The sequence below is a fragment of the Moschus berezovskii genome, chromosome 27 (genome assembly GCF_049115385.1).
Source record: "Moschus berezovskii isolate FMDL1 chromosome 27, NW_MosBer_1.0, whole genome shotgun sequence".
NCBI lineage: Eukaryota > Metazoa > Chordata > Mammalia > Artiodactyla > Moschidae > Moschus > Moschus berezovskii.
The window spans coordinates 21,864,505-21,986,400 of NC_142486.1; the positions used below are offsets into that span (position 1 = coordinate 21,864,505).

General features: G+C 44.3%; 1 protein-coding gene across 1 annotated transcript; it reads right to left on the reverse strand.

The window, feature by feature from the left end:
- Window positions 1-51,814: 51,814 nt before the first annotated feature.
- On the reverse strand, window positions 51,815-121,672 carry OTOA (otoancorin). The gene is made up of 28 exons (XM_088832941.1): window positions 121,489-121,672; window positions 121,127-121,155; window positions 121,004-121,034; window positions 120,861-120,888; window positions 119,065-119,152; window positions 116,486-116,617; window positions 112,586-112,821; window positions 109,400-109,503; window positions 105,179-105,279; window positions 100,476-100,615; window positions 97,686-97,809; window positions 95,063-95,278; window positions 93,144-93,311; window positions 92,254-92,394; window positions 90,613-90,671; window positions 90,321-90,438; window positions 87,066-87,139; window positions 85,427-85,562; window positions 84,282-84,472; window positions 82,349-82,442; window positions 76,329-76,458; window positions 72,508-72,695; window positions 70,505-70,660; window positions 59,965-60,107; window positions 59,596-59,732; window positions 58,989-59,086; window positions 55,674-55,869; window positions 51,815-52,386 (listed from the first exon to the last, which is right to left on the reverse strand). The coding sequence occupies exons 1-28, from the start codon at window positions 121,577-121,579 to the stop codon at window positions 52,316-52,318; spliced, it is 3,420 nt and encodes a 1,139-aa protein (XP_088689067.1). The 5' UTR covers window positions 121,580-121,672; the 3' UTR covers window positions 51,815-52,315.
- Window positions 121,673-121,896: the final 224 nt, after the last annotated feature.

Below are 121,896 nucleotides of genomic sequence, written 5' to 3' on the forward strand. Positions count from 1 at the left end.
GTTTAGTCACAGAGAGTCACTCAAACATATGTATAAGGAGATGTCATACAAGGTATTTTTTTGCTGGTGGTGTGTTTTGTGTAGTGGAAAATACTGGAAATAACCAGTGAAAGTGAAAGTCACTCAGTTGTGTCCGATTCCTTGCAACCCCATGGACTGTATTGTCCATGGAATTCTCCAGGCCAGAATACTGGAGTGGGTTGCCGTTCCCTTCTCCAGGGGATCTTCCCAACCCAGGGATCGTACCCAGGTCTCCCACATTGCAGGCCAATTCTTTACCAGCTGAGCCACCAGGGAAGCCCAAGAATACTGGGGTGGGTAGCCTATCCCTTCTACAGCGGATCTTCCTGACCCAGAAATAGAACTGGGGTCTCCTGCATTGCAAGCAGATTCTTGACCAACTGAGATACTGGGGAAGCCTCCATTAGTAAAATCACGGAATAAACTGTCGTATGTTAAAACTTTGGAATATTATGTAGCAGTTAAAAATGAAGTAGACAGACCTACGCCTACCAACATGGACAAATCTCCAAGGCTTCAGTTCAGTTCAGTCGCTCAGTCGTGTCCGACTCTTTGCGACCCCATGAACCACAGCACGCCAGGCCTCTCTGTCCATCACCAACTCCCGGAGTTCACTCAAACTCATGTCCATCGAGTCAGTGATGCCATCCAGCCACCTCATTCTCTGTCGTCCCCTTCTCCTCCCGCCCCCAATCCCTCCCAGCATCAGAGTCTTTTCCAGTGAGTCAACTCGTCGCATGAGGTGGCCAAAGTATTGGAGTTTCAGCTTTAGCATCAGTCCTTCCAATGAACACCCAGGATTGATCTCCTTTAGAATGGACTGGTTGGATCTCCTTGCAGTCCAAGGTACTCTCAAGAGTCTTCTCCAGCACCACAGTTCAAAAGCATCAATTCTTCGGCGATCAGCTTTCTTCACAGTCCAACTCTCACATCCATATATGACCACTGGAAAAACCATAGCCTTGACTAGATGGACCTTTGTTGGCAAAGTAATGTCTCTGCTTTTTAATATTCTATCTAGGTTGGTCATAACTTTCCTTCCAAGGAGTAAGCATCTTTTAATTTCAAGGCTGCAATCAGCATCCACAGTGATTTTGGAGCCCAAAAAAATAAAGTCTACAGAGAAAGATGCCACCGTTGCTGTAACACATACAGTGCTGTATAATACAGAACTATATAAGCAGGAATAATTCACACACACTGTAACAGTGCTTGTTTGTGGGCATGGTCTAGAGCAGGGGTCAGCAATATCCTTTTGTGAAGGGCCACAGAGTTAATAGTTTAGGCTTATCAGGTCTTACTGTCTCTGTTGTGACTAATCCGCTGTTCTAATGGAGTTCAAATGCAGTCACTGACATTATATAAATGAAAGAGTTGTGCTCCAATAGAACTATTTCAAAAACATAGAAAGAGTCAGATTGGGCCTGTGGGCCATAGTTTACCACCCTCTGCACTAGAGAATCAAGATGGGAGGTGTTGGTTAAAGACTCTTTAATGTTTACTTTTGTTTACAAGGAGAATGGAGGTATCCCTTACCCATATAACTGAAATCAATTAAAAACAATATATAGGGGCATTAGTCTGCTGAGGTTTCATAATAAAATACCATGACTGAGCAGCTTAACATTTATTTTTGCATGGTTCTGAAAGTTAGAAGTCCAAGATCAAGTTGCCAGGGTTGGCTTGGGGTGAGAACTCTCTTCTTGGCTTGCAGACTTGCTGTGTTCTCACATGGCCCTTCCTCTGTGTGCATGGAGAGAGAGAGCTCACTGGTGTCTCTTCCTCTTCTTGTAAGGACATCAGTCTATCAGATCATCCTTATGATTATATTCCCTCCCATCAAATGGGACGCTTCCACAAGCCTCTTATTCTCATCCATCAGAGGGCAGGCTTAATGAAAACCACAACCACAGAAACCTAACCAGACTGATCACATGGATTACAGCCTTGTCTAACTCAATGAAATAATGAGCCAATCCATGCAGGGCCACCCAAGATGGTCATGGTGGAGATTTCTGGCAAAATGTGGTCCACTGGAGAAGGGAATGGCAAACCACTTCAGCATTCTTACCCTGAGAACTCCCATGAACAGTATGAAAAGGCAGAAAGATATGACACTGAAAGGTGAACTCCCCACATCAGTAGGTGCCCAATATGCTACTGGAGAAGAGCAGAGAAATAGCTTCAGGAGGAATGAGGCTGAGGCAAAGCAGAAACAATGCCCAGTTGTGGATGTGACTGGTGGCGAAAGTAAAGTCTGATGCTGTAAAGAACAATATTACATAGGAACCTGGAATGTTAGGTCCATGAATCAAGGTAAATTGGAAGTGGTCAAACAGGAGATGGCAAGAGTGAACACTGACATTTTAGGAATCAGTGAACTAAAATGGACCAGAATGGGCAAATTTAATTCAGATGACCATTTTTTCTACTACTGTGGGCAAGAAGCCCTTAGAAAAAATGGAGTAGCCCTCATAGTCAATGAAAGACTTTGAAATGCAGTACTTGGGTGCAATCTGAAATGACAGAATGATCTCTGTTTGTCTCCAAGGCAAATCATTTAGTATCACAGTAATCGTTCTATGAAGATCTACAAGACTTGCTAGAACTAACACCCCAAAAAAGATGTCCTTTTCATCATAGTGGACTGGAATGCAAAAGTAAGAAGTCAAGAGATACCTGGAGTAACAGGCAAATTTGGCCTTGGAGTACAAAATGAAGCAGGGCAAAGGCTAATAGAGTTTTGCCAAGAGAACACACTGGCCATAGCAAACGTCCTCTTCCAACAATACAAGAGATGACGCTACACATGGACATCACCAGATGGTCCAAACAAAATCAGATTGATTATACCCTTGGCAGTCAAAGATGGAGAAGCTCTACACAGTTAGCAAAAACAAGACCAGGAGCTGACTGTGGCTCAGATCATGAACTCCTTATTGCCAAATTCAGACTTAAATTCAAGAAAGAAGGGAAAACCACTAGACCATTCAGGTATGACCTAAATCAAATCCCTGGCAATTATACAGTGGAAGTGACAAATAGATTCAAGGGATTAGAACTGATAGACACAGTGTCTGAAGAATTAAGAATTATGGACGGAAGTTAGTAACGTTGTACAGGAGGTGGTGATCAAAACCATTCCCAAGAAAAAGAAATGCAAAAGGGCAAAACGGTTGCCTGAGGAGGCCTTACAAATAGCTGGGGAAAGAAGAGAAGCTAAAGCAAAAGGGGAAAAGGAAAGATATACTTGTCTGAATGCAGAGTTCCAAAGAATAGCAAGGAGAGATAAGAAAGACTTCCTCAGTGATCAGTGCAAAGAAATAGAGGAAAACAATAGAAAGGGGAAGTCTAGAGATATCCTCAAGAAAATTACAAATACCAAGGGAACATTTCATGCAAAGATGGGCACAATAAAGGACAGAAACAGTATGGACCTAACAGAAGCAGAAGATACTAAGAAGAGGTGGCAAGAATACACAGAAGAACTATACAAAAAAGATCTTAATGACCCAGATAACTACGATGGCATGATAACCCATCTAGAGCCAGACATCCAGGACTGTAAATCAAGTGGGCCTTAGGAAGCATCACTATGAACAAAGCCAGAAGAGGTGATGGAATTCCAGTTGAGCTATTTCAAATCCTGAAAGATGATGCTGTGAAAGTGCTGCACTCAATATGCCATCAAATTTGGAAAATTCAGCAGTGACCACAGGACTGGAAAATGTCAGCTTTCATTCCAATCCCAAAGAAGGGCAATGCCAAAGAATGTTCAAACTACCACACAATTGCACTCATCTCACACGCTAGCAAAGTAATGCTCAAAAATTTCCAAGCTAGGCCTCAACAGTATGTGAAAACTGAGAACTTCCAGATGTTCAAGCTGTATTTAGAAAAGGCAGAGGAACCAGAGATCAAATTGCCAACATCTGTTGGATCATAGAAAAAGCAAGAGAATTCTAGAAAAGCATCCACTTCGGCTTCATTGACTATGCTAAAGCCTTTGACTGTGTGGATCACAACTGTGGAAATTCTTAAAGAGATGGGAATACCAGACTACCTTACCTGTCTCCTGAGAAACCTGTATGCAAGTCAAGAAGACACAGTTAGAGCCAGACGTGGAACAATGGACTGGTTGCAAACTGGGAAAGGAATATGTCAAGGCTGCATATTGTCACTTTACTTATTTATCTTCAATGCATAGTACATCACGAAAAATGCCAGGCTGGATGAAGCACAAGCTGGAATCAAGATTGCTGGGAGAAATATTAATAACTTCAGATATGCAGATGACACCACCCTAATGGCCGAACACAAAGAGAAACTAAAGAACCTCTTGATGAAAGTGAAATAGGAGAGTGAAAAAGCTGGTTTAAATATCAACACTCAAAAAACTACGATCATGGCATCCAGTCCCATCTCTTCATGGCAAATAAATAGGGAAACAATGGAAACAGTGACAGACTCTATTTTCTTGGGCTCCAAAACACGGCAGATGGTGACTGCAGCCATGAAATTGAAAGATGCTTGCCCCTTGGAAGAAAAGCTATGACAAACCTAGACAGCATATTGAAAAGCAGAGACATCACTTTGCGGACAAAGGTCCATATACTCAAAGCTATGGTTTTTCCCATAGTCATGTATGGATGCGAGAGTTGGACTATAAAGACAGCTGAGCGCCAAAGAGTTGATGCTTTTGAACTGTGATGTTGGAGAAGACTCTTGAGAGTCCCTTGCACTGCAAGGAGATCAAAACAGTCAATCCTAAAGGAAATAAACTCTGAATATTCACTGGAAGGACTGATACTGAAGCTCCAATACTTTGGCCACCTGATGCAAAGAGCCAACTCATTGGAAAAGACCCTGATGCTGGGAAAGATTGAAGGCAGGAGGAGAAGGGATGACAGAGAACGAGATGGTAGGAAGGCATCACTGACTCAATGGACATGAGTTTGAGCAAGCTCAGGGAGATGGTTAAGGACAGGAAGCCTGGCTTGCTGCAGTCCATGGGGTCACAAAGAGTTGGACATGACTGAGGGATTGAACTGGAACAACAATGATTCATTTAACCTTATTTACTTCCATAAAGGCCCTGCCTCCACAGACAGTCACATTGGGGGGTTAGGCTTTCAACATACAAATCTTAAGGAAACACAAGTCAGTCTGTAACAGTAAGTCAAGATGTGTACCCTTTAATAATAATATGCATAGGCTCCTCTTCCTAAAATCCAGGAGAAAGGTCACAATCATGATGGTTTCTGAGATCAGGAGGCCCAGCCAGAGGTTTTACCTTCCTCCCCTAGCATTCTCTCCTCCTTCTCCCTGGCAGGATCATTTCTCTCCCTAAGGAGGTTCTGCTGCCCTTCTTAGATAGAAAGTTTTCCACCTTCTTCCCCCCATACTCTCTCTGACTGGATTCCTCCTTACCTGTCAGAAGTGCTAGAAATGCATGTATTGAGAGAAAATCATGCCAAGAGATCCAGATCCCCTTTGGAACTTAAATCTATATATCTCTATATCTTTCCATATTTATTGAGAGATTGGTTTCGAGGAATTGGTCCTTACGATTATGGAGGCTGAGAAATCCAGATCCAGGAGAGCCAATGGCATAGTTCCAATCTGAGTCTGGGTCCAAATGCAGGAGAAGACCAATTCCCAGCTCAGAGACAATCAGGCAGAGAGAGAATTCTTTCTTATTCAGCCTTTTATTCTCTTCAGACATTCAGTGGATTGGCTGAGACCCACCCAGCCAATGATGGTGATGTGCTTATTCAGTCCGCTGGATCAGATGTTAATCTCATACAAAACCCCCTTGAAAACACACCCAGAAATAATATTTAACCAAATATTTGGCACCTTATGGCCAAACCAATTGCACATAAAATTAACCATCATAGCAAATGACTGGTGACAACTCAAATGTTTTTTGGTAGAAGGCTGGTTAAATAATAATGGGACAGCCAAACAATGGAACACTGCAACTGTAAGTTTAAAAAAGAAAAGAAAAAATGAAGTTCTCTCAAACTTGTCATGGAAAGATCAAAAGTGAAAAAAATTCAGAACATGTATAATATGGCACATTTGAAGGGAAAAGGAGGAAAAACTACCATTTCCATTTTCTGGTACAGGAGCACCTCTAGAAGGAGCCATAAGAGACCAGGAATAACCTTCTAGGAAAAACCAAACTAGGCAGATGCAAGACCAAGAAGGAAGGAGGAATTTGTACTGATTGTTTATACTGTCTCGGTTTTAACTATGAAAATGTAGGATCTGTTCATAAAGTTTGTAAAGAGCTGAGAAGGGAAGAACAAGTGGGAAGATACAGTTTGGAAGCATCAGCACACAGCTAGCCATGAGTCAAAGCCGCAGAGAAGATGAGGTAGTCCAGGCAGGCTGTCCTTCCAGAAAAGAAGGACATGGTGTGGAAAACAGACTCGGGACACAGGGTGGGCCGGGGGAGGTCAGGCAGAGCAGTCAGACAGAGAACAGGGGAGGCTGCTGGTCTCAGAGGGCATGTATAGTCATCCTTGCTTACCCAAAGTTTCTCTGCCCTGTCTGCAGTTTCAGTTGCCTGTGGTCAACCACAGTCCAAAGATACTAAATGGGAAATTTCAGAAATAAAGAGTTTATACATTTTAAACAGGGGGCTGTTCTGAGCAGCATGATGAAATCTCACGCCTTCCAACTCCATCCTGAGTGACATCCCTTTGCCTAGCACATTCCACTCGCTGCCCTGTTAGTCATTTGGTAAATCCTTCAGTTTATCGGGTTGTCTGTCTTGGTACCTCAGTCCTTGTGTTCCAGGAGCCCTTATTTTACCCAACACTGGCCCCAACACAGCAATGGTAATGCTGGCAATACGGATGTGCCTCAGAGAACCCTTAAAGTGCTCCCTTTAAGTGAAGAGGTTAAAGTTCTTGACTTAATAAGGGGGGAAAACCCCATATGCTAAGTTAGCCTATGGTAAGAACAAGCTTTCTATCCATGAGACTGTGAGAAAGAAAAAGAAACCCATGCTGCTTTTGCTGTCGCAACTCAAACTGCAAAAGTTACAGCCACAATGAAGGATACGTGTTTAATTAAGATGGAAAAGGCATTAAATTTTGACAGAGAGAAACCACATTCACGAAACTCTTATTATGGTACATTACTATCATTTTTTATCATTAGCTATTATTGTTAACCCCTCCCAGTGCCTAATTTATAAATTAAAGTTTATGATACCGATGGATTTAAGTAAAGGGAGAAACACAGTATAGAGGGTTGAGTACTATCCACAGTTTCAGGCATCTATAGGAGGTCTGGGGCATATTCCCCATGGCTAAGGGGGGAACTGTTGCAATGATCTCACGCCAAGAAATAAAAAGTGCAGACTTAAGCTTTCAGCAGTTGGATCCTTTCTGGGATGATGTATTTAACCAGATAGTCTGTATTGTGTTTGCAATTTCTGTAGGAAATATATCATGTAGTTACACTTCTTCCCTGGAAGCCCTTTCACTCCTTGTCAGTACAACCTGATTTGAGATGTAAATAAACAGCAGAGATAATGCCCGGATCTCAGAAGACTCCTGTTCTGCCACCAACCCCGGACGTGAGCCATGATGGATGGCACGAAGGCTGCTGCATAATCGCTGCTGCCTTCATACCCTCTTATCATGTCCCTCATCTTCCCAAAACTGAGACCCAACACATTAAAGTCTCTTTGTTCCTCCCACAATGCTCTATCTCCACTGCATCTCTCGCCTCCTTTAATATTGTTCATTATTGAAATGAACACAGAAAACCAATTACCCAGGTGACGGCAGGAGCTGGTCATGTGCCCAGTCTGCCACACTGAGAGCCTGATTCCCTGTTGAGATAAACAAGAATCCCCACCAGCAGCCCAGCCCCTCACCTGTCCTCGGGCCCCTCGGGAGTCACGCAGCACAGCCACAAGGCTTTCCACGCACTCAGCTAATTCAGAAGGCGTTTGTTGTCACCAGAAGCTGCAGCAGGGCCGCAGCATGTCTGAAGTGCCAGGCACAGTAGCTCTGCAGGCAAAGCAGTTGTTGACACTGTGGTACGGGTTATACAGCCTCCCAGAATATCTGAGTTCAAATCCTGGCTCTGCTAATAAAGCTGTGTGACCTCAGATAGATTCTTAACCTCTCAGGACCTTGAATCCTCATGCCATGAAATGGAAATAATAATAATACCTCCCGATTGTGTGTTGAATTTTATCTCCCCAAAGTTTAAGTCCTATCTGCCCCCTCCCAGGGCCTGTGTATGTGACATTTTTGGGGAAATGTGATTAGGATAAGATCCTCCTTTTTAGAGATATGGATGGACATAGCAACTGTCACCCAGAGCACAGTAAGTCAGAAAGAGAAAATCAAGTATTACCTATTAATGCATATATGTGGAATCTGAAGAAAATAGTTCAGTCGCTCAGTCGTGTCCGACTCTTTGCAACCCCATGAATCACAGCACGCCAGGCCTCCCTGTCCATCACCAACTCCCAGAGTTCACTCAAACTCATGTCCATCGAGTCAGTGATGCCATCCAGCCACCTCATTCTCTGTCGTCCCCTTCTCCTCCCGCCCCTAATCCCTCCCAGCATCAGAGTCTTTTCCAGTGAGTCAACTCTTCGCATGAGGTGGCCAAAGTATTGCAGTTTCAGCTTTAGCATCAGTCCTTCCAATGAATACCCAGGACTGATCTCCTTTAGAATGGACTGGTTGGATCTCCTTGCAGTCCAAGGGACTCTCAAGAGTCTTCTCCAGCACCACAGTTCAAAAGCATCAATTCTTCGGCGATCAGCTTTCTTCACAGTCCAACTCTCACATCCATACATAACCACTGGAAAAACCATAGCCTTGACTAGACGGACTTTTGTTGGCAAAGTAATGTCTCTGCTTTTTAATATGCTATCTATGGGTGATCTTATTTACAAGCAGAAATAGAGACACAGATGTAGAGAAAAAACAAATGAACACCAAGGAGGGATGGGGGAAGATGAATTGGGAGACTGAGATTGACATTTATACACTATTGATACTATGTATAAAATAGATAATTAATGAGAACATATTGTGTATCTCAGGGAACTCTATTCAATTCTCTGTGGTGACCTAAATACCAAGGAAATCCAAAAAAAAAAGGGGGATATATGTATATATCTAGCTGATTCACTTTATTGTACAGTACAGCCTAATACAATATTGAAAAGCAACTATACTCCAATAAAAAATTGTTTAAAAATATGAAGTCCTCCTGGATTCAGTTCAGTGCAGTTCAGTCACTCAGTCGTGTCCGACTCTTTGTGACCCCATGAATCGCTGCACGCCAGGCCTCCCTGTCCATCACCAACTCCCGGAGTTCACTCAAACTCGTGTCCATCGAGTCGGTGATGCCATCCAGCCATCTCATCCTCTGTCGTCCCCTTCTCCTCCTGCCCCCAATCCCTCCCAGCATCAGAGTCTTTTCCAGTGAGTCAACTCTTCGCATGAGATGGTCAAAGTATTGGAGTTTCAGCTTTAATATCAGTCCTTCCAATGAACACCCTCCTGGATTAGGGTGGCCCTAAACTCCATGACTTCTGTCTTTATGAAGACAGGAAGAGATTTGGAGCCATAGAGACAGACTCACAGGGAAGAGTGCCATGTGAGGACAGAGGCAGAAATTGGAGTGATGAAACTAGAAGCCAAGAAGATGAAAGAGGCAAGGATAGATCCTCCCCTAGAGCCTTTGGAGGGAACGTGGCCCTGCTGACCCCTTGATCTCAGACTTGTAGAGTCCAGAGCCATGAGAGAGTAAATTTCTGTTGTTTCAAGCCCCCAGTTTGCAGCAATTTGTTATGGCAGCCCCAGGAAACTGACACATACCCTCAAAGCCTTGTTATGAGGATTAATTAATTATACATGCAAACCATGCAAAGTACTTCTAAGAGTGTCTAACGTCTAGCAAGTCACACAGAGGTGTAGCATCATTCTCATTACTAATTATTACTATTATTATCACGGTGGCTGCTTTGTCCTGCAAGCAAGCAAGCATCCCCCAGCACATTGAGTGGATGCGCGTGTGCTCATTCGTTCAGTCGTGTCCAACTCTCCGATCTCGTGGACTGCAACTAGCCAGGCTCCTCTGTCCATGGAATTTTTCAAGCAAGAATACTGGAGTGGGTTGCCATCTCCTCCTCCAGGGGATCTTCCCAACCCAGGGATTGAACCCGCGTCACTTGTGTCTCCTGAATTGGCAGGCAAATTCTTTACCAGCTGGGAATCCCCAGCACATTGAGTAACAGTTGACAAATAGACAGACTAGGTGCCTCCCGTCCTCACAGAAACCTGGAGTTTCTGGTTGGTAAGTCCTATGTCCACCTCTAGTGCAGGTGAAGAGACCCAGTTCCCCTGTCCACATTGCAAGCGTCACCTTAGCAGGGTGACAATGTGAGCAGGACACCAAAGGCATTTGTGTAAGTTGACCACTTTCCAAAGACTGATCTGGTTTCTGTTGCACGAAATCATCCCAAAGGGAGGGACCAATTCCTCAGTCTAAGAAACTGGGGCCTGGGTAGTGCTGCGGTTACACACACAGGTCTTGGAGTCAGACTGGCTGGTTCAAATTCAGCTCCCTCCACTGACCAGCTCTGTGACCTTCAGTAGCTCTTTAACCGCTCTGAACCTCAGTTTCCTCATCTATAAAATGGACAAAGGCTGACATAAATTATACAATCATGTACAAGTGAATAGTCTAGGGAAGGTGAGAAAGGGCAGTTTTTTCAGGACCAATATAGACCCTCTTTTTCCTCCTCCTGCACACGCCTACACAGTCACACACATACTCATCTCTGGCAGGACTTCTGAGGTCAACAGCCAACTGTAACTTTCTGTCCTTCAGTCTGTCTGTGTAGACTAAGCTCTTTTAAAAAGAGGGATGTGTGTTCCCAGCATTCTGAATGGACAAAGTACTTGTTCACATATTGAACAAAGTGAGAGCTTAAAGTGTCTCACTCTTGAGGCATTTATATTTCAGCTTTATGGTTTCTGCTATATCCACTTACTCCCTGAATTCTAGTCATCATAAAAATTTTTTCAATCAGGGATCCGCAAACAAAGCCTACAGGCCAGATCTGGCCACACAATTGTGTGCATGTTGTCAGTGGCTGCTTTCAAGCTACAACAGCAGAAATGAGTGGTTGCAATGGAGATATTTGCCCAAAAAACTGAAAAATATTTACTATCTAACCCTTTACAGAGAAAGTGTGTTGACCTCTGCTTTCAATCAAGTCATTTTTACTTAAAATGCATTTTTAAATAGGAAACCTCATATAACTAATGTAACTGGAAACCAGTATTCCCTGCCATAGATGGATTTCCATAATCATAGAAGTGTGTGTGTATTCTGTGCACATGTTCAGTCACTAAGTAGTGCCCGACTCCTCGTGACGCCGTGGACTTCAGTATGCCAGGCTTCCCTGTCCTTCACTATCTCCCAGAGTTTGCTCAAATTAATGTCCTTTGAGTCAGTGATGCTATCTAACCATCTCATCCTCTGCCACCCTCATCTCCTTCTGCCTTTAATCTTTCCCAACATCAGGCTCTATTCCAAAGAGTCAGCTCTTCGCATAGGTGGCCAAAATATTGGAGCTTTAGCTTCAACATCAGTCCTTCCAATGAATAGTTAGGGTTGATTTCCTTTAGGATTGACTGGTTGGACCTCCTTGCTTCCCAAGGGGCTCTCAAGAATCTTCTTCAGCTCTCAAGAATCTTCTTGATGAAAACATCAATTCTTCAGTGCTCAGCCTTCTTTATGGTCCAACTCTCACATCTGTACATGACTACTGGAAAAACCATAGCTTTGACTATATGGACCTCTGTCGGCAAAGTGACGTCTCTGGTTTTTAATATGCTGTCTAGGTTTGTCATGGCCTTCCTTCCAAGGAGCAAGCATCTTTTCATTTCATGGCTGTCGTTACCATTTGCAGTGATTTTAGAGACCAAGAGAATAAAATCTGTCAGTGCTTCAACTTTTTCCCCTGATCATGAACAACATCACATAAATAAGTAACTATTAAACCACATACAAGCTAAAAGTATCTACCACACCTCAGGAAACTAAGTTATAGTGGAACAAACACAAAAATAGGTCATGGTGGAGGTGACGGATAGTGGAAACTTGGTGGCTGAGTTCTCTACAGGAACAAATGTAGAAAGATTAAGGCAGAAGGGTCAGTACTGAATCTTGTAAGGCATCCATGTCATCGTGTGGAAGGAAGAAGAATACACCAGTAAATGAGTCAAAGCAGAAATGCTCTGGGCAGAAGGAGAACTAGGATTTATAAGAACAGAGCATCAGAGGGGACACAGGCAAAGGGACCACTGAGAAAGGCAGGGAAGGCTCCTCAGATGACAGAGAAAATGAAGGCATAAAGGGAAAAGGACACTGGCAACTCAAATAATTCTTTTCCACACCTCAAAGTAATAAGCATAATTTATAAACTAGATTAGAAAAGAACATCTCAGCACATTTATAATGAAAACAGCTGATGCTAATGAGAGCAATAACATTTAAATAGAAATCTGTTTACCTTTGGGAAATTTATGCATAACTTCAATGATGTACTGATTGATTTAAGGACCAGGGACTGGGACTGATTAACCTTCCTGGTTTGTTTTTAACGGGTATCTTGGCTGGGATGCAAAGGAGTGCTGAGAATTCAACAGCCTGACCAATGATTAGGAATAATTGGAAGCAGGTAGAGCAGAGGCCAGCTCACCCAGCCTGGCCTGTGCTACAGTCCTTTCCTTTATGAACATCACAGACTTCTTCGAAAAGCTGGAGAAAGCTGTGCCCCATCTTCCCAGGAAAAAATGCACAGAAATACATATACCAAAATTTTTGCATTTAGATTTTTCTACATTGGAAATGTATTTCCTGCACACGAAGAGAAGTTAAAAGCAATCTTTAAAAAAAAAAAGCCTTGGTCTCCTTTTTTATAACTTATTTTAAGATTCAAGGTCTATTTGAGTGGTAGAGGGAATAGATCTAAAATTGCACATAAAACAAAAATTTTCAATTCTTCTTCAAATCACATGTTAATGAGATTACTGTGATTTCTTGGCTTGAATAAAATGTTGGAATTGTGGAGTGGTCTTTGATATCAATACCAAATCAATTTTAAATTTTAATTTAAATGGAACCTGAAAGATCAAAAATCCTGGACCCCAAAAATGCAATGGAAAATAAAAGATTAACATTCCCAAATGTTTCTCTGAGTTCTGTGAGCCACTCTAGCAAATAAATGGAACCCAAGGAGAGGGTCATAGGAACCTCTGATATAGAGTCAGTCAGAAGCCAGGTAACAACCTGGACTTGCCACTGGCGTCTGAAGTGAATGGGTGGATAGGGGTCCTGTAGGACCAAACACTTAACCTGTGGAATCTTATGCTGTCTATAGGTAGAGAGTGATGAAACTAAATTAATTGTAGGACACCCAACAGGTGTCTGGAGAACTGGTGTGGGGAACACCCCCCTCCTCATTGGAATTGGTACCAGAGTCTGTCTAATTCCTCAATGTCTTTAGATTTTAACAAAACAAGAAATCGATAAGGCTCTATCATTCTCAACTCCAGTCTTCAGAAGCTCTTTTTTTTAACTTTGTCAAGTTTGGAGAGTTGTCCTCCCGCAGGGTAACTGGCCAAAGAGTTCAGGGTTTCTCTGCAACATCCATCATGGCAACTGAAGCACCCTAAATGGAAACATGTGCTTCATTCAGATGGCTAATAAGGTCCCCTAAGTAAGACCAGTGGTGTAAGACTGCTGCCAAATTATTTTGCAAGGTGGCTTTTCCTTCCCTTGTAGAGGTAAAAAAATCTGTCCAGTGTTCAATCAAGAGCTTGCCGTTGTGTTTTCTGGAAAGGCCACATGTTTGTGTTGAAATAAGAACATAATATTATGCATCCATTTTGTGACAAAAACTCCTCCAACGACCAGCTTTTATGGCACTAGACAAGACTTCTTTCGAGATTTTGGCAGAGTCTTTGATGCCAGCGTAGACAGTAACGAAGCGTGCAGCATCTCCACCCAAGCAAGGAAGCCATGGGTTGTCAAGCATGCCAGATGCTCCGTTCCATGCCCAGATGGTTGTGCCAGTTAAAGCCGTGCCTTAAAAAAAATAAACTTGTAGTCATTAATGTTTCCAAAAGAACCCATTAAAAGAAAGCCTTTCTTCAGATGGCATCAGAATACCCATAACAAAGAGTCATAGCTCCACACTGAAAATTATAGGCAGTTTCAATGCAATTGCAGACCTAAGGGAAGAGGAATAATTGTACCTCTTGCTATAAAACATCAGGAAGCAATGTTCATCTCTTAGAGTAGGTGAGGTTATTTGATAAAGGCATTGGATTGACATCTCTTCTCCAAGTCATAATACAGCCTGATTATTGCTAGGGCATGGGTCTTCTCCAAGATATCCCCTATTGTGCAGATTCTCGGCTGTTTGGCGATGTGAGAGACGAAGTTGTGGGGTCTTCCAAGATATGATTTTGAGCAGAGGCAAAGGCGAGTAAGTCCAGGTGAAGTTTCATCCTTTCCAAGTCTCACCTTCTTCTCAGGAAACACACTTGCACTGCAGGATGCTACACAGGGATGCTGGGTTGGAAGGTGCTCCTTCAGCATGTTTGTTTCATGGGCCCTTTGACAAGTCATCCATATTCCAAGTCCTTTTGCTACTTTAGTGACCCATTATGTTCAGTAATGAAAGTGAAAGAGAGGGATACATAAATTTTACATAAATTTCTTCATGCTTTTCTTTCTTTAAACTTCCCAAATTAGCTAAGCTTAAGATTTCTGTAAAAATTATGACAAAATATACCCTCTCCAATTTAAATCAGTGAGAAATTAATATAGGCATTGACATGTGATAAACACAAACTTTGTTTATTGCCTTATGGAACAAGCATCCCATTCCACAGCACAATTGTTTGAAATGAAACAACACCTAAATCTGACAACAAAAAATTTTTTTTCAGAGATGTCTTCTATTACTTCAAAGTAACAGAAACAAAGCTGGAAGAAAAGCTTTGTGATTGTGTGTGTGTGCATGTGTGTGCGTGTGAACATGACTCATCCACTGGCCTCATATCTGTCTCTGCTCCCCTGGCCCCAGGTTAAGAAACTCTGCGATTCCTATTGACTAATCCACTGATGCTTGTACAGTGTAAGGGGAGACGCATCTCAAGGAGGGATAATCAAACAGAATTGCAGTGAACTGTTCTGGCAACCAGACTGAGGGACCACGATCTACAGTTGACATATATTTCAAACCCGAATTGGACCATACTTCCCACCCTTCCCACCATTTTTATGCTTTAATATTGTCCAACTCCCTGTTTATAGATCAGGCCCTCCACTGATACCTGGGATTCCCTTTGTGACATTTGAGGAGCCCAGATTGTTAGAGCTGTGAGTTCTCCCTTTCCTCCCAAGAGTCAGTGTAGCCTCGTGGTCAAGTGAACAGATTTGGAAGTCACAAAGGCTTGAGTTTGACTCCTATTTCCACTATTCATTTTATTTCTTTAATAGCTACGTGTCCTATTTAATCCTTCTAAGGCTATTTACCTCATCTGTAAAATGAGATTGAAGGAGGCAATGTATCTGTAATAAAGAGTTTGACTCCATTTTTTACTTTGAGTGCCAATAGCTTTCAAGCTCCATTCTTTCAGTCCCTTTCAGCCCCACATCTCAATAAGTTGATAAGAAAGCCTGAATGATCCTTCCTTTAGTGATGGCAAGAAGTTCAAACTGGGACTTCCCTGGTGGTCCAGTGTTTGAGAATCTACCTTCCATTGCATAGGAACATGGGTTCGAGCCCTGATTGGGAAACTAAGATCTCACCTGCCCCAGGGCAACTAAGCCCATGCCCCACAACTAGAGAAGCCCATGTGCTGCAACAGAGACCCAGTGTAGCCAAAAATAATAATAAAAAAGGAAATTCAAACAACACCAGCCCTGACATGAGGGCAGGAACCTTCAACCCAGCCCTACCCTCAAACTACCATAAAAGCCAAACTAGCATCCTTTCTTTGCTCTCAAGGATTTCTTTGTGAAGTTTGCCCAGCTCCCCAGAAAGCCTCATCATGTGGGTAATAAACCTTGTCAGACCCTCTTGGGGTGTGTGTGGTGTATGAACCAAATTTGGGGTGATGGAGCGCATCCCAGGTCTTCAGGGTGACTCAAGATATCTAGGCAATGACCACCACTGAGGGTCTGCCTTCACCTGCGCTGACCTGCTCACCAGCTCAACTGCCTGCTGGAGAGGTTGCCTCATAAACCACTCCTGGCCAGCCTGCTCCTGAGCTGTGCTGCTGCCTGCTGGCTAGCTCACACTGAGCTGTGCTGCAATTGCTGAGTTCTTTCAAGCCTCTGTTACATTTAAGCAACTTAAAGTCAGAAATTTCAACAACTGGCATTTAGGAACCGGAGTATGACACTGGGATATGTGTCTTGGCCTGAACCCATCTGCATGTCTCCGACTGAATTGCACATCTCGATTCCAGCTTAAGCCACGACTGTCACTAGGTTGCAGGGAATGACTCTCATCTTGTGGCCACTGCGTGTGTCTCCACTAGGCTTTAGTCCCCATTTAACGGAGGGCTCAGGGGAAAGACTGAGACCCTATGCAATGTGCATGCCCTTTGGGTGATCACTCACTTGGAAGAACAGACTGTGGTCACACTCCTAAAAGCAGATGGCCCACTAGGACCCTCAAAATGCCTTTGCTGCCATCTGTGCCTTCATCATAACAAAAATTTTTATCCTCAGGATTATAGGAAAAAACACTCATGGCCCCACATGGCACAGCCAAAGGGTTTATTCAAACCTGACTTAATCAGTGAACCCTAAAACCCAATAAAGCCACCACTTTCTTGGCGGGGGAAGCCCCTAAACCTGATATTATTTTGAGGTTCTCTGGAGGAAGAAATTTCTATACATAAGCAGGATAGAGAGGACCCCCTCCCCCAAAGTAGAGCTAGTAATCACCGCCAAATAATAATAAAAACAACTCCTAGGGAGGAAGAGACAAAGAAACTGAAACAGAGATCCACAATCTGGCTCAACTGGAAACCTAAAATTCACTAAAAACAAAACAAAACAAAAAAACAAACCTTGCACAATAAGAAGATAAGCATGTGCAGTTTGGATTTTGCAGCCATATAGCATAGGCTCTGAATTAACTGTAACACCTACTGAGATGCACTAGTTGGCCAGCCTTCACAGCCTTAATCAATATTGAGACTCAAATTATAGTTCTACCTGGGGATCCCACTTAACTTAAAGAAGGTACTCCCTATAATCTTAGGGTAGCTACTGAACCTAAAATAGAAGACAAAAAAGTGTGCCTCTTCTTAGCCCTCAGAAATACTGCCTTTCCTAAGTTCCCAATAGTCAAAGGGCCATTGCCCAAAAATATCCCATAATGGACATGGAGGTCTGACTCAATCTGTGATAAAGTTAAGTCTTCAATATATACAATCATTTTAACAAAAATAGGAACCCATAGACTTCTCCACTGCTGGATAAAATATTTAATAAGACCCAATATAAATCAAAACAGGGCATTTGAGATTGAAACCCATTATGCAAGACCTATTTAGAGAAGGGGGTGATTATCCCCACTACTACTCTGTTGAATAGGCCAATTTGGCCTTTTCTTAACCCAGGAAGGAATGAATGGCACCTCACCACGGATACTGCAATCTTAATTCCGTGATCCCACACACTGAGGTCCCCCACACCAGGTATTATTTAAATTGCTGACTTTGTCCAATCAGTAGCTCATAAACACTTTGCAGTCATAGATTTGGCTAAATCTCTTCTACTCAGTGCCTATTTTAACAGCTTCTCAGTTGCAGTTTGTCATCAGCATCAAATGAATGTGATACAGCTTTACCTGGCTACCCATGGGTATCTCAGAGCCCTGCCTTTGTGCCCAGTCTTTGCAAGAAAGATCATAATCATGTTGTGATGGAATGTGCTAGAAAGCTGCTGGTGTCCACTTCACTCCAGGATATCCCTGACAAAGGATGGTACCCAAGGGTCAGTACCCAAGGATCAGTACCCAAGTTTAGGAACTTATCCCAGCACTGCAAGCAGCATCTGCACAGTTTTACAGACTCACGGCCCACTGCCAACACTCTGACCATCTGGTCTTACTGATGGCAGAAACGATTCCTTGGTATGTTTGTCCTGAATCTCTTGCCTCACAGATCCCCAAAATATATGAATGTAAGTCTAACATGCATGTGGGCTAAGTCATTTCAGGCATATGTGACTCTTTGGGACCCTATGAATTGTAGCCCACCAGGTTCTTCTGTCCATGGGATTCTCCAGGCAAGAATACTACTGGAGTGGGTTGCCATGCCCTCCTCCAGTTGATCTTCCCAACCCAGGGATCAAATCCATGTCTCTTACATCTCCTGCATTGATAGGTGGGTTCTTTACCACTAGTGCCACCTGGGACGCCCATGTCCCACATCTCCTTATAAACTAAAGCCAGAGTACAAGGCCTCCACAAGACACTTCTTATCTCCTTTGGAGTTTCGACCAAACTCTCATTTCACTTCTTAACACACACAATGCTGGGCTTCTTAATGAGTCATTCAGTGGAAATTTCATCTTCCTACTGATCTCAAGATACAGGCTCACAGACAACCACAATGGTTTAATTAAACAAGTTCAAACTCAATTAAATGAAATATAACACATTTCAGTCATTAGTCAAGCATCAAGGATGAACTGTAATAAAGAGTCTGTCTCCGTTTTTGAGGTTTGATTTCTGACATATTCCAAACCCACCCCTCCTTCTTCCACTTCTGCCCCACATCTGAGCAGGCTGATAAGAAAGACTTAATGCTGTCTCTTTGGAGCCAGCACATAGTTCACAGCCTTAACCCTCACACAAGATCCCTCACTCCAGCGCCACCCCCAAACCGTTGTAAACACTGGCAGTCACCTTTCCCTGTCCTCAAGCCATTTTTGGACCTGCTTGGGAACCTGCCCTGCTCTCCCTAGAAAGTTTCATTATGTGTGAGCAATAAACCTTTTGCATCACTCTTGATATCTGAACTAAATTGGGGAATAGGAGTCCCTATCTTCTTTGCGGGATGCCACAATAATACCTACCACATTATACATTTAGTAATTGGAAATTTGACTATTCGTTGGAAGGACTGATGCTGAAGCCAAAGTTCCAATACTTTGGCCACTTGATACAAAGAGCTGACTCATTGGAAAAGACCCTGAGGCTGGGAAAAATTAAAGGCCAAAGGAGAAGGGGACAGCAGAGGATGAGATGGTTAGATAGCATCACTGATGCAATGGACATGAATCTGAGCAAACTTCAGGTCATACTGAAGGATAGAGGAGCCTGACGTGCTGCAGTCCTTGGGGTCGCAGAGTCAGACATGACTGAACAACAGCAACAACAAAACTGGAAATTAGTGTTATTTTCATTTCCCCATTTAAATGGATGGATATATGGAAAACTGATCATTACCATATTAATGCTTGGATACAAGAGAGTCAGTGTATGAATCTAAGTGTTACCCTTGATGCCAAAGATGTCAGAGACCGTCTGTGCCAATGGCAGATGCTTCATGCCCCAGGATGCTGAGAACCCAAAATGCAAAGCACCGAATGAAAACTTAAAGGATAAACATCTCCAGATTGAAGGGGAAAGCTGCACATTTGGGTGTTCAATAAACATTTGTTGAATGAATAGATGAGCCCAGTGTGTGGGATTTGAGAACTGATTAGATACAAGGCAGAGAACAGGAACAAGTCAAAACATTTCAGAAATCAAGAATGAGAAAACTGCTCTGAGGTGCTCATCCCTGCACTTGGCACACTTTAGTGATTAAGAAAACAATGGTTTTCAAAAAAAAAAAAAGTTTGGGTGGTGAGACATTCAGAAAAACCTATCAATAAATAGCAAGCCTGGTCCTTTTTAAGACACTGTGTAGAAATAATTCCAAAAAGATTAAAATCAGTGCAGAAACCAAGGAACCATTTTTTCCTATATCATATTGATCATTCCAAGTGGAACTGTTAGTTATCTTAGAAAAATTGTGGTTCTGAATTGCTTTTGCCTCTTCCTCTGAACCTCTGTTCCTAAAGGATTGTTTCCTAAAGGAAAACATTCAACCAGAAAATTTCAGCACATCAGAGACTCTCTAAAGATGAAGAATTCTCTGTAAAAGACTGAATGTCTAAATTGAAAAGTTTTTGCTGTCACATTCAGGTAGAAGTGAAATAGTTCTTCATATCCCTTTCCTTTTCTGTCTGTGGTTCACCTATGACAACTTTCCTCACAGAAGTGAAATAAAATTAAAGCCCATGACACTGAGTGTCAGTCATGAAGGAACATGTGCCCAAGTCTACCTTTGCTGAAGTGTTTCCAGAGACACCTGTCTCACAGCGAGCCTCCACCGCGCTTCTTTCCTACTCATTTTCACATAATCTGAAAGTCACATTTCAGACTCACAGTTTCCACTGGAGTGACCTCATTAGGCCTGGCCACCTCTGTAATTCTTTGAGAAGTCTCTTATTTAAAGGTTTGTTTCCCCCTCTCCAGCCTGTGTGGGTTGAGTTTTCCCCCATCTGGGTTGCTTGGAACAAAAATAACTACCTCAACACCTCGGCACTAAAGCAAGAGGAGACGGCATCCAGCTTCTCCGAACAGGATATCATTCCCCTCTGAGCTGAGGTAGGACATTGGAGTGGCCCTCCCTCCACTGACCTTGCCACACAGTCTGCCCACACCTGGCGTTGACCTCCAGAATGCCTCCAGCAACTTCATGAGACTAGAACACAGGAATCTGAGGCCCCAACTTAAGTGATTTCATTGGTTTCTTTTATGCAGCTCTGCTTCCACATAACCGAAAGAGGGCTTTGCAAAATGGCGGCCAAAGGGACTTCCTGTTGGTCTAGCAGTTAAGAATCCACCTTGCAATGCAGGGGATAAGGGCTCAATCCCTGGTCGGGGAACTAAGATCCCACTAAGTCCACGGGCCACAACTGCTGAGTCCACACACTGCACAGCCTGTGCTCTGCAACAAGAGTGTCTGTGCGCCACAACAAAATGTCCACATGATGCAGCTAAGACCAGCCGCAATAATCTATGAACAATGTTCTTAATGGCAGCCACCTTTCTCAGTCATTTGTTGATCGGCATATATAAACCTCATCTCCAGATCCAACAAAAAGTCAGCTACTGACTGTCCTTCAAGGGCAAGGTCAGGTTTGGCAGCTACCTTTGGAACCCAGCATGCATGGGACTGTAAGAGATGCAAGAAATCTGACTTAAAGGCTTTTCTAATCTTGTATCTTAATTCTTCATTGGAACCAAGGTAATTTTCCTGCTTAAAGAGCTATTTTCTTAGGGCAATGGGCAAGGTGCACATGTTTAACTCAGTGTTTTCAAACTTCCATTACATACCACCTTCACTATTGTGGCTGTGTAAATAGGTGGAGGAAAAAAAAGAAACAGTGACAAACTTTACTGTCTTGGACTCCAAAATCACTGCAGGTGGTAACTGCAGGGATGAAATTAAAAGAAACTTGCTCCTTGGAGGAAAAGCTATGACAAACATAGCATATTAACAAGCAGAGACATCACTTTGCTGACAAAGGTCTATATAGTCAAAGTTATGGTTTTTCCAGTAGTCATGTGCAGATATGAGAGTTGGACCATAAAGAAGGCTGAGAGCTAAAGAATTGATGCTTTTGAACTGTGGTGTCAGAGAAGACTCTTGAGCATCCCTTGGACTACAAGGAGATCCAATCTGTCAATCCTAAAGGAAATCAACCCTGAATATCCTTTGGAAGGACTGATGCTGAAGCTGAAGCTCCAATACTTTGGCCACCTGATGCAAAGAACTGATTCACTGAAAAAGTATCTGATGCTGATAAAGATTGAAGGCAGGAGGAGAAGGGGATGACAGAGGATGAGATGGTTGGATGGCGTCATTAACTCAATGGACATGAGTCTGAGCAAACTCCGGGAGACAGTGAAAGACAGGGAAGCCTGGCGTGCTGCAGTCCATTGGGTCACAAAGAGTCTGAGCAACATGACTGAGCAACTGAACAACAACAACCATTGTTTCATTATTTGTTTAGCCTTGTTCCTTAAGTCACTTGTAACTTATTTTTTAATCTTAAGCAATAATATCTAAGGGATAATGAATTTGATGTGTTATACACTTCTTTTCCTAATACACAGTATACCCATGCAAATTTTTTGTTAATGTCCAGCATAGTACCATTTAAGATAATCTTATATACCATAGATAAGGCTTCCCAGGTGGCTCAGTGGCAAATAACCCACCTGCCAATGAAGGACATGTGAGTTTAGTCCTTGGGTCAGGAAGATCCCCTGGGGAAGGAAATGAAAATCCACTCCAGTATTCTTGCCTGAGAAATTCCATGGACAGAGGAGCTTGGGGGGTTATAATCCATGGGGTTGCAAGAGTCTGACACGACTTAGTGACTAAACACATACTCATTTACTATATTTCACAGTCAAGATTCAGGCAGGACAACAGAAACTGCACACCTTTATTTTATCAGAATTATTTAAACAGAGAACTAACAATGCAAAAAGGGAACACTTGAGTTAACACAGAAATAATAAATGCTTGAGGCAGCTACCATCCTGAAGGAACAGAGGGGAGCGTTTGGGGTTATTAGCACCTAGAGGCTTGAAGCAGAGCCCCTGAAAGCTGGAGCTCAGACCTCTGAGAAGGAGCTGATGCCCAGACAGTGTTGGTGTCCATGAAGGGGCTCCCGATTCTGGTTCTGGGAACGTGGGCGACGAAATCAGAAACTGGAACACCTGCCAGTGTAATCAACTGCCACTGCCAAGGTGTAGAATCATTACTGGAGTGATACTGGCCAGAAAAGAAAGCAAATAAGAAGGAAGGTATCCTTTCTGCTTCCTCCTTCCTTCCAGTCTCCCTGTTCACAGAGCATCCAGCGGGCAAAGGAGAAATGTGATTCCCAGGTCCCCAGTCCCAGCATCGCAGAGTGGAGTCTAGAAGGATGGGTTAATTGAGAGACAATAGCTTAACAACCAGCATGCCACACTTGGCAAAATACTTCCATACAAAAAAAAAAAAAAAAAAGGTGCTCGGAAGAGAAATGCCTGTTTGGGCAAATATGCTTGTGTGTTGTGAGAGAGGCAAGTTGGAACAGGCTTTCCAGACCCCCTCGAGGCCCAACAAACAAATTATAATTTAGACAAGTCTGGGATTCTTCGCAGCTCAGCTTGCGGTGAGGATATTAGCTTCGCAACTCCAAACAAGCTAAGCTGTCTGTATGAAAGCCCCTCAGAGCACCTCACTGGAAAGCCTGGAGGTGCTGAAAACGTGAAGTTTCTGTTCCTGTTTCCAGCCACAGGGGTTGAGCTGGCATATGGATGCTGTGTCCAGCCCTGGCCCAGCACCCATGTGGTGAGACAAGACAAATTCTCAGAAGCTTCCACCACAGTGCAGCACAACTCACCTGGGCACGTGCCCAGTTACTGCCAGTTCCCGCTTTAAAATCTGTGCCTTCCAGTCACAAAATTCTTCACTGGGTTGCAAAACCGCCCTTTATTGTGACCCCTCCCTACCTCCTACCTCTATCACGTGACTTTGCAGCTCCTCCCATTAGGAATTGGAACGTATTTCCTCAGCCTTGTTTGGGCTGGCTGTGTGACTTGCTTTGGCCAATAGAATGTGGCAGAAATGATAGAGTGCCCGTTCTGAACAGAGGTCTTGCATGCTTCCACTCTCCTCTTAGAACCTCGCCACCAGGTGAGCAAGCCTGCCTGAGCTAGCCTAGGAGAAAGATGAGAGACCAGATGGAGGAAAGGCCAGGTGTCCCAGCCAACAGCCCACTGACCCCCAGAGGCCCCGGCACCTGCAGGTCCCTAGCTGACTGCAGATGCAAAAGGGACCTCAGCCTAGATCACAGAAACCACCAGCTGAGTCCAACCTGAGCGGTCAATCTGCTGAATCATGAACCAGTAAATGACTGCCATGTCAACTCACTACATTTTGGAGTAGTTTGAAAGGCAGCAATGTCTAACTGCTAAACATGGCCAACAAGGCTGTAGAAGAACCTTTCCTGCAGCCACTCTCTGCTGCTGAACTCTCTCCAGCCACATATTTCATTTCTCTCCCCCTCATTCACTATTCTAATCCTGTACCTGGACCACCCTTTCCTCTCCCTCTTCCACCACCCAACACCAACGCATTCAGATCTCAGTTTAAATATTCCTCCCTCCAAGACCTCCCTCAACCTCTAATATAAATTAGATCTGTGTCTTATGCTCTTGCACAGAATATTCTATTTTTTCCTGCAGGGAATGCATCATGATTTGTAATTATACATCTACCTGTGGGATTCTTTGTTTAAGGTGTACATCCTCCAGTCTCCTGGAAGCTCCATGAGGACCTCTCTGTACCCAGCATCTAGGCAACCCCTGGCACACATAGGAGGTGCTCCATTAATTCAATAATGAATCATTGATGTCTTCCAGGTTAAACAACTGAGAACCCTTCATACCACATTCTTAAGGAAAGAAAAGAAGCCTATTTGAAGGATTAAAAAAGAAAGTGGCATTGCTTCTTCCTCACTATTTTTCCCATTCCTGTCACCCATTGAGGCTGCTTGGGATGAATGTGGCTGACGACAGGAGCAGAATTATTGCCATTACTGGACCACGATTCTGCCAGACTCTGAACCCAACTGTCCGCAAACCCAACTGTCCCGCCTTCCTTTATACTCTCCTATGGGGTTTTCACAGGGTGCATGGCCACCCTATTTTAATTGATAGGCAGGGAGTTAGCTGAGAGCAAGGAGACACAGACCCTTCAGTTAGCTGTGGAATAGCCACCTAATCCCACCAAGCAATTTACCATTCCTGCCCCTAACACGCCCACCAGTATTCCAAAAATAGTCAGGGGGCCCAGAATAGCCACCTAATCCCACCAAGCAATTTACCATTCCTGCCCCTAATACGCCCACCAGTATTCCAAAAATAGTCAGGGGGCCCAGAAAAACCTGGGACTTTCCCTACTTTAGCACATATGGACATTTCCCACCTATCCTGTATTCAGGTAACCTTTGGCGGCCGTTGGACTCATGACCTGCTCATAAAGATTCGTGAATATATACATCTCATTATAACAGACCGAATTATGGGAAGGACATGCACAGTAGAACGTCTTGGTATATAACCTGCAGACGTCAATAAAGGCTATCAATCAGTGACACCCCACAATATGCAAATGACCTGCCTTAAAAACTCTGTAACCCAGCCCTTCAGGGCCATTTGCCTCCCTTGGTGTGACCTACCTCTCTCTTGAGGTGTTCTCTCTGTTCTTTCCTTGTGTGTTCTCAGGCGTGTCCAACTCTTTTCTACCTGTTCTTTCTTTTCTTATTGTTAATAAACTTTCTTGCAACAGGTATGACCTTAGATTCTTCTCTGTGTCCTTACTAAGAACAGAAGCCCACAGGAGGAAGGGTCTCCAGACTCCCCTTCAAAGTATTAGGGTTCTAATGGAATCTCACTTCTCAGCAAATAGGTATGACCACATGAGTAAATTCTCACCAAGGACATGTGAGTATAAGTGCTGTATCAGCAGCTTTACCATTTTACTTAAAAAAAAATTAAGTCCTCAATTTCCTCACCCTTCCTATGAGCTGGACCAACAATGTGGTGCTGATGCGTCAACTTTAATCACATGAATAAAGGTGACACCCCAGGGCGTGACAGAGCAATAAGACAGAAGAAGCTCGAGTTCATGGAATCAGCCTGCCTACCCAAGCCTGGACCAACCTGGACCAGAATATGGAAAAGAATTGTAAGCTTTAATCATATTTTTGAGGCATTGTATTTTAGGGCTTCTTTGTTACAGCAGCTTCACTGGTGGTCTAGCCGATACACCTCACCAAGTCTCCTGTTCCTGGGGGACTCAGGAAAGGGAATAGATATAAAACATCACCTCCACCAGCCTCTAGTGGGTGACCAGAGCTCAGAACCTCACAATATTCCTTCACCATGTCATGTCTCCCCAGATAGTTCCCGTCATCAGACAGGACAAATTCCCGCTGTCTTTTTCTGTCACAGATTTTACTTTAGAAAAAGAACTTAGCCTCCACTGCCTGGGTCCTCCTAAGACTCACTCAGGAAAGTAGGAAACAAACATTTCTGGTACAAACAACACTTGATCTTGCCGAAGCTGACAGAGTTTAACAGGGGTAGGAATTAGAGCATTCATGATGACTCACAAAAAAAAAAATTTAATTCATTATACATTTTAAATGAAAACATCCTTAATATCTAAGCCTAAACAGATTCTGTACCCAGGAAATTCCTTACCCAGGTGGAGGACTGGTCTCCTGAACTTTCAGAAAATCTCATCACACCAGTGTCAGGATTTCTCACACTTTTCTATCCCAGTCTCCTCAAACTGCACCAGGAAGAGAATTTGAACCCAAAAATGTTGAGGGATTTAGCACAAAATAGAAGGGGACGACAGAGAATGAGATGGCTGGATGGCATCACCAACTCTGTGGACATGAGTTTGAGTGAACTCTGGGAGTTGGTGATAGACAGGGAGGCCTGGCGTGCTGTGATTCATGGGGTCGCAGAGAGTCGGACACAGCTGAGCGACTGAACTGAAATGAACTGAACTGAACTGAGCCCTCCACAAGCAGGGGATTTCTTTGAAGTTTATATTTTATCTTTTAAAATTGCAATGCAAATTGCTTACATAGTCTGCTTGTTTTAATATTAAATAATGTTTTCTTTTGCTTGCCATCATTTTAAAGCTGTTGAAAATACATTCGACCTCATTCACAAGAAGAAAAACAAATTAAAATTACGATGACAATATTTTTCACCTATAAAATTGGGTACATTGTTAAATGTGATCATACACTCTGTTGACAAGAGTGTGAGCAAACAATTCTCTCCTCCCTGCCTGGTGGGGCTGTAGGCTGGCACAGCTGGGTGGGAGGGGGGGGGTGTTTAGACATTATGTATCAAAAATTTAAACGCAAAATTTAAATTCAACCCCTGGGAACTCATTCTCCAGATATTCCTACATATGCGTACAAAGACACGTGTGCAAGGATTTCATTCAGCACTACCTATAATAGCAAATAACCACAAGCAATCTCCATGTCAATCAGTAGAAGACTGGATACATGTGATATGGTGTGTGGGGGGGTATGTGGCAGTGGGTTCTAGATGGGTTCTCTGAGAAGCAGATACCAGACGGAGTATAAAATGTTCATGAGGGAGTAACAGTTATAAAGAAAAGGAAATAGGATTGAGAGGGTGGGATGCCGTTAGAGCCCAATTTAGAGCTAAGAAGGTCCCCACCAGCCCAGAGGAAAGCCAAGACTGACTGAGAGAAAAATAGCCAGGCCCTTGTACCACTGCCTTACTCAGGTCTGGGTTGGAGGCTGCTCCAAGAAGCGTGTGACCCCAACTCGACACTAAGGAGGACCCTGAAAAAGCCCCAGTTTAAAGGCTGTCAGCTCCCCTCCTCCTCACAGCTAGGCAGCCAGCCCTTTCTCAAAAGCTGATCTGAGCTGCTCATCTCCAGGTCTGGCACAAGACTCGCCCATAGAATAAAGAGGAAAGAGAGAAACTTGCACTTCCTAGTATGGAACAAGCTCCAGGGTGTATCATTAAGTGAGAAATAACGACAATAAACAGTGAAGGAAAGCACAATGTTTTGGAACTAGACAGAGGTCTTGGTTGCACATCAACATGAATGTACTAAGTGCCACTGAATTTTGTTATGTAAATTTCATCTCAATGTTTTTTTTAGAAAGAGAGAGAAGGCAGGGTGCTACTATTGTGCTAATAATAAAAGGAAAGCATTTATGTGCACAGATAGGCATGGACAATCTCCGGAAGGAGCTGCAAAATACGGATACTGAGGAGAGAGACTTAATTTTCACTGAATACCCTTGGTACCACTTAAATTTTTACTATGTGCGTATAATTACACCCCTTCTAAAAAGAACAGCTTTAAAAAGGGTGTTTAACTGTTCTCATGAATGAATAAATGACTTGCCATCAGGAAACACCAATGAAAAACTCCCCACGAGATTATGATTAGCAAGACCCCGTCATACTGATCTTTCAATTTCAGAAAATGCAGCCTCTGTCCAGGTGCAGGGACATCACAGTTTCAGGGCCGTCCTTTCTCTCAGGGTCAGAGAACTCCAGGAACAGAGATACAGTACACCTCTGAACCACATGGCAAATATCGATAGTGCTAGAAAAGGAGAAAAATTATATCTTGCTGAAAATTGTTCACCAGCTGCTATCCCATTCAGCACTGAGCAAATTAGCACACCAGCGTGGCCTTCATTATTTTAAAACATAAAATGGTAAAATGGCCAAGCCACTGACATGTCCCCTTTCATCACACATGAAGAGCTGGCTGCCCCTGGGTCTCTCCACCAATTGCCCAAGTGCGTCTTTTGAACCCATTTGATGGCATCACTCAATAAGAGCACCTTTTTCAACCTGGCTGCCTCTTTTTGACCCAAAATAATTTCAACCATTTCTACAGCTCCAGGCTCCACCAGGTTTTCTATTATTACATGTACCCTTTACAGTGATTCTAAACTGACCTTGAATGAAGAGACAAGCAATTTTTATCTGTTTGTTTGATTGTACTGCTCCAAGCCAAGACTTTTCGAGTTGCAAAAAACACAAGTGCTTTGCCTCCCAAGTCACACAAGTGGTTTTCCAATGTCTCTGCAAGCCCTTTGTTTCATGCAATCAGTGCTCAGACTTTTCTCGATGGAGACATATGGTTTGGGCCCATTTTAGCATTTCCATAATAAAACCAATTATAAAAATAAGCATCTAAGAATATCTTATGCTTTTAAGATTGACACCACCACTCTCTACTCGACTGCTGGTTGTGGTTGGCAGTGTACTCAGCATCTTTGTGGTCAAGTTCACTGGCAAACTCAGAGGCAATGTCATATCCCAGATCAGAGACTTTGGGTTGTAGGGCCATCCGTTAATCCATAACACAAGTCATTGATTTTGAGTTTTTGCTTCAGACTCTTATACCTTCTATGTGAAAGTATAGCTTTAAACATTTTGCTGTTTAAGAAAGTAAGTAGAAAACGATACTGAAAACCAAAAGCTAGAATAGTCAGCAATCCTACATATCTTTCTTCATTCATTTATTCAAGAAGTATTTATCAAGTGCCTCTTTACATTCCAGGCACTGTCTGGGACCCTGGAAATACAGTTCAATGTTCTTATTGCTCAACGGTGAGTGATAAAAACAAGGCCCTGATCCTGGAGCTTATGATCTAATAGGAAGACACAAATGTTAAATAAATCATCACACAAACAAATAATTACATATTGTGGAACGTGCCCAGAGAAAAATAAACCACTCTTAAATGAATATAGGAGGCCTTTCTTAATTTGGAACGTTCAGTTCAGTTCAGTTCAGTTCAGTCGCTCAGTCGTGTCCGACTCTCCGCAACCCCATGAATTACAGCACGCCGTTAGAGAAGTGATATTTTAGGTGAGACCGTGTCTTAGTCTGTTTGGGTTAATAAAATACCAGACAGTGGCTTATAAATGACAGAAATTTGTTTCTTATAGTTCTGGAGGCTGGAAACCCAAGATCAGGGTGCCAGCATGGTTGAGTTCTGATGAGGGTCCTCTTCCATGTTGTAGATGGCTGACTCCTCTCGTGTCTTCACATGGCAGAGAGCAGGGATAGAGTGCAAGCTTTCTTGTGACCCTCATAAGGGCACTAATGCCATTCATGAGGGCTCCACCCTCCTGCCTTCATCTATTTCTAGTTACCTCCCAAAGGCCCTACCTCCTAATACATATGAATCTGGGGGGATGAGCGCTGGACACAGACATTTAGTGCATAACAGACCTGAAAGATAAGTCATTTCACTGATACAAAGTGGAAGGAAAAGTGCTTAAGCAGAAGGAACAACACAAGTGAAGACCACGGGGAAAGAAAGAGCGGATGTAGTCAAGGAAATGGAGGAAGGTCAGCACGGCTGGGGTACAACGATGGAGGTGATGATGGAGGGACCTGGCTGGGCTTCGCAGGTCACAGTAAGAGTCTAGGATTTTTACAGTAACTTTAAGGGAGCCTCTGAAGGTTAAAATGAAGGGACTCGCATTAGCAGATATGTATTTGTTTGAGGGGTTTCTGGCTTTTGTTGAAAGAAAACATAGTCTTATGCAGGAAGCAAAAGAGGAAGTGAGGGGATCAGGAACTGTACAGGCTGTTGGAGGAGGTGGAAAGAAGTGGGGGAACTAAAGGTATGCTTTGAAAGTGGAATAGACAATACTTGGAAAGACAGTGACTGTTCAGAGGCGGAGGAGTATGAAAGGCAGAGTGGTGAGAACGTCAGTAGAGCAGCTGACACATTCCCTTTTTAGAAACTGGTCTTCCTGACTGTCTCCAACATCATATCCAAGTCTCAGTTTCCTCCTCTATGAAAGAGGACACCACTATTTACCTCTTCAGGTGGTTTGCTGATCGAAGGGGATAAAGCATGGAGAGCACCATGCCCAAACAATGGCTTTCTTATGATTACCCCCTTTTTGCCCTATGACTTCAACTTTGCCCTCTGTAATATTGCTATTCTTCAGGTGGGCTAGATTTAGTCCTCTCTTTGCCCATCCCCTCACCTCCACCCAAATTTCCTCTCTCGGAATTCCCTGGCAGTCCAGTGGTTAGGACTTCGTGCTTCTACTACAGGGGGCACAGGTTCGATCCCTGGTTAGGGAACTAAGATCCCACTTGGCGTGTGGCACAGCCAGAAAAATTCCTCTCTCTATTCCTTTTGTACAATACTGAGGTTGCTGCTGCTGCTGCTAAGTCACTTCAGTCATGTCCGACTCTGTGCGACCCCATAGACGGCAGCCCACCAGCCTCCCCCATCCCTGGGATTCTCCAGGCAAGAACACTGGAGTGGGTTTCCATTTCCTTCTCCAATGCATGAAAGTGAAAAGTGAAAGTGAAGTCGCTCAGTCGTGTCCGACTTGTAGCGACCCCATGGACTGCAGCCTACCAGGCTCCTCCGTCCATGGGGTTTTCTAGGCAAGAGTACTGGAGTGGCTTGCCATTGCCTTCTCTGAATACTGAGGTTACCCCTCCTCAATCCACTGTTGTTCAGTCACTGAGTCATGTCCAACTCTTTGCGACCCCATGAACTGCAGCACACCAGGCTTCCCTGTCCTTCATTACCTTCCAGAGTTTGCTCAGACTTATGTCAATCCATAAGTGCCCCCGTTATCAGCGTTCATGTCCAAGGTGATGTTTTTCTGGGATGCTGAGCAAAGAGTTGGGCTCTCCTTTATTATCAGCACATCCTTGAGGTTCTATGATCTATTTAACAGGGGTTTCCCAAGTGACTCAAGTTGTGAAGAATCCACCTGCCAATGCAGAAGACAAGAGAGACCGGTTTGATTCCTGGGTCAGGAAGATCCCTGGAGGAGAAAATGGCCACCCACTCCAGTATTCTTGCCTCAGAAATTCCATGGATGGAGGAGCCTGGCTGGCTACAATCCTAAAGTGCCAGACACAACTGAGCATGCATGCATCTTTTATTATTTTTGATGGCAAGTAGGTTAGCTAGACTTGTCCCCATCATGGTTGCTAGGGCATTGACTCAACCAAATGAAGAATAAAGTATCCAGTATACCAACAAGGTATTCTGGATATGCTCCTGGCCCACACAGAGTACTCAAGGAAGAGTCCTCTCTTCCTTCTGATGAGGAAAATCACATCGGGCCCCTCACAATAAGGGGATGTCATCATGGAAATTTCTAGCATATAATCTGTTTGCTGTTCTCATAGAGCATAGTTGCAACTTCTCAGGCCAGGAATTACAGTGTGTGGTAGCTGCTTCTGCACAATACCCCCAATTAAGTAATTAATAAATAAAGCTTAAAAATCAATTGGAATAGTACTAAGCCAACATCAATTTCTTGTTTTTGACCATGTAATAGGATTATATAAATATCACTGGGAGAAGCTGGGTGATGAATATTCAGGACATCTATAACTCTTGTATATCTCTGTTGTTTTAGTCACTGTCATGGCCAACTCTCTGTGACTCCAAGGACTCGAGCCTGCCAGGCTCCTCTGTCCATGGGATTTCCCAGGCAAGAATACTGGAGTGGGATGCCATTTGCTTCCCCAGGGATTGAATCTGTGTCCCCTGCATTGGCAGGCAGGTTCTTTACCCCTGAGCCACCAGGGAAGCCCTTGTACATCTTCCATTGTTTTAAAATAAGAGGTTATAATTTTAAAGATCAAACGCAGCTTAAAAAATTGCACAGCAATCCAGTTTTGAAACACTCTGCATTGTATTCCCACATGCTCTGTGGAGGAATAAAATGCTTCGCAGACCATCAGAGCCGCAAGAGCAGATGGAAGTCACGTGAAAAGTCAGACAGACACAAGGCAACAAAAATACCTCCTTGGCAGAGTCTGAGCTTCAAGTTTATCCCAAATCCTGAGTGGTAGCCGTTGTCCCCAGGTCTGCTGGCAAAGGTTATCTTGTATCCTGGGGCTTTCAGGATACAAGAGCCCTCCACAAGCCAGCCAGCGCCAGGGCCCTCCCCCCCTTCTTCAGCCTAAATCCTGAAAAGTTCACTAAGTAGAAAGATCAACCACGAATTTGTTCTCCCATAACCCTTGGTACAAATGCCCTCAAGTGTGTCTGGTAAGCTCACCTGAGGTGCTGAGAATAGCAGTAGCTAACACTGGGCACATCCAGTATCCTAATTCCCGTAACACAATCAAAAGTGAGATCAAATAGCCAACAGTTAATGGGCACAGTAAAGGACAGAAATGGTATGGACCTAACAGAAGGAGAATTTATTAAAAAGAGGTGCCAAGAATACACAAAAGAACAATACAAAAAAGATCTTAATGACCCAGATAACCATGATGGTGTGATCACTCACCTAGAGCCAGACATTCTGGAGTGCGAGGTCAAGTGGGTCTTAGGAAGCATCACTACAAACAAAGCTAGTGGAGGTGATGGAATTCCAGCTGAGCTGTTTCAAATCCTAAAAGATGATGCTGTGAAAGTGCTGCACTCAATATACCAGCAAATTTGGAAAACTCAGCAGTGGCCCCAGGACTGGAAAAGGCCAGTTTTCATTCCAATCCCAGAGAAAGGCAATGTCAAAGAATCTTCAAACTCCTGCACAGTTGCACTCATCTCACACACTAGCAAAGTAATGCTTAAAATTCTCCAAGCTAGGCTTCAACAGTGTGTGAACTGAGAACTTCCAGATGTTCAAGCTGGATTTAGAAAAGGGAATACCAGACCATCTTAACTGCCTCCTGAGAAATCTGTATGTAGGTCAAGAAGCAATAGTTAGAACTGGACATGGAACAACAGACTGGTTCCAAGTTGGGAAAGGAGTACATCAAGTCTGTATATTATCACCCTGCTTACTTAACTAATACGCAGAGTGCATCATGAGAAATGCCAGGCTGGATGAAGCACAAGCTGGAATCAAGATTGCCAGGAGAAATATCAATAACCTCAGATATGAAGATGACACCACCCTTATGGCAGAAAGTGAGGAGGAACTAAAAAGCCTCTTGATGAAAGTGAAAGAGGAGAGTGAAAAAGTTGGCTTAAAGCTCAACATTCAGAAAACGAAGATCATGGCATCTGGTCCCATCACTTCATGGGAAATAGATGGGGAAACAGTGGAAACAGTGTCAGACTTTATTTTTTGGGGCTCCAAAATCACTGCAGATGGTGATTGCAGCCATGAAATTAAAAGACGCTTACTCCTTGGAAGGAAAGTTATGACCAACCTAGATAGAATATTAAAAAGCAGAGACATCACTTTGCCGACAAAGGTCTCTCTAGTTAGAGCTATGGTTTTTCTAGTAGTCGTGTATGGATGTGAGAGTTGGACCATAAACAAAGCTGAGCGCCAAAGAATTGATGCTTTTGAATTGTGATGTTGGAAAAAACTCTTGAGAGTCCCTTGGACTGCAAGGAGATCAAACCAGTCCATTCTAAAGGAAATCAGTCCTGAATATTCATTGGAAGGACTGATGCTGAAGCTAAAGCTGCAATACTTTAGCCACCTGATGTGAAGAACTGAGTCACTGGAAATGACCCTGATGCTGGGAAAGATTGAAGGCAGTAAGAGAAGGGGAAGTCAGAGGATGAGATAGTTGGATGGCATCACCGACTCGATGGACATGAGTTTGAGCAAGCTCCGGAGGTTGGTGATAGACAGGGAAGCCTGGTGAGCAGAGTTGGACACGACTGAGCGACTGAACTGAACTGAAACCAGCAATCCTTATCCTAAACCAGTGTTTTTTCCATGCAGTTTCCTGCTCCCATGGTAATTAGGACTTATCTCCTCACCCCCATCTTCATTTCTAACCCTTCTGGCCCCTCCTCTAATGTCAAAGAACTTATAAGTAAAAAACACCCCATCTTTTGAGACGTGGAGTGAGGGGAGCAATCACTCTTGCTTTCAACCAAGATTATGAAAAATAAACTTAACCAAACTCGAGATAAATTTTGAATGCTTTTGAAAAGATTCATAAATCAAATAGCATTTGCTCCTCTCTCTGCTCTCTAAAATTATCATGCATGCACCTGAAGTTTAAGCAAAGAAATGCATTAAACAAACAAACCCCAAATCATAAAGATTTAGAGACTTATCCCTTCACTCTAATGAATGTCCAATTCAGAATAACATTTTGTCTTCAAAGAATCCTGAAGGTTCTTATCTTTGCTATCTTTCTGTACTGTTAGCAGAAATATTACATCTTTGAAAAGAAGAAAAACATTATTCCCAGAGCTAAAACAGAAAAAGCTTTGAAGTATTTAGGGATAAATCAACTCATCGTTACCAATAAACCAAAAAGAACGAAAGAGACTATTTCAAACCAAGTGGGCCCCTCTTACACACACAGTATTCAAGTGTTAATTTCCAAATCAGCCTTAGAATATGCACATATACATTCAAATTCTGCTGAAATATCACACAAGCCCTGGTTCAATCAGATAAACAATTTAATTCTTTCTCTAAGAAAAGAAAATTCAAGTAAAGCTTCTAGACCCCGATTCAGGTAGATTGTACAGGGTTCTGTCTAACCTCGTTCACCCGGATGGCATTCTTTATAACTTATACACAAATTTACCTTAACTTCATTTAGATTTTTTTTAAATTCATTTATTTTAATTGGAGGCTAATAACTTTACAATATTGTATTGGTTTTGCCATACATTGACATGAATCCACCCCGGGTGTACATGTGTTCCCCATCTTGAACCCCCCTCCCACCTCCTTCCCCGTATCATCCCTCTGGGTCATCCCAGTGCACCAGCCCCGAGCATCCTGTATCATGCATCGAATGCTCCTCTGAGCTGAGTGGGTGAGTTTTGTAATGAGGAAGAATAGCAAGCACCCTCAGGGCCTTCAAGCACAGTTGGACTGTGCGTGCACTTCACAAAGCACCTGACCGAGGTAATGAATGAGGGCAGAAATCAAGCCCTCCCTCGGATCACTAGGTAAGCCATCTGGTCGGGTCCAAAGGGCTTCAGCCAAAGGAAGGGATGCCTTTTGGTAACTGGTCCACTCTACCCAGCGGAGGAACTTCTTTTAATCTACCTGTATAGAAGTGGCAGCCCCTTGTAACTCATCTAAAGGAAATGCAGATGCCAGCTGTGGCCCTGAACTCCACCCACGGCCCAAGGTGATGCATGCACACTTGTGGGGAGAACCAGGCTTTTGTCCACAGCCCTCCCCAGATCCAACCGTTCCCTGCTATTATCTCTCAGACTTCACCTTCATTTTTCTTTTTAACATTTCACTTATTTATTTAGGCCATGCAGCGTGTGGGATTTTAGTTCCCCAACCAGGGCTTGAACTTACACCCCCTGCAGCAGAAGCAGAAAATCTTAACCACTGGACCCCCCAGGGAAATCCCCTTTACCTTTATTTTAAACTTTTAGCTTTCAGTTCCATATATTACAAGACCCATTCTTTCTGATTCTTATTTAACCTAGAAGTTCAAGTACAGATGCTTCCTGGAATGCTCGGCCTTTGTCATGTACAGTATAGGGTGTCATGTACATATAGAGTGAAGCGCACAATACAATTTCAGAGATGAAGAAAATGTCGCATTACAGACGAGTGCACAAAGTAGCCTGGTGCCCAGATGGATACACCAAAGAACCTCGGTATATGGAAATTTAAGATTAACTTTCTGTCTTATAGGATCATGTGAAAATGGCTGGACAGATTGCCAACAAAGTTAGGGGGAATGTTTGTGATAGCTTTGATTTAAAATGTAGGAAACAGGGCACATGGGGAATACACCTCAGGGGCTGCTGGAGGATCTCAAATAAGTAGATCATTATGTTCTAGAGTTTTGTGAGAGCCTTTCTGATCAGGAGGCATTGCCCATATACATCAAGACACTGTCAATACACACTGCTATATTTAAAATGGATAACTAATAAGGACCTACTATACAGCACAGGGAATTCTGCTCAATGTTATGTGTCAGTCTGGATGGGAAGGGATTTTGGGGAAGAATGGATATATGTATATGTATGGCTGAGTCCCTTTGCTGTCCCCCTGAAACTACCCCAACATTGTTAAGCAGCTAGACTCCAATATGAAATAAAAGTTCAAGATGCTGTCAATACAGAAAACCAGCAGGCTTTCAAATAGAAGTCCTGGGATGTCAACTGGTCAGCCACTCTTTTTCTGTTCCTTTTTGTAAAATATTTTTTCCAACTTTTATGGGTATACAAATAAATGACAAATTAAAAAGTCATATGTATTTAAGGTGTGCAAAATTCTCCAATCTAGGCTTCAGCCGTACGTAAACCGAGAACTCCCAGATGTTCAAGCTAGATTTAGAAAAGGCAGAGGAACCAGAGATCAAATTGCCAGCATCCACTGGATCATAGAAAAAGCAAGAGAATTCCAGAAAAACATCTACTTCTGCTTCATTGACTATGCTAAAGCCTTTGACTATGTGGATCACAAAAAACTATGGAAATTCTTAAAAAGATGGGAATACCAGACTACCTTACCTGTCTCCTGAGAAACTTGTATGCAGGTCAAGAAGCAACAGTTACAACCAGATATGGAACAATAGACTGGTTCCATATTGGGAAAAGAGTGTGTCAAAGCTATATATTGTCACCCCGCTTATTTAACTTATATGCAGAGTACATCATGAGAAAAGCCAGGCTGGATGAAGCACAAGCTGGAATCAAGATTGCTGGGAGAAACATCAATAACCTCAGATATGCAGATGATACCACCCTAATGGCAGAAAGCAAAGAGGAATTAAAGAGCCTCTTGATGAAAGTGAAAGAGAAGAGTGAAAAAGCTGGCTTAAAACTCAACATTGAAAAACCAAAGATCATGGCATCCGGTCCCATCACTTCATGGCAAATAGATGGGGAAACAGTGGAAACAGTGACAGACTATTTTCTTGGGCTCCAAAATCACTGCAGATGGTGACTGCACCATGAAATTAAGACACTTACTCCTTGGAAGAAATGCTATGACCAACATAGACAGCATATTAAAAAGCAGAGACATTACTTTGCAGACAAAGGTCTGTATAGTCAAAGTTATAGTTTTTCCAATAGTCATGTATGGAGTGAGAGTTGGACCATAAAGAAGGCTGAGTGCCAAAGAACTGATGCTTTTGAACTGTGGTGTCGGAGAAGACTCTTGAGAGTCCCTTGGACTGCAAGGAGATCCAACCAGTCAATCCTAAAGGAAATCAACTCTGAATATTCATTGGAAGGACTGATGCTGAAGCTGAAGCTCCAATACTTTGGCCCCCCGATGCAAAGAACTGACTCATTAGAAAAGGCCCTGATGAGTGAAATGAAATGTGTACAGCAGTGTGCTTTTTATTTTATTTTTGGGCTCTCTGGGTCTTCGTTGCTGTGAATGGGCTTTCTTTAGTTGCAGTGAGTGGGGGTTACTCTCTAGTTGCGGTGCTCGACCTTCTCATTGTGGCAGCTTCTCTTGTTGCAGAGCACAGGCTCTAAGCACACAGGCTTCAGTAGCCGTGGTGAGTAAATTTCTCATTGTGGTGGCTTCTCTTGCTGGGTTTCCCCTGCGGCTCAACTGGTAAAGAATCTCCCTGCCAATGCAGAAGACGAAAGGGAAGCAGGTTCAATCCCTGTGTGGGAAGATATCCTGGAGAAGGAGATGGCAACTCACTCCAGTATTCTTGCCTGGAAAATTCACAGAGGAGCCTGGAGGGCTACAGTCCAGGGAGTTGCAAAGAGTCGGACACGACTGAGAATGCACGCACACACACTCATGTTGTGGAGCGTGGGCTCTAGGACATGCAGCCTTCAGCAGTTGTGGTGCACAAGCTTAGTTGCCCCAAGGCAGGTGGACTCTTCCCTGACCAGGGATCGAACCTATGTCCCACGCATTGGCAGGCAGATTCTTATCCACTATACCACCAGGGAAGTCCAACAGTGTGCTTTTACATGAGCTGGTCAGGGAGGTGGCCAAGTGGTAACATTTGAGCAAAGACCTAAAGAAGCTAGTGAACAAGTATGAAGGCAATGGTGTAAGCCCCTTCCAGGCAGGAGAACAGCCAGCACAGGTCTGGGGACTGGAGGGACCAGGAGGAAACTGAAGTGGCAGGAGAAAGGATGGGGAACTCAGACAAGTTAGGGGTGGGAGACAGCGTGTGCCTGGTAGACAAAGTTAAGAAATCAGGGGTTGGAGAGAGCGTGTGCCTTGTAGAAAAAGTTAAGAAACAGTTTTTGCTTATGTGGAAAGACATTGGAAGGTTTTGAGCAGAGAAATGTCATGATCTGACTTACTTTTTTTTTCATACATCCCTGAAACAACATCCTTCTTTGGCCCCATCAGGCTCTCTACCTTTGGAAACACTATGATGTTGCTGGCTGTAAATGGGCTTATACAATAGGTGGCCATTTGTGACTGATGTCTTTCACTTAACCTAATGTTTTCAAGGTTTATCCATACTGTCGAATGTATCCATGCTCCCTTCCTCTGTATGGGTATATGATGCTTCATTTATCCACTTATCAGTTGATGGACATTTGGTTGTTTCCACTTTTTAACTAGTATGAACAATGCTCTGACTTACTTCTCCAAAGGATCATTCTGATTGTTGTGTTGAAAATAAACCCCAAAGGGGCAAGTCTGAGACAAGAAGAAAAGCCAGGAAGTCTCACAGGGATCCAGGTGAGAGCTGTTGGAGCCTCACACTTTAAAAAGTCAGAAATGGCCATGTGCTGATCTATTTTTTTATAGTTGGCTCCTGAAGTTTTCCCTGTATCTTTTTCTATTTTTAATCATTACTACTATTCCTTCACTGCATTTTGCCAACTGGGAGAAATATCAATAACCTCAGATATGCAGATGACACCACCCTTATGGCAGAAAGTGAAGAGGAACTAAAAAGCCTCTTGATGAAAGTGAAAGAGGAGAGTGAAAAGTTTGGCTTGAAGCTCAACATTCAGAAAACGAAGATCATGGCATCTGGTCCCATCACTTCATGGGAAATAGAGGGGGAAAGAGTGTCAGACTTCATTTTGGGGGGCTCCAAAATCACTGCAGATGGTGATTGCAGCCAGGAAATTAAAAGACGCTTACTCCTTGGAAGGAAAGTTATGACCAACCTAGATATAATATTAAAAAGCAGAGACATTACTTTGCCAACCAAGGTCCATCTAGTCAAGGCTATGGTTTTTCCCGTGGTCATGTATGGATGTGAGAGTTGGACTGTGAAGAAAGCTGATGGCCGAAGAATTAATGCTTTTGAACTGTGGTGCTGGAGAAGACTCTTGAGAGTCCCTTGGACTGCAAGGAGATCCAACCAGTCCATTCTAAAGGAGATCAATCCTGAGTGTTCATTGGAAGGACTGATGCTAAAGCTGAAACTGCAATACTTTGGCCACCTCATGCGACGAATTAACTCACTGGAAAAGAGTCTGATGTTGGAAGCATTGGGGGTGAGAGGAGACGGGGACGACAGAGAAGAAGATGGCTGGATGGCATCACTGACTCGATGGACATGAGTTTGAGTGTACTCCGGGAGTTGTGATGGACAAGGAGGCCTGGCGTGCTGTGATTCATGGGGTCGCAAAGAGTCAGACACGATTGAGCGACTGAACTGAACTGAACTGATTGGATCACATGTTTAAAACATTGATGTAAACACTTACATCTATCTTTCTTGCTTGAGTATATGTTAGGTATTTAGCAAGGTCTTAGCTCACCCAGGGTTTGCCTACATGAACCAACCAAATCAAGAAGTGCAAAACAGGAAATCTACAGGTTTCACTGTGACAGTTTCACAGCCTTAGTAGCAAAGACCTTTCCTGCCAATGCAGGACGTAAGAGACACAGGTTCGATCCCTGGGTCGGGAAGATCCCATGGAGGAAAGCATGGCAATCCACTCCAATATTCTTGCCTGGAGAATCCCATGGACAGAGGAGCCTGGCAGGCTACAGTCTACGGGATCACAAAGAGTTAGACACGACTGAAGTGACTTAGCACACAGTCTCTAAAACCATCTCAAGTTCAAAGAGTGGGTGTTCTGGAATTCTTTTCTAGCCCATATTTTTCCAACAATGTTACCAACTATTTTTCTGTTGCAATATTCTTGTCTAACATACAAGGTGAAATGTTAAAAAGCACAGGATTTCAAAGGCTTTTCTCCAGCAGCATGTACTTCTCCTTCACATGCCACATGAGAACTTGACTCAAACAATGTCATAAGGGCATTTTCTCTGTTAAATGGAAATATTGTTTGTGCATTTTTCAATAGCTTTAAGCTCTTGAATAGCAATATATGCAAAAAAAAAACTAAGAGACTTATGTAACAGATATCTTTTAGATCTATAACCCGCACTGCTCCCCGAGAAAGGTGGGCTGTGTTGACAGAGAGGACATTGTTCTGCTGGAAACTTGGGGGAGTTTGTCAACGACTTAGGGAGTAGAAGTTAGTAAGCATTAAAATTCTCTGCAAAATAGAGAAAGAATTGAAAACCTGAAGTCAATGAAGGTAGGCACTGCCAAGCTGCAGAGTGATATCAAGGGAGAGCAAGACAGAGGATCCCTCAGCACTGAGGGGGCTGAAGAGGCAGGAAAATGCCTGCTGGACTGCTCCGTTATTTGTTGTGCAATGCAAGTCCCACTGTGGTCTCCCCACTGAAATCATCAGTAAAGTTTACTGTGCTGGATGTTTAGATTAGATTACTATGTTAGATGCTGGAGAAGACTTTTGAGAGGCCCTTGGACTGCAAAGAGATCAACCCAGTCAATCCTAAAGGAAATCAACCTTGAATATTCATTGGAAGGACTGATGCTGAAGCTGAGGCTTCGATACTTTGGCCACCTGATGCGAAGAGCCGACTCATTAGAAAAGACCCTGATGCTGGCAAAGATTAAAGGCAAAAGGAGAAGAGGGGGGCAGAGGATGAGATGATTAGATAGTATCACTGACTCAGCAAACATGAGTTTCAGCAAACTCCAGGAGGTAGCAAAGGACAGGGAAGCCTGGCGTGCTGCAGTTCATGGCGTCTCAAAGAATCAGACACAACTGAGCAACTGAACAGCAACTGTGTTAGATGTATGTCACTGTGTAACAAATCACCCCAAAACTCAGCAGCTTAAGACAACACATATTTACTATCTCACGGTTTATGTGGGTCAGGAATTTGAACCTCAATTAATGGGGCCCTTTGCTTCAGGGTCTCTCACATGTTGCAATAAAGGTCTCAGCCAGGTTTTCTCCTAAAGCTAGACTAGGGAACTCACTCACATGGTTGTTGGCAGAATTCTATTTCTCATGAGCTGTTGGCAGAGGCTGCCCTCAGATCCCTGCCATGTGGTCCTCTCCCTAGGGCAACTTACAACATGGTGGCTTGATTTATCAGAGTGAGCAAGAGAGAGCTTGTCAGAAAGAAGTCCCAGTTTTTGGTAACTTTATCTCAAGGGCAACATATCACTACATTCTACTGATTAAAACAAGTCAATGGACCCAACCCACACTCAGGGAAGGGGATTATACAGAGATGTGAATACAAAGAGGCAGGGGTCGCTGGGGGTTATCTTAGAAGCCGCCCACCACAATTACCCACTAGCGCCTTATGTGAATGGGTTATTTGAGAAGTTTCACACCCAAGGGAATGAACACATCAATAGTGTACACATAGGAGGATCCTGGGCTTCCCAGGTGGTGTGGTCATAAAGAATTCGCTTGCCAATGTGGGAGACAAAAGAGACACAGGTTCAATCCCTGGTTCAGAAAGATCCCCTGGAGGAGGAAATGGCAACCTACTCTGGTATTCTTGCTGGGAAATCCCATGGACAGAGGAGCCTGGTGGGCTACAGTCCATGTGGTCGCAAAGAGTTGGACACCACTGAGCACATTTTAGTCTTTTTAGGAGGACCCCAGAGGTATTGCTTCACCAGGAATTCACAGAAACCCAGATAGGGCTTTGGTTTTTCCCTGGTCATGAAACTGGGGGCCTCCTCACAGGCTGGATAGATTCAGTTGACCCCAGATTAATTTGAAAATTGTATCCAGGGTCATTAACAACAGATGCAGTGCCCAGCTAGCTATTCCTGAGTCAAATGTAAGAAGGATGCATCTTCATGACATCAGTAACAAATTTGATCAGATAAAGTAGGGCAGCATTAATTGACCTGATTCATCCCTACTGGAGGTGGACAGCCACCCCAATCAGAGGGACATTGGAGAAACTTCTTTGAGACTCCCTTTGCAGCCTTTGGAGAGTGCATTTTTGGACACTGGATGTTCTAAACAGATCAGTCCTGTCCTGGAAGGAAAGGCATGGCACACTCAAATGGGGGTATTTGAAGAGAGTTCAATGAAGGGAAGATTGCAGAGTTGCAGGCAGGGTTAAGAGAAAATAGGGGATGTAAATTACCCTGGAATTGTCAACAGTGGCAAGCCCTTCAGTTCAATTCAGTCGCTCAGTCATGTCCAACTCTTTGCAACCCCATGAATCACAGCACACCAGGCCTCCCTGTCCATCACCAACTCCCGGAGTTCACTCAAACTCATGTCCACTGAGTCAGTGATGCCATCCAGCCATCTCATTCTCTGTCGTCCCCTTCTCCTCCTGCCCGCTAATCCCTCCCAGCATCAGAGTCTTTTCCAGTGAGTCAACTCTTCGCATGAGGTAGCCAAAGTATTGGAGTTTCAGCTTTAGCATCAGTCTTTCCAATGAACACCCAGGATTGATCTCCTTTAGAATAGACTGGTTAGATCTCCTTGCAGTCCAAGGGACTCTCAAGAGACTTCTCCAACACCACAGTTCAAAAGCATCAATTTTTCGGCGATCAGCTTTCTTTATAATCCAACTCTCACCACCGGGCTAACAGGGAAATGGAGAGAGAGGCTTCTGGAATCCAGAGAGAGCTGCAGCTGTAAGAAAGAGCCCCCAGAGGAATCATGGCCTTCAAGGAGGACGGGACCCTCAGGCTGACAGAATGGGAGTCAGGACCCTCCAACTGTCTGCCACGCCCCACTGCCCAATCCAGCTGGAAACCAGAGACAGTGGAGCCTACCCAGGATCTGGGACAGAGGGGAACTGGTAAGAGTGGAAGGTGGATCTGGAGGTATGAGCAGAAAAATATCCAAACAAAACACCAGGCAGCTTGTTCTGAGCTTCTAAAAAGTGCAGTAGTCAAAGCAATTCTGGGAAGGAGCAGACATCAAAAGGCTCTCCACAGCTGGTATTCCAACCAACATGGAGAAACACAAAGTAGCTTTTAAAATAAAGCCAGGACTGAACTGGAGGCCGTATTGGTAAGTGTACCAAGAGCAGGGCTTTGAGTCTGCTTCTGGTTGCTGCAAGAGCGTCAGTTCTCGGGGAGGGGCGGGGAGTGAAGAACCGTAATATCATGTTCCCAGGGATCCAGTGAGCAGCCCTGCATATTAAGCTCCGTTCTTTCATTGCTATAGCCCAGTACTTGACAAGACTGGCGTGGGTGTTTGACTATGGAGACAGTCGTGGACTATACAAACAGAGAAAAGTCCCCCAGTGTAAAGACCAGGGAGGCCTTTACAGGAAATCATACAAGATGCAGCTGGATGCCAGTTAGAAAATCAGACTTGCTAAGAGCAGGCTGCTGCACCGGGAAACCCAGGCTGCATGGGAGAACTAACAGCCCCTCTTCTGTACCCAGAATTCGTGCCATGAAGAATGCTAAATCAGGAGGAAGCAAAGCAGGAGGTGGAATTGGCTGCCCTCGGGGGACAGGAGGCACTGCCCCATTGGACAAGCAGATCCAGACTTGTATTTGGAGTCAGCCGGATATGACTCAGCCACCTGAGGCCAAATTCCCAACAAGGAAGGTCCCCGGAGGGTGAGAGAAGCAAATCTCCCACCTCAGATGAGTGTCACCTCCGGAACAAGACCAGGGCTCAAGGCAAAAACCTTGAACATTAAATCATTACTTTGTCATCTATGTAAAGAATAGTTTTCAAAAACAGGGCCCCTGTGAACCCAATAGACACTCAGGTGCATCTGAGCCAAATTCAGAGTAAAACAAAGCTGTTAGGGGCCCTGTGAAGCCAAGATACTCATAAACGATTTGTTATAGAGGAAATGACACTTTGTGATCAGCTACATCCTTAATAAAAAAAATAATTTGCAGACATTCGAAAATCAAGAAGAAGGAAGAACAGAGAAGCTATTCAAACCCATTGGAAGCATCAAAAAATCCACTCCGATTTTGTTCTTGTAAATGAATGGTCCAAGGACAGATGTGCAGGTATGGTTTGATCCAGGCTCCAGAAACTTCTATCAGAACCTGGGTTTTCTAACATCATCACTCTTTTTTTTTTTTAAGTTTTTGTTTGTTTGTTGTTTCTCACATCCTCTCTTAACTCCATTCTTATTCCATTTCTCAATCCCATTCCTTCATTCAACCTCTCTTCTCACAATTTCAAGATGGCTGAACAGCTTGAGTGCAGAACAAAAGAACATCCCCCTCATTTTCTCCCTCTCCTCTCTCTCTCTCTCTTCTAAGAGTTAAATAAAAATCCCAAACCTGGCTCTCATTGGCCCATCCCTAAATCAATCACTGTGACCTGAGGAATGGGATATGCTGATTGGTTTCAGTGCATCACAGCCCAGCACTGGAAGTGAAGGTAGTATTGATCCCACCTAATCCACGTGAGTGAAAGTCCTAAAGGAATGTTCTCAAAGGAAATTCATAGTATTGTAGAAAAGGAGGAAGATGCTAAGTGAAAGTCACTCAGTCATGTCTGACTCTTTGCGACCCCATGGACTATACAGTCCATGGAATTCTCCAGGCCAGAATACTGGAATGGGTAGCCTTTCCCTTCTCCAGAGGATCTTCCCAACCCAGGGATCAAACCCAGGTCTCCCGCATTGCAGGAGGATTCTTTACCAGCTGAGCCACCAGGGAAGCCCAAATGATGCTTAGTCACTATCAATGACAAATGCAGAAAATAAATACACATACCAGGCCTCCCTCCTGCCAAGAAGCAAAATAGGTAGAGATAGAAAAAGGGTAGGATGCCCACCCACCCAAGGAAACTTCTTAGGTGAATGGGGTGGGGGGAGCAGTAGGAGGTGTTCATGCTCATGGATATGTTTCCAGGCTAAGCTTAAATTCCAGAACTGGTCTACTTCAACCAGAGATGACCACTCGGCTTTCAGGTCCACGGACACCTCAGTCACTTTGCCTCCCCTGCGTTAATTTCCCCTTATTTTGTGTCTTGGTGTTCCATTGCTATATAACAAATTGACAGGAATGGAGTGGCTTAAATAACACCCATTTATTATCTCGCAGATCTACAGGTCAGAAGGCGCAGCTGAATTCTCTGCTCAGAATCTCAGTGGGCTGAAATCATGGTGCAGCTGGGGCTGCGGTCTTGTCTGGGGCTGAGGTCCTCCTCCAGAATGGCTGGTTTTTGCAGACTTCATTCCTTCTGATCGTACAACCGAGGTGTCTGTTTTCCTGCTGGCCATCAGCCAGGGACCTCTCTGGCCTCCTTAAGTGCACCCTGGGTCCTTGCCTTGTGGTCTCCCCATAGGTTCCCACATTCTGAACAGCTCTGTCACCAGGAAGGGCCTGGTTCCTTTCATGGGCGCACCTGATCAAGTCAGTTCCACCCAGATGACCTCCCTTTTGAGGAACTCAAAGTCAGCCGATCAGCATCCCAGTCATGGGAGTGACATCCACCCACATGCACAGGTTCAGCCTGCACTTAGCAGGAGGAGGTAACACGGGGCATGCACACCAGGGAGTGTGGGGCCAGCTTAGAATTCTGCCTGCCACGGTTTGGTAACTGAACTCTCCTGGTATCAGCCCTTTGCTGTTTGGTCACTGTGATCTGGGGTAGGATTTGGGGTCACCTCCTGACCTAGCCTTGGCCAATTGGTGTACTTCAGCATCTCAGCCACAGGGGTCAGCTCAGCGATGCCGCCTGCCTCAGGCAAGCTTGATCAAAGTGAATCCAGGGACTTCCACTGGCGTGACCAGGAAAGACAAAGGTCTCTCTCTCTCAACAATGCTAACATGTTAGGCTATGAGTCTAACACTGATGGTGGCCACCGTGAAAGGAGAGCCTGCCTAGGAAAGAAGTGAGGCTTAAAGGCAGAGTCAGAAGATAACAAGAGGGAAGCCCACTCCCAGGGATGTTGGCACAGCTCCTGGATCCAGCCAGGCCTGAATCCAGAAGCTTTCCCAGCTCTCAGAAGGAATATAAGTCAAGAGGGTCCTGATACATCACCTACAGTGATGTGGAGAGACTCCCCGCAGCTGACTGCTCACCTGGCTGTGTGGGGAGAAGGAGATGTGCTCTCAGGGGTCATCAGTATGGGGCGGGAGGGAAGGGTCAGGTCTCTCCCCACACCGAGGACACAGCAAGGAGCGTGGAAACCAAATCCTGAGTTCAATCTTCTAAGAGTAAGAGAACGCTCACCAAACTGAACTGATGCAAAGACTCTTTTACAGGGAAGCAACACGACGAAAACTACAGGGAGCCTGACAATACAGAGAGGATGCAAGACAGAGCCCACAGGGCTTCTGGAGCCACAGCCACTCTTTCTGAGTTCCCTTTGTGTCACGACAAGAGGGCAGAGGTCCCATGGGGTTCCACCTCCTGCTGCTCTCCGTTCATTCAGAACCAGGAGACTAAGCCCGGTGATGCCCCCGAGGCCTTGCCTGATCTGGCCCGTCGTCTCTCCAGCCTCAGCTCCTGCCTCTTCCCACCCACCATGTCACCGCTGGCCCTCAGACATCCGGAGCACCAGTCCTGCCTCTGGGACTTCACACTCACTCCTCCTTGCTACCCGGACCGGATGCAGACAGAGATGATGACGTCAGTGTAGACATGGATGCCGATGTGAATGTAGATGGAAACACAGGTGTAAGTTTAGGTATACGCATGCCGTCCCACACTGCCTTCCAGTCTTTGCTCAGTCACTATCTTTTCCATGACCACTTGATTTTTCCCTAAAGCTTGTTCTCTGCCTTCACTCCCACCACCACCAGATTGACTTCTCTCCATTGTATTGATCACTATCTGATCACTATCTGCGTGTGTTTATTACATGCCTCCACTAGCTCCCAGCACAACGTGGCCTGCACGAGGACAGGGCTGTGTGTGTTCTGCCTCCATCACGACCAGCACAGGGGTTGGCAAAAAGTGAGTTCTCAATATGCTTTTTTGTTAAATGAGCATATTCTTATCACATCTCCCAAGTTTACCAACACTCGCCTGATCAGAGGTCCTACTGAGTTCAGTCTGATGTGAGGGGGAAAGTAGTTTCACTTAGATATTCAACAAATATGCAGTGAACACCAACCATGACCCAGGCCACTGGGGACTGCTGAGCAGGAAGAATATGTCATTGAACAAGATGGTCAGGGTTTCTGCCCATGGGAGCTTACATTCCAGTGGGGCTACATGCTGGTCATGTCCATTCCTCCAATTCCAAATCCTTCCTGGTGTGAGAGGTCCTGAAGCTGACTGGACACTAGTGGAAAACCACCAGCATGCCCATCAGTCTCAGGATCCCTGACCCAAGATGTCATGGCAGAGAGTGGGATCTCAGTGGGCCTAACATAGCAAGAAACAGAAGAAGACGGATGGAGCAGACCCCCAAGGCAGAGTAGCTCAAGGTCAGACTTGTGGACCTCAGCCATTTCAATGGGTCTTCCAGCTTCCAGTGTGAATGGAGATGACACACACCTGGAGGAGAGCCAGATGGCTTCTCCAGCTGGGATGCTCTCCCCTGAGGATGGGCCGGTGCACCTATTCCATGTGCTATTACTTGACCTGAAAATCCCTCTGGGAAACTCAAGCTAACAGAGTCTTGATGGTACCAGGGGGTAGAGCTAAGCTGCAGAGATGGAGGCAATGATGTTGGCTCGGTGAGTGCTCCAGGTGAAATAGTTGATGAGCCACTAGATATGAAGGCTGCCATGGCAGAGCAGATGGAACAACCATGTTATGGGCAGAAGCTCTGACCCCAGAGGAGCAGTTATCTGATTTCTATTGCTCTTGGTCTTGGAAACGGGAAGTAAGCGGCAGTTAGGGGCCATGGTGTTGTATCAAGAAGCGCAGCATTTGACAAAGAGCTTCCCTAATGGGCACGATCTACAGGGCAAATGATGGGAATGTGATGAAAGGGACAGTGCACCACCTTCCTATCCCCAGCATGTGACCAGCCCGTGCCAGGAAGGCATGCGGAAGTCATGGAGTACAAGTCAGCTTTGGCTACAGTAACAAATAAACCTAAATCTCAATGGCTTCCCTTAACAAATATATACTTCTCACGTATGAGTATTCAGGTTGGCTGTGGCTCTCCTGGGCTTGGCTGAGCTCAGCTGGATCCTGCTGATCTCAGCTTAGCTCCAAGCTGTGCACTGGGCTCAGGTCTGCTCCGCGTCTCCTCACCCACAGGTCTCCTCACATGCGGAAGCAGCTACCAAGAGGTCAAATCACACAAGCACGGGTATGACTTCACTTCTGCTGGAGGGATGGTGTCCTGTCTGCTCAACGGCCAAAGCCAAAGTTAGCAGGTGGGGAAGCAGACTCTACCCACTGCGATGCACAAGGAAGCCACATGGCCAAAGCTTGGCTGTTCCATCCTAATAAAGGGAGCGAGCAGAAGAGTTGGGAACCACTGTCTAGCTGCCCCCAACACAGGAGTGTTCCAGAGGGTCTCAGAGACTAGAAGGAACTCCTCAGGGCCAGAGTTCTCCTGGGAAAGGACAGCCCCTTCCCGCACATTTCATCAGCAGGCATTTTCTTGGGCTCATAAAAGGCCAGGATGAAGGTGAAGGCAAATAAGGTCTTCACCTGCTGCTGAGTTGCCACATTTCAAGGATCAGACAAGCTATGTCCCTTTCTGAAGTAGTCAGTTCCTGGGGCCGGAAAGGCAGAGAAGTGGACAACGACCCTCCTGTAGTGGTTGAGAATCCCAGGAATCGCCTGATGTCCTGGATGGATTTGTAGCAAGGACACTCACTTCAAGAAGGTTTCAAGATCTGCACTTTGAAGATGTGCCACTTAGACACCGTGTGGGCTGGAGTTCTGCCAGGCCTCCCTGTTTATTACATATATGCTTTATAGGGAGGCAATACAGATGTGTTTAAAGGAGGCAAGGAGGGACAAAGAACTTTTAAGGACAAAAAAATACCTAATATTTAACATTGTTTACTGCCTCTTCCATGACAGCATTTCTGCAGTAAAGCCAGGTAAACACACACTCACACATGTTCACACATGCACCAACTCACAGCCACCTGTCATTGGCAATGGAACCCATTCCAGCCGCTGTGGCTGAACCCCTGGGTACCAGAAGGAACAGCTTAAATCTAAGTCCCACTGGATGGGGCAGACTGAAGGTGCAGAAAGACTCCCAGCCCCCATCAAGCTTGATGGGAGGGGATCTGTAAAAGGATCTAGCTGAGCAATGTGAAAAAATTTGAATAACCGATATGACACAGGCCCTGACTGATCAGAGCCATAGCCAGCACACTGTGACCCGCAACGCCAGGGACTGTGATCTCTGCAAACAGCTGGGGGGAGCTGCAGAAAGTGGAGGCTGGGAACCCAACAGCACCGCTGACATTGAAAAGGTGAACGGGAACTGTACCTGAGGTGTGACCGCTGCTTTTCTGCGTGCAGAAGGCTGCACACTTCAACCCGAGACCCTGGGGGTCCTGCAGGGCATAAGCTGGATTTGTCTTCCTGCCTGAGGCAATCACCAATTATACGAGCTGTGAGGCAAGCTGGCCTCCCACCAGAGGAGGAGGGGAAGAGATCTACAGAACCTCTCTCTGATCTAACTCATTAGAGAAGTTCAAGAATATCCATCCAGGAGGCAGCAGAGGGTGAGACAAAAAGTCAGAATCCTCACTATCTGAGCGGCCTTAGACAAGAGTTCCTTCATCTTTCTCAGGTTCAGTCGCCTCATCTGGAAAATGGGAACCAACAGCATCCACCTGGCAGGGTCATGATGATGATGACGTGAGCTAATGACACAAGTAAAGACCTCAGAGCAGCGCCTGATGCAGACTGGACCTGCAGAACAGGGGCCATGACTGTCATCCACAATGGGAGGACCGATCCAGAAATTAACTCAAAAACAAACGATCAGAAGCGAAAGTGAGACGCAAAGCTACTTGGCATCAGCAGCATGAAGTCTGACTTATAGGAAGTTGTGGTTGCCCAGGATAATTCAAGGCTGGAAGAAAGTGGGACTACTGAGCAAGGTCCAAGACCTCTCTGAAGGGAATCTGGGCAGACACATTCTTACCCAGCATCCCGCTCGAAGCAGCCAGTCTCTCCCAGCTAAAATGGGGCTGGAGTTTATAATGAGATAAATGATCTGGGCTCCAGAAGCAGCACTAGCGACCACTTCCCCACCAGTGATGAAAGACAATCAGATCAGACCCCAAGTAATATCCACAGGGCCACACCCTCCACAACCCAGCCTTTTAATTTTCTGTAATAACCACACATGACTTCTGAAGACTCGCCAGCCTCCACAATATCTACCTGTATTAATAACCAGTACAGCACAGGTCCTGACCAGTCAGAGCCATAGCCAGCACACTGAGACCGTGATCTCTGCAAACAGCTGGGGGAGTTGCAGAAGGTAGATGCTGGGAACCCCCGCCAAAAAAAAAACAAAAAAAAACTTGCCACCTTAAGCTATGTTATGAGAAACAACTTTGATGGCTGAATTTGAGAAGGCGTAACATCCGGGAGGTAGCAAAGCACCCTTTCCTGAGCTCTGCCTTCCTGAGCCAATGGTCACGAGCATCTTGCAAATTTCCAGAGATAACTCCATCCCAGCCTCCAAAAGGACTGGGCCAGTGGGTGCATTTGCTCTGCCACACCATAAACGCAGGAGTGACTGACTTACACAGTATATTTTCTTTTATTTCAACCCATCCCCAAAGCCCAGAGCACTTAAAACCTAGAAGAGCCACCACCTCCACCAAGAAAGGCATATTTTTGAAAGTTTAACAGCCATTCATTCAGCTGACTCCCAAGGAAATGGAAGGTAACTGGAAAATGTGTTTTAAAATTGATTTAACGTTGAGCCATGTTAAATGTTTTAATTTCCAAGCAATGCAATGCCCACCCAAACATCAATTAGTCCCAACAATCAGGCAGGAATATCGGCGTCTGTTACGGGATTCATTTATTTCAGCTCTGCTAAATATCTAAGAAGAAGAAATCCAATATGCCCTATATCTCTGAGGAAGGGAAATAAAAACCAGAAGAGAAGCCAGAGCAGGCCTTGGTGAAACCAGGGGCCTTGACCTGCACCCATCGCTGGCTGGCATCTCTCTCTAGAGGGAGGGTGTTAACTTGTACTAATGTCTTCATGCTTTTGACAGGAAATGGTCTCCCCTCCACAGCTTCCCTGTCTCCAAGCTGGAAAACTAGGGAGATGGAGATGAGGTCTCCCTGCTGAGGATACAAGCCAGTTTAAGAAGGTGCAAGACCATATTTTAATAATTATTCTTCCTTTAGCGCCTCTTCAGTTCCAAAGTCCCAGGGTCTCCTTGCCCTCGTTGAGGTTCTGAGTCGGGATGGGGGACTCCCACCCTCTGCAGCATCCTTGGGGTCTGCAAGTGCCTTGGCCAGCTGCCTGGGCCCCAGGGCGATGCGCAAACACCACTCACCACACGAGCTTGGGCATCAGGACCAGGAGAGGGTAGCCCAGCCCAAGACCCCCGGAGACCCAGGCTCCTACAAGGAAACAAAATAAGAGTTCACAGGAGGTCTCAGCAGCCCACAGAGGGTGGGCACATCGCACTAGCTCCCTGTACCCGCCCCCTCACTAGGTCTTGGCTTGCTCAACCCTAAACAAGAATAATGACCCCAAATAGCAAAGGGTGGGAGGGCAAAGTATATGAGACTGCATGAATTAACAAGTACCAGAAATCACTGCAGATGCTGATTTTAATGAAATTAAAAGACGCTTACTCCTTGGAAGGAAAGTTATGACCAACCTTGATAATACATTAAAAAGCAGAGACATTACTTTGCCAACAAAGGTCCGTCTAGTCAAGGCAATGGTTTTTCCCGTGGTCATGTATGGATGTGAGAGTTGGACTGTGAAGAAAGCTGATCGCCGAAGAATTGATGCTTTTGAACTGTGGTGTTGGAGAAGACTCTTGAGAGTCCCTTGTACCGCAAGGAGATCCAACCAGTCCGTTCTAAAGGAGATCAATCCTGGGTGTTCATTGGAAGAACTGATGCTAAAGCTGAAACTCCAATACTTTGGCCACCTCATGCGACGAGTTGACTCACTGGAAAAGACTCTGATGCTGGGAAAGGTTGGGGGCGGGAGGAGAAGGGGACGACCGAGAATGAGATGGCTGGATGTCATCACCGACTCGATGGACATGAGTTTGAGTGAACTCTGGGAGTTGGTGATGGACAGGGAGGCCTGGCGTGCTGTGATTCATGGGGTCGCGGAGAGTCGGACACGACTGAGCAACTGGGCTGAACTGAACTGAGAACTGCCTTAACTACAGGAGTATGGCTAAAAATGCAAATTCGGGGATCTTCCCCTGCAAATTCTGATTCAGCAAGTCAGGTACCAGCCCAGGGGATCTGGATTTTAAATATCACACCCCGGTGGTTCAGATAACAAAGCAAGTTTAGGAAACAAGATTAACTGCCTGGACCCCAGGAACGGTTCACCTGGCTGCCAGGACCAGCTCAGGCCGGTGGGGTGAATGGAAGGAAAGAGGATCTAGGCTTCTCTGGTATCAGAATTTCCAGATGCACCGACCCTCTGACCCCCCCAGTCTCACTTGGAAGAGTTTACCCTGAAGATGTACTTGAACAGATGCAAAGTATATAAAGTCATTTGCTGCAGCGTTGATTGTAACAGTATAAAAATAGAAACAACTGAATTACCGTCTATAGAGATCTAGTTAAAGACAGTCACAGCATAGCCAGAAAACCAAGAACTGCACGGCTCCTAGATATGGACATGGAACTGTCTCTAAGGTAAATTTTCAGGTGAAAAATGCAAGTCACAGAACAAAGTATATACTAAGCTTTTGTAAAAGTGCAGGGATAATCTATGGATGTGCATAGACTAACTCTGGACAGATACACAAGCTGGTAACACTGGTTGCTCTGAGGAGGAGAACTGGGTGACTATGGAAGAGGGAGTGGAGGGTGGATGTTTCACTTCATACCTTTTCAGAGTTTTCATATTTTAAACCATGTGCATTGTCTACTGTGTGCATTATATAAGACCCAAAACACTGCAACATTTTCAAATAACTGTTACATGTATGTAGATTATATTTCAATGAAAAAGTTTAAAGATAGTAATAAATCAAAGGGCATGGCTCCCATCTGCAGAAATCGGGCATCCCCCCATCCCCAAGGGGGGCACCTGGAGATGGTGAGGCCTCAGCTCTCTTTGAACTCTGGGTATTTGCATTTGCTTTTGCCTCTACCTGGGACACTCCTCACATGGCCAGAGTATCTCTCCAGCTGGGTTTGCAGCTTAGATATCAGTCTTCAGGAGGTTTCCACAACCGCTTCCCCTCCCCGAAGCCCAGGAAGCTGCCTCTCCCCAGCGATCCCTGTGTCCCCCCGTCACAACACCCCTCCTACTGCCTCATGGTCGCCTGGGTGCTGGGGCTTCCGTCACCCCCACCCTGGACTGGGAGCTCCACAAGGACAGAGTAGGACACACCTGGCTTGTTCATCGTTGCCTCCCCAGAGCCGAGCACCACGCTTGGTCCAAAGACCGTGCTCACTAAAGACAGGAGTCATAAAGAAGTATGAGGGCGAGGGGAGGGGAGGTGAGACAGGCAGGGAGGGAAAAAAAAAACCAGAAAGCAAGCCACCCCCACCCCCGACTCCTCAGCTCAGCTCATTTCTTCATCACCACCACCTCCTGCTGCTGCTTTCCTTCCCTGGTCTTAATCAGATTTGAAATCTCCTTGTTTATTACGAGAGAGCCTCACCTGCCTTACTCACCAGCTCCTACAGCAGGCTTAGCACATAGTAGGTTCCCCAGATTTATCGACTGAATTTATTAATCCTGGATGGTGGGAAGAACGGAGGAGCAAAGGAACCACTGAAAGGGCTTCAGTTCAGTTCAGTCGCTCAGTCGGGTCCGACTCTCCGCGACCCCATGAATCACAGCACGCCAGGCCTCCCTGTCCATCACCAACTCCCAGAGTTCACTCAAACTCATGTCCACAGAGTCGGTGATGCCATCCAGCCATCTCATTCTCTGTCATCCCCGTCTCCTCCCACCCCCAATCCCTCCTAGCATTAGACTCTTCCAGTGAGTCAATTCGTCGCATGAGGTGGCCAAAGTATTGGAGTTTCAGCTTTATCATTAGTCCTTCCAATGAACACCCAGGACTGATCTCCTTTAGAATGGACTGGGTGGATCTCCTTGCAGTCCAAGGGACTCTCAAGAGTCTTCTCCAGCACCACAGTTCAAAAGCATCGATTCTTCGGCAATCAGCTTTCTTCACAGTCCAACTCTCACATCCATTCATGACCACGGGAAAAACCATAGCCTTGACTAGATGGACCTTTGTTGGCAAAGTAATGTCTCTGCTTTTTAATATGCTATCTAGGTTGGTCATAACTTTCCTTCCAAGGAGTAAGCGTCTTTTAATTTCCTGGCTGCAATCAGCATCTGCAGTGATTTTGGAGTCCAGAAATAAAGTCTGATACTGTTTCCACTGTTTCCCCATCTAGTCCTGAGAAATTCTGATTCCGTGGGTTCTGGGTGGGGACCGTGGGGCTGGCAATTTTTAAGAGCTTCCCAGGTCCCCAGACTTGCAAGTGGTCCGGAGTTGACCATTCTTTACATATGCTTGGAACGGACTGTGGGTTTTTGTCTGAATGCAGAACCTTCAAGGACCGTCAGAGACCCCACCCTGAATTTTAGGAGCCTTCTCGCCGCCCCATGCCAGGAGGGGCGGATCGAGAGACGAGGAAGGGGGATTAGGAGTGGGAGGAGGGTCTGGGTTTGTCCGGCTCACCTGGGGGAGAAAGAGAGGACGGGGTCCCGGCGGGGCTGGCGCTGGGAGGCGCGTCCAGCCAGGAGCGAGCCTTGGCGCCATCTACCGCTCGCTGGAGGCTCTGCAGCTGCAACATGCTGAGCTGCCGGCGCTGGGCTGGGGTCACCGCCGCCGCGTTTTCAGGGCCCAGGGAGGCGATCTGCTCGGCCGACAGCTCCTGCAGGGGGGAAGGGGACAACGCCCTCAGAGGCGACCCTCTGAGACTTTCCCAAAGCTCGGGCATGCGCCGTGGGCCCCGCACAACTTTGCGGTACCCATGTATCTCTCATTTGTGCTCCTCTTCAGGAATTTTCCTTAAAATGAGATCACTCTTTCACTACTAATACAGATCTATTATAAAATAAAAATTTAACAAAATTAATGGCAATTTCCAAAAATGGAAACTTAGGATGACTTGCAATAAGTATTCATTTAAAATATGCCAGAAGAAGCAAAACAACTCTAGATCTGTTGGCCAACAAAGTCTGATCCCGGGGCCCCTTTTAAATATATATATATTTTTTAGCTCCAAATTGAGATTTCCTCCTTGAAGTAATCAGTCATAAAAGAGAGTTGATAAGGCGACTTAGTGATGTTTAATGCAGTGCAAGTTACCCTGCCCACAATGCTTCAAGTCCCCCACCGGAGAAACACTGATATGGTAGAGAAAACACACACCTAAAGGGCAAAGCTTTCAATCTGTGTCCCAGCTCTGCCACACACTAGCTGTGTGACCTTGGGCAAGTTTCATAGCCTCTCTGTGCTTTCGGACTAGATGTGGGATGGCACAGAGAACTTATCTCCTATGTGGATTCTCAACTCATCGCCAGTGAGTCCAGTTAAGGGTTCTACAAAGGGTAAGTGCAGTAATCTATTAGTGGTGTGTGCCACAGACACACAGCAGTGGGGATTCTGCTCAAGGGCCCTGAACAAGATGTTTTCTGCAATCACTTCTGGCTTAGAAGATTCCGTGATTAGTTCCAGTGGGTGTGAAATGATGTGGGAGGTCAGGTGCCTCTAAAGTCATCCTGCTCATTTTCTAAGGGTCCCAAAGATTCTGAGAAAGGGGGTTCTGCTCTCTCACCCTGTCTTTGCTCCTTCACATTATTCTTTCTTGTCGAGGTTGGTGCTTCCCTGGAATCATGTCATTCCCCTGCTTAGAACCCTTTCTGCCCCCTCTCACAGGACGTAGCTCAAGCTCTTTACATAGTAATAAGGCCTTCAAGCTCTGGGTCCTGCCCACCTCTCCAGCACCCCACCCCCCACTCCTTGCTGGCATCCTTCACTCCTGGAGAATGGACAGCCATATGTGTAACCCCCAGGAGGCAGTACATCCTTCCACCCAGAACACTGTTTCTCCCTCTCACCTAACTAACCTGTCCTGTAAAATTCAGTATCACCTCCTCCCTCTCACCAAACACACACACACAGCAGACATGCAGTTCTGGCTTATACCTTACATCTACCATTAACAGAGTCTGCATTATAAAAAGTATCTATTTTTCCAATGTTGCTGCTTGCAACCCTAAGCCTCTTAAACTGTTTTAAAAAATAAATTCAAAGCGATTCCAACATTTAATTATCAGGAGATGTCACATGAAAATGAGTGTCCACACTGTCACGCAGCATCGCATCCTGTGCCGGAGATGAGAAGCAGCTTTCCCAGCATTAGACTGGCTCTCCAGTTCACCTTAGTCCCTACCCAGGCCACTACATTATTTTGTTACATTTTCAAGCCCCTGAAGGCACTGCATTATATGCCTTCACCGGTGCATGCCATGTGAACCTAGTCTGGTACCTACACCCTAGCACCTAGGCAATGTAAGTGGCCGCTAGGAATTTCCAGAAAAGGTAAGCTGCAAAGTACATTCCAAACAAGACCAGGAGAGCATGCTCAGCAACATGCCAACTTCAAGGACCAAGCTGCCTACCCCAGGCAGAGTCCCCAGAAGAGAAGCTGAATGGGCTTTAAGGACAGCTACTTGTTTATTTCCCCTAAACAGCTCTCCTGGTAGCTCAGCTGGTAAAGAATCCACCTGCAGTGCAGAAGACCCCAGTTTGATTACTGGGTCAGGAAGATCTTCTGGAGATGGGATATAGGCTACCCACTCCAGTATTCTTGGGCTTCCCTGGAGGCTCAGATGGTAAAGAATCCACCTGAAATGTGAGACCTGGGTTCAATACCTGGGTTGGGAAGATCCCCTGGAGAAAGGAACGACTACCCACTCCAGTATTCTGGCCTGGAGAATTCCATGGACTGTATAGTCCATGGGGTTGCAAAGAGGCAGAGAGGACTGAGCGACTTCCACTTTTCAAACAGTGCTCACACTTGGTCTGTGCTGGGAACTGTTCTTGGTCCTGAAGTGGTTCAAGATCTGTTTTCTTGTCTTAAAAAGAATCAATGACATGGCATCATGCGAGCTTGTCTAGCCTGGTGTGCCTTATCCAGTTTTGGTGGACAGAATATGTTTCCAAGTTACCCAGAAAACAAGAACACCAGAGTCACTCTTCATCAGAGCAGTCTGCCCCCACCAAACCTCTCTTAATCTTATACATCTGCTTCCCCATCCTCAGTAGATCCACTTCAACCCTCTCGATGTTTTCCATAGCTGTTTACCACCTATCCTACTGTGGCTTTCTTAATACTTTTCTTTAAATCAATTTAAATGTTTCACTTAAATTTATTTTAAAAGGAAATGTTAATGGAAATGTCATCCCTCATCTACAATTCTGAAGTCCAAAAAAAAGTCTGAAACCTGTAAGTTTTTTCCAAAGTTTAAGACAAACTAATTTGCCAGCAAAATCTGACCTGAATTGATGTGAAACCATTTATAGTCTCTATTTATTCCAATTAGTGTGATTTGTCACAGATTTCTTCACAGAAATATTAATGTACTTGCTTACAAGGTGCTTCCCCCAGACACTGCTGAAGGTGTTCAGTTACAACACTGTAGATTCACAGAGTGATCTTTCTAAACTCTGGAAAATTCCAAATTCTGAAATATCCCAAGGGTCATACCATCATAAATAGAAAATTAGTGCCAGTGGCTGTGAAAGAGAAGGAAACCATAACAATAGACACAATTAAAAGATAAATTAAAAATTGAAGAAAAAACTTTAAAAACAAAATAGCTAAAATTATGTTGTGATCCATCCATTGTTGGCACATAGCTCTCCTCTGGCCCTATTAGCAGAAGCAGGTTTCAGGTCCCTAGAATCCAACACCTACCATCTGCTTCCCTGTGTGATTTGAAATGGGGTCAAGCTTCCATTCTCCTTGAGAAACTGAGTACTTACTTTGAATATCTCATCAGGAAGGCATTTGATTGCTGATGGCTGGAAATATGGCATCAAATCCTTATCAAGCATTCGGAGCTCTTCCTTAGTTAATCCAGCTGGGGAGAAATAGGAATCAGAGGGTTTAATTCAAGCCATCAGAACTCCGTTTGTTTTATTAATGGCACTGCGTAATGTACAGATCTGCATGTTCTAGGCAAACATCATTCCTTACAAAAGGCCCTGAAAGTCACACTGGGGAATTAGGTTCCTTAATCAACTCAGGGAAAAAATAGGTGGGTCACATTAGCCCTGATTGGTCTCCTACAAGGAAATTTATGCCCAGAAAGAGCTTCACTTTACACAAATTTTAAATTGTGTATAAATCTATTTTGGAGCCAATTAAATAACATTCTAAACCACTTTAGCTACACAGAATTACCAAGAGAGCTTGTTACAAAGCAGACTTGCACACCCCCACCGTCTGCAACTTGAAGTCATGAAATCTAGGTTCTACCATAACTCTATGGATGTTTACTATACGTGGCCAAGGATTTTGTTTGTTTTCTTTTGTCCCCAGATTTAAGGTTGGGAAGGGATAGAAAGGCATGCCCAAGGTGCCTCTTACCTGCAATGGTCCCAAGCTCCTGCAAGACAAAGCTGGACCACTCAGCGGGCTCCCCAAACACAACTTCTGCCTTCCTCTTAAACTCTGCCAAGACCTGGATACTGCACAGCAGGGTCCCGATTCTGGCCACCACCACCCTGGTTACAAGGGAGGGATATAGTGTGAGCCTAGGAGACGCTCCAGCCAAAATAGATATGCAAAAGGTAGGTAGGCTCAGCACCAAGAAAGGATCCAGCTAATCTCACTCCCTATTTTATCCCAGAAAGGTTGCAAAGCATCAGGAAGCAGAGAACACCTTGATGAATAAATAATGAATGAATGAACCACAAATCAATCATTTGCCGCTCTGTGGACTAGTATTTTGGTTACCTGAATTCCAAGATCTTTATAAGTGAGATTTCGGTGACATTCATGGCACACAGGGTTGCACCAAGTCCCACCAAGTGGAAGCTCTTCAGATCCTGGACATTATAGCCTGAATCCTCCAGAAACCCTTGCAGAATGGATTTAGCCTATAAAAATGTAGAAGGACAAGAAATGAACCATCCAGGATGATCAAGACCCCAAGATCCAAGGGGATAATGGAGCCAGCCTCCTGACTGATTGCTCATGCTTCTCCTCTGGACATAGTACCCATTCCAAACCATCCTAGCCACTCATCCAGTTTAACCTCCTGGTTGTGTTGTTCTACTGAGTATGTCCCCTGATCTACGGAGGCATCTTTAGACCATGAAGTTCTTGAATCCTTCAGCATTAAAGACACTGGCACCTTGGGTCTATGTCTGCTGGCTTATTCCCCTCATCATTCATGACTTTCAGATAGTTTGATCATTTAAGTTCTTCTGCATTAGGATCTGAACTTTTCCAGCGTCTGCTTTCACAATTTTCTGATAAAACGTTGTAATTTTCTGCCTTTACACCTTTACTCAAGTCAGTGTCTCAATCTGAAATGCCCTTCCTACATTCCCAACTGTTAAAATCCATCCTTTTATTTGGGGGTTCAAGTCAGATGTTAGCTTCGTGAAATCTACCCTGAAATAGGTTTGCCTCTCACTCTTCAATTCCAGAGGGTAGTACATTAAATGCTCTGGCATTTAAAACCACACAGGAATCTTTCCAATTAGCTTTGATTTTAGGGGCTGATGTGTAGTGTTCAGTTCAGTTCAGTTCAGTCGCTCAGTCGTGTCCGACTCTCCGCGACCCCATGAATCACAGCACACCAGGCCTCCCTGTCCATCACCAACTCCCGGAGTTCACTCAAACTCATGTCCACAGAGTCGGTGATGCCATCCAGCCATCTCATTCTCTGTTGTCCCCTTCTCCTCCCACCCCCAACCTTTCCCAGCATCAGAGTCTTTTCCAGTGAGTCAACTCGTCGCATGAGGTGGCCAAAGTATTGCAGTTTCAGCTTTAGCATCAGTCCCTCCAATGAACACCCAGGATTGATCTCCTCTAGAATGGACTGGTTGGATCTCCTTGCAGTGCAAGGGACTCTCAAGAGTCTTCTCCAACACCACAGTTCAAAAGCATCGATTCTTCGGCGATCAGCTTTCTTTAGCATAGTGGCTGTTCATTGTTCATGACTTTCCCTGGTGAGCCAGCCTTCCCACACTCTTACTTCATGTGGTCCAATTGAAGCTAACTGCATTCTGAGTTCCAGAGGTGAGGCTGTGGTCCAGTCCTGGCCAGTCACAATGTCTCTTAGCCTGACTGTAGTGATTGGTTCTAGATTGGGCAGGTGATCCAGTCAAAACCAACCAGGACTTTGGCTGGAGCAATTAGAAGAGCTGAGCTTTCTTTACTCTGGACTGGACCTTGGAAGACAAATACCTGAATCTGCTAGAACTCACCACATGGAAAGAAACTGCTTCTAAACACAGCCAACACAGAAGAAAGCAGAGTCAAAAATGGTGAGAGACAAAGTCCTGACAACAGTGTTGAAGCCCCTGGATCCAGCCATACTTTAATTCCACTCTTGACATCCTCTGTGATAGGAGTCAATAAACTCCATTCTTTTTAAAAAATGTTTATTGGAGTAGAGCTGATTCACAACAGTGTGTCACTTTCAGGTGAACAGCAAAGTGAATCAGTTACTTACACACACACACACACACACACACACACACATATACACACGCACACATATACACACGCATATACATATCTCCACTCTTTTTAGATTCTTTTCCCATATAGGTCTTTACAGAGCACTGATTAGAGTTCCCTGTGCTACATAGTAAGTCCTTAGTGAAAAGTGAGTGTTAGTCGCTCTGTCATGTAAGATTTTTTGCAACCCCATGGACTATATAGCCCAACAGGCTCCTCTGTCCATAGGAATCTCCAAGCAAGAATACTGGAATGGGCCATTCTCTTCTTCAGAGGATCTCCCTGACCCAAGGATCGAACACAGGTCTCCTGCATTGCAGACAGATTCTCTACCATCTGAGCCATGAGGGAAGCCCTATAGTAAGTCCTTTCAGTTATCAATTTTATATATGGTAGTGTGTATACGCCAACCCCAGTTTCCCAATTTATCCCTCCTCCTCTTTCCGCCTGGTAACCATAGTTTGTTTTCTACATCTGTGACTCTGTTTCTGTTTTGTAAATGTGCTTTCATTGCACCATTTTTTTAGATTCCACATATAAGCATTACCATGTGATATTTTTCCTTCTCTGTCTGACTTATTTCACTCAGTATAACAATCTCGAGGTCCATCCATGGTGCTGCAAATGGCATTACTTCACTCTTTCTCTGGCTGAGTAGTATTCCATTATATATGTACCACATCTTCTTTATCCATTCCTCTGTCGACAGACATTTAGGTTGCTTCCTTGTCTTGGCTATTGTAAAAAGTGCTGCAATGAACACTGGGGTGCATGGATCTTTTTGAATTATGGTTTTCTCTGGACATATGCCCAAGAGTGGGATTGCTGGATCATACGGAAATTCATATTTCGTTTTTTCAGGAAGCTCTATACTGTCCTCTGCTGCTGCTGCTGCTGCCGCTAAGTCACTTCAGTCGTGTCCAACTCTGTGTGACCCCATAGACGGCAGCCCACCAGGCTCCCCCATCCCTGGGATTCTCCAGGCAAGCACACTGGAGTGGGTTGCCATTTCCTTCTCCAGTGTGTGAAAGTGAAAAGTGAAAGTAAAGTCGCTCAGTCATGTCTGACTCGTAGCGACCCCATGGACTGCAGCCTACCAGGCTCCTCTGTCCATGGAATTTTCTAGGCAAGAGTACTGGAGTGGCTTGCCATTGCCTTCTCCGATACTGTCCTCTATAATGCACCAATTTACATTTCCACCAACAGGGTATGAGAGTACCCTTTTCTCCACACCCTCTCCAGCATTTGACCAATGTCAGGTGATACCTCACTGTAGCTTTGATTTGCATTTCTCTAATAATTAGTGATGTTGACCATCCTTTCATGTGCTTTTTGGCCTTGTGTATGTCTTCTTTGAAGAACTATTTAGATCTTCCATTCATTTTTTATTGGGTTAGCAAACTACATTCTTGCTCAAGTCTCTTTGAGTTGGCTTTTCTGTCACTTGTAACTGGATGAATCCTGATTAATTTCATCTGCCTTTGTTGGACTTGCGGAAGGACCCAAGTCAATCCTCTAAAGATAAGCTGCATAATAGTGTGGATTGTTGGAGAAGGCAATGGCACCCCACTCCAGTACTCTTGCCTGGAAAATCCCATGGATGGAGGAGCCTGGTAGGCTGCAGTCCGTGGGGTCGCTAAGGGTCGGACACGACTGAGCGACTTCACTTTCACTTTTCACTTTCACACACTGGAGAAGGAAATGGCAACCCACTCCAGTGTTCCTGCCTGGAGAATCCCAGGGACGGGGGAGCCTAGTTGGCTGCCATCTATGGGGTCGCACAGAGTCGGACACGACTGAAGTGACTTAGCAGCAGCAGTGTGGATTGTCAGGGATCATGGAGACAGATTATAAAGATTACTAAAGGACCAGAGCTCACAAGGCAAAGGTAGGGAGGGGACATCCAAGGATGAACATCTCCTGAGTGGAAGAGTCACAGTGAATCTTCCCATCTCCCTTTAATGTCAGTCCATCCCATCACACAATATGGATCACTCTAATGTTAAGAGAAAGTGTTGGCAAACACTGAAACGTTGCAATGGGATTCCACTTTTTAACACAGCTGTTGCCTTTCTATCCCTCAGGTCTATTTAAATGCTACCTGCTCAGAGAAGACTTCCTGGATTCTCCCATCCCAAGTAGCTTCCCTCTCCACTATTTCCATGAGAACCTTGTCCGTCTTCTGCTTATCCCTTATCAAAATTTGTTAAATGTTTCCTCTTGATTGCTCAACTTTTTGTCTGTATCACCAAGAAGAATCTCCAAAGATGAAGACCCTATCCAGCTAGTTCACTACCATATTCCCAGTACCTGGCACAATGCCTAGTCCACAGTAGGGTACATTCTGAATAATAAGTACTTTTTGAATGAATGAATGGATGAACATCTGAGTGAGTGATTTACAGAAGCCACAGGCAATATATAGTCCTTTGAAATGACATCGAATTCAGTTCAGTTCAGTCGCTCAGTCATGTCCGACTCTCCGCGACCCCATGAATCACAGCACGCCAGGCCTCCCTGTCCATCACCGACTCCCGGAGTTCACTCAAACTCATGTCCACAGAGTCAGTGATGCCATCCAGCCATCTCATTCTCTGTCGTCCCCTTCTCCTCCTGCCCCCAACCTTTCCCAGCATCAGAGTCTTTTCCAGTGAGTCAACTCTTCGCATGAGGTGGTCAAAGTATTGCAGTTTCAGCTTTAGCATCAGTCCTTCCAATGAACACTCAGGATTGATCTCCTTTAGAATGGACTGGTTGGATCTCCTTGCAGTCCAAGGGACTCTCAAGAGTCTTCTCAAGTACCACAGTTCAAAAGCATCAATTCTTCGGCGATCAGCTTTCTTCACAATCCAACTCTCACATCCATACATGACCACGGGAAAAACCATAGCCTTGACTAGATGGACCTTGGTTGGCAAAGTAATGTCTCTGCTTTTTAATATACTATCTAGGTTGGTCATAACTTTCCTTCCAAGGAGTAAGCGTCTTTTAATTTCCTGGCTGCAATCAGCATCTGCAGTGATTTACTGCTTCTCTAATCCAATCACATGATGGATTGGCTTCGGAGAGATTTCCTACATTTCTGCAAATCAGATTGGTCAATGTCTTCATGAAGTTCCCCTCAATGATTACAAAGCTCACAGGTGCTATAAGGGAATTTCAGTTAATACCGTGCTTTGATTTAAATGTCCTTGACTGAGTGGAAATGTGCATCCCAAATAACAACAGGTAATATTTATTGAACACTTACTGTATGCCAACACTCTTTTGACCATTTACACATACTATCTTTTCTAATCCCCACAACCCTAGGAAGTAAATATTAATATTATCTCTATCTCACAGATGTGGAAACTGAAGCACAGAGAGGTTAAAGTAACTATGCCAAGGTTATGCCAAGATGCCAAGGCAATGCCAAGTATGTCAACATGACTTGAATGACTGGTTCTGGAATTGCAACCCAGGCAGTCTGACTCCAGAGCCTCTACTCTTAGCCAGTGAAGATGTTTGGGGATGAAGGAGAGGTAGAGATTCAAGTTAGCTTTTGAACTTTTCCTATTAAGTCTTCATAATCAGGTTTCACTTGTTGACTCATAGCAATCTGTGCTCCCCAACTATCAGGCATGCCCATTTTAAAATGAAAGTGCAAAAATACAATTCAAATAAAATTACTTTGAAGATGTGATATTAAATTGTTTTGCCCCTGGAACCTGGAAAATGCAAGCTCAGCCTGCAAGGTGATAAGCCAAAATATATTTCCTTGAATGACTGGGCCAGTGTATCTGTAATGATTCCAAGACAATTAATACCAACACTTTTAGGCAATATTAACCGCTGAAAGTGAATAGCTGTAAGATTTCAATCTCTCTGTTCATCCCTCTGGCTTCTATAATAGTTTTTTTCCTTTATATTGGTTTTTAAGCTGAACTATCTGTTAATGCAGTTCCGCCAGGTCTGACTATTAATCTAGAAACATGCATTTAAGGGTTTGATTGGGAGCTAAAGTTGAGGAACTGACTGCAAATGATATATGCAAATGTTAGGTTTTCATATCCCCTTCAAACATATTGATAAATCTCACTGCCATCCATGGGAATTGAAAATTGGTACAAAGGGAAAGAGATACTGTAGTTTCTAAGTTGGAGATATTTTCCTGTTTTCTCCCAGACTGCAAATAGAATGATTTTAATATTGGAAGTGTGATGTGGCACTTCTTAAGCCAGTCAAAACCAGTTTTAGAGTCACAGAACCCCAGGATTATAGAATGTCAGAGTGGAAGGAACTGCAGACTGGTGGGGCAGGGGGAGGTCCAACCCTCTCATCTTGCAAATAAGGCAAGTGTTAAACTTCCAGAAAGAGGGAGTGTGATGATGACAATATACTGATGACAACAATGAAAACAACTAATTTTTTTGACTACTAGGTGCCAGGCATTGTTCACAATGAAATTGAAAGTGAAAGGCACTCAGCCGTGTCCAACTGTTTGCGACCCCATGGACTGTAATCTACGAGGCTCCTCTGTCCATGGAATTCTCCAGGCCAGAATACTGGCCCGGGTAGCTGTTCCCTTCTCCAGCGGATCTTCCCAACCCAAGGATCAAACCCAGGTCTCCCGCACTGCAGGCAGATTCTTAATGTCTGAACCAGCAGGCAAGCCCACTGTTCACATATTTAACATGTATTAACTTACTTCACCTTTAGGGCCAGGACCTCCATGTTGCCCAACTCCAGCGGGGCACAATTCACCCCGTGTTCTATTTGAATGTTGCCACTCAGAGTCATGTGAGACAGCAATCCTGATTGCAAGAAGCTCATGAGAGAAGGGGACATGCCTTGGTTTTGCCTGCCTAGTATCCACGCTCCCCTGGATAACTCCATGCCTTTCCCTTTGTGAACCACCTGTATTCATTGCCTTTTGCTGCTGTAACAGATTACCACAAACTCCGTGGCCTGAAATGACACGGATATATTCTATTATAGTTCTGGGGATCTTAAGTCCTAAAATGGGTCATCAGGATGTGTTCCTTTTGAGACTCTAGACAGCATTCATTTCCTTGTCTGTTTTAGCTTCTGGAGGCTGCCTGAAGTCCTCGACCCAGAGCCCAGTCTTCGATCTTCAAACCGAGCAGCACTGCACCTTCAAATCTCTCAGTGTGTCCCCCTGCCTCCACTGTCACATTGCCCTCTGTATCTGGGGCCCTCCTGCACGCACCTCCATCACTAAGGATCCTTGTGATTACATTGGGCCCAACAGAATTAATCTTCCACTGCAAGATTCTTCAGAGAAGGCAATGGCAAGCCACTCCAGTACTCTTGCCTAGAAAATCCCATGGATGGAGGAGCCTGGTAGCCTGCAGTCCGTGGGGTCGCTAAGGGTCGGACACGACTGAGCGACTTCACTTTCACTTTTCACTTTCACACATTGGAGAAGGAAATGGCAACCCACTCCAGTGTGCTTGCCTGGAGAATCCCAGGGTCGGGGGAGCCTGGTGGGCTTCCGTCTGTGGGGTCACACAGAGTCGGACATGACTGAAGTGACTTAGCAGCAGCAGCAAGATTCTTAACCTAATCACATCAGCAAAGTTCCTTTTGCCACATAAGGGAACCTATTCATGGGTTTCAGCGATGAGAAAGTGGACATCTTTGGGGGTCATTACATAGACTATCACACACACATTCCCTATTCTCAGTTCACATGGTCTTGATGAGATGGATTCTACTCTCTGATGTGTGTCAGGCCAACCCACATATTCTTCTTCTGACCAGATTGTTTAGGACTGGGCAATTACATGATTGGAGTCAATACTGGGGCTGTTTCAAAAATTAATGAGAAAGAAGGGCTTTTTTCTGGGGTTGCTAATTACATGATATGTAAGCTTGCTGCTGAAAATGACAGCTGTGGGAAAGGCCGCCTAAGAACAAAGTTAACACAGAGCGGCTAAGACACCCCTTTCCAGCAATACAGTGTATTAACTTCCTACCCAACAGAAACATATTCTGGGCAGAAATTCTTCTTTCGCCCATGAAGGATTCACTGACACAGGAATCGCCCTCTCACCATAAACTGAAAAAAGTAAATGAAATTACTCTGTTTAGACACTGGACAACAGGAAGCACAAGTCTACAATACTGAAAGAAGAAAAACAAATCAGGTGAACCCCACAATTGCCCTTACTGTCTGCCCGGAGGCAGTTTCCAGGCTATGGAGCAGGAAAGGGAACCCAAAAAAACCCAGTGGTCACGCTGAGTTGAGGACACAGAGATTCAAGTCCAGAGAGGCCAGAGATCCTATAATTTGTCAATGGACACCCAGGACTTATCTCCTTTAGGATGGACTGATTGGATCTCCTTGCAGTCCAAGGGACTCTCAACAATCTCCTCCAACACCACAGTTCAAAAGAATCAATTCTTCGGTGCTCAGCTTTCTTCACAGTCCAACTCTCACATCCATACATGACTACTGGAAAAACCATAACCTTGACTAGATGGACCTTTGTTGGCAAAGTAATGTCTCTGCTTTTAAATATGCTGTCTAGGTTGGTCATAACTTTCCTTCCAAGGAGTAAGCGTCTTTTAATTTCATGAATGCAATCACCATCTGCAGTGATTTTGGAGCCCAAAAAAATTAAGTCTGACACTGTTTCCACTATTTCCCCATCTATTTCCCATAAAGTGATGGGACCAGATGCCATGATCTTAGTTTTCTGAATGTTGAGCTTTAAGCCAACTTTTTCACTGTCCTCTTTCACTTTCATCAAGGTGCTTTTTAGTTCCTCTTCACTTTCTGCCATAAGGGTGGTGTCGTCTGCATATCTGAGGTTGATATTTCTCCCAGCAATCTTGATGCCAGCTTGTGTTTCTGTGAAGTCAAGTGGGCCTTAGAAAGCATTACTACAAACAAAGCTAGTGGAGGTAATGGAATTCCAGTTGAGCTATTTCAAATCCTGAAAGATGATGCTGTGAAAGTGCTGCACTCACTATGCCAGCAAATTTGGAAAACTCAGCAGTGGCCACAGGACTGGAAAAGGTCAGTTTTCATCCCAATGCCAAAGAATGCTCATCAGTTCAGTTTAGTCGCTCAGTCGTGTCCGACTCTCCGCGACCCCATGAATCACAGCACGCCAGGCCTCCCTGTCCATCACCGACTCCCGGAGTTCACTCAAACTCATGTCCACAGAGTTGGTGATGCCATCCAGCCATCTCATTCTCTGTCGTCCCCTTCTCCTCCTGCTCCCAACCTTTCCTAGCATCAGAGTCTTTTCCAGTGAGTCAACTCGTCGCATGAGGTGGCCAAAGTATTGCAGTTTCAGCTTTAGCATCGGTCCCTCCAATGAACACCCAGGATTGATCTCCTTTAGAATGGACTGGTCGGATCTCCTTGCAGTACAAGGGACTCTCAAGAGTCTTCTCCAACACCACAGTTCAAAAGCATCATACTACCGCACAAATGCACTCATCTCACAGGCTAGTAAAGTAATGTTCAAATTTCTCCAAGCCAGATGTTCAAGCTGGTTTTAGAAAAGGCAGAGGAACCAGAGATCAAATTGCCAACATTCACTGGATCATGGAAAAAGCAAGAGAGTTCCAGAAAAACATCTATTTCTGCTTCATTGACTATGCCAAAGCCTTTGACTGTGTGGATCACAATAAACTGGAAAATTCTGAAAGAGATGAGAATACCAGACCGTCTGACCTGTCTCTTGAGAAACCTGTACGTAGGTCAGGAAGCAACAGTTAGAACTGGACATGGAACAACAGACTGGTTCCAAATAGGAAAAGGGGTACGTCAAGGCTGTATATTATCACCCTGCTTATTTAACTTATATGCAGAGTACATCACGAGAAATGCTAGGCTGAAAGCTTACTCTAGATTCACCCTTATAATGCACGAAGGGAAGCCTCAAAATCATCAAACGGATCTAAAAGTAACTGAAGTGTGTGCCAGAACAAAGCCTAGTACTCTTCAAAGGAGAACAACTAAACTGAGTGCTCATGATGCTCATTAGCCCATTAAAATTTTTAGCCTTACAAACAGGAAAATATGACCATAATTAGGGGCAGTATTAGCTAACAGAAAGACAGTGATGAACTTCCCTGGTTGTCCAACGGTTAAGAGTCTACCTGCCAATGCAGGGGACACAGGTTTGATCTCTGGTTTGGCAAGATCCCCATGTGCCTAGAAGCAACTAAGCCCATGCACCACAACTACTTAAGTCCAAGAGCTTAGAGCCCATGTTCCGCAACAAGAGAAGCCACGGGAAAGGGTAGCCCCCACTCACCGCAGCTAGAGAAAGCCCATGAGCAGCAGTGAAGATCCGGTGCAGCCAAAAATAAATAGAAATGACAATGATGATGAAATTAGCAGCAAAGACTTTTATTTTTTTACAGTTATATTTTAAGTCTTTATTGAATCTATTACAATATTGTTTCTGTGTCATGTTTTATTTTGCTTTTTGCTGTTAGGCACACAGGATCTTAGCTCCCCGGCCAGGGACTGAACCCACATTTCTGCACTGAAAGTGGAGACTTAACTACTGGACCACCAGGGAAGTCCCGAGCAACAAAGACTTTTAAAGCTGCTATAATGACTACTGTAAGTACATGAGTTTGAGTGTACTCCGGGAGTTGGTGATGGACAGGGAGGCCTGGCATGCTGTGATTCACGGGGTCGCGGAGAGTCGGACACGACTGAGCGACTGAACTGAACTGAACTGAACTGAAGTATGCTCTAGGATGTAAAGGAAAATATACACACTATTAAGACAGAAATAGAATATTTAAGAGATCCAACATGTCTACTTACCTGCCCTGGGGTCCACTCTGTCTGCTGGCTGAGGGAAGCCACAGTATCGATGGAGCTGAGATCCAGCTGCTCCAGCTCACTCTCATTAAGAGCCAGAGCAATGCGCCCCAGGGAAACAATATGGTACTCTCTCCAGTAAGAAGGCATGTCCCAAACCTTCAGGTGAAAAAAAAAAAAGCCAGATTAGACTGACTTTTACTGACTGTGGTTTCCCTGATAGCTCAGTTGGTAAAGAATCCACCTGCAATGCAGGAGACCCCGGTTCAATTCCTGGGTGGGGAAGATCCCCTGGAGAAGGGAAAGGCTACCCACTCGAGTATTCAGGCCTGGAGAATTCCATGGACTGTATAGTCCAGGGGGTCGCAAAGAGACACGACTGAGCGACTTTCACTTTCACTTTTACTGACTGTATTTGAAACTGACATGGGGTAAATTTCCTTAATATAAAAAGTTCTCTTATAAATAAATAAGAAAATGGTGACAATATTTTTAAAACAGACAAAAAAACATGAATAGAAAATTCACAAAAGAAGAAATAAACACATGAGAAAAGTTGTCTCAGTCATATTAAAGAAATGTATGTTAGCAACAATCAAAGAATAGTCAGTTGGCTGATCGAATTGACAAAGAGTAAAAAGAATTATCACTTATGGCATCGGAGAGATATAGGATAAAGAATGCCCTCATTTATTGATGTTAAGAATGTAAATTGGTACATGCTTTTCAGAGGAAAATCTGGGTACATGCATCAAAAGCTTTTAAAATATTTATACTCTTTGATTCAGAAATTCCGTCTCTGAGAATTTAGCCTAAGTAAATAATGACAAGTGCCCAAAGAAATATGTATAAATATGTACACTGAGGCATTAAAAAAATAAACAGTCTAAAAGTCTACCAGCTAGTTAAATAAATAAAGACCAACCATAAAGTAGGATATTATGAAGCTATTTAAAATGCTGATATAGATTTATATTTCTGATATATAATAATATGCACTGTTCACTGTTAGTGTGGAGAGGAAGCTATTGAATAGTTGGTGAATATGATACTATTTTTTGTAACATATATATGTGAGATACATGAAATACATGTATGAAATATATAAATATATTTTACATGCATACGCAGAAGTCTGGGAAGTTTCGGGTGAACACACCAAAATATTAATAGTGCTTGAAAGTGAAAGTAGCAGTCTCTCAGTCGTATCTGACTCTACAACCCCATGGACAGTAGCCTGCCAGGCCCCTCTGTCCGTGGAATTCTCCAGGCAAGAATACTGGAGTGGGTTGCTATGCTGTTCTCCAGGGGATCTTCCCAACCCAAGGATCGAACCCAGGACTCCCGCACTGCAGGCAGATTCTTTACCATTTGAGCTACCTGGTTATCTCCAGGTAAAAGATTGACTGATTTTCTTCTTTATTATTTTCTGACTTGTCTACAATAAACTTGGATTACTCATATGAAAAACAGACATCATTTTAAGGAATTTAATGTCTTAACCCCAAAACCATAACACATAGTCCCCAAAACTACATAGTCCACAACGATCTTAACAGCTGAAACAAGCCACTCAAGGGAGTTAAAGACGGCAAATTACTTCCAGTACTCTTTTTATTCCTTTCTGCTCTGTTCTCAGGTGACTTTGCAACAGATTCTGAGAGAACCTCCTGCAAGCAGCAGTGGGGTTATCCAAGTGGAGAAAGAAAAGGCATAATTCCTGGAAACCACCTCAGTCAGAGGCACCAGGGTATCCACAAAATTTGATTTACGGAGCATCCTTTAGATGCCAAGACATCTCATCCCATCCTCGACAGAGCCCTGAGAGGGAGGAGCTGGAACTCTCTCAGGCTCGCAGATCACAGCTCTGGCTCAGAGAGGACACAGTGAGATTCCAACAAGATGACCCAAGTGCAAACTCCTCGAGAAGGATCTGTGCACAGCAGGGCTGGGACCCTGGGCCGGGTTTCCCTCTGTGAGTGCTTCCTCCCTGACGCGGGCTTCACCTGTACTGCCTTCTCCTTCAGCTTCCTCAGCTGAGCCAGGCTGAAGCTCCTGACGGCTCCCAGCAGCTCCACGCTCCTGAGGAACGTGTCCTCCTCCAGGCAGAGCAGGTCCTCAGGGGCCCAGCAGGCGTTGGCTTCGGCCAGCTTGATGATGTCATCGGAAGAGGGAGCCACGATGCCATGGCAACCTAAGGAATGGGTGACGTGGAGAAGGAACAGAGGAAAGAGAATTTCAGGAAATGTGAGTCTTTTCTCCTTCCCCACCCCCCATGATCACTGGTTGCAGTAACTTTATTTTTATTTATTTATTTTTGGCTGTGAGGCCTGTGGGATCTTCATTCATTCATTCCCCAACTAGGGATCGAACCGGGGCCCTCTGCAATGAAAGCGCAGAGTCCCAACCACTGGACTGCCAGGGAATTCCCTGAGTCTACTTCTTTATTGAAGTGAGTAATATTCTTCTCCAAGCAGATTTACCCAAGAGAAGCAGTGTAGGGTAGAAGCTAAGCTCAGGCACCCAGGGACCAGTTTGAATTAAGCTTCTGCGGTATCTTGCTAACTCTGTACAAAGTCGCATGTGCACGATAGAAGCTTTGCCATTCTGACTGGGCGGTAGGAGCCGTTCACTGTGGTGAACAGTTCTGGCTGTAGATTCAAATCCGAAGCTATTTAACCCTCTGTTCCTCATACTCCTAGTCTATAAAATGAGGATTAAAATTGTGAATACCTCACAGAATTTTTGTGAGGACTAAACATATCATTACAAATAAAGCCAAGTACACAGTAAGCACTCGATACATGTTAGCCATTTTTATTACTTACACTACCTGTCATAGCCACCCCGTGCATTCGAGTTTGCAACCCAGAGTTAGAGTTAGGGCTTCCAGAATTATGAGGAAGATGTGCTCCTATCTAAGTGTGGAAAGGGAAGATGACCTGCCTGCCATAAAAGTCTTGGTGGAGGCTGTGGCCTTCCCATCCCAGGAGAGAAGAAAAATGGGTCTGTTACATTTTCCTTGGCAACAGGAGAAACCCATCCACGTCAGTCTTTGAATAAGCTTAACCTTACCTAGTCAAACCATTCACTCACCAATACACAAATGACATACTGTCTTAGCTGGCCCAGATGTGCACACCCTAAGAGAAAACCTGGTCCCTTGTCTTAAGAGAAGTCCTGGATTTCCCATCTTAGTAGCTGACAACCCCTGATGCTGAGAGACTCACCAGCACCACCCAGGGCTGGACATTTCCCGAGCCCTGTGTCCACACCCCTCTCACTGCATCTTCGATGGAAATTCATTGGACATCAATCAAGAGGCAAAACTGGACCAGGTCAAAGGTACATGTCTGGTGCTCAAACATCTTTATCACAGCCCACTTGTAGAAGATAAAAGACCCGTCTCTCCCAGATCCCCCTGGCCCCACTTTCCAATGAAAGCAGGATCCAGTAAAAGTACAGAATTGAGGAGAAAAGAATGGTTTTAAAGTACAGCAGGGATTTAGGCTCATCACTGCTATGTTTCCAGGGCTTAGAATAGGGCCTGGCACATAGCAGGTATTCAGCAAATATTTGTTGAATGAATCAACACACACACACACACAAAATTTACCAAAGTGAAACTGAGTAGTAGTTCTGCTAATCCATTAGTTACCATAATCACAGCAGCAATTAATACCCAGAACCGACCAAAGAAAACGTCAACTAAGCACTGGCGGTAAGGGCCTCCTCCCCGGGTGAGAAAAGTCTTACTTTCTCATAGCCACAGGCACAGGAGGAGCTTATGACTACTGGATTGTTGGGCCGTGAGGGCCGTAGGGGCTAGTGGTGATCTTCACCTGCTTTGGGTTCAGTTCCAAGAGCTGCCATTTATTAGCTCTGAGACTTTGGCCAGATCTCTGAGTCTCTTGAAACTTCATTTCCTTTGTCAAGAAAGTGGGAGGAACCATACCACCTACCCCACAGGACACAGGTGAGGACCCAAGATGAACATCAAACTGACTGTGACGTTGCCGTGCTTGGTGACCCCATGAAACCCTCACCTTAAGATTTCCTTTACAGGGAGACAAGGCTCCACTCCAGCCACACCGGCCTTCATTTCTCCTTCCTCCCCCAGTCCTGTCCACTCCTCTGTCCGGAGATGCTAACTCTGCATGTCCCCTGGCCCCTCTCCCAACTCCCTTGAGTCTTTCCTGAAATGTCACCTTAGTGAAACCTTCCTTAACCAATCTCCTTTCAGATTACAACCCCACACTCCACACTCTCTGACTCCTGTCCTTGCTTTAATTTCCTTCTTTTTGAAAAAAATTTATTGGAGGATAGTTGCTTTACAATGTTGTGTTAGTTTCTGCTGAACAGCAAAATGAATCCGAGATATATATCTGCTATATGTATTTATCTCCCCTCTTTTTTTGATTTCCTTCCCATTCAGGTCACCACAGAGCAGCAAGCAGAATTCCCTGAGCTACACAGTAGGTTCTTATTAGTTATTTATTTTACACATAGTAGTGTATATATGTCAAGCCCAATCTCCCAGTGCATCCCAGCCCCTCTTTCCCCCTGGAAACAACCTAAAAGTCCATCAGCAGAGGGATGGATAAAGAAGATGTGGCACATATACCCAATGGAATATTAGCCATAAAAAAAGGAATGAAATTGAGCCATTTGCAGAGACACAGATGGACCCAAAGACTGTCATGTAGAGTGAAAAAGAGAAAAACAAATATCATATGTTAACACACACGTGTGGAATCTAGAAAAACGATCCAGAAGAACCTATTTGCAAGCAGGAATAGAGACACAGACATAGAGAACAAACACATTTTCCTTCTTGATACTTATCACACAACACACTCCGTATTTCACTTATGTCTGCAATTTATCATCTGGCGACCCCCACCCCCACCCCGCCGCTGCCACCATTTGAAAATAAGCTCTATGAGGGCAGGGATTTCTATTTTGTTCATATAGTCGGGGCTCAAAAATTATTTGTTGCAGGAAACAAAGTAAGCACGGATTGTCGGCTATCATTATTACAATTATTCTTGGGTCTGGTTTGTCTCCTCCTGCTGGGCACAAGTCTATGCTTAATGGGTGTACAATAACACTTGTTAATATCTAATACTTACGGAGCATTTCCTACGTGCCAGGCACTGTTATGGACATGTTTACAGGTTTATAGGATGTTTAAGGAGCTTCCCTGGTAGCTCAGCTGGTAAAGAATCCACCTGCAATGCGGGAGATCTGGGTTTCATCCCTGGGTTGGGAAGATCCCCTGGAGAAGGGGATGGATACCCACTCCAGTATTCTGGCCTGGAGAAGTCCATGGACCAGTCCACGGGGTCGCAAAGAGTCGGACATGACTGAGCAACTTTAACTTTTCATAGGTTTAAATCCACCAGTCTTCACAATAATCTAGTGAGGTAGGGACTTTCATCATCCTCATTTTACAGAGGCACAGAGAGGTTGAGGAGCTTACCCAAAGTCACACAGCCCACAAGTAGCAGCCCCAGGATTCAAATCCAGTCAGCCTGGTCCTAGCACAGCAATTCACAGACACACAGGCATTTTGGCCCTTAAATCAATTGTTCTGAAATGTTTGTTGCACATGTTCACCCATTAAACCTACTGGCCTAACTGAGGAGAACAAGATATGATTTCAAATCACTTTACAAAAATGTAATTTTTGCCCTGTGGATTTTTGCTACTCATTGTTTTTGCAAACACTGCATCCAGTCCCTGGGACAAGGAGTTCGCTTGATGCCAGGAACTCAGCCAAAACACCGCTGCCAGACACAGACTCAGATACTCCAGAAACACTCACCAGGACTGGGGTCAGAGCTGGGGTTCTCTGCACTACTGTTCCGAACAGATTCAAAGACAGCCTGGAGGAATTCTTTAGGGGGCAAAGTCCCAGCCATCTTGGAAGCCGTTTGTTGAAGGATGTCAGGAAACTATGTGGGGCAGAAAAGATGACCGATGAGGAATGAATAATAATTAAAGCACATTAAACAGAGACTTAAATCAGAGTTTAAAGTGGAACACTGCTGCATTGCCTCCATTGTTTTGTTTTTTCTTTATACAGGCATGTATTGTTTCATTGCACTTCATTGCGTTGCAGTACTGCATTTTTTCATGTTGAAGGTTTGTGGTAACTCTGTGATAAGCAAATCAATCAGCACCATTTTGCCAACAGCATTTGTTCATTTCAAGCCTCTGTGTCCCATTTTGGTAGTTTTCACAATATTTCACACTTTTTCATCATTACTATATTTGTTATGGTGATCTGTGATCTGTGACCCTTGATGTTACTATTATAATTGGGGCACCACAAACCACACCCTTATCAGACAGTGACCTTGATTAATAAATGTAGTGTGTGTTCTGACAGCTCTACCAAGGAGCTGTTCCCATCTCTCTCCCTCTCCTCACACCTCCCTATTCTCTGAGACACAACAATATTGAAATCAGGTCAGTAAGTAACCTGACAATGGCCTTTAAGTGTCAGAGTGAACGGAAGTGTCATAAGTCTCACTTTAAAACCTAGAAATGATTAAGCTTAGTGAGGAAAGCATGTCAAAAGCTGAGTCAGGCTGAAAGCTAGGCCTCTTGCACCAAATAGTTAAGTGAAATCGTGCATGCAAATGAAAAGTTCTTGAAGCAAATAAAAAGTCCTACTTAGTGAACACACAGATGATAAGAAACCACAACAGTCTTATTGCTGATGTGAAAAGTTTTAGTGGTCTGGTGTGTGCGTGAAGTCACTTCAGTCATGTCCAACTCTTTGCAACCCTAAGCTGTCCACCAGACTCCTCTGTCCATGGGGATTCTCCAGGCAAGAATGCTGGAGTGGGTCACCATGCCATCCTTCAGGGAATCCTCCTGACCCAGGGATCAAACCTGCTTCTCTTATGTCTCCTGCAGTGGAAGGTGGGTTCACCACCTGGAAAGCCCTTTAGTGGTCCGGATAGAAGATTAAACCAACCACAACATTCTTTTAAGCCAAAGCCTAATCCAAAGCAAAGTCCAGCCTTTAATTCTATGAAGAACTGAGAGGCTGAGAGCGGTGAGCAAGCTGCAGGGGAAAAGATTGAAGCTAGCAGAAGTTGGTCCATGAGGTTTAAGAAAAGAAGTCTTCTCTATAACATAAAATTTCAAGATGAAGCAGCAAGTGCTGATGTAGAAGCTACATGGTTATCCAGAAGATCTAGATAAGCTAATTAACAAAGATGGCTACACTAAACAGCCTTATATTGGAAAAAGATACCATCTAGGATGCACGTAACTAGAGAAGAGAAGTCAATGCCTGACTTCAAAGCTTGAAAGGACCAGCTGATTTTCTCTTTAGCAGCTAATTCAGCTGGTGACTTTAAGCTGAAGCCAGTTCTCATTTACCATTTCAAAAATCCTAGGGTCCTTAAGCATTACGCTAAATATACTCTCTCTGCGCTCTATAAATGGAACAATAAAGCCTAGATGACAGCAATCTGAGTGCAGTATGGTTTACTAAATGCTTCAAGCTCACTATTGAGACCCACTACCCAGAAAAAGAGATCCCTTTCAAAATCTTACTGTTCATTGACAATGCACTCAAGAGTTCTGATGGAGATTTGCAATGAGATTGATGTTGTTTTCATACTTAACAAAACATCCACTCTGTAGCCCATAGATCAAGGAATACTTTTGGCTTATTATTTAAATGTTTTATTAGTCAATTATTATTTTAAAAGTCTTATTATTTAAAAATAATTTCCTAAGACTATGATAATAACAGATAATATTTCCACAGATAATAACTCCTCTAATGCCATTAAGAACACTTGTGATTCAAGCAAAGTGGTCAAAACATCAATACTAACAGGGATTTGGAAGAAGCTGATTCCAACTCTTGTGGATGACTTTAAAAGCATTCAAGACATCAGTGGAGGAAGTAACTGCAGATGTGGTGAAAACAGCAAGAGAACTAGAAATGGAAGTGAAGCCTAAAGATGTGACTGAATTGCTGTAATCTTATGAAGAAACATTAATGGATAAGGAGTTGCTTCTTATGGATGAGCAAAACACTGGTTTCTTGAGATGGACTCTACTCCCGATGAAGATTGTTGACATGACAACAAAGGATTGAGAATATTACAGAAGCACGACTTAGTTGATAAAGCAGCAGCAGGATTTGAGAGGATTAATTTCAATTTTGAAAGCAGTTCTACTGTGGGTAAAATCCTATCAAACAGCATTGAATGCCACAGAGAAATCGTTGGTGAAAGGAAGAGTCAATTGACGGAGCAAACTTTGTTGCTGTCTTATCTTAGGAAATTAAAACAGTCACCCCAGTCTTCAGCAACCACCACCCTGATCAGGCAGCAGCCATCAACACTGAGACAAAAGCCTCCATCTGCAAAATATTAACAACTCACTGAAGGCTTAGATGATAGCATTTTTAGCAATAAAGTATTTTTTATTTAATGTATTTACATTGTTTTTTAGGCATAATACTATTGCACACTAACAGACTATGGTATGGTGTAAACATAACTTTTGTATGCACTTGGAAAAAAAAATTCATGTGACTCGATTTATTGCAATACTCACTTTATTGTGGTGGTCAGTAACCCAACCCATAATACCTCTGAGGTGTCCTTATAGCAGCTTCTCATACAAATTTAATTCCTAGCCCAACTAACCGAGTCTCTACAAAGAATCATATACAATGATATCCAACCTCAGTGCTAATCCAATACATGTTCAAGTATATATTGCTTTCACCCATCAGATTGTAAGAAATAAAGTGACAATACCTAATGCTAGCCAAGATGTAGGAATTATGCATACTTATTTCTCTGAGACTATTAGATGGTGCATCATTACCACCTGATAATATCTATAAAAATGTATGTATGCCTTTCTCTTTTGGGGTTGTACAGTTTTCAATTTTCATTAAAATATGTATGTATAAAAGGAGGAGAAAAGAATTATCTCTGAGTTCGAGGTGAAGACTAGCAATGAGGGGGCTTCTAGTTGCCCTAAGAAAGATGCCATTTCTTATCCAGAGCTGATACACCTTTTCAAGACTCAGGATATTATTGGTAAATCTGTCCAAGAGTCCAGAGAATTCATCAAACTCTCCCCTGCAGTTGCGTGTGTCCCAAAAGTCACCCAGGTTATATGTAGCTCCTCCTTCTATTCTAATTTTCAGAATCAGAGTCAAAGTCTAAGCCAGTAGTTCCCGGTCCAGGCTGCAGGTTAGAAGCCCCTGGAAAATTCACAGACACTCAGGCCCTACCCTAGAGATTCTGAGACCACTGGTCTGGGGTGGGGCCATGTATCTGTCCATTTTAGTCCCCTGGTGATTCCCATATGCAGCTAAGGTCACGAGCGGATGCTCTAAGATAAACAGTTAACTTTTAAGAGGAGATTACACAGCAGAGTATTTTCCATTTTGTATTTTTAAAGGGAGGAGGAGGATTTTTCAAAAAGGATGCAGAAGAATCTAGGAAGAGAAACTACCATTGATGGGAGAGGCTGGGGACCCAGAAACACAGAGCCAGAAACTTCACATCCTGTAGCCTTTGATGTACTGGGGGTTTTTCTAACCCAAGTATGTATTTCTTGTTCTATTAACATTTCAGTCATTAAAACTAAAAGTAGAATAAGACTGCTGGGAGAAATATCAACAACCTCAGATATGCAGATTATGCCACCCTAATGGCAGAAAGCGAAGAGGAACTAAAGAATTTCTTGACGAAGGTGAAAGAGAGTGAAAAAGCTGACTTAAAACTCAACATTCAAAAACCGAAGATCATGACATCCAGTCCCATCACTTCATAGCAAATAGATGGGGGGAAAAATGGAAACAGTGACAGACTTCATTTTCTTGGGCTTCAAAATCACTGCAGACAGTGACTACAGCCATGAAATTAAAAGACACTTGCTGCTTGGAAGAAAAGCTATGACAAACCTAGACAGCATATTAAAAAGCAGAGACATTACTTTGCCAACAAAGTATCTAGTCAAAGCTATGATTTTTCCAGTAGTCATGTATGGATGTGAGAGTTGGACCATTAAGAAGGCCAAGCACCAAAAAATTGATGCTTTTGAACGATGGTGTTGGAAAAGACTCGAGAGTCCTTTGCACAGCAAGGAGATCAAACCAGTCAATCCTAAAGAAAATCAACCCTGAATATTCATTGGAAGGACTGATGCTGAAGCTGAAGCTCCAATACTTTGGTCATCTGATGTGAAGAGTCAACTCACTGGAAAAGACCCTGATGCTGGGAAAGATTGAAGGCAGGAGGAGAAGGGGACGACAGAGGATGAGATGGTTGGATGGCATCATCGACTCAATGGGCATGAGTTTGAGCAAACTCCAGGAGACAGTAAAGGACAGGGAAGCCTGGCATGCTGCAGTTCATGGGGTCACAAAGAGTCAGACACGACTGAGTGACAGAACAAAAACAAAAAAGAATAATACAACAAAACATCCACATGCCCACAACCCAGATTAAAAAGTAAAACATCACACATATAACCGATAGCTCATCCTAGGCCTCCCTCCTTCCCCAGAAGTAACTCTCACCGCAAATTCAGTATTTGATAATTAACCTTTCTCATGCACTTTTAAATTTCTCTTACATATGGAATTGTTTTGAATGTGCTTAAAATTAATCTAACTAGTATTTATTTACTTAGTATCCTACTGTATGTATTTTTTGCAACTCTTTTTTTTAATCACACATTGTGTTTCTGAGATTTTAACTATGTTGATACAAAACTTTTTCAATTTTAAAAATTGAGTTTTCAAAAAGTTAGATAAGCCTATAAGACATATGCATCTGCTGCTTATGACTCTAGGTTTGGACACCCCAAGAGAAGATTTTACCAGGACTGGACACCGGAATGTTGCTGTTCATATGTGAATCTAGGTGACATGCCAGGTATTCAGGTACCCTGAACGAGTATGACAATGTACATCTTATGTGTGTGAGTACAAAGAATGAAAGTGTGTGGAGGTGCTTCGTAGTCTGTCTGACTCTTGTTCAGCACATCCCCTCCTACCCCACCCTCCACCTGTATGGAGGAAATTTCCTTCCCCACTAAGGTGGGCTTGGTCATATAACTTACTTTGGCTAGCGAAAAGTGATGGTTAGTAGTTTCCCAGCCCAGGCTTTAAAGAGAATTGCACTCTGACTTCCCTTTTGTAGAGTTTCAAATTTCCACAGCAAGAAAAATAGGTTCCAGGTAGCCTAGCTCCAGAGGCAGACTCATAGTCCCAGACCCACAGAGCAGTCAGCAAAAAATAAATGTTTTCTGTGGCACGCCATTGAGACTGTGCAGCTTTGTTACACAGCAGGAGATGACTAGTACATGACCATTTGGCACACCTCTTGGTCTTGTCGAACTCTTGGGGAGTTGCTCTAAGGAGAGTGTTACACCCAAAGGCAATGCTTAATTAAGATTTGGTTTTGGATCAAATATGTTTGCCCATGTGGCTGCACACACTGGACACACATGTTGTGTATATATGGTGCTGATGCATGTAAGCCCTCCAACGGGCATGCATGTGGGAAGCACATGGATAGCAGAGTGGCAGCCAAGTGACAGCTCCCAGGTCATGCACATCTGCCTAGAAGCCACGTAAAAGGCTCAGAGTTCGTTTCGCTGCTGACTCACTGCCTTTCCCTGAAACTTGGGCATCCTGAAGTGGAGCTGGAAACATCTGAACTCTTTGAGGCAGGGAGGAGGTTTCCAGAAAGACAAATTGACAGCGAACCCAAGGGAATATAACTAACCACATTTTTCTCTTCTTCAAACTCCTTCAGCCTTCTCTAAGATAGAACATTGAGGTACCTTTGTGGCAACAGAGCTTAATTCATCTCCTGAGAAAAGCACTAGAAAGGATCCCAAATCCTTCACTGTCTCGGCTGTCCAGTTCTGGGGGAGTCTAGGAGAGAAGATAAGCAGTAAATGGAAAGATCGTGCTGTTGCCCTTGTCCCCCAGGATCTTTTTCTTTTAGGAAAAGATTATCTATATACCTGGAGAAGCTGTCAATCATGTGGTCCACATCCCTAACCAAGAAAACAGACATGTGATGCAGGCTGACCAATGAGAATCATCCTGGGGACTTTTGATGGAACTATGAGAGAAGCTCTCTTTCTTCTGGTATCTCTAGCAATAAAAAGGATATTGCAGGCGAATACTATCACCAAATGGAGAAAATAAAGGCCACACCCAAGAACACAGAGCTGAGAGGTGGGAGGAACCATTTTCCTGATGACATCATTCGAGCCCCTGGATCCAGCCATGCCTGAAGTCACATTCACTTCTAAACTCAATCAACTCCCATTTTTTAGTGTGAATTGAGCTCCTGAATTTCTTTCATTTGCATCAGAGTGTTTCCTTCCTCCCTTTCCTCAACAGAAAAGTAATGCTATATTTGTTGCTTTTATAATTACCATTATAAGTCTCGTCCTATAGCAAGATAAAATTTCCTCTGAAACTCAGCTGAATAATAACTTGCCAGGATCCTGGCACTGACCCAGGATCCACTGTTGTTCTTATGGAGATACAAATGTCTACAGGAACGTACCCCACACTATCTCTAAAGGATGTCTGGTGATATCTCTAAAGGAGATCTGCCTAATTAGCAGTGATAATCCTTCTGCTAGGACCAAGGCAAACCATCCCTGGCCAAAAAACCTCCCTTTATCGCTTTCATTAACAATAGTATCCCATTAGACTGTTAAGTTCCATAGTAACAGGTAATAACACATGTAATAATAACAACTGACTCTTCATTCCTTGTGATAAAGCAGTTGTCAAATACTCAGTTCTACGGGCCGGGCACTGTTGTAAGTCCTTTGCATGAATTAACTCAGCTGATCGTCACAACAGCCCTGTGGGGACTCTCGCTGCCCCCATCCTGCAGATGCAAAAATAAAACGCGAAAAGACTGAGTAGCTTTTCCCAGATTACACAGGCTGTAGATGATAGAAAAATTTAACTCAAGGACTCAGGCTCCCAAGTCCCGGCTCTTAAACTCTTAAATAATATTAAGTGCCTGGGCCACCAAAGACATTTGTTGTCTAACCGTTAGCTGATGTCTCAGTTCAGTTCAGTTCAGTCGCTCAGTCGTGTCCGACTCTCCGAGACCCCATGAATCACAGCACGCCAGGCCTCCCTGTCCATCACCAACTCCCAGAGTTCACTCTAGGCCCTACTCAAATCTGACCTAACTTCAGAAAATTCTGCAGGGGAAAGGACAGCTCTGTTCTCCCCCAGGGAGTTCTCATTCACCCAGGGCTGACAGTGCCTCGATTATTTGCATTATTATTGTTGCTGTTGTTTTAACAACAATAACACCTCCTTGCATTTGTAAAGTGCCGTCTTTTTTTTTCAAAGTTTATTTCTTGGCTGCATCTCACAGCATGTGGGATCTTAGTTTCCCAACCAGGGATTGAACCCACTCCCCCTGCCTTCAAAGCATGGTACTAGACCACCAGAGAAGTCCCATAAAGTGCCATCTTTTTTGAGACTCCTTCCCTTTCCATAAGCCAAGATGTATTGGTGACAACCACGTGAGGCCTGCAGAGAAGCTAGCATTCTCACTTTACAGGGAATCTGAGTCCAAAAGAAGAAAGGTCAAGTTTCCAGAATAAATCCCAGGATCTAACCTTATCACAAGTTAAGAGACTCTGCTTTGAGGCAGAAGAGCCAGGGCCTGGAGCCCTTTTGCCAGCAGCCCCACCCCAGCCCCAAAGCCGAGCCTGGGGGCCTCCTCACCCATGCTGTTCCAGGAGCCTCAGCCTCACCGCCGCCTTCTGCTGGGGGCTGAGGTGCAGGCAGTCTCTGAGGCCATGCAGGGCAGTGGCCCAGGCTCTGGGGGACAACCCACGGCGGATGACAGCTGCTGGCAGGTGACAGAGCAAGTTCCCCAGGATGTCCACGGTGTACTCATCAGCAGTGGAGTGGCTCTGAAATTGACAAGTGGAGCTGGTGGAAAGGCCCAGTGGGATTCCAGATCATGATCCCGTAAAACACTTCCTGACCCCAAACCTCATCAAGGTTCCAGGATCCGAACCACCTACCCTACCATGGACTCACACAAGGCCTAATTTCACCCCAAGGGAGTAGGCCTCAGAAGTCTGGGCAACCACACGGAGAGGGGGGTGGGTGTGGGCAGAAGACTTGTCCATCATGAGCACTCACTCACGGAGGCTGTGGTCATTGTCACTGTTATTGCTCTGAGGATACCTCACTGTTCAGTACCCATTATGATGAGAGTACAGCAATAACAGTACTTTCAAGTTTGTAGGCCCTTGGAAGCCTCCAAAGCTCTTTCTCAAAATGACAAAAATAGCTAACATTTATTCAGTGCTTACTATGTGCTCGGCACTGTTGTAAGTGTTTCTGGGTCTTACTCTATTCATCTTCAAAGTAACTGTATAAATACTAATATCATACACTTTTTCAAGATAAAGAAACTGCCAGCTCAGCCCTTTGAGCCTCTGCATTATACAGTATATAACCTATTTCATGTCCGCAAGAGCTCTATGAAGAAACTGCTACTGTACCCATTTTACAGATGAGGAGACTGAGGTTCAAGGATGAGAAATGACCTGCCCAAAACTACAAAACCAATCACTGGCAGAGACCTGTCCAGAGCCCAGACTCTGTGTACTGTGCTCTTTCCAGGCCTCCAGGGTGGTTTCCCCTCATTCAGGCCGCAGAATGGAAGTCCCCAGAACCAGTGGCCAAGAGTATCCCAGTGGTTTCAGAGCCATCTTTGAGACCCACAAATCAGACTTCTGCCCATCACATCAGACCTGAGAACCCAGCCAGCTCCTCTGAGGGCTCCCCAGGATGCCCACAGGCCCCAGAGGGGAAGGGACACGAGTCAAAGTGTCACCCAGGAAGAATTTCCTTACCAGGCACTGCTGCACTTTCTTGAGGATGGAATTTTTTTTGTGGGAATCCAAAACCAAGGAGTCCAACTGACTCTTTCCCAGGCTGATCAGGAAGGGCACACACTGAGAAGCTGGGATAGAAGCCAGGTAGCGAGCCCTGGAGAGAGATGGGGAGAATGAGGGAAGGAAAACAGGTGCTGCTCTGTATTTGCCCAAGAGCTTATCACAGAGCTGATTCTTAAGTGTTGGTTCTTCCCAGTGATGTCTTGGCTCCTTTGAGCAGGGAGCAAGCCTCCAAACCATCATTTTTCTTTTTTAATGGCAGGAAACAAACTTCCCATAATGCTCTTCTCTCACAGGTGGAAACAAGTTTCCCATCATGCTCCTCTTCCATGACCCAACAGCAGGATATGAGAACAGGATCTCCACAGACAGAAGCTGCCTGTTGGACTGGTTGAGGGGAGACGAGGAGAAAGGAAATGAAAAACCAGAAGAAGAAAGAGACAAAGAGGAGAAAAAAATGAAACAGAAAGTGGAGGGAAAAAGATGAGGAGAGAGTGGGGAGAGAAATGACTCCCAATTCTGTCAATCCCAGGATTCTCTAGGGCAAAGAAACATAGAGACCAGTTAATACAACAGATTATTTCAGCTAGTAATGAATGGAAGGAGGAAAATTAAATGGCTCTATCATGAAGGATGATGTGGAGACCAGCTGGGGAAGCCCCTCTGAAGGGAGTCCTGTTTGAGCTGAGACATGGATATGTGGAATAAGACAACCATGCCAAGGTCAAGTTTATAGAAATAAGCCTCCACTGTCTCTCTCCTTCCAGCCAGGCTCCTTGCACTCCATCCTCTCTATGGACTTTGATGATGATCTTTCTGAAACATAAAACTGTGCCCAGAATACAAAACATCCCAGAGTGTCACACAAGCCCTCCCTGACCTCTCTGGCCTTCTCATTTGAGCCCCTGGATCCAGCTATGCCTGAAGTTCATGCCTGGATTTTCCTGAAAACAAAATTACCTTTTATTGTCTAAGCCAGTTTGAGTTAAGGTTCTATTACTTTCAATCAAATAGCAACTTGATATTATAGTTGGCTTAACACTTGTCTGTTTTTCCTCCATGAGAATGTAGGCTTTTATAAGGGGGAAATTAACTTACCTCTTAGAATTTAGTATGTAGTCAGTACTCAACAAATATTTTTAATTCAGTGAAGACAATGGCAGCAAGAGAAGGAAGAGGGAAATAAAGAGAAAAAGAGAGAAACTGTGTCCAGACCATCTTTAAAAAGCAGGGCTGCCCCCCAGGCCTGAACACCCACACATCTTAGGAGAAATCCCACTGTTCCCATTAGGCCTGATTCCCCTGCCCGGACCCAGCTGTAAGGCCAGCTCAGATGTGACCTGCTTCACTGGCATTCACTCATTCAAGCTCAGGTTGCCTTGGCTTTGGTTTTTAAATAACAAGAAAAAGTAAGAGAGTCTGCCTGAAACATCAACGTGGGGCTCAGAATTTATATGCTGGTTTTCACGGATTTAACTGTCGAAGGCACTCCCTACTTGCCTCCAGTTCGTCACCAACACCCAGGGAAAGAATCACTTTGGCTTTGGGGACACCCGCCAATCACACTGCCAAAAAGGGGGACTTGATGTTCACTTACGGAAGTACAGCCAAGAGGAAGGGTGGCATAGAGGACCTGGAAACCTCCCAGTATTTCCACGCCAAACAGTTAACCTGAAAGATTAAAGCAGTTCTAGGAATCGAGTCCAATAAGACCAAACACAGGTTGTGCTTTCTGTGGGTCAGACACTGTTCTAAGTGCTTTGAATACATTCACTTATTAACTTATGCGTTCACTTTAACACCCTAAGATGTAGGTAACACTACTACACCAAGTTTATGGATGAGGAATCTGGGGTACGAACAAGATGTCCACACAAATTTAAGTCTGAGAATGCTCACCACAGTTTCTTTTATAACTACAAATGAGAAGTGACCTTAAGATACATCACTAGCGGAGTGACTAAGTAAATTATGGTACAGTCATATGGTGGAACACTACGCAACTATTTTGTTTCCATATGGTAGATTTATGTGTGTGTGTATCATATAAATTTTAACAGAACGTTGTGCAAGGTATGAGCTTATTCGCATTTTTTTAATTACATGTAGACATGTTTTCAGTTCAGTTCAGTCGCTCAGTCGTGTCCGACTCTTTGCGACCCCATTTTAGATATACCAAAAATTCTCCAAGTCAATAGCAAACTTCCTCTGCAGTTATACCTCTGAAGCTGCATGACTGACATTTGAGGCAGGATAAATCCATGTTGCAGGAGCTGTCCTCGGCATTACGGGATGGTTAAGTAGCATCCCGGGTCTCTACCTACTAGATGCCAATAGCATCTCCCCCAGGTGTGATGAAAAAAGATGTTTCCACATATGCCCAAATGGTACCCTCTTGAGAACTATGCTCTAGGAGAAATTTTACTTTCTCTCTATTGTTTTGTTTTATAATAATTACGTGTTTTCAGCAAAAAGATAAACAATAAAGGCAAATTTTCTAATTACTGGTATCTGAACTGGAAAAGACTCTGATGCTGGGAAAGGTTGGGGGCGGGAGGAGAAGGGGACGACAGAGAATGAGATGGCTGGATGGCATCACCGACTCTGTGGACATGAGTTTGAGCGAACTCCGGGAGTTGGTGATGGACAGGGAGGCCTGGCGTGCTGTGATTCATGGGGTCGCGGAGAGTCGGACAAGACTGAGCGACTGAACTGAACTGAACTGAACTGAAGATTCTTAGAACTGGGCAGAGTCAGGTAAGGAGGTTTATGGGGACATCTCTTCCTATCTGAATATGCAGGTCTTCCTCAAAGCAGGCCTGAACTCCATCCATTGCATCAGTTGGATGAGTGGAAGGAGACAGCCACACCAAGGTCCAGGTTACAGAAATTACCTGCTTCCCGCCCTACCTGGGCAAGGCTTTTTGTAGATTTCAGGGTTTCTCACCAGGGAACTGTTAAAATGAAAAGTATCAGGCTTCATCCCAGGAGCCCAGGGAAACTCTGCAAGTGGGGCTCTGCATTTTTCAAGTTTTGTTGCGGTATAATCGATATGCAGAGAATTACATATATTTAATGCATACTCTTTGATGAGACGAGCACAGGCAAACACCTGTGATGGCAGGCATCACCACAATCAGGGTAATAGGCATGCCCAGCATCTCCCAAAGTGTCCTTCTGTCCCTTTGTTTTGGTTCTTTAGAAAGAGCACATAACTTGAGAGCAACCCTCTTAGCAAATTGTGAAGTGCAGATATATTGTGAACTGCAGGCGCTGTGTTGTACAGCACATCACAACTCGCTCATCCAGAAAAACTGAACCGTGCTGCACAGCAAACAAGCCTTCCAGGCAGTGCTGATGCAAGCTCAGCTTTGAGAACCACTGACAGAGTAAATAATCTGAGGGAATGACAGGCTTCATTAAAAATTTGCACATTATTCTAATAATTTCAAAGGATTTAATAGTTGGCTTTACCCTTCCTGGGTCTTGAGGAGAAAATTCTCTTTTCACTTTTGTTCTGTTGCAAATATTTTCTAATTTTCCTTGTTATGGCTGCTTAGATACACCCATCATTTAAAAGTGGAACATTTAATTTCCAAATACATGGGTGCTTTTAAGTATCCTTGCTATTAATTTTCTTATTTAAATGCTTTCTTCTCTGCAATCACCCTCTTTGTTTTTTCAGTCTTTTAACTTTATTGAGGCTTTCAATGGCTAAGTCAAAGAGCTCTCTCAGTAAATGTTACATTGCACGTGAAAATATGTGGATTATTTTCAAATATCTTTTAATATTGATCTCTAACACAATTCCACAGTGATAAGAGAACAGACCTTGTATGGCTTCAATGCCTTTAGACAATGAAATGTTTGCACCTTGTTTTATGTCCCTGGATATGTTCCAGTGTCTCCTGGTTTACAGTCTACGAGAACTTGAATAGAATCTGTATCCTGCTGTTGTGTGAAAATTGTATAAATCTTAATTATGATGCATTGGTTCATAATGCTTTTCAGGTCTACTATAAAATTTCTGCCTATTCATTCTATTAATTTTTGAGAGTTTGATATAGAAACTCCAACTAAAAATCTGAAATTATCTACTTAAAAAAAATCATAATATATAGTGGAACTGTGTGTGACTTTGTTCTGTATTTTCCAAGTCTCCTTGGAAATGTATTATCATACTTCCATAATTTTTAAAAAAAAAGAAAAGATTTTAAAAGATAATAAAAATTAAAATATATAGAAGGGAAAAAAAGAAAATTTTATTGCTTAGAAATATTTCATTCAGATCTGAAATGCACAGGCCACGTGCTCACGCTGTCAGACACTATACAGCTCACTGCTTACACTCCAAGTCCAAACGCTGCTCCCCAGGCCTGTTTTCACTTACTTAGATACAGTGAAAATCAGGCACTGCTTCTGGTCTCCCCAAAGAGTTAAAGAGTCTCCTTAACTGTTTGGAAAATGAAGTTCTAAATGAAAAGTTAAATTCTGCTGGAGGACTGTTCCCATGCCAGGCTACCACTGGAAACGGTCGGAAGGTGGATGAGAGTGTGACCAGCACTCCCAGGAGAGCATAATTGTGAATGTGCAAAAATGGCCTACTTGCCAACTGAAATCTGAGGTTCACATCTGAGTATCAAATAGCCCGTCTGCTGAGACTCTGGCTGCAGAGGCATGGGTATGTGGAGCTTTAAATACAGCAATTAGAGAAAAACTGGCTCAATCCTTGGCCCCATATCATCACCTGCATCAGTAACCCTGGCACGAGTATCTTAGGACACCACAGTTAATCCACCGGTGATCAGGGTAGGGAGAGAGAATGAGAAGCGGGGAAGGGTTTTGATGGTACCTGATACGGTGAAAGCAGAGAGAAGTTGTTCTCGAAATACTGGAAATAAGCCAGAAAGGAGCCGGCGCTCATGGCGTCAATGTGGGGGCACGTCACACCTTTGAGCAGCTGCCCTGCACTGGAACATGAGACAAGGGGCCCAGGAGGAGGGGCAGCAGGGAAGAGGAAAGAAGGAGCAGGAGCAGGCAGTTCTGACGCAACACCCACTGCAGGCAGGCATCCACCTCCCGCTCCTGGGGAATTAGGCTCCTGGAGAGGGAGACTGCAGAGGGCTCGTCAGCCCCAGGCTTACCTCAGGAGCTCCTCTGGCTTCCTGGTCGTCTTTGACAGAAGCTCAAACAGGAACAAGGCCTGAGGGAAGAGAATGATTGCCACATTGATGGAGCACTCATGGGCCATCGTCATGAGTCCTATGCTCCCATTTCACAGATGGGAAAATGGAAGCTTTGTTATTTACCTAGAACCACACAATTTCAGGAATTCCCTGGTGGCTCGCGGAGTCTGCCTGCAATGCGGGAAACCCGAGTTCGATCCCAGGGTCGGGAAGATCCCCTGGAGAAGGAAATGGCAACCCACTCCAGTATTCTCGCCTAGAAAATCCCATGAATGGAGGATCCTGGAGGGCTACAGTCCACAGCGTTCCAACGAGTCAAACACAACTGAGTGACTTCACTTTCACTTTCACATAGTTGCTAAGTGGTCAGGCCGGGATTTGAGCTGGTGTCCCGTGATTGCAGAGCCCATGCTCTCACACCCCAGGTGGTCCAGGAGGTGAACGAGGAGCAAAGTCAAGGCATCAAGGCGGGAGATTTACTTCCTGTGCTCAGAGAAGCCGCTGCCCAGTTGAGGATCCCCCGCAGCCCCTATTTCATGCCCACCTGCTGGTTCCTGAACACACAGCATTCCAGGAAATAAAATTGACAATGACTAGACCAGGATGGGCTAGAAAGTTCCATAGATAAAGAACCTCCTGGGTCTTCCCTGGTGGTCCACTGGCCAAGAATCCGCACTCCCAGTGCAGGGTGCCTGGGTTCGATCCCTGATCAGGGAACCAGATCACACATGCTGCAACTAAGAGTTTGTGGCCCCTTCAACCTCTCTGAGTTCAGCAAGTCACCTGTCTAAACAGCTCACTCCCCACCAGCTAGAACCCCTGCTTCCTTCCCCTGGCTTACTGTCTCCTCAGCACTCATCAGCATCTATCATCTAACAGGGCACACATTTATTCCCTGGATGCCATGCTCTCATTGCCAAAGACCCAGGTTCAATCCCTGGTTGGGGGACTTACATCCCACAAGCCCTGCAGAGGGAACAAAAAAAAAAAGAAGAGGCAACAGGTAGCAGGGCATACATTTAACTACTGATCTTCCGTACTATCTCCCTTATTAGGAAGGAAGCTCCCCAGGACCACGAACAGCACCTGGCACCTGAGAGGGAAGAGAAGCGGCCAGGGTCTCATAAACACTAGAAAGCAAGTCAGAGGAAGTTCAAGGGCCTCCACAGCACAACCCTCCCCAGGCGGCCCCAGTAGTAACTGCTCTCATGTACAGGGCATACCCAGCAGAGTCTCATGAGAAGTGAGGCCCATTTTGCAGATGAGAAAACTGAGGCCATGGGAGGAGAAGCAGTGACCCCAAAGTTAATCAACAGCAGCCCCGGAATTCACACTTGGGTTTCATCTAACTTAACACTATTCTGCCTCCTGAGTTTGTTGCTGTTGTTCAGTCACCAAGTCATATCTGACTCTTCCCAAGCCCCTGAACTACAGCGCACCAGGCTTCCCTGTCCCTTACCAGCGTCTCCCGGAGTTTGCCCAAGTTCATGAGATTAATCACACAGAAATAAGTACCAAGTACCCAGTTAACCTTAGAACAGACCTTTCCCACAAGACAATCAGAAGCCCAGGCACCAACTCTGGGCTTTGCGGTTGTACCTGACTCCTCCGGATCTCCTTTTCCTTCAGGACTGTGGAGTTGAATCCAGGTTCCCTCCATAAATCAAAGAGAGACACTTCCTTAAAGAAAGCCCCCTGTATTTCGATAATGCCAGAGGCAGTATCTCCTGCTTCCATCACCTGTCAAAAGTGAGAAGAAACATAATAACAACTTTGCAGAGGATGGACTGAGTGTTGGGTGAGGGCCAGGCGCTGCATCAGTCAGGTGCTTCACGGGCAATAAATCCCACCAGATCTGCTCAGCAACCCAGTGAGGTAGGGACAGTCCTTATCCCCATTTTACAGCTAAGAAAACCACGGCTTAACAAGAAATTGGCTGAAAGTTGATAACGTGAGATTCAAGCCCAACTCTGTCTTATTCCAAAATCCACACCCTTTAACCATAAGAGCTACAGCTATGTGCAAGGTATTGGGATTTTAGGCCCAACCCTTTGAGTTGCTTTCTTAGCAGACTGTGCAATTAGACATGGCAGGTCCAACGGGATATGATGCCCAGAAGACTCACTGCAAGTGAGAGAGAGAAATGTGGGCATGGCTTTGGAACAGGAAAAGAGGGCCTTTCTGAAGCACTAGGGGAATTCAGCATTCATTTCCACATTTGAAAACCAAACCCCTGAAACATTATGACAGCAAGAAATCCAACTGAAGAAAAGTGTTCCGGATTCAGCTGGCTGGGGACAGCACCAGGGTCTGGGGAGAATCAGGTTCGACCCCAGAGGCACTTTCTGGAAAGGAGAGGAGGTGGGCATCAGAAGAATGCATTCTCCAGGCTTAGAACGACCCCACAGAAAGACAGAGCCCCCTCACAAAGTCCCAAAACCACACGCTTGAGAGCCCTGGGGGCTGCGGACCAGACAACTTCCTCTCACCTTGCTCAGGACACCGTGCTGCTGGGCAGGTGACAAGTCGGACACGTGCAGGGAGGTGGCACTTCTTAGGAGCTGCATGAGGTCCCTGCAGTCCATGGCGTGGAAGGCCTGCGTGCTGACCCCAGCCAGCAGCACGCCCATCTGACTGACGTTGTAGAAGGACAGCACCTGGGGGTGCCGGCAAGGGAGGGTGAGGACCAGCCTCGGGGCTGCACCCCAAGGGCTTTTACCAGGCCCCACTGCAGGCTGGGCATCGGGATGGGCACTGCGGCACCACTGTGAGGGAGACACAAGCTGCCCTCCCAGACCCTCCTCCTTCCATCAGGAAAGAGACTTGAGTGTCAAAACACAACACATAGGTAACTGTGCCACTGGGGTAATCCCTATGCCATCCGAGGCCACAGCAGAATTAATAAAAAGCAGTGGAGGAGGGCAAGGCAGACCACTCCAGTATTCTTGCCTGGAGAAACCCCATGGACAGAGGAGCCTGCTGGGCTGCAGTCCGTGGGGTCGCAAAGAGTCGGACACGACTGAGCAACTAAGCACAGCCCAGTGACCCATATGCCACCGCTGACCAGGCCATGGGCTCTTCTGTGTGTAATCTGATCTAGCTGACGAAATTTAAAAATTGGGGGGATCCTATAAAAATCCAAATCAGAGTTTCTGCTTTATTTAAAAACAAAAAAACATCAGGCAGTACCCACAGTGACAACAATGGGCAAGAACCTGGGGGTGGGTCATGGCATCTCTGCTTACCCTGCCCACCCCTCTCATGGGACCAGGAGAAGCCTGCTGTCCTCAGTCAGTCACCCATCAGGCAACTGACACAGCAAAGCCCCACACTCATCTGTCTTCATGTGGAAGCTCTGAGATGAATTAAAGAAGCATTTTAGGATGTGAGTCTGATATTTTATATATATTTTAAAAATATGACTGTAGCTGGCCACCTTAACAAAAATCATGCCTGTTTCCCAACCCCTCCTTTGGAGTAAAGAGGCTAAATGTAATATAATCAGAGACATTTCCTGGTTCTTCAAAAACAACCCAGCTGAGTGGTTTCCTTGAGCTATTCCCTCTAGAATGAACAGTCTCTTACTGTCCTTAAGGAGGGCAAAGACTTTTGAGCTCTTGGCTTCTTAGCAAAAGTCGCCTCATTCCTCTGTAAGAAGAGCTGGACTCCAGGAAAGAGAAAAGCCACTCGGTCCAGGGCTGGGAGGAACAAGACTGTCTCCCTCAGCTCTCTAAAATCACATTCACAGAGTTGACGTAGGTGGCCCCAGTCAAAACAGAAGGTCTGCAAAGCCTTCAAACTAAAGTCTGCAGAAGTCTTGAAGGGACAAGATGGATGGTCTACCCTTAGCTTTGAGTCAGAAAGGAGAATGAGTGGGCAGTGGTCATGGTGCCATGATAGAGGCAGTCAGCATGACAGTGAAGCAAGTGGGCTCTGAAGCCAGATGCCCTGGGTTCAATCCCAGCTCTGTCCCTTTCATGTGGCCTTGGCAATTCCCTTATACGCTCTGTGCTTCACATGAATGACCTGGAAATGGAGGTTATAACATTACTGACCTTCTAGGGTTGTTGGAAAAGTTAAATGATTAACTCAGTGATAGCTAACTCTCACTGAGCTTGGACTCTAGGTCACGTGTTGGCCAAACTCTTCCTGTGTACCGACTCACATAAACCTATGGAATAGGTGCTATTGTTAACCCCATCTTACAAATAGGGAAACCGAGGCAAGGAGAAGTTGTCAGTTCCCCACTGTCAGGCAGCAGACACTGTCGCACGTGGAAGACCAAGGATTTGCACCCGGGTAGCCTTCCTCGCACCATCTTCTTACTGATTGGCTGCCCCTGCTGAAGGTCTATAACCAGCCCCTTCGGTCTTGGGCTATTATAACAGAGTCCAAAGCTCCAACTGACCTTCTGGTGGGCCAGGTATTTGGCAGACAAGATGATGACCTGGCTCCTGGCCCAGCCTGAGACCTGGTTGAGGGTCGAGATGGCGCCATGCACAGCCTCGGGGGAGAGGGATTCCAGCTGACTGTGGGTCAAGCCCACGACCGCATCCGACAAAGAGCCCAGAGTCTCATTGAGGGTCTGGTTCTCCATGGCGATTTCCAGGAGCTCAGCTTTGAGCTAGAAAGGGAGTAAGCCAGGATAAGAGTCAACAGCAAGCAGGACGGTGGTTCCTTCGGACTACACCCCAGGGTGCACCCTCGCCTCCCTGCCTCATCAAAAGCAAGGGGGCTCCTGCTGAGACCAGACCATGAGTCACCCCACTGAAAACGCCACCTCCTCTGGCCACGACCCTCCTCTGCTGCAAATTCACTCTGTGCTTCATTTAAATATTAATTTGCTATTAAATCAACCTTAAAGCATGGCAGAAGGAAATTTTGTTCACTCATAACTCCGCCACATTCCCGTAGCATCTATTTTCTTTTTGCTGACCTTGAACTCTACATCCCGTCTATATGGCCGGTTTTCTTTTATGAAACACCCAGGGAAGCTTCACAATAATATATAAATGTGTAAAAATAATTCTCAACAGTAACAAGAAAGTAAAAGTCTCCTGAAAACTCTACCTCAAAAACATTACTATGGTTGGTAATTGGGTGTTTTATGTTTCCAAAACTTCTTATGCCTATGTAAATAAACTATGGTATCTAGTCTTTACATAGGTGTAACATGAACAGAAATGCAATTTTCTGCTCTATTAAAAATTTTTCATTTAAAATTATCTTATAAGTTTTTATGTTTTTGTGATTCCCTTATTTTTTATAACATGGCTGTCCAGGTATAGTCAAGTGTGTTTCCCAACTGCTTTCAGTAAAGAAGGTGATCAATTTATCTGTTGTAACGTGACCTCTATACAAAAAAAAAAAAAGACAACAGAACGGTTTGTGTTTTAACACCTGAATTTGCATGAACCATATAGTCATGTCAGAGGCGTGTACGCAAGTATTCCAGATGGCCACTAGGGGGAAGCAGAGTAAAGTGAAAGAGACAGCTATCACAGCTCCTGGTTTTCTCCAAACTCAGCAGTTCCCCTTCCCTGGAGATCAGCTTCCACATCTGCAAAAGGCCTATAGCAATGGTTCCCAAAGTGTGGGGCTTAACCAGTAGTTTCAGCATCACCTGGGGAGTTGTTAGAAATGCAGCATCTCAGGTTCCACCCCAGTCCTCCTGAGTCAGATGAGGGTATCTATTAAGCTGTTTCCAACAAGTCCTCCAGATTCTGAAGCACCCTCCGGGTAAGAACTATTGACCCAAATGAGCCAAAGGGTTCTCTCAAATCTAATTGTACCCAACTTTCTTCCTGGTCACAACTGTCCCTGTGGCCCTAAACTACACTTATTTTCTTATTTTTGTTTGCGCTTGCTTGGGAAGGATTCTTTTCCTGGAAAACAAAAATATGCACTGACCAACAAAATGCCTATAGTGTCAAATGCCAAATGGGACTGAGGATTTGGTGATGTGTGAAAAACTGCTGTGGAATAACTGATGATATGACCAAAATTTTCTTGAATATTGCTCTCATGTCATCTTTCCCATTTAAAAAATGAGAAACACGAAGTGAGAGAGAGGTTTCCCTGGTGGCTCAGTGGTAAAGAATCCTCCTACCAAAGCAGGAGGCCAGGGCTCAATTCCTGGTCCGGAAGATCCCACAGGCCGCAGAGCAACTAAGCCCATGCGCTCCAACTACTGAGCTAGTGAACCTAGGAGCCGCAGCTTCTGAGCCCACGTGCCACAACTACTTAAACCCATGGGTCTAAAACCCGTCCTTCACAACAAGAGAGCCACAGCTATGAGAAGCCTGCAAATCACAACTAGAGGGAAAGCCCACTCAGCAATAAAGACCCAGCATGGCCATAAACAAATAAATAAAATTTTTTAAAAACATAAAAAACCAAGAATTGAGAGAAGCCAGGCAGAATTAAGACTTTAAGGGAAGAAAGGAGAGAAAGAGATGGAGTTGGGAGGGAAATGAGATAGTCCCCATGTGCCAATTTGCCCAAAACCTTAGTCTAGAAATTCAGTAACCCCCTGGCTACATCAGAATCATCTGAGTAGCTTTGAAGACACCATACCCAGGCCAAACCTCAGACCAATAACTTGAGAATCTCTGAGGGTAGAGCAGAGCCTGGGGAAGGGACATGACACTAGTAGAACCAGATCTGAGTTCTGCTTTATTTCCTCTCTATTCCAAGCACAGTCACCAGCCAAGCAGCTTCATCACCTGGAAGCTTGTTAGAAATGCAGAGTCTTGGGCCCCACCCAGACCTTAAATCTGCATTTATGATCCCAAAATAACCTCACGCACATTTAAATCTGAGGTGGCCACTGATTGAACTTTGATCTATTCAAGCTTGTCCTAGAGTTTTGTGTTGTTTCTCCCTACTTTAAACTCATCCTGGTGTTTCTGCTGTGGCTGCACCTAGATCTCAATTCACCCTTTCTTGCAAAGGGCAGACGACTGTTCTTCCCATTTCTCTGGCTAGTGAAACTGAGGCCAAGGGTGCGGGGCCTCACAGCACTTCTGCACCTTCTGAACACCAGCCTGGAAGCCCCTCAGGTGGCTGCATTTGATCATCTGGTGAAGGAGGACTTGGGCCACAGCAGCATCCAGCAGCTCCAGGTCATCGTAGAAACAAACCAGCAGCCCCAGCCTGCGTGAGAAGACAAGGGATGCTGGTAGAGGGCAGAGAGGAGCGGGTTACAACCAAGACTCCACTCCAGTTAGAACCAAGAGGTCACAATCACAGCTGCTGTCCCATGTTGAGCCCTTTAACCTGGATTATCTCATCACAACCCTGAAAGGTAAGTGCTCTCATTCACCCCGTTTCACAGAAGGGTAAACTGAGACTCAGATTAAGGCAAGTGGTGCCGGGCCTTAAATCTAGATCCATCCAACTATGCTGTGTCTCCTCCTGGGCATTAAGGAATACAAGGAAAGCACTCGTTATCCACACAGAGATAAGAGATTTGCCCACCCTGAGGGATTCTCTGAGGCAGAAGTTTATTTCCAGGATGGTTTACAACCAACACCCCTAGATGATGACGCTTCGAAAGAAAATAAAAAGACAGGAGTCAGAAAAATGTAGGAGCAGAGATGACATCTGAACCCTGGTCTAGCTGGAAGCACTGCATCTGTTGGTTAAGAACATAACTTCACCCCCAACTGGAATCTGAAGCTCAGCTCTGTGAGACATCTGACCTCCAGGAAGTTACTTCACTGTAAGCTACACAGTTGTGCAATGCACACTCTCCTATAACCGCGCCTCTCTAAGCTTTTAATGGGGAGGTTTCCTTTGCCCATCGTAGCATGTCATAATAAATATGATAAATGAAGGAATGAGGAGTCCTGTGGGAGTTAAATGAGAAGATGCATATCAGCTGATAAGCATACTTCCTGGTAGATGCTAAGCACTTATTCTGAAATGGATGTTCTTAGCATTAGTATGGAATCTACTTGATTTAGCATGGTTGGACCACCTAGTTGACCATGATCAAACACTGACACTCTCAGACATGTCCCCAGAAAAGCAACCAGCTCAGGGAAAGGATTTTAAAGATTGCAGCCAGGAAATTAAAAGACGCTTGCTCCTTGGAAGGAAAGTTATGACCAAACTTGATAGTATATTAAAAAGCAGAGACATTACTTTGCCAACCAAGGTCCGTCTAGTCAAGGCAATGGTTTTTCCCGTGGTCATGTATGGATGTGAGAGTTGGACTGTGAAGAAGGCTGACCGCCGAAGAATCGATGCTTTTGAACTGTGGTGTTGGAGAAGACTCTTGAGAGTCCCTTATACTGCAAGGAGATCCAACCAGTCCATTCTAGAGGAGAACAATCCTGGATGTTCATTGGAGGGACTGATGCTAAAGCTGAAACTGCAATACTTTGGCCACCTCATGCGACGAGTTGACTCACTGGAAAAGACTCTGATGCTGGGAAAGGTTGGCGGCGGGAGGAGAAGGGGACGATGGAGAATGAGATGGCTGGATGGCATCACCGACTCTGTGGACATGAGTTTGAGTGAACTCCGGGAGTTGGTGATGGACAGGGAGGCCTGGCGTGCTGTGATTCATGGGGTCGCGGAGAGTCGGACACGACTGAGCGACTGAACTGAACTGAACTGAACTGAAGGAGAAAAAAATACTCAGAGGAAGTGAAGACCAAATATTAATAACCATGTTAAGAATAACTAATATTTATTGAGCACTTTTTATGTGCAAATGTGCTTAACCCTTACAAGGGTCTTAATGAAATAGGCAGCTTATTAGCTCCCATTTCACAGATGGGGAAGTAGAGACACAGGGAGGTGCAGATCATACAACTTGTAAGTGGCAGAGCCAGGATCAAACCCAGGACTTCTGACTCCAGGCCCTATGTTCTTAATCACGAAACTATTTTTTGTGTAACTAAGATTGAAGGCTGGAGGAGAAGGGGACAACAGAGGATGAGATGGTTGGATGGCATCACCAACTCGATGGACGTGAGTTTGAGTAAACTCCAGAAGGCCTGGCGTGCTGCAGTCCATGGGATTGCAAAGAGTCAGACATGACTGAGCGACTGAACTGAACTGACTAGAAAAAATAGGGCCCATGCTATTGAGTGAAAATTACTAAGGACAGGGCAAGAGGGTGTAAGAGTTTTATACGAGAATATTCTCTGCAGGTGACTTTGGAAAATGTAAGGTCATGTGATGCTGTCAGAGGAAGATCTGTGACAGTAAGACCCTGGGAGATGGATAGGATGGGTGAATGGTGCCCAGCACCCCTCCCCACTGCACAATTACCCCCAACATTCAGACCCTTTCTGGGGTCACCAGGTACACAGCTCCTGGCCCTTCCTTGCTGGAAACGGTTTGGTTCCTGGGGATCGGGTTACAATCACTAAATTCTAGAGCCGACATCACGCCAGGGCTCCCTGCCTGAGGGTCTAGGAAACAACGGGTTCACAAATATGAGGCCCATGAGCTATTTCCAATACTCGACCTAACCAATTGTAAATGACTCATTTACAACGTGGAATGGAGGGGATACCAAGAATGTAAGTCCATTTCTGGGCTTGGAGCTGGAATCTTAGCACTTGATAAGATTGTATAAAATGGTAGCACACAGGAGATGCTTTAAAAGCATTTTGTCTTCTTCTCCATTTTATAACGTCTTTAAAGGGATCTCTTTGGGGAAACACCTCCCTCACATGCACAGAGATGTGGGACGATTCAAAGAGATGGATCAACCACCTCCCTCCCCGGCTCTTTTGATGCTCAGAGGAAGCTGATACTTAGAAGGGAAACTGCTCCAGGGGCCCAGCACCCACACCCCTTGCCTGTGGATGGTAGAGGTATTCCTCATGTCAAAGTTGGAGGAGCTGATCCTCTCCAGAAACGCCTGGGCCAGTTCAGGTGTGACGTCATAAACCGTGTCCAGCTGCTTGGTGGCGTTGTCATAGCTGATAAACAGCCCAATCTGGTGGAGGAGGACAGGAAGGTTAGTCGGGGGGCTGCAGGAGCCCTTGAAGCCCCGCCCCAGTGGTCTCTGCTGCGCCCCACCCCCAGACACCAGGAGATGCCCATTCCTGGTTTTCATTGGTTTCTTTTTTTTTCTGTAATAGTTTACTACAAGATATTGAATATAGTTCCCTGTGCTATACAGTAGGACCTTGTGGTTTATCTTTTTTATATAGAGAGGCATGGATCTGCTAATCCCAAACTCCTAATCGCTCGATCCCTCATCCCATTTCCTCTTTGGTAACTGTAAGTGACGTTGATTTCCTAATGGTCTGTAACTGCTGCTTCAGTTTCTTCTACAATCCAACTGTTATTTAGGAAAGTTTTTTTTTTTTTAATATATGAGCAGTGGAACTTTTTTCAAGCTAATATTTATTTCTAGGTTTGTTTTATTGAGGTCAGAGAATGTGGTCCACAAATTGTTTGCTTTGGGGAATCAGAATTTTTTTAATAGATAAATCAGTTTGTAAATGACCCACAGGTGATTTAAAAAAAAAGAATGTGTGTTCTCTCTGTAAGATCTAAAGTTGGATATATGTATAAAATATGTATGTAAATACATGTTTACATAACATTTAACACACATTTATTATGTAAATATATACATAATGCATTCAACTTTATTAAATATACTTTTCAGATTCTTTCTATTATTGTTCGCTTTTTGCCTGTGTGTCCAACTGAGGTCTCCTATATTCTGAGGCACTGTTATTCTTGGCTTAAAGATTTCACAAAGCTGTCTCTCCTTCATGGATTGTGTTCTCCATCCATGAGAAATTCCCTCTCTACATGTTTAGAAGATGAAGAAATGTTGTGAACAGCCCGTGGATCTCAAGAAGTCCCTGCGAGGGGCCCAGTTTCCTGAGAATTTAACCTCTATCAACTTTCTGAAATTCACTCAACTTTGAAAAAGTAAAATGGAGGTCTAATCCACTTTAAAACCGAGGGTTATAAAACTGAGAGACATCTGAAATATTCCCAGCCTGTCAGGTAAAAAGAGGAACCTAGGGACTTCCCTGGTGGTCCAGTAGCTAAGACTCCATGATCCCAATGCAGGGGGCTCAGGTTCAAAACCTGGTCAGGGAACTAGATCCACATGCCACAACAAAGGCTCCTACATAATGCAACTAAGACCTGGGACAGCAAAATAAGGAAATTGTTTGTTTTTTTTTAAGAAAGAGGAACCTAGTTCTGCCTCTGGTTTCATAATAACCAGACATGGTTGGGTCAGTCAGTCCTTGAACAGGCCAGTCATTTGATGCAAACACTTCTTTCACTGGCCAGGAGAAAGTTAGGGCACACAGGGTAAAAACTGCTGCCAAGTCCCAAACTCTTTATGAAAGCCTCCCTGTTGGCAGCATTCCTTGGAGGCTGTGTGCTAGAATCATGCCTCCCAAGGGATTTTAGTATCATCAGACCAACATTAGGAAAAGGAGAGTAATTCCTGAGCAGTGAGTTCAGTTCAGTTCAGTCGCTCAGTCGTGTCCGACTCTTTGCGACCCCATGAATCACAGCACTCCAGGCCTCCCTGTCCATCACCAACTCCCGGAGTTCACTCAAACTCATGTCCATAGAGTCGGTGATGCCATCCAGCCATCTCATCCTCTGTCGTCCCCTTCTCCTCCTGTCCCCAATCCCTCCCAGAATCAGGATCTTTTCCAATGAGTCAACTCATCGCATGAGGTGGCCAAAGTATTGGAGTTTCAGCTTTAGCATCAGTCCTTCCAATGAACACCCAGGATTGATCTCCTTTAGAATGGACTGGTTGGATCTCCTTGCAGTCCAAGGGACTCTCAAGAGTCTTCTCCAACACCACAGTTCAAAAGCATCAATTCTTCAGCAATCAGCTTTCTTTACAGTCCAACTCTCACATCCATACATGACCACTAGAAAAACCATAGCCTTGACTAGGCGGACCTTTGTTGGCAAAGTAATATCTCTTTTTTTTAATATGCTGTCTAGGTTGGTCATAACTTTCCTTCCAAGGAGTAAGCGTCTTTTAATTTCATGGCTGCAATCACCATCTGCAGTGATTTTGGAGCCCCAAAAAATAAAGTCTGACACCGTTTCCACTCTTTCCCCATCTATTTCCCATGAAGTGATGGGACCAGATGCCATGATCTTTGTTTTCTGAATGTTGTGCTTTAAGCCAACTTTTTCACTGTCCTCTTTCACTTTCATCAAGAGGCTTTTTAGTTCCTCTACACTTTCTGCCATAAGGGTGGTGTCATCTGCATATCTGAGGTTATTGATATTTCTCCCGGCAATCCTGATTCCAGGTTGTACTTCCTCCAGCACAGTGTTTCTCGTGATGTACTCTGCATGTAAGTTAAAATAAACAGGGTGACAATAGACAGCTTGATGTACTCCTTTTCCTATTTGGAACCATTCTGTTTTTCCATGTCCAGCTCTAACTGTTGCTTCCTGACCTGAATATAGGTTTCTCAAGAGGCAGGTCAGGTGGTCTGGTATTCCCATCTCTTTCAGAATTTTCCAGTTTATTGTGATCCACACAGTCAAAGGCTTTGGCATAGTTAATGAAGCAGAAATAGATGTTTTTCTGGAACTCTCTTGCTTTTTCGATGATCCAGCAAATGTTGGCAATTTGATCTCTGGTTCCTCTGCCTTTTCTAAAACCAGCTTGAACATCTAGGAGTTCACGGTTCATGTATTGCTGAAGCCTGGCTTGGAGAATTTTGAGCATGACTTTACTAGCGTGTGAGATGAATGCAACTGTGTGGTAGTTTGAGCATTCTTTTGCATTGCCTTTCTTTGGGATTGGAATGAAAACACCTTTTCCAGTCCTGTGGCCACTGCTGGGTTTTCCAAATTTGCTGGCATATTGAGTTCAGCACTTTCACAGCATCATCTTTCAGGATTTGAAATAACTCAACTGGAATTCCATCACCTCCACTAGCTTTGTTCATAGTGATGCTTTCTAAGGCCTACTTGACTTCACATTCCAGGATGTCTGGCTCTAGGTGAGTGATCACACCATCGTGATTATCTGGGTCATGAAGATCTTTTTTGTACAGTTCTTCTGTGTATTCTTGCCACCTCTTAGTATCTTCTGCTTCTGTTAGGTTCATACCATTTCTGTCCTTTATTGAGCCCATCTTGGCATGACATGTTCCCTTGGTGTCTCTAATTTTCTTGAAGAGATCTCTAGTCTTTCCCATTCTGTTGTTTTCCTCTTTCTTTGCGTTGATCGCTGAGGAAGGCTTTCTTATCTCCTTGCTATTCTTTGGAACTCTGTATTCAGATGCTTATATCTTTCCTTTTCTCCTTTGCTTTTCACTTCTCTTCTTTTCACAGCTATTTGTAAGGCCTCCTCAGACAGCCAGTTTGCTTTTTTGCATTTCTTTTCCATGGGGATGGTCTTGATTCCTGTCTCCTGTACAATGTCACAAACCTCCGTCCATAGTTCATCAGGCACTCTATCAGATCTAGTCCCTTTAATCTATTTCTCAGTGAGTTAAACACCATGAATATATACACTTCTCCACTGTAAACTTTAAAGTCCAATCATCGCTCATGCTGAAGTAGCTATCAATAGAAGCAGCAATTAATCCATGTTGGTTTTTATTTCAGTTTGTGCTTCCAATGACGGTAAACTCTACAGCTACGATCCTTGGCATTTCTTGAGTTCAAAACTACCCTTAAATGACCTTTGGTTCATAGCCAACTTTCTCTTTAGATTATGTTGTTGACATCAGAACTGTCTTCAGTTCAGTTCAGTTCAGTTCAGTTGCTCAGTCGTGTCCGACTCTCCGCGACCCCATGAATTACAGCACGCCAGGCCTCCCTGTCCATCACCGACTCCCGGAGTTCACTCAAACTCATGTCCACAGAGTCGGTGATGCCATCCAGCCATCTCATTCTCTGTCGTCCCCTTCTTCTCCCGCCGCCAACCTTTCCCAGCATCAGAGTCTTTTCCAGTGAGTCAACTCATCGCATGAGGTGGCCAAAGTATTGCAGTTTCAGCTTTAGCATCAGTCCTTCCAATGAACACCCAGGATTGATCTCCTTTAGAATGGACTGGTTGGATCTCCTTGCTGTCCACAATTCTTTTTGTTTTCTTAGCTCTTCTACACTAGAACACAATCCAGCAACTGACTGCTTGAGGCCTTATTCAAGGAGCTTTCCTTAGATGCTCAGGTTAAATTGAGCTAAGGTGAGTTTTCAGTTTCCAGGATACCTCGGCTGGCTGGCTAAACATGAGAGGTTTAGAACACACCTTGTGTGCATACTAAGTCGATTCAGTCATGTCCAACTCTTTGCGATTTAATGGACTGTAGCCCGCCAGGCTCCTCTGTTCATGGGATTCTCCAGGCAAGAATACTGAAATGGGTTGCATTGCCCTCCCCTCTAGGGGATCTTCCCAACCCAGGGATCGAACCCGCGTCTCTTAGGTCTCCTGCATTGGCAGGCAGGTTCTTTACCACCACCTAGGAAGTCCAGAACACACCTTACTTCAGATGTACTGGTGATGGAGACATGTAAATGTACTTTTCAAACTTACTTCTATGGGACTAATTCTCATAATTTCTTCAAAGGATAGGTGAACCATGTATCTGCCCAAAATCCATAAGTTTTCCGCACTGACCCATGAAACAGAGGCATCTGCAAAAAAGACAAAACATAGATTAAAAAGTAAATAAATAAAAGCCTGTGCGCTGGTAAATGATAATCAAAAATATCTTTGATATCAGGACCTCTTTTTGCATCCATTAATTCATTCAACAGCCATTTTTTGAGAGCCTTCTGCTTATGAGATGCTACACTATCCATAGGCAATGACGGATGTCCACCACTTTGCTACTCATAGGGCGGCTCCTTGGACCAGCAGTCTCAGCATCATGGGAACCAGTCAGAAATGCAGATTATTTTTTAATACTAAGACCACAAAATATAGTTTCATTTTTAGCTTAGTTACTAACTTGAAATAGATTTGATTCTTTTATTACTGCCAGTAACAATCCCTATCTTCCTTATGGATTATCACTGCGTACATGAGCCAACCAAACCATTTGCCCTTTCTTGTATGCACCCCTAATGGTCTCCAAATCTTTCTTCTCTTGGAACTTTCCCAACAGCTAGAATGCCTTTCCCCTAACCCTTCTGCTTCCAAACCCAACCTGAAAAACTGAGCTCAAATATTTCCTCTTCCCTGAAGCCTTCTCTCATCCCCTCAGCCGGAAGTATAATTTCTCTCTTCTCTGAATTCGCAGAGAACTTTATCACTCTGTTCAGACATTTGAAATTCCCCATCAGCGAATGTCAGTGGGATTTTAAGAACAATCATGGCCAGGATCCAAATTCAAATTTCAGCAAACTGGGACATCTCTGGTGGTCCAGTGGTTTAGAATTCACTGTTCAATGCAAAGGGCAAGGGTTCAATCGCTGGTTGGGGAACTAAGGCCCCTCAGGCTGTGAAAAAGTAAAAGTGAAAGTGTTAGCGATTCAGTTGTGTCTGACTCTTTGGGACCCCATGGACTGCAGCCCACCAGGCTCCTCTGTCCCTGGAATTCTCCAGGCAAGAACACTGGAGTAGGTAGCCATTCTCTTCTCCAAGAGATCTTTCCAACTGTAGCGTGTGGCCAAAAAAAAAAAATTTTTTTTTAAGTTTCAGTGAACTAGAATTGGCTGCCATTGCCCCTAATCCTCCACCTCCAGAAAAAGATTTACACAGAACAACACTGCGTTGGCAGCATTTGGGGAAAATGAAAAAAGCAGGTGAGCATTTTCAGGGTGCAGTGAGTCAGCCACCAAAAGCTATTGCAAGAAGCCATGGACAACAGCTGATGCCCAAAGGAGATGGTGAGGTCAGTTGATCTGTGGACCACATCACAAGAAAAAAAGGGTGCCTCCCCCAACCCAGGAATCATAGCTGATGGTGTGAGCAAAGATAAACATCCCCTAGATGGGAACTCTGAACACTTGATTTGGTTATTAGAAGAAAACGTGGCCCCGAAGGCTAGATGATTCTGGGGGGAAACCACTAAATTCGCCAAGAACTAAGCTGAGATGTCCATTTTTAATTAATTATTAAGCATGAACTATATTTCTGCAGATCAATGATCCCCAAACTCGGGATATTTTTGACACCCAAAGTGTTTCCAGTTATCTCAAGAACTTCATGAAAAAAAAGTTTAAAGTCCAAATAGAATTCATCTTAATTCACTTTAGTTTATTAATGAAATATGCCACATAGGGATTTTAGGAGAGTCTGTCCCTAATTACCTTCTGGCAACAAGGACTTAAGTCTAGAGTCTAGAACTGTGGTGCTGGAGAAGACTCTTGAGAGTCCCATGGACAACAAGGAGATCAAACCAGTCAATCTTAAAAGAAATCAACCCTGAATATTCACTGGAAGGACTGATGCTGAAGCTGAAACTCCAATACTATGGCCACCTGATGTGAAAAGCCAACTCATTGGAAAAGACCCTGATGCTGGGATATGAGGGCAGGAGGAGAAGGAGTCGACAAAGGATAAGGTCATTGGATGGCATCATCAACTCATGGACATGAATTTGAGCAAACTCCAAGAGATAATGAAGGACAGGGAAGCCTGGCATGCTGCACACCATGGGGTTGCAAAGAGTTGAACACAACCGAACAACAAGAATCTAGTGGGTGAGTTGAGTGAATTTCCCAGGTTACATAGTGTGAGATTCAGTTTCCCAGATGTCACAATTATGCACCAGGCAGAGGGAATTCTGCTGCGCATGGAAGACATTTATTATTTCACTGTTTAATGCTTTTTTATACACAAATCTCAGAGATGAATTCCAGGAAAAGGACTGGCTGGCACTATCTCCACTTTCACCCACTGGCTCTCTCTGTCTCCCCCACACACACAGGCTCACTTCCACCTCAGGGCCTTTTATCTGCTGCTTCCCCTGCCTGGAATACTTTTCCTCCAGAGCCTTACACATCTGGTTCCATTTCTCATTTTGGTTTCAAACCAAATGTCGCCTGCCCAGAGAGTTCTTCTCTGACTCCTTAATCTGGGGGTCAGAAACTACAGCCTGTGGGCCAAACTCACCCAGCATGTCTTTTTGCACAGACTTCAGCTTGGTTTTTACATTTTTTTAATGGTTGAGGAAAAATCAAAAGAAGAATATTTTGTGACACTTGAAAATTACATGAAATTCACATGTCAGTGTCTGTAAATAAGGCTTTCTTGGGCTACAGATACACCTACTTATTTGCTGTCTAAGGCTACTTTTCTGTTACACCCACAAAGCCTAAAACATTTACTCTGGCCCTTTACAGAAAACCGTGGCCAAGCCCTGTTCTAGTCTAAAGCAGTAACCCTCTCCATGGCACTGACCAATTTTATTTTCTGCAGAGCTGTTACTCATATCTATATTTTCTCTCTCTCCCTCTCTTCTTTTTATTTACTTGCTTAAAAGTTTTCTCCACCTACTCACCCACAATAAAACTATCGCTCCGTAAGAGCAAAGACTTGTCTTCTGTTCCTCTGTACCTCCAGTGGCTGACACATAGTAGGCTTTTTTTAATAAATGTGATTAAAAAAAAAAAAATTTGGCCACACCCCATGGCATGTGCAATCTTAGTTCCCCGACCAAGAAATGAACCCATGCCTCCCGCACTGGAAGATGGAGTCCCAACCACCGGACCGCCAGGTAAGTCCAGTGGGCTCTTTTTAGGTGTTGAAAGAGTATATTCTGTTTACATTACTAACATTAAAGATTCAACAAGTTGACATTACCTGTGAAATTATTGCATTACTAATCTGTATCTCTATTCTTTTCTTTCTTCTCTTTTTTCAATTGTAGTAAAATACATATAACATAAAATTTACTGTCTTAATCACACTTTTAAATACATAGTTCAGTGGCATTGAGTACATTCAACCAGCACCACCATCCATTTTCAGAACTTTTTCATCTTGCAAAACTGAAACTCTGTACCCATTAAACAGCAACTCTGGGAATTCCCTGGTGGTCCAGTGGCTAGGACTCAGCATTTTCACTGCCATGGGCCTGGGGTTCAATCCCTGGTCCGGGAACTAAGATCCTACAAGCCACTCAACATAGCCAATAAACAAAATGAAATAAATAAAATAGTAACTCTCCATACTCTCCATTCCTTTCTCTCCCAACCCCTGGCAACCACCACTCTACTTTCCATCTCTATGAATTTGACTATTCTAGGAAATAGTAGGTTTTTAATAAACATCTGTCAATACACCCATGGCTGATTCATGTTAATGTATGGCAAAAACCACTGAAATATTGTAATTAGCCTCCAATTAAAATTAATTAATTAATTTACCAAAAAAATAAACATCTGTCAAATAAATAAATCCTGGCCTATTTCTGCTTTGGTTGCCAGGAAGATTAGTGCTGAATTTCTGGGCTTTACTGTCTAGATTTTCTTTAAAAGAACTATATTGTCCCATTTTGATACAGATTTTTAACACAGATTTTTGAACTTGTAAACTTGTTATTATTTCCTAAGAAACTAGGACACACCTTTGATTCTAAGATACAGATGATTCTTACTTCAGAGACTTCAACATGTGAAAAATGCATTGATGAAATGGGGTATGTGTGTTTTCCCACAAGCCACATCCCATCCTTTTTGGAAGCTGAGGGAGGTAAAAGTCTTAAGTGACAATGAAATCAAATCCCTATTTATAGAGATGAAGCACCACCATGTTTAAGGATGGACTCCGCCTAAAATGTGTTCCCACCTCAAGGCCTGGGCTCACCAGTCACATTGGAGGATGTCTTCAGAACCCCAGTCATCCAGCAGTAGAGAGCCCTCTGGGCGTGGGCTGAGGTCTGGTCATAGAGATCTTTGAACAACGCAGACCTAAACGATGCAAACATGGCTATCAATTAAGGGACAAACAGATGCAGGCCTGCAGGCAGGGTCCAAACAGCAAATGCACACAGAGCTGTCATTAAAAGCCTTTCCCACTCCCCTTGCTATTTTCCCACTTTTCCTCTTTCTATCACATTTAAATATCTGCCAAAGACTGATCTCCACTTCCCAACCACCTGGTCATTTTTTTTTTAATAACAGTTTCATTAAGCTGTAATTTGTGTACCATACAATTTGTCCATTTAAAGTACACAACTCAATGATTTTCAGTATATTCATGGACTTTTACAATCATCGCTACAATCCATTTTAGAACCCATTTAGTGCCTCAAAAAGGAACCCTGTACTCTTATCTATCACCTCTGAACCTCTAGTCACCCCATCTCTTAGAAACCACTAATCTACTTTCTGTCTCTATAGATTTTCCTCTTCTGGATATTTCAGATAAATGCAATCATACAATATGTCACATTTGTATCTGGCCTCTTTCACATGGCATGATGTTTTCAAGGTTCATGAATGTTGGGACATGTATCAGTACTTTGTTTTATGGTCAAATTCTATTCTGTTGTACAAATATACCAAATTTTCTTTATCTGCTCATCAGTTGGGCTATTTCCACCTTTTGCCTATTATGAAATAATGCTGCTATAATTATTCACATACAAGTATTTGTGTAAAATGCTTCATTTTCTTTGGATGTAGACCTAGAAGTAGAATTTCTGGGTTAAACGACAACTCTATACTTAGTCTTTTGAGGAGCTGCCAGACTACTTTCCAAAGTGGTGACACCATTTTACTTTCTCACCAACAGTGTCTGAAGGTTCTGATTTCTCCACCTCCTGGTCAACACTTGTTAGTATCTGACATTTCAATTACAGACATCCTGTAGGTATAAAGTGTCTTGGTCACTTTTTAAGTCACGGTCATCTGGTCTCCCCACTGCCACGCTACTCCTTGTGGCCCATATCCCAAATGACTTTCTTGTCACCACACCCAGCAGTTCCATTTGGTCCAATATGAGTTGACTTTTCAGCATTTGGCACTGATCACCCCTCTGGTTCATCCCGGCAAAACAGTTGAGTCTCTTCATCCCAGAAGACTTCCCTCAATTCCACCCACCACCACTGAAAATCAATTCACCAAATGACCAACTCGCCAACCTTTCCTAAGCTTAAAGTTTGTCCCTGCCACTCTCCCAGGCATTTCATATGTGAAGAGGCAAACGTTCCCTTAAATCCATCTTAGGATCTTCTCTCCATATCTTTCTTTTCCTCTTTTTCTCCTCGCCCTTCCTCCTCCTTCTTGTTTTTCTGCCTCTTTCTCCTCTTATTCTGGTTTTTCTTCCTCTTCCTCTTCTTTCTCTCTTTCTCTTTCAGCTGTTGTTTTGTTTTCATGACAGCAGAGGAGGTGAAAGGGACAGGAGACAGCTATACTCAGTAATCCTGAAAAAATGGTAGACATCATTGAAGGGAAAGCTTGCCCATTTGTAACAATGCTCTATCATGACCTAGGGTCAAGTTATTCAACCCCACTGTGCCTCAGTTTTCTCATTTGCAAAATGGGAATGGGGTTAACGACACCATCCTCACAAGCAGAAAGGTAGAGTAAAAAGAAGGCAAAACTGAGGTTCAGGAGAACTGGCTTGAGTTCAGATTAAGGCAAGCCCTATGGGGTCACTTCAGGTATACCATCCCATTGTTGGGCCTCAGTTTCTTCATCTGTGAAAGAAGAGGTTGGATTAAACGATGCTCATCGGGAAACAGGAAATGGCATATTCTAGACTCCCCAGTGATGATGAGAACCCGGAGTCATGCAGTGTTATACCTGTATAGTTCTGTTGTCTTTCTCTCTGTAGGTTCCAAAATCTTTTCCTGGGCTCTTATTCAGGGTTTCTATAAAGTTTCTGTGTTGGACATCTGAGTTTTGACTGTCAAGTATCCACCCCCTCTCTTGTCATAACAGCACCTCTTGGGAAAATGACATTTCTCCCACATCCATGTGGTTTGGGTGGAACTGTGACCCACACGCAAGCCATTCATCTTACCAGATCCCATTGGCCACAGTTATTGGCTCAAGAATGGGCACATGACCTAGTCTGGACCAATGAGAATCAGGTCTAGGACTCTGCTTGGAACTGCTGGGAAAGTGCTCTGTGGACCAGACACTCTGAGGAGGGGCCTGGAACTGCCCATGTCCCTTGTGGAGAGAGCTTGCCTGGGAGCAAGGCCAACCCAGAGGAGGGCAGAGCTGAGAGATAAAAACAACAGAGATGTTGCTGATGGTGTAATTTGAGCTCCTGGATCCAACCGCGTTCCGTCAAACCTGCTGCCTCTCAAGGAGAAAGTCTCAATTCAGTGCTAGTGAGTCTTCAAAACACACTCAGCTCCTTTTTCACCTGAGAACAGGTCCCAAGCTCAGAGTAATACATCTAGCTAGGATTTAACGACGCTTTTTAAATTGCTGTTGTATTTATTTTTATGATTCCTTACATGACAGCGACTAAACAAAAACAAAAACAATGACACTGGTTTCCCATTTACAGTAACTACACCATATTTACTTTTTAAAAATTTATTTACTTAATTTTATTCAAGTATAGTTGATTTAAAATGTTACCTTCGTTTCAAACGTACAGAAAAGTGATTCCGTTATACATACATATATCTGTTTTTTTCAGATTCATTCCCCTCATAGATTGCTACCAAATTTGAATCTAGTTCTCTGTGCTATACAGTACGTCCTTGTTGGTTATCTCTTTTACATACAGTAGCATGTATCATTTTTAATATAGATATTTTAAGCAAAGAGAATGAATCACTATTTTTTAAATACACGAAATAAATAATAATACAGGCAATACACAAATATGGCAAAAATTATGAGGATGATACCAGAATGACTAACATGTGGAAGACTCTGTTTTAATCAAGCCATCACTAAAACTGACCTCGAAAATTAGCCTGTCCTTATCTGCCTTCTCCCCTCCCTCACGTGTTATCTCCTTGGCCTCAGGAAAGACTCTGAGGGGCAGCGAGTGGAGTCAGCGGGTTGGGGGGAGGACACTCACAGGTTCTTGAAGGCGTCTTCACGCAGGTCAAGCGGGAGCCTCTCCGTGATGTCCGGCTGGAGAAAGCGGCCTGAGGACCCCCTCAGCATCCTGCCCAGGATCTCCACACACTCCAGGGGGTTCAGCACCTGGAAACACCTCTCCAGCGTGAGAAGAAACAGGCTGCGGTTCACACCCGGGCTCTGCAAGGCTTGTTTCCGAATCTCTCCCAAGTCAATAACGATGTTGTCCAACTCCTAAAGGAGTGACAGAAGTCAGGGTTGCCTCTCAATCTGGAAACACTGGGAGGGACCCCGCTCAGCAGCAGAGGTGAAATTCAGGACCATTATTAAACACTATGCTGCTATGTCAAATATTCTAGACTTTTCTGTCACCTACAGAATACCTTGTCCTTCTTCAGATACATCGTGACTGTCACACCTCAGGCCCTTGCTCTAGCTGGAATCCCCACCTCCTTGTCTCAGCGAATTCCAGCTGATTCTTTCAGGTCAAGGTCAGTCATCATTGAATCAGTAAAGTCTTCTCTGATGTCCTACTCTGGTCAAATCAAACCCTCCCTCCACTCTGGGCTTCCAAGAGCATCCTGAACCAAACTCCGTGATTAGAGATGCTTACAAACTTATCTTTCCTCCAAGCCAGTGGATCTCAACCCTGGCTGTACATAAGAACAGCTAGGGAGGTGATCCCCAGCACCACCATAGAGTCTGCTTTAACTGGGCTCTGGTGGAGCCCTGGCGTCTCATTTCAGTGTACAGATGAGGCTGAGCGAGGAAAGTGCTGAGGCCCATGTCATGTGCCTTGTGGGATTCCTGGTATGCAGAAGATGTTGAGAAATAGCCTGTTAGGATGAATGAATGAATCCTTTGGACCACAGACCCCAGGAACGCTGACAGAGTTTAGGCAAAATTTGACAGTTCATGACTCTGTCCTTCACCCAACACGCCTTCCAAAAATAACAACCACAATTTACTGAGTATGGACTACACACCAGGCACTGTGCCCAGCATGGAGCAACCATGCATACTCTCCTGTTATTCTCACAACAGTCCTATAGCTTGAGACCCACAGGTCTGAGGGTCAGATATTCCTAGGTTCAAATCCCAGGCCCTCGGACTTATATGTGTGTGTCCTTGAGTAAGTCACTCATCTTTTTAAAGTCTCGGTTTCTTCCTCTTGAATGAAGATAAAATCAGTGCCTACCTCCTAGATTTATAAAAACTGAATGAGATTTAATGAATGGAGATTGCTTGGTACCTAGTGAACGCTCAACAAGCATTATACACTATAATTAACTCACTATCACAGGTGATGAGAAGCAAAAGCGAGACTAGACAACCTGCCCAAACCCGCACAAAGCTGGGATCTGAAACAAGGGTACTGAATCCAAACCCACTCATCTAACCACATCTACAAGTTTCCTAACTTCCGTCATTGCCAACTGGGGCCAAACAGTGAGACGGTTAAGAGTGTAACTTGGGGGTTCTGAGGCAGGGGTCTGTGGATAGTATTAGGGCATCTGAACACAGGGGTGGGGATGGAGGGAATTGCATCCTCCCTTTCACAGCTCTGGAACTGACCCCCACCATCTCCTTCAAGGATGAACATAGGCAGCGAGCCAGCAATGTGGCTTTGGACCAGCAGGAAGCTTTGATGTGTCATCACTAAAAATCACAAACACTTTCATAACTCACTACCGTTGTTGCAAATGACTTGAAATCTCGCTTACACTCAACATTTCCTCAAAATTACAGAAGCTATTAGACCAACCACTAAACCTTACTATTGAAAGTGTTCAAGAATTACTGACCCCCAACTTCATCTTACATATTTTGATAAATGTCTTTCAATAGAATCAACTTCCTTTATCATCCTTTGTATTTCATTGTATAGGTGTTAACACCTTATTCTGAGAAGGAGCCTGCAGGCCCTACCACGGGCTCACAGCTAAGAGTCAGGAACCCAGGTTCTTACCTCAGATTTGCCAATTTCAAGCCGTGTAACCAGAAATTACTTACTCAACCTCTCCAAGCCTGTTTCCTCATCTGAATATTGAAAGGGTAAGATTCTAGTTATCCTTATTTCAGAAGGCCCTGGCTTGTTAAACCTTTAGAAGAGTGTTGGCGAATATGGCCCACAGGCCCAATTCAGCCCACCAACTGTTCCTGTAAATAAGGGTTTATAGGCACACATCCAGACCCATTCATTTACCTGTCATCTGCTTTGACACTACAACCACAGAATTTAGTAGTTGTGACAGAGGCTGTATGGCCTGCAAAGCCTGAAATATTTCTTATCAAGCCCTCTACAGAAACAGCTCACTGATCATTCCCTCAGGATAATACCTGACACATGGTAAACCCTCAACAAACATTAATCCAGACCATTTTCATAGGCCACCATCCTCGTTTTCGTCGTATCTTTCATCACCTTTACAATTATTTAGTTCATTTTTCACTTTAAACTGACTCTTCTTAAAACTTAAATTCATTTCAAAAGGAAAAATTACATTTCCATCAAACTCACAGTTTTGATGTGTATTTTAATAACCGACATTGAATTATTTTATAATTATTAAAATGTTTAAATGCTTCAGTTCCCTTTGGAAAATGCTGGTCCACTTTCAACTGTCTCTGTAAAACTCTAAACCTTCCCTTTCTGATTCCTGGTGATTCTCTGGGTCTCAGAGGCCTTGCTTTGCTCTTACATAGCCAACGTTATTTTGTGAAAATTACCTGTTTCTGTTTTTTGTCTCCTCTGGACCATAAGCTCCTTGAGGGCAGAGACAGTCTTTCATCTCAGAATCCAGTGTCTGCTGAGTAATCATTCATGTGTATTTATGAAGCCAAACTATTGGGACTCTTCAGTACCCCTCATTTCTTTGCGTGTGTGTGTGTTGTGTAGCCCTTTGTGAGCAACTAAAATAGAAAGTATCTGTTATACAACATGGGTAGTAACTGAATATAACTGGAGATTTTTATATTCTAATACAGATCATTTATAAATGCAATATCTGTATTAAAAAGCTTCCTCCTTTTTGTGTATAATTTGCAAATTTATTCTGAAAGCAGAGCATATGTGCACAAGTCTGCAAAGAGTGAAAATTTAGGATATGGTAAATGCTTCACAAGTTACTTTCAAAAAACTGACTGCCACAACTGTGCCTTTACAATACTTTTTTTTTTTTGATCAAAATATTTTTATACCAGCCTTCCTCAGACTGCTTTTAACTACAAAGCATTTTTTTACAGAGTTGAAATTGAGTAAGGACTACATCTACTAGAAAAGAAGAAAGTTCTGTTAGTTTGAGGTTTCAGAATCCCCCTAAACCAGGACGGGTATCTTGGTAAGGCTTAGGCCAGGACCCTGGACAGAGTGTGAGTGTGTGCAGGTGGCATTCCTGAGGGCTCAGAGCTGCAGTGAGCTGGGAGTGCTCCAGCTGCACACCCCACTTAACTGTCTTGCCAGTTTCTACACTGGCTGCTCTGGGCACCCCTCATTTATTAGTACTTATAAAGTGTTAGTTGCTCAGTCATGTCCAACTCTTTATGATCCCCATGGACTGTAGCCCACCAGGCTCCTCTGTCCACAGGCTTCTCCAGACAAGAATACTGGATTGGGTTGCCTTTCCCTTCTCGAAGGGATCTACCCAACCCAGGAATCGAACCCAGCTCTCCTACATGGCAGGTAGATTCTTTACCATCTGAGTTACCATAAGTATATGAATTATAAGGCACTTCATTTGAACTCTGGAGAAAGTAAGACAGAAAATCTAAGTCCCAAGGAGTTTTCAGGGGGGAAATGAAGAAAGGCCAGAATGAGGCTTAATTCCATTCAACTTGACAAGCACCAAGTTGAATGCCCTGGACTTCCCCTACTCCCAGGATGCCAGGAAAGCCTCACCAGGTGGTCCTTCTTGTCTTCTAAGAGACATTTCATGGCGGTGTGGAACTGCTGAGTGTCTGTTCCCCGCAGGTCCTCCAGCAGCTTCTGGGGCTGGTACAAACGCTGCTCCAGGTGGGTTTCCATGGCTGCCTGGATATGGAATGCTGGGCGAGTCAGTGGGGACAGGACAGGAGCACACAGTCGGCACCCAGCCAAGTCACCTAATTCCCTGCAGAGACTGCAAGCTGGCAGCCTGCACACATTTGGCTGAGTTGGCACCAAAATTTTTAATGAGCTGCCAACATTTAAAATTCAAGGAATTCCTCACAAAAATCCACAAAGATGTGGCAACGCTGGACACATATCCCCTTCCCTGTAATAATCAACAGGCCACAGGGCAGTCACTCACTGTAATTACTCTTCCTGCTCACCACTCTCCAGGTAGCTGATTATCCCATAGCTGCCTGGTCCCTGCAGGCAACTGAGGTTTCAAGTCCAGAGCAGTTGACCTCTACCCAGATATTTTACTATGCCCGGATGGTCACTGCTCAAACCCTCTGCCATGCTCCAAACCCTCTGCCATGCTCCAAGCCCTCTGCACAGGGGGAACATTCAGGCAGCATGAACTGGCTGTGGCATCCCCTCTAGGCTAAAGAGCAGAGGCCAGCAGTTTCTCCTAGAGGAGATTTCCTCTGCTATCTGGGGAGCTATTTTCTAAATCCTCCTTAAATAAAAATGCTCTAGAAAGCCAGCAAAGCATCACAGACAAAAGGTAAGCTCCAGAACCGGACAACCCATGTGCAAATCCCCACCTTGCCACTTACTCATTGTGTAGCCTCATGCAAGTTCCTTAACTAGGATTGCTAGATAAAATACAGGATGCCCGGCTACATTTAAATTAAAGATAAACAACGAATAATTTTTAGCGTAAGTATACCCCAAATATTGCATGGGACGTACTTATACTAAAAATGTATTTGTTATTAATCTGCAAGTCAAATTTAACTGAGATTCCTGGGTTTTGACAAATGGGCAACAGTATCTCCAGGTCTCAGTTTTCTCAGCTGAAAAGTAGGGACAAGAGTCAAACTTACTACTTAAGTAAGGATTAATCCTGTGTCACGAGGAGTAAATGAGTACGTAAAGTGTTCTCAATCAGTGCCAGCCATTATCCTCTGTCCTGAATGAGTTGAAGAATTGTTTACTCAATGTCTCTCCCTCTAGAATGAAAGGCCCACATGGGTGGTGAGGTGACTGACTGTTCTGAGTCTCCAGTGTCTACAACTGTGCCTGGCAGAGACTAGAGGCTGGATGAGTAGGTACTGAACGAATGAATATACAAACAGGAAGAGAGGGAGTACGGCTCAAATCAGGTTAAAACATACACATTTCATGAGGAGCCCTCCTGCCAGAGAGAAAGGGGCAAGCATCACTTCTTTATAGATTACACAGACTGATGAACAAGACGAAGAAAGCAGATGCCATGAGGCCACCAGCCACCTCCATCTAGTGGCTGTAAGTGGTTAACAACCAGCAATCTCAGCGGAGTTCTCACATGAACGTTCATCTTCACCATAAAGTAAGTAAAAGTTGAAACAACAAAGATATATGTTGGAACTTCATTCATAAGTGATATGACCTCTTTGCTGAATCAGGTAACAGTCTTTGAATTCTAAAAGAACGTTCTTTCAGTTTTCTGTGTTCTTCCCAGTGTGTTGGTAAAGGCACAGCATTGCACCCTGTCTACTAATTACGCTAATGAGGTACAGGCTAGCCAGCTCACTGCAGTTCCTACCATGCCCCATTGTTCCCTAATGTAAATATCCATTGCCATCTATTTACACCCTTGCACTACTGTTTTTCTTATGTATTTCTTATGTATTTCTTATTTTCGAATTTAAAAGGAAGAAAAATATTTCCTGGACCTGCGATTGAGAGACTGATAATTATACCCAAAGATCCACTCTCTTGTAATTCCTTTTAAAAACAGAAGCCCACAAGTTTTATCCGGGTACATGGCCTCTCATCTTACTCCTCTGCAGTAAGATGTGACTGTGGACTGTGAGCCAATGAAATGTGAGCAGGAGGAAGTATGCAACTTGCAGGTCATCCTTAAAGAGAGGCTGTTGACCCTTCACTTCCTCTTTCCCATGGCGCCCTCTCTGGGTTGGAGAATGAATATGTTATATCAACCACACAAGCAACAACTCCCTAGATGATGACAAAGCAACAAGACAGAAGGAACCTGGGCCCCCCGATGGCCTTTTACCATAGAGTTGCCTCTCCTCTCTGGACGTCCCACCTGGCCCTGGACTATTACATATAATAGAAATAAGCTAAATTGTTTGAGCTGCTGTAATTTGAGGGGGCTGAGAGACAGAAGTTCAGCCTATACCCTAATACACCATGTCTCCATCAAAAGTAGAAAAACGAAAGACAAAAGAGCTTATAGCATGTTTCAAAAAAAACTGGACAGAACATGTTTCTTTGTGGATGTAAAGACTAGCTCTCCACCAGTTCTCCAACTCACCTGGCTCCTGAGTTTGCAATCTCTGCACACTGAGAGGGGAACACAGGGGTGGGTCTCAGATACACACCTGCAGGCTGGGGATGGTGAAGGCAACGTGCCGTGAATTCAGATAGGCCAGGACTCTTTGGGACAGGTCTGCCGTCCACACATGGGAGCTTCAGTCGAAGACAGACAGAGAAGGTCATGATGACAGGTTCCGCTAGGATAGGTAGTCCCCCTGCTAGGTGAGAGCTCAGGGGATCGAAGTTCAGAGAGGACAGTGGGAGTGGGCCAGGATGTTAGGAACTCTGTGCTCAGAGGAAGGCGATGTGTTGCCCTGGCACAGTGTTGGGGAGTTTCCAATATTAGGAACACACCCAAACACCAGTCTCTCAAAGACAATAATCAGTTTCAGAGCTGTGTGCTATATTCTAAATCCTGTAACAATCCACCCAGATTAACAATCCAAACAGATGGATTTGGACAGGTGTCCCTTCTCCAGGGGATCTTCCCAACCCAAGGATGGAAACCAGCTCTGTCTCACAGCAGGCGGATTCTTTACCAGCTGAGCCACCAGGGAAGCCACCTGACTATATTAAATTTACAAAACAAATGCTGCATATACCATGAGAGGCTGGACTGTGGGCTCAAAACCTGGATTTGAATCCTGGCTCTACCACTCAACTGCATGGACTTAGGCAATTTAATAAGCTTTCCTGTGCCCCAGTTTCCCTTTCTATGTAATATAGCTAACTGTGAGAATTAAATTTGTCCATACATGTAAAGTGCTAAAACATCGCCAAACACACAGAAAACGCACACTTTCATTCATAACAGCCAAAAATTGAAAACAACTCAGATGTCCAACAACAGGTGAAATGTTCAACAGATGGTAATACCCATTCGATGGAATGCCACTCACTCAGAAAACGGGAATGAGTGGGACTTTTGCTTCCAGTTGTTATGGAGTAGCTGGCAGTGGATAAATTCTGCCTTAAACAATTAGAAGGCCTTTTATAATCACATTCTCATTATAGATAGATAGGTGCTGCTAGACAGATGGATAGTTAGAGACAGATAAAAAATTTTAGCCTGCATGAATATATTCAATACTGTCAACTGGAGTTACCTTAGGGAGAAGTGTGTTTATGGAGTTCTTTCACTTTAATATAATTGAGTGCTCCTGTCATGGGGACCCAAGTCTCCCATCTGTCCTTCATAGTACTTGTTATATTAGAATTATCTGTTAATATTTACCTTGCCACAACACTACGTAGTGCCCTGCTCCACAGGGTGGTACCTAACTGTACATAAAGGGGCAGTGAGGGACTTTCCTGGTGGTCTAGTGGTTAAGACTCCCATCGCAGGTGGCACCAGTTCGATTCCTAGTCAGGGAACTAAGATCCCATGTGCCACATGGTGTGGCCAAATAAAATAAAATGATAGAGCATTCTAAAAAAATTAAGTGACAGTGAGCCCTGGGGCCAGGCTGCTAGATATACACCCCAGCTCTACCACTTTCCAGCTGCATGACCTTAAATCACCTCCTTGGGCCTCAGTTTCATTATTCTATCCAATGAGATAACAAAAGGACCTACCTGGGTGCGAAGAGGCTGAGGTTTGTGAGGGTTATATGTGTATTCTATGCATAAAGCACTTAGAATAGTACCTGCTACAATGTAAGCACTCAGTAAATGTTAGCTCTTGTGTTACAGCAGAGGGGGCCAAAACTGTATGGAACAAATGTATCTATTCTAAAACACTTGTGCATTGGATCAACTTTGGATAAACTGGATAAACGAGTATATAGTACTTTCTATAGTTAAGAGACTTCCATTAAGAAAATCTATTCCATCCCTCCCCCTTCCCTTTAGGACAAGTTACCTCTGAAACTGTATGAGATCCAGCAATGCTACAATGGAAATAAAATGAAAAGACAACTTAAAAAGGAATCATTCCAGAGAGATCACAGGCACCTCCTGTTTGAAATTCTTAGACGCCACAAGCGGGGACAGTGGGAACGTTACCATTCAGGTAGCTTCCATCTATTATTTCTTCCTAAAAGGCAAAGAGATCACATCAAGTATAACACCCACGAGTTGGCGGTTTCAGCAGAGAGGATGTTGTTTAGAAGAAAATGGAATACTCACCGCCATCTTTTGCAACAACGGGTGCAAATCTGCAACAAAGCCATTGAATGTAAAAATAGAATTGAATGGGATGACCTTCAAAAATACAGATGTGTTAAGAAAAGAGCCCCAGAAAAGGTTACTCATGAAGGAAATTTTCAGTGAATTTTTATTATACTTGTGCCAGTGTGAGGAAATCTTGGTTTGAGAAACTCTTTTAGAATAACCCTGAAAATTCTACATATACAGGCACATACAGGGCACAGAGGCACGCACATATCCCAGAACACTCTATAGCACCACATACCTGAACTGACCTAACCCCACTCCATTCCCTGAGATGTGTGGAAACTGTGACAGATGACTCCTCCCTCGGGACTTACCCTGCTGGGAGTCTGAAACGCTATAACTTGCCACTCCATGACTCAGGAAAAGGAACAGCCAAAGAGAGCATCTCTGAGGTTCCTGAGACATTCTCCTGCAATGAATTCAAGCACAGACACGATTCAGGGTTGTATATTTTAAACATATTTAAGAATAATCAGAAGACAAAGGAAAAACAGATAGACCCAGAATCCCTTAAAGATTTTTTTTTTTATTCCATCCACCTTGCTCCATCTAAACTTCTTTGCTGGTGTAAAACACAATCATCTCTCCTCAGTTATAATGGCCTGTTTATATTCTTACAACCACCTCTCATCCCCCTCAATTGAACAAAGAGGAGTGGTTAAAAGCATGGACTCTGTTATAGCGGACAAGGGACTTACATCTAGAAAATAAAAAGAACTCTT

Bases quoted from the DNA above. Each gene is read 5' to 3' on its own strand.
- OTOA (XM_088832941.1), bottom strand. From the start codon at position 121,579: ATGTCTCAGGAACCTCAGAGATGCTCTCTTTGGCTGTTCCTTTTCCTG. The intron at 109,504-112,585 runs GTGAGTGTCCTC...TGCATCGTTTAG, and splicing joins GAAGACGCCTTCAAGAACCT to GTCTGCGTTGTTCAAAGATC. The intron at 105,280-109,399 runs GTGAGCCCAGGC...TCTTTTTTGCAG, and splicing joins GACATCCTCCAATGTGACTG to ATGCCTCTGTTTCATGGGTC.